The sequence below is a fragment of the Cupressus sempervirens genome, chromosome 5 (genome assembly GCF_028749045.1).
Source record: "Cupressus sempervirens isolate cs-2001-9-10 chromosome 5, ASM2874904v1, whole genome shotgun sequence".
In the NCBI taxonomy this organism is placed as follows: Eukaryota; Viridiplantae; Streptophyta; class Pinopsida; order Cupressales; family Cupressaceae; genus Cupressus; species Cupressus sempervirens.
The window spans coordinates 487,609,520-487,753,698 of NC_143122.1; positions in this window are offsets into that span (position 1 = coordinate 487,609,520).

Genomic DNA, 144,179 nt, shown 5'->3' on the forward strand with positions numbered 1-144,179 from the left:
AAATAGGAGGATAAGAACTGAAGGTGGGAAGAGAGAATAAATCCGCTCACCAAAGGATAAATGCAGAGAAGGTAATAAGTCTTCATAGCTCCTCCTTACTCCCTACCATGTCTTCTAGAACCATTGCAACTTTCATCTGTTGTGGCTTCTCCTTAGCGTTCTCTTCTCCTTGAATGTTGTTGGCACTTAACTTTTGAATTCCTCCAATAATCTTTCACTCTTCATTAATAGGTTGGTTTCAATACAAAGACACATTTGCAAATAAACATTTATCAAATTAAATTCAAACGTAAGAACCCACATTTTGATAACCATATGAAATACTGCATACTATATATAATATTAGCAAAAGATGGCATAGTTCCTACCCATAGGTTTATCATAGGCTCGGTAAACATAGGTCCACAAATGTTCTAACAAAGATAAAATTGAGTATCAACAAAGTATCTTAAAACTATAATAAAATAAAGGCAAATTTTGGTCTCATCATTTACACCTTGCTAAACTAATGCTTGTCCTCAAGCATTGCACTTCCTTGTCAATGACCTTAATTCTCCAATCTTTGTCCTTCCTTTTTTGTTGCTCTTGAAAGTTTAGTAAAATCCTCTAGTTCTCTCCCACACTTCCCTTCTGCGATCTTTCTAAAGCTTGTCGAGTTTGTCAGCATTAATGTCATACAAAGGCCATAGGAGCATAGGAGGCTGCATGGTTAGGGGACACCACAACTCTAGTCTGGCCTACTTCCCTAACTCTAAATATTTTGGGACCCTATTAAGTGCTGCTTACAAGTTAATGGGACTGTGTGGTTCTAAATTTTTAAGAGATTCAAGCAATTTGGCCCATCTACTCCTTGCATCAATCATAGCTCTTTGAAAAGAAAAGTAGGGAAGATTTTCATAATTAGCATAAACTTTAGCTCTAGCAGCAAAGATCCTATCCCTTACTTCTGGACTTTTCTTTCCATAGGTTAATGTGAACCAATCCCTAAGAACTTTGTCTAGTTTTCTATGCTCTGCTCTTAAAGGAAAAGGTTCTATCCTTTCATCATCCCTGTAATTATTTAGCTATCTGTCATAATTTGCTTCATTAGACATCCAAGACATGAGAGCTCTTAAGTGTATATCTCCTATGTAAAGTAAGGGATTCCATTTAGTCTCTAAAGGGATAACAAAATTATGAACATATAATTCACAAAGTAAATTCTGCTGCCAAGGTGGAAGAGTCTGATATAGTCCATAAAATTCTTGTGCTGATTTGAACTCTATTTTAACATTCTTAAGAGTTAACATTAATTGAAACAAAAGAAATTGCTCTTTCAAACAAAGAGCAAAAACTCTTGGTGGTGGTCTACAAGCAAGGGCTTGGTCAGCTAGCTTGAAGGCATGGTCCATTCATTGCTTCTGGCTTGCTAATTGTTCCTTTAAATCTACAATTTCTTGACCTTGAGATACTATAACCTTATTCATCTTTTTCTTCTCTTCTTTCCACAAGGATTCAACAAATAGATGTTGTCCATACAACTAAAAAAAGAGTTATTGTAGTGTAATAGAACCACTATCTTCTTCATGATCTCTTTTCCTTTTTCTCTATTCCCACCATAAATGTTCTACAACATCTGTAATCCATCTTGACTTATGGGGAACAAGAATAGTGTTTGGATCATCATATTCAAGAACTGGTTCATCCCTACAGTTGGAAGTAACTGGTAGGTCTACTTGGGTATCATCTAGATTGTCTTTGATTTTATCCCTACATTCTTCAGTAGGATTTTCTAGAATACTTGGAATATCAGGATGAGTAGGAGAGTGATAAAAAACAATTTGCATAAGGGATTCCCTAGTGGGTGTTTTAGACAATGTAGAATCTTTGGAAACTTTCCCTATCATCCTAGGGCTTCTCCTTATAGGGGTTTCCTCTTGTATCATGGCCTTTTTCCTACTTTTCCCTTTGGGTGTCTCTACTACAGGAGTAGTTGCTGCAAGACTTTTCTTTGTTCTCTTTTGTCTTACAATTGTAAGGTTCAACTCTTCCTTTTCTTGAATAGAGATTTCTTCTTGCAGTTTTCATTTCCTCTTAGCTCTGCTAGTAGTAGGTTTTAGAGTCTCTTGCATAGGCGAAGGCACATTTTCTTGAATAGGGATAGTTTCTTGCACATTTTCTTGGGTCTTTTTGACTTTAGCCACTTGGGTATTTTGTTTGGTAGGCTCACTAGTGGGAGCTACATTTTCCTCACTAGGTTGTTCGCTAGGGGAAGCTTGGGGTTGCAAAGTTTTGGCTTGAAAAAATTCATCCCATGTCATGGGAGACACATCCCTAAGTGACCTCTCTATCAATAATTTGATTAAAGCATGATGAGTAAAAAAATTATCTTTTCCTTTCTGCATCTCTTCCACACTAATACAAAGCATATTATACAAAAAATTTGGAATATTTACTACAAGATTATGCCTTACATAACTAAGTAATTTGAAATGGTGTGCATGTAAGTATGAGAATCTACCTTTGCATGTAAAATACCTAATTATGTGCATGGCTAATTCATTGTATGGTGACGATAGTGACATTCTCTTGTAGCCTTGCTTTGTAATGTCCATTTGAGGATCAGGTGGCCTAGTAAGTTGAGCTCTTACTGACCTCACATCATGTATGCTAGGGTAATGTTCTCAAACTATAGGTAACCTAGTCACTTCATCAATGCATTCCTTTGTTGCAATCACCCTTAAACCCCAAACAGAAGCTTCACCCTCGCCGAATGTCCTTGTAAATTTTGTGGTTGCCTCCTCATCAAATGTAGTTAAACTTAGAAAATACCCTAACCATCCACATGCATTAAACCTTCTCATGGCTTCTACGTTCAAGAGTACCACAATGTGTTCCACTAGTTCTCTCCTTTGCAACTATCCACCCATTCTGTTGACACTTCCTCTGTTTACTCTATTTTCCCTTTTTGAATTCAAGCTTCAAACTGCTTCCTTATTTTGTAGACTTAACTCACACTTCTTTGTTTAAACTAGGAAATTAATGACATAACACATTGTTATGCACAATAAAATGACTTTTAATTTAATGAAGGAAAATCATGAATATGTGTGAGAATCATCTAAAAACAGGGTTCAGATTCACATAAAATTTAAACATAAGTCACATAATAGCTTGACACATAAAATCATTCAAAAATAGAGAGTACAACACCTCACTTGTGTACTTATGGTAATTAATTTTCATTAATGATGGGAATGCAAAGATTTTGAAAAATCTTTACGGGTAAATAAAAATGCCATTGGATACTAGTGACCTTCCCTACCCCCTACTAAATTTAGACAAGTGTCCTCACTTGTCAGATCTAGTATGGGTAAGGGATTGGCATAGCTTCACCATCATATAAACTATGTAGTATTAAATATAATTAACAAAATCTGTGGACTATAAGTGAATGATAATTTGAAAATGTTATAACTATCATTTTGATTTTTGCATGTACCAAAAAGGTGGTGGAAATGATATGATCATCAGTAGCATCCATCAACATCTCGCAGTGTTTATTGAAAATGTGAAAAATTAATGACATGGGAAGTGGATGGATGGAAGATAAAGCAATGAGATGAGGTGGATGGGTGGAAGGTAGAGAGATGAGATGGAAAGAAAAAGTGAATAGAAAAGTGAACTTTATGTGAATATAAAGTCTTTATTATGAGCATGAACAAAGAAACTAATGTTGAAGGGTGGTAGTCAGAAGGTTGACACTTTTGATTGTAGGAAGAGTTACTTGATTTGGTTTTGAATTTGGTTGTTGAAACTACTGTAGGAACTTTGCTTTTGTTTGGGACTATTTGTATAATTTCAATATGTGACCATTGACTAATAGTTTGAAGGATACTAGATCAATGGTAGTTAGTTGAATAGTTCAATTATCAAAGACATGACTAATTTCATATGGTCCCAACCATCTTGTTTGTAACTTTCTTGGTATATCTTTGAATCTAGAATCATATAGGAGTGCCCAGTCACCAACTTGAAATTGTTTACTGATAATATGAGAATCATGCCATTGTTTTCTTTGTTTCTAAATTAGTTTAAAATGTTCCAAAGAAACTTTGCGCATTTCAAGCAAAGAGTTAAGATATAGAAGAAGTTCTCTTTGTGCTACAGGAAGTTCAATAACCAATGTCAATGCTATCCTTAGAGTTTTATGTTCAAATTCAATTGGAAGCATTGATACCTTACCATATAAGAGCTCAAATGGTGTGAATCCCATAGTAGTCTTCCAGGTTGTTTTGTAAGCCCAAAAGACTTCTTGTGATCTGCTAGTCCAATCCCAACAGTGCAAATGGACTATTTTTGTTAAGATGTTCTCTAGTTCATGATTTGTGACCTCTGCTTGTCCATTAGCTTGAGGGTGATAAGGACTGGATTTCTGGCGCCTAATATTATACTATTTCATCAACTCTGAGATCAGATTAGAGGTTAATTATGTACTTGGTCAGTGACTAGCTCATTAGGTATACCATAGCAAGTAAAGATCTTTTCATACAAAAATTCTGCAACTTTTTCATCACGAGCATGCTTCATAGCCTTAACTTCAACCCATTTTGCTAGGCAATCAATGCACACAAGAATATAGGTTTTTCCATTAGATGGAGGGTCAATTGGTCCAAAGAAGTCCATTCCTTATTTGTAAAATAGTGCTAATGCCATCTAAGGAATAAGAGGCATTTCATCTATTCTTGTTGGTTGGCCCATCCTTTGACACTTTTCACATTTCCTTGTATGGTTGACTGCATCCTTGTGAAGTGTAGGCCAATAATAACTTGTTGTCAAGATTTTGAAAGCTGTTCTTTTTGCTACAAAGTGTCCTCTACATGGTTCATTATGACATGCATGTAGAATGTCATATGTCTCATCTTCTCTCACACATCTTCTCATAGCTTGATTAGGTCTAGTGTAAAACATGAGATTATCTATCCAGGAGAAACATAATATTTCTCTAAATGTAGCTTCTTTTCATTGAAACAAAAATGTGCTGGTATTTTATTGGTTGGAATGTAGTTAGCAATGTCTACATTCCATGGAGTTTGAACAGCAATATGAAACAAATTCTCATCCTTTTATGAGGTGCATTTAATCTTGTCAACCCAGGGATGTATACTTGAAATGGTCAGCATAGTATGTGCACTAGGTTTCTTAATGAGTCACTAAGCTTATGCTATAAGAAAGTAAAATGAAAGGAAAAGAACTTACACTATTGCTGCAAGAAATTGACATATTTAACTCTATGAATACTAGAAATACAATGAAAGGATAACAAACATTCCAACTTGGTTCATCTACAATAACTGTTCTCACATATGCTACAGGAACATTCACAAAGTGCGATGCTACAGGAAGGAACTTACAACTTCTAATTATGAAACTAAGAATGCTTGGAAACAAATCTATTCTATCCTAATCTAATCCACCTTCCAAGTGGCCCCCCTTGGTCGGCTTCACTAAACTACTAACATAAGATAGAAGCCAAAAACTATTTCATTAGATTTCAAAAATTCATTACATAACACAGAACTGTAAAAACACAACTGTAAAAGTTAACAGTCTGTTCTCTTAAAATAATTTTCCTAACTTGTTCTGAAACTTAACACACTTGGGTCAATTCCTATATATATAGGAAATCAAAATTATACCATAACAGAAAAGTAAATGACCTAGCTTTGAATCTATAAGAGAGAAAATAGGAGTCTAACAACCGAAGGCGAGAAGAGATAATAATGACTAAAGGAAGGAAAAGTAAAGTCTGAACATCTGCTCACTAAAGAATAAATGTAGAGAAGGTAATAAGTCTTCATAGATCCTCTTTACTTTTTGTCATGTCTTCTAGAACCATTGCAACTTTCATCTGCCGTGGCTGCTCCTTAGCGTTCTCTTCTCCTTGAATGTTGTTGGCACTTAACTTTTGAATTCCTCCAATAATCTTCCAGTCTTCATTAATAGGTTGGTTTCAATACAAAGACACATTTGCAAATAAACATTTATCAAATTAAATTCAAATGTAAGAATGCATATTTTGATAACCATATGAAATACTGCATATTATATATAATATTAGCAAAAGATGGCATAGTTCCTACCCACAGGTTTATCATAGGCTCGGTAAATATGGGTCCACAAATGTTCCAACAAAGATAAAATTGAGTATCAACAAAGTATCTTAAAAATATCATAAAATAAAGGCAAATTTTGGTCTCATCAACATGCATGAAGATACATCAGGCTGATAAATGTTTGCTTGAAAAGAGACTACCTTTGTGCAAGAAAGGATAGTCTTGTGCAAAGACCAATTGCGACTTCCTAAAACATGCTAAAACATGCAATAAACGACCTCAAAATGCATGAAAATGAAAGTGCAAAGGATTGTTATTGATCACTCACCATAGGTCTTCCTCTCAAAGATCCTATTCACAAAAGACAAAAGGTTCAAATGAATTGAAAATGACCCCTTGGGGCCTTATATAGGGTTTGACCTATTTTTTTAAAGTGCTTTAATTTGTATGAAAATCACCCCTTGGCTAATTTGACCATTTTGAATCCATTTTCGAGAACGAATTCAAAATTTGACACACCTATGCAACTGAAAAACGTGTTTTAAAATTTTGGGACCGACGCAATCAAACACTTGTGCAGTCCGGATTTATTTGATACTTTATTATTCTTGGAATCCTTTTAAATAAAAATTCTTCATGTTTGCAAAATTTATTTTGAAAAAAGTCAACTATGACAAAATATGGTCAACTTTTGGTCAAACTTGGTCTTCTAGACCTTGAAATCATTGCAAATGAACTCTGAATTTTCTTCTAATCTTTTTGATCCCTTCTACATTCTGTTGGATTTTAGATTTCTTCTACATATCTTTATCTATTGCTTTATACCATATTTTTGGTGTGTAATCTTTCAATTTCACTCCCGAGGGGGCAGGGTGATTACATCATTGAACTTGAATTCCAAATCAATCTGAATCCTTATTGCTCGGGGCATCTAGTTCCCATCTTATGTCCTCACCATTCAGAGCATCTCATCACTAGGGGCATCTTGTTTCCCTCTATCTGACATCTTTGTCATCTATTTCATCTTGTCATCAGTATCGGTATTAGATAGGTATTGGTATAATCTGAACCTCAACTCTTGAGAGTCAAGCCTCATTCTGGGGATGATTCTATGACTCATAATTTTGATTTGGTTATCTTTTATCAATCTGAGATATCTAGGTGTTCTATCTAGATTCTTGAAGATTAAACTTCATTTTGAAGAAAACCTTTAAAATGCTTATCATTGCAGGTATCTAGGTGTTCTATTTGGATCCTTAAAGGTTAAACTTCATTTAGAAGAAAACCTTTAAAATGCTATCAATCTTAGGTATCTAGATGTTTTGTCTGGATCCTTAAAAGTTAAGCTCCGTTCTGGAGACAATCTTTTAAATGCTATCAATTTTAGGTATCTAGGTGTTCTATATAGATCCTTAAAGATTAAGCTCCATTCTAGAGATAGTCTTTTAAATGCTTATCAATTTTAGTTATCTAGGTGTTCTATTTGGATCCTTAAAGATTAAGCTCCATTTTGGAGATAGTCTTTTAAATACTTATCAACTCTTAGGTATCTAGGTGTTCTATCTAGATCCTTAAAGATTAAGCTCTGTTCTGGAGATAGTCTTTTAAATGCTTATCCATTCTCAGGTATCTAGATGTTCTGTTTGAATCCTTAAAGATTAAACTTCATTCTGATGGAAACCTTTAGAATGCTATCAATCTTAGGTATGTAGATATTTTATCTGGATCCTTAAAGATTAAGCTCTATTCTAGAGACAATCTTTTAAATGCTATCAATCTCAAGTATCTAGGTGTTCTATTTGGATCCTTAAATGGAAAACTTCACTTTGAAGAAAACATTTTAACTGCTTATCATTTCAGGTATCTAGGTGTTCTACTTGGATTTCTTGAGATTAAGCTCCATTCTAGAGATGGTCCATAAAAGCTTATCAATCGGTCTTCATATCATCGACTTCAGAACCAATCTTATTTATTGATCTACGCATCATGCTTTATGATTTTAGTTGAATTGAATGCGTTGCTAGCACATTCATTCAAAGAGGGGAAAAATGTAATGCCCAAAATTGGTTCATTGCCATGATCACCAATTTTGGTCTATTCCGATCAACTCTAAAGTCCTATCTCATTAGGTAATTCTTATTCTAATATTTGCTACTTGACTTAATTGTCAAATGTAGAAAACCCTAAATGTACATTCATTATACTCTTTATTTAATTCCTAAAGTATTGACTCATATTAGTCACATTAAACCTACTAATTAAGATTTAATTTAATTTAAAGTATTTATACTTTAATTCATTTAAATTATCACCTAAGACTAATGTACTAAGGGATTAAATTTACTTAATTTAATAACTATGCTTATTTTAGTTAAATGAATGTAATTATTCAATTAAATAAAAAGGGTATTTATGAGATCATGTCTCATTTTATTGAATTAAATATCTTTCCTAAATTCTATTTTCAGTTCAAAATGGAAGTTCTTAGTTAACTACTTCTCAAATTAGAAGTGACTCAAATCACTTACTCTTACGCTAATGTAAATTCGAGTTAATTGTTTCTAGCACTTATGATTTGAGATAGTTAACTACATCTGAATTGGGAACCTTCCATTTTGATTGAATCTTTGCTTCTATCTTGACTGTTAATCTAAGTTGATCTCAACTGTTGATGGATTCTAGGAATTCTATTTAAAAGACTCATAATTCCTCATCACAGATGTTGAATTTTCATGTTATTGAATTGTTTTCGGATTGAATACTCACTTTCATAGCTTTATATGTGCTTTTGCTTAAAATCTTATTATAATTTAGATTAAACAATGCATACATGTAGCTTAATTTCTTTTATTATTTCTTAGATTAATGCTTAGATAACATATAGATTAATTTTCATAATCATATAATTGCATTTTAAAACCTTCATTCTAGAATGGTCTGATTACCTATACCTCAAATCTGAGAGCATAAGCAAGAAAATTCCACCTATAGAGAAGGAAACATGTCATCTTGCAGGACTCCTCTTGGTTGAACAATTTCATGTTCATTCCAGGATGAATCCGCATACAAGGACCATGTTGAAGTGTGTGTGTTAAATAGAGGCCACATTTACACATATACAATAAGGAGATAAATCCCATCCAGATAATAAAGGCCAACCTAAAGGCCAGTACAAAAAACTAAAAAACCAACTAGATAAACAAACTACAGCAATCTTACAGTCCAAAAGATAGGAAGAGAAAAATCATTGTTATTATGCTACTTCATAGGCTTTGTTAATCTCCTTAGCCATCTATTCATGCTTCTTCTGACTTTATCACTCCATGCTACTGAAGGTAATGTCAGTGGTCACTTCCTCTTCCATCCTGGCTCTTTCTTTGTCCTTTTCTTCATTTTCATCTAGAAGATCCTTTGTTTTTAGCATTCTAGTAAGGGACAAGATATTATCATTGATAGAAGTTAGAATGGTAAGCATCTAATTTGATAGATTATGGTTGTAATTTTCCAAATTGTGGATTATATTCTCAGCCAAACTAAGTCGATCCCCTTGATAAGTGAAATTCCCACAATTTGGTGTTTCCTTTTGTGTTCTAGCTAGCCTATTTTTTCTTTGAACTCCTCCAACTCATGGTTAAGCCATTTTATTGACTTTAAATTATCAATCATGTTGTTCCTAGAATTATTAAGCAAATTCATGCCAATCTCACTTGCATTATCTATTATGGCCACCATTGCTGGATCAATGAGATCCTCTAACTAGAGCCGACCCTATTTTTCTTCTAAAATTTGTGGATTCATTGCCTCTTTTACTATACCAATTTTGGAAGTTCTAACATTAAAGTTTCTCTAGGACATGCACCTATCCTTAATAACCAACTCTCCTCCCTCAAAAATTTTCTTGTCCTTGTCTTGTTTCTAAGGATGAATAGGGGAAAGAGGAATGGTAGAAAGCTCCAACACAAAATCCACAATCCCCTCTACATCCTTCTCTTTTGACCTCCTCTATTTCTTAGCCACTAGCTCTGCTAACTTAGTTTTTGCCTCCTCTTCAACCTCTTCATTAGTTTTCATATCATCCCCTTCCTCATTATATTCCTCATCTACCTGGCTAGATGGTTTGCTCGGGGTTTTTATTAATGAAGGCAACTTCTTGTCTAAATCCTTGGCCTTTTTTGTAGGTGTAATGTTCTGTTCACCCTCTGAACTAATACTTTGGACATCCTTAGAATTAGATGAGAAAGTAGAGCTTCCCGTATCCACAGAAGCATCTGCACCTTGTAGGTTAGTTTTTCTTATGGTCTGAGCCTTGAAATGCTCATAAATTAGAAGCAATACCCCCTGGTGTAGGGTTGGATTTCCTAAGCATTTCTTCTTATGGCTAAAAATACTCTTACACATTGAAGTACATAAATAGAAAGGGAATTAAATCTTGAAACCATAGCAAAAGTGATTGAGTAAAACAAAGTGACGTGTTCTTACTCTATTGAATCTAGTGTCCAAAGAAATATACTCTATAATGGCCTATAAAACATACCTCCATAGCTTCTTGATAGAATTCATTTCGTAGTAAGTTTCACAGTTTACCAATTCATTTCTCTCCTTTGTATTCTTTGCAAATTCCTTCACATTGTTTGGTGACATCTTCTTTTCCCTATAAAACTTCATCCCATCTACCAAAATTTTAGTTACTAGAGAAATGATTTCCTCAATGAGTTTAAATGAAACCCCATCCACTTTCACCCTTCCATCCTTCCATGAATCCACCATACTGTTAGTGATCACAGGGTCAAAACCATGAAGTTTTGTAATGTAGTTGTCTATACCACCATTCTCTAGCTTTTCCCAGACTTTCATCCTTTGCTTCCATTTTTCTACTTCACTAACAGCTTCCTTCCTAATTCTTTCCCCCACCATTTCTAAGTTTTCAATGCTCACAATTCTCATAAACCACAGTTTCTGATAACCCTTCTCCAATCTCTAGAAACCCTAATGGCCACCTCTTTGATAATTGCTAATATGTCTTTCTTTACCCCCAAAATGGTAAAGAAAGAGAAATAAATTGACCCAGGAAACATGTCAATATAACATTGATAACCTCATCTAAATGCATTTTCTATAAATGTCATTATTATAATTACTTAAACCAAAACTCTCGTTAATTACCATTATAACAATTAGATATCCACCATACCTCCCTGGATTTTTTCCAACTCAATTAGGCTTTTCACCTCTTTTGGTATATTTTAGCCATAATTCCAAATCATCCCCTTTTCTTTCCTAACTGCTTTGTTGGCAAACCAGTCCACCATGAAATTTTCCTCCCTATATTCATGGGTGATGTGGACACTTTCAAAATTATCAAGAAAGGAGTGGGTGTTATCAAAAATATTAGCTATTGATCATGATGGTTGAGTGACCCCTTTAATATACCTTATGATGTTATATGAATCCCCCTCCAACCACAATTTTTTAACCCCCATTTCTAAAGCTAATTTCACCATGTGGCATGTAGCACTGGCTTCTGCATAATGGTTTTTCTAATATCCCAATGTATGGAAAAAAATCCACCTCCCTTCCACCATAGCTATTTCTAATGATACCTCCACAACCCAAAGGTCTAGGTTTCCTATGGTTGCACCATCAAAATTTTATTTATTCCATCCCTCCAGAGGAAGCAACCATTTCACCTCCTATTTTTTAGTCCTCCTATGCTTATCTTTCTCCTTCTTCTTACCACCACTTTCAAAATCTCCCCACTTTATTACTTGATAATTTTCCTTCATCCCTCTATATGTCTTGTCTGAAAGAATGAAAGTAGGTTCCTCTCTTTCTCTGAAGATTTGATTGTTTCTTTCCTTCCATACTCTCCAATAGAAATGAGGCAAAATCAAGGTACTTAAATCCTACAAATCTATTCCTTTAAACATATTGTTCCATTGGCAAAAGAAATCTATTATGTTGCCTGGCTTGAACCTACTTACCCCAAGATTCCTAATTAAGCTATCCCAAACCTCCCTAGAATAAGAACAATGGATAAAAAAGTGATTTGTTGTTTCTATTTGATTTTTGCACATAATACATATATTAGGAATATAATGTCCTCTTTTAATTAAATTATGCTGGGTAAGAATTTTTTCTTGTAAAGCCAAACTAGAAAAAAAATATTGATTTTTGGGGTAAGACTAGGTATCCATGCTTTAACCTAGGGGGGCTTCTCATTCAACTCCAAAGAGAGTTATATCCCGACGTAACTGAATAACAACCATTTGGGTTGTCTCCCCTAATAATCTCATCCCTCTTGTTATTAAGAATTAAAGAGTTTAGCATTATCATAGCTGGTTTAAGGTCATCTGAAATGAGAGATAGGTCTCTCCAACCTTGGTTAGTTCTATAATTAGAAAATTTCAAACCAAATTGCCTAATACAAACAATTGACCAGTTTTCAAAGATAGGATTATTTATAATGGGGCCTTGAATCAACCAATTATCATGCCAGAATAGAATGTCCTCACCATCACCCACTTTCCACTTAATCTTAGCTCTGGCCAAATCCCTTGCCTTAAGGATATCATTCGCAATGACAGATCCATTTGGGATGTCTTCATTACTGAGCAGGAACTAAATAGTAGGTCTTATGATATACTTATTAACAAAAATATCTCTCCATTCCTCTATGCTACTAAAAATGTGCCAAATCTGTTTAGCTAGAAGAGCCTTATTTAGATGCTTTAGTTTCCAAATTCCTAGGCCCCCGTAGCACTTTGGAAGATAGAAATTATCCCAAACCACAAGGGGATATCTATTCTAACACTCAAGGCTAGACCAAAGAAAATCTCTTTGGATCTTTTCCATTTTTTCAGAAAACTTTACCAGTATCCCAAAAGGACTCAAGGCATACATCGAGAGATTTTGAAGGGTGGATTTTACCATAAGACATTTTCCTACTTGAGTAAGAGAAGCCCCTTTCCACTCTACCAAATTCTTCCTATACCTATCAAGAATCCAATTCCAGAAAGAATTAGGAGGCTTTGAAGGCACAGGGAGACCAAGATAAGTAAAAGGGAACTTTCCCACTCCACACCTAAGAATCCTCACTAGTTTCCTTTGTCTATCCTCTAGATTATTAATGAGGAAGACAAAGCTTTTCTCCAAATTAATAAGCTATCCTAATCCTCTGATATACAAATCCAAAATATCCTTCATCACTTTAGCCTCCTTAATGGATGTCTCCCCTCCCATAATAGTATCATCCACAGACTTCTGATGGGAAAAAGGAGCACTCCTCAAAGATGGTTTGATCCCTTTAAGTCTCCCTTCTTTTTTTTCCCTCTCAATCAACCTTCCAATACATTCAACCATGATAATGAAAAAAATAGGAGAAATAGGATCCACCTGTCTTAACCCTCTGAAAGGTTTAAAAAAATTTGAGGGAGCCCCATTTACCAAGATTGCAAGGGAAGAAGTAGAAATAAGTTGAGATATAAGCTTACAAACTTTTCAATCAAATCCAAAAGCCTAAAGCACCAAACCAAGGAAAGTTCAGTCCACCTGATCATAGGCTTTCGAAAGATCCAGCTTAAGAAGCATGCCTTCTCTTTTTCCTACTTCAATGGAATGAATCACTTCATGAACCATCATGATAGAATCCAATATCTATCTTCCATGGACAAAGCTCATTTGCTGATGTGATATTATCAAAGGGAGAATTTTGAGGATTTTTGAGGTTAACAACTTTGAGATAATCTTGTAAAAATAGTTACAAAGACTAAGAGGTCTAAATTTATCCAAAGAATCTTCCCCAAGGACTTTAGGGATGAGGACCAACAAAGTAGAATTGATCTCCATACTTAGAATGCTTCTTGCTCCAAAAAATTCATGGAAATCCTTCAACACATCATCCATAACCACCTTCCAATAAGTTTGAAAAAAGAAAGTTGGAAAACCATTAGGTCCAGGGGATTTGTCAGCTGGCAAAGAGAAAAAAGCTTCTTTAGCTTCTTGGGCTTTTGGAATCACCCTCAACATCTTGTTATGATGGGTTTGAATAATTTGTGGGAGACAAGAGACTATTTCATTCTGATCCACCTTCGATAGCAAAGGATCCCAGGATAGAAGAGAGGAGAAACAAGAAATAGCCTTAGCTACAATATCATTTTCTCTTGTCAAAAGATCTTGCCCTTTTTTTAAACTTGATATTCTATTATTTTCTCTATGCTTAAGAGCAGAGATTTGAAGAAACTTGGTATTCTAATCACCCTCTTTAAGACAAATGATTGTAGATCTTTGCTTCCAGAACTTCTCCTCTTTGCTAATAATATTATGCAAGTTAGTCAAAATGGACATCTCAACATTCCTATTCAAATCATTATAGCTATCTTGTTGAATAGTGTCCTAGATAGAAGTGAGCTTGACAAAAAACTCCTCTTTGTCATGAAAGATATGGCCAAAGTCAGTCTTATTCCAAACTTTAACCATTTGCTTCACATTACTCAACTTCTTAGCAAATCTAAACATAGTTGTTCCTTCCACTTCCATTCCTCACCAATAGTATATCCTATTCAATAATTCTAGATGGGAGGTCCACATCTTTTCAAACTAAAAAGGGAAGCTCCTCCTAGGTTCAAGAGAGACAACCAGGAGGGATACAATGCAGTGATTCAAACCAACTCTTGGGAGTAGGGACAACCTACAAGAGAAAGGATTTAGCTAGTATGGAGAAATAAGAGCTCTATCCAACCAAACCTAGATACAATCACTTCTAATTCTTTTGTTGGACCAAGTGTAAGTTCCACCTGACAAATCCACATGCAACAAAGCCAAGCTAATAATAAAATTGGAGAGATCCATCATGCTTTCCCAATCCAGAGCCAAACCTCCCAATTTCTCCTCATTCATAAGAGGAGTATTGAAATCCCCCATAATAATGCCTTTATTCAAATTACTAGTCTAGAGCATATCACAAATCTTAGTCCAATAATTCTTCCTTTCCCTTTTAGAATTAGGAGCATAGACATTCAAAGGGAACCAATTGTCATTGGAGGGGAGATGAATCACTTTACAAAAGAGAATATTACCATCACTAAATAATGTAGTAAATTTGAACTATTTATTAGTACAAAGAGTAACCAAACCTCCTGATGCACCTTTAGAGTCTATTGCCTTGCCTCCCATATTACTACTAAAAGACATCTTACCCAGAATCTGCTTCTTCATTTTTCTCTCTTCAATCATGAAAATATTAGGTCTCTAATCTCTTATCATATTCCCAAGAATTTCCTACTTATGGATCCCATTGAGGCCCCTTATATTCCAAGAAATTATCTTCATTTCAAATTAGAAGTGCATTTCAAAATAGTTATTTGGCTCCCATCCACCAAACTCCTTCTGGCCTCATCTTGAATGACTTGACTAATAATCTCCTTCCTACTGACCTTGGCCTCCCTCCCACATTTGGTCTTCCATGACTCCTGGACTATGCTAGAGAAGTCAAGGAGGTCTCTCAACTATTTTTCTTTTTAGGTTTTCCTAACTTATCCTTCAAACAGTCATCAGCCCTTCTCATCTTAACTGGAGATAAGGAAGTGTCCTTCTCAAATCTCTCTTCTAGATTGCAAGAAACAAAGTTGTCCTTCCTAGAAGAAGGAGGACCTCCCTCTACTACCTCTTGGTTCCCCCTCTCTAATTCCCCTTCATTTCTTAGCACTTGCTCCCCCTTACTCTTCAATAGACTATCTTTCTTTGTCCTACTCTCTAATATAGCCACCTTAGCTAGAGAATCCACCTCATTGACTCTAGGAAAAATAGGGTTTTTTACTAGACCAACCATCTTGCTAGGTCCAAGAAAAAACTTATCCTCTACCTTGTCTTTTACCATGATGAGGTCTACCCCTATTTTGATTGAATCTTCCACCTCAATAATCTTTGGTCAATTGATGACCTTTTCCACTATCTTATCAACCTTTGGGTCATTATCGACTGATTGGTTTTCTCCTATGGTAGGAGCCATCGGGACCTCTTCTGGAATCTCCTCGGGCTTCTAGCCTTCCTTTATATCCTTTCTTTTCTAGATCTTTTTCTCCTTTGTAGTTTTAGAAAGAATTGGAATCCTTTTCTTTTCTGCTTTAGCCTTAGGGAATTGATTCACCTTATGCCCAGATTTCAAGTAGTGAAAACAGGCAAAAGGAACACTTTCATAATCCAATTTCTAAGTATGTGTCCCAAGTTTTTGGTGAAGGAACACAACTTACAAATATATCAACCCCTTCCCTCACTCCAATACAGATCCTTGCATATGTTATTCTTCTTCTAGAAGCTGTAATTGAGCTTATAGATAAAGGCTCTCCAAAGGAATTTGCCATCCCCACGAAGACATCCTGATTCTAGAACTCTAGAGGGAACTCTAGAAGTACAACCAAAATAGGTGCTTGCACAAAAAATGAGTCATTCAAATCTAGCTTTGAAAACCACTTCTGGAGCACTAAGGTCGAGTGACCTATGCTCCAAGGCCCTTCACATAGGATGTTTGACAAGTCCTCATTACAAGAGAAATCGAAAGATAGGAAGCCTTTCACCATTATTGTTACAATAACCTGTCCTTTAAGATTTCATTTCTTCTAAGTGAAGGATCTTACAATATCTATGTTCGGCCTTGGCCCAATAAACTTTCCCACCAAGGTTGAAGCCATCAAAGCAATGCTATGATCTATCAACTCATCTGGAATAGCAATCTCACAAGAACCCTTTTCCAAGCTAGATAGAATTTTAACTAGAGGAAAGGAAGACTTACTAGTAGGCTTAAATCCAAAAAGAGAAGACCATTTTGTGCAAAATACCCTAGACTAATCTACCTTGGGTGGCGAAAAAGGCTTCTCCAGATCTCTACTCTTGTCACATGGGTCCCCATCTTCATTCTTTGTTGCATATCCAATTTCTACTATCCCCTAACATTGCAAAAAGCCCTCCTACATTCCAAACTTTTGATTCCCTCCTCCCTAAGGAATCCCGCCCAAGACAAGATTCAAATTTGGAAAAGGCACACTTCCCCATCCTCTTCCCTATCCGCTCCCACTCACCATTTTTTAGTAGACTTTTCCCTTCTTTCTTGTTTTTCCACTACTATTATAATAGGGATGTTGTGAAGAAAATTTTGAACTTCTAGGAAATGCAATGAAATTTTAAGAAGAATCTTGCTAACAACTTTTTAAATTGAAGTAGCTCCTTCAATGGTGAACATACTTGAATCCTATGTGGTACTATTTTCCCCGCAGTTTTGGGGCTTGTCGAAAGAAAGGAATGATAGAATCTTCAAGGAAAGTAGCACCCCTCCTAGGTCATTGGTAAAGAAAATTATCAAAAACATAAAGGAGATGTTTTTATCACACTTTGGCCCCTCTGCTAATCTCAACTTAAGGGATCTTGGTCAAAATTGCATAGTTAAAAATGATTATTTGAGGGAGAATGACATTTGGTTATCTCCTCCCAATGTTTAGATTAAGTCTAATTTTGATGGGGCTTCCAAAAGGAACCATGGGAAGGTTGGTTGTGGGGGAGTCATAATGGATTGTAATTTCAATATCATTTGTGCTCAAGTTATTCCTCTTGGGATGACTTCTAGCCATAAAGCTGAGATGGTAGGGACTCATAACATGATCAAGCAGGCTAAGGATACTAGTTGCAGGAACCTTTGGGTAGAAGGGGATTCTAGAAATATTGTTAATATCCTTAATAATAAAAATGATCCTACCTAGAATATTTCTAACCTTCTTTGGGAAAGTAAACAAGACATAAAGGTTTTTCAAAAAGTGTTCATCTCTCATAATTACCATGAGGTGAACATGTTGGATGATTGGTTGACCAACTTGGCAGTCCAAACTAATGATATCATCATGTGGAATGACCACCTAAGCATGGATGACAATCTAATAGCTAAATGTAATTATGAAAGAAATATATCTCAAGAAGGGAAAATCAATATTTGATATGCATGCAGCCTCCACTTCGGCATTAGGTTGAGAAAGGAAAGGTTACCAGTTACATACAAAAAATTGATGGTTACAAACCTCACATGAAAATAAGTTTCCACAAAGCCTAGGATAGTGACAAGGTTACTCTCTATGATTGATAGTTCACCATTAATGCTAATTTCATTGTCGATGTTATAGGCTATTAAATGAAAGTGTTAGATTTTTCAAGGAAAAAAAAGCTTTGGAAGAGGAAGTCAAGCACTTTCCCAAAATTTAATAGGAAGAAGTGAGACTGGTGAAAGTTGGTAACTTTTATGATCTTTCTCAAATTAAGGATATCTAGCAAGATGTTCTCAGTTGTGTGCAGTTGTATTTCATTCTGGATGGTAGGGTTTCTAGGATTCATCAATACCACTTTGTTTTTTTGGATCATTTCCTTTATAAGAAAATAATCTCCTTCCTTACTACTTCAAAAATTCTCTCTTGTCTAGGCTTAAAACCCATAAATGGAGGCAACAACAACCAAGATGCACAAAGTAATATCCTACATACTCATCTCACTAACCTTAATCAAATTTTTAATGGAAGCTACATACTCTAAGAGTTTTATTGGGATGTTCCTAGAAAGAGAACCTTGATCCTGCTTTTTGTTACATTCCTCATCGAGATTCATCTATAAAAATGTCATGTCCCCTTTTCAAATAATTAAAAAATAATAATCTTTGCTAAGGCAGGCAGGCCCAAGAAAGTGAAGTTTCGGAAAAAGGGGGTTAATCTTTGGAAACCGTTGGACTAATAAATGAAAATTATTATTAAAATATGTTTCATTAACCTCTGTTGGATGTGAGTTACAGTTATGCCCTCTTTTAAGGGGTTTTGGAGGCATTTTGGGCTCATTCCAGAACTTGATTTTTGGCTCATTCTTTGTTATTCTTCAGAGGCTGCCAAACCTGTGGAGAAGGAGACCCAAGAACGGGAGTTTGCAGGTTTCCAGGGAGACCCAAGAATGGGAGTTTGCAAGTTTCTAGGAAGGCTAAGGACGGGAGTTTGAAGCCATTCCATGTGCATGCTCATACAGAGTTTTCCTTTGTGCTGAACAGTGCAGATTTGTGAGTTTCCGGGTGTATTTTTTGTGAGAGTTTGGTGTTTCCGGTTGAGTATTTCATATCAGTTTTGGTTGCTGCTGTATTTTATACTTTAAGCTGTTAAAATAGATCTGAATATATATATTGGGACGTGATTAAACTTCTGAGATAGATTATTAGTGTTCTTGTGGTGTTTCTGGGCATATTTTGTGCTATTTTGGGAGCCCGATGAGCATAGTTTTGGTCCTACATTTTTGAGCTGTTGTGTAAAGGCTATACAGATCTGGAAATGTCAATTTGTAGGCTGTTATGCTGCTGAAAGTTCTGTAAAAATTTCCATTTTCAGATTTATTAATAATTGGTGAAGCTGTGAAGCTTTTGGCACAATTTCTGGCATACCCGATTTGGGGTTTCTTGAGAAATTTGGAGGATCTTTGTGATATTAGTTGTTTGATCTTAAAGATCTGATTAAAGGTTGGAAATATCATGTAAAATCAGAAAAGGGACATTTCAGTGGTATCAGAGCCATGATCTTGCCAGCCTGAGGGTTTGTAGAAGTTGCAGCTGCATGTCAAAATTTATGGTTGCATGCAACTAAGTGAAAGAGAAAAAAGATATTTGCAGCGAGAAAAGAATAAAGAAATTTTGATCAAACCTCCAGTTGAAAGTAAAAGTACAAAATCCAATGAAGGGAAAAGTATGGCTGATCTAGATGAGATGGCAAAGAAATTCTTCCAAGACATCCAAAACACTCAGAAGCAAACAGTGGATAGTTTTGCAGAAACTAGAGAGGCTTTGCGAATATTGACAGAAAAACTACAAGGAGTTGCATCTATTAATGAGAAAGGGAGCACTTTAGAGGAGCCAAGAAATCTGAAATCCACACCATCTAAATCAACCAAAACTATTTTCTTGCCTGTAGATGAGCCACCAGTACCAAATCCAGCCATTAATCCTATGGAAGAGGTTACAGGTAACTTGATTACATTAAGAGCTACTTATAATGGCTTAGATGATGACTTTCGTAGTTCAGTTCCTTTTAGAGAATATGTGGATATGATGAACACTTTGATGCCCAAGAAAGAATACAGAAGGGAGCATGACATAAGTGGAAGAGAGCTCAAAAATAAAATAAGCAAGTTTATAGCACCTACTTTTGATGGAACAAATAAAATTTCAGCTAGAGCATGGCTACAAAAATTACAGACCTTCTTCACACTTAACCCCATGAAGGAGAGTGATTTTGTTCAAATTGCAAGTCTACACTTGGAAGATGCAGCCTATGATTGGTGGTATCATGGAATGAATACTCAAGGTCATGATCAGGTAACTACATTTGATGATTTTAGTCAAAGAGTGATAGATAGATTTGACCTCAAGGATGATGATTATGAGGGTGTTGTTGTGCATGATGGTGAGATACCTGGTGTAGATGAGCAGACATTGAGCATTCATGACTTTTCTGAGAGAGAGTACCAGGCACAGTTAGATGCTTCGTCACATGAGGTTGAGGCTAGTAGTACTTCACATGATTTATCCCGCCAGCTGAAGGTGTGTGAAGACAGTATTGTCACTACATTATCTCATCATGACAGGTATGTGGAGTTAGTTGGTATTGGTCATATTACTCAAGTCAGGATTTTGCTTGAGTTACCAGCTAATTCTAGTTTACAGATATGGACTCGAGATTCTTATATTGGCATTTGGGGTTCAGTTGACTATAAATCATTAACACTTTTTGGTAGCAGTGATTGTTTGGGTGCTACCATGGATTTGATTAGCAGATTGCACGGTGTTGTCTTTTCTTGTGCCAGGAGCTTATCCGATGTTTGTATTAGTTTTTATACACCGGTGTTGGGCTTTGTTCATATATCTAGTCGATCATACTTGCTGGAATGTGTTGATGATATTTCATATTTGGCAGTGTGTACAGATGAGTCCCAGGATCATATTGGCATTGATGACATCCAAGAGGATGTAGTGGGCAGTTTTGAAGACTTAGTTTCCTTGGGTACAGAGGAGTTGGACAGCAGTGCTAATGTTTTTGATACTTCGTATGTTGATATGAGCTTTAGATTTAATTCACAGGGTATGGATTGTAATACTCTAGAGACTAGTGACTTTGAGGATACTCCTTTAGACAGTGCATCAGAGGAGGATTGTAGGAGACAGTCAAGCCAGTGCCATCATGTGCCTAATCAGTTAAGAGTTAGTGACCGAGACATTGTTATCGCTTGCCAGCATTTTGATGCTGCTCGTCAGTTGTTAGCAGTTTATGGATGGGGTTCTCCTACTAGTGATGAGCAGGAAGGTAGTTATCTTTCCTTGATAGAGATCCACTCTTTATGGGAGGCTATCTAGATTCTGAGACAGGATTATATGCAGTTGGTAGCTGACAGAGATTATCTTATGAAGTGGGGCAGTACAACATATGATGCATTGTTGGCCAAGGAAGATGAGGTGAGTGAGCTTACTGAGCAGCTTGTGGTGACTTCTAAGATTCTTGAGAGTACTTAGTTGGCTTTCAAGGAGTCACAATTTCATTTGGCTAAGGTGACCATGGAGTTAGAGCGACTACAGTCTTCACCTGATTCTATACAGTCACAAGCAGTGGTGTTTGGTGATTCAAGGATGTCCATGGCCGAGATTGTCAAAGACAGTGGAGATGGGGATGCATCCATTCTTGATACTAACATTGGAATATCAGGTTCATTCCCACTGGAGTTAGGTTTAGTTGAGTTGGGTATTGTAGCAGATTGTTGTATGCCTGACATGGTGGTGGCATCTAGTACTGAAGGCACAGAGACTAGAGATGTATCAAAGATCATGTGTGATGTTGGTGAGTCGGCAGTTGGCATGGTTCCTGCTAGTAATACTACTCCCTTGGTGATATCTTTGGAGGTAGTAGTTAGTTCCAACATGGTTAAGGATCAATTGCAGTTAGTTTCATCTGGATTACAGTCTAAGCCACTGACTGAGATTGGCACATTCTATCGGCATTACACTATGAGGTATGCTCATCAATTTACCTTTGATGACCATGTTGATGAGATAATGATACAGAGATGTACTTTGGTTCCTAGCACTTATCATCAGTTATGGGACAATTTGATGCCTCAAGATGAGAGTTGTGATGGGCATGACATGGCAATAGGTTCTACAGTTGAAAGCTTGATAATACATGACTTAGAGCAGGAGTTTCAGAGTGATGCTTCAGCAGGTGTTGTTATTGATTCTACTCCTTTGGCTATGACATCTCCTGACTTAGCCGGTGATCAGTCACAGTGGGTTGTATCACTTGTTCATGGTGAGTTGTTGACTAAGGTTGGTTTTTTTTATCAACATTATATTGCAAGGTATGTACATCAGTTAGCATTTGATCCTTGTGTTGAGGAGTTGATGGCAGGAAGATTTGGTTTGGGTTCCAATTCTTGCTATTTATCTTGTGATGGCTTTTCACCATCAGGGGTGCATGGTAGTTATGGTTATGAGATAGTGGCCAGTGATTTGCAAAGTTGTGTTGACTATAGGAGTTGTACAGTGTGTGGATTCTCCATACTTGGTACAGTTTCATTCGAGAGCATTCACCATTGTTGCAGAGTTGGACTGTGCATTCCGTATAGGCCAGTGGGATGCGTTGATGGTATTTACTGTGTTGGTAGTTTGATTTGTCCACTTTGCTTGGGTTATGATGTTCTAAGAGTTTGTGCCTCATGGGTTTTTGACTGTGGTAGTGGTGATTTTGGATTTTGGTTGAGCTATAATTGTCAGTTTGATTATGGATTCATCTTGCTCATATTGCAGAGGATATTGCAGGAGCCTATGTTAATTGGTAGTAGTATAGTTCATGACTACATTTGGGATCCAGGTGGATTGATTGGTTTATTGTTTATCCATTGCTTGAGGACAAGCAATGTTTGGGAGGGGAGGACTTGTCATGTCCCCTTTTCAAATAATTAAAAAATAATAATCTTTGCTAAGGCAGGCAGGCCCAAGAAAAAGAAGTTTTGGAAAAAGGGGGTTAATCTTTGGAAACCGTTGGACTAATAAATGAAAATTATTATTAAAATATGTTTCATTAACCTCTCTTGGACGTGAGTTACAGTTATGCCCTCTTTTAAGGGGTTTTGGAGGCATTTTGGGCTCATTCCAGAACTTGATTTTTGGCTCATTCTTTGTTATTCTTCAGAGGCTGCCAAACCTGTGGAGAAGGAGACCCAAGAACGGGAGTTTGCAGGTTTCCAGGGAGACCCAAGAATGGGAGTTTGCAAGTTTCCAGGAAGGCTAAGGACAGGAGTTTGAAGCCATTCCATGTGCATGCTCATACAGAGTTTGCCTTTGTGCTGAACAGTGCAGATTTGTGAGTTTCCGGGTGTATTTTTTGTGAGAGTTTGGTGTTTCCGGTTGAGTATTTCATATCAGTTTTGGTTGCTGCTGTATTTTATACTTTAAGCTGTTAAAATAGATCTGAATATATATATTGGGACGTGATTAAACTTTTGAGATAGATTATTAGTGTTCTTGTGGTGTTTTCGGGCATATTTTGTGCTATTTCGGGAGCCCGATGAGCATAGTTTTGGTCCTACATTTTCGAGCTGTTGTGTAAAGGCTATACGGATCTGGAAATGTTAATTTGTAGGTTGTTATGCTGCTGAAAGTTTTGTAAAAATTTCCATTTTCAGATTTATTAATAATTGGTGAAGCTGTGAAGCTTTTGGCACAATTTCTGGCATACCCGATTTGGGGTTTCTTGAGAAATTTGGAGGATCTTTGTGATATTAGTTGTTTGATCTTAAAGATCTGATTAAAGGTTGGAAATATCATGTAAAATCAGAAAAGGGACATTTCAAAAAATAAGGGACTTTTTCTAAAAAGAGGAAACATATAAGTGTAGTTTTTTTATTTCATTATACATCTAGTTGTCCATCTCTAGCCCAATATTAGCTTTGTTTTTAGCTTTATTCAGATATTCCAAAAATTTATCATCACCCTTTAGATCCTAGGTATCCTCAGAATCCTATATTTGTTGAAGCTTTTCCTTATGATTCCATGTTTTGGTCTTTGGCTCATTATCTATACCAAGATCCATATCGCAATGACCACATTTTGCTAGAGAATCTGTAGCAGTCATAGGTTCATGGGAGAGGGTAGTGTTAATAGGAGATATCTCAGCATGCTCCAAGTCTAGTGATTGGCTATTCGGCTGATAATTCCATCTTTATGATTGTTACTAGTCTCCTTTACATGCAAGACCTTCTCATTCACCATATTTCCACTATCTTCTTTGATGATAACATCCTTCTCCTCACTACTAGAGTTTTTTCTTTTAATTCTTTTGCACTTAGAGGAAGGGACATTATCCATAACATTATTGTTAATGGAAAAATGCTTACCTCTCTTACTAATACTACTCGGGGAGGAAATTGAAGAGCCATGGGCTGAGATAGCATCTAGGTTAAGAGAAATATCCTTGTTCTCAAAAGAAAAATTGTCACTCATAGTCTAAGTAGTATCATCATACAAAGGAGCAAAAATAACCTCCAAATCATCAAATATCTAAACAGAGTTAGTCTTCATCACCAGGGCCTACTTATTACTACCTTTATTTTTCATTTAAGAGTCACCCACATTATCATTTTTTGTTGGGTGTGCAATCCCCAACCCTTTTCCATCTACACTTAGAAATAGATTGCTACCTTGACAAAACTTTGAGATACGTAGGATGAGACCCTCATGAATGATAGGTCTAGACCCCTTATGCTAGAAAAGATTCTCTAAATGAAGCCAATTCAATTGGTCAAGCTCTATTGCTAGTTGGTTTTCTGAGCAAAAGAACCAGACAAAGAACTAATAAAGTTGACCTCGAGATTCTTGTGAAGAATGTCCATGATTCTCTAAGTGAGGTTGTTGTCTTAGGGACTACCATTACCACTGCTACAAATGATCTTATCTAATGTCTTTTGAGGGGTTTTCTAAAATTTTGGTCACTACTATTTTGTTAACTTATGTTTGTTGCTAGTCCCTATAAAACTATCTTCACTTGGTTGTTGGTCCTTGTAAAACCAACCTTCAAATTCTTCTTTGACTTTATGGGTTATTGCCTATAAAACCAACTCCTTACTTCAGTTCCTTTTTGTTTGGGGTTCCAAGTCCCCTTCAAACCTTCTTTTACCTAATCAAAATATATTTCTATAATTAAAATAAATACATGTTTTGATAGTTGATAGTTGTAGATTTATTAATTATAGAAGTATGTTACAAAATTACAAAATTACCCATCCTTTTGTTTTTCTCAATCATTTCCATTTTGGGGTGAAGGTTTCCTTTCCTTTTTATTTGTATTCTTCCATGCACAAGAACATTTTAGGGTACAAGAAAAAACCTAGTGCTAACCTTTCCCTACATGAGGGTTGAGTTCTATTGATCTATGAATATTTTAATGCCCAAGCAAGGAGTAAATCCTTGTCAAATGTTGTGGTTGCATCTAAGGAGATAGGGAGCTCTAACTTCTCCTCAAATTTGGAAGATGTTTAGAGTATAATCTCAGAGGAGGAGGAAGATTATCTTTTGTCTGGATAGAATGCCAAGGGAAAAAAGATAAGGATACTCCTACTCAAAGAAAATTTTCATGCAGGAAAATCCTTAGGGGCCATGGACCTAGAGTTTCTAGATAGGGTGAAGACAAGTATAATGAGAAAGGAGAAGACATGGATACAGATGATGATAATAAGGGAGAGGTTGATGAGAATAGAGAGGAGCCAGTTGGAAACCCCAAAAAGAAGTAGTGGAGGATAAATGAGGAGGATTTTCCCTTAGAGGCGAAAACTAATTCTGGTCTTGAGATTTATGTGCTTCCTCCCTCTCCAATTCCCATATAGGAGCAAGAAAATGAGAAAATGGGTGAAGGAAGTGGAGAGGTGGTTATAAAAGATAGGCATATGGCTTGGAAAAAATTCAATGCCAAAACCTCAAAGATGGGGATTGTGAGAGTGGTCACGAATCCAAAAATCCTTGAAGAAAAGGAGGGAAAGATCTAGTTGTTGGAACTAATTGAACTCAACACTAGTGGCCATCACTGACAATGCAAAAAATAACATGATTGATAAATTCAGATCAATTAAATGGCTTTTTCATGAACTAGAGAAGGTAAAAGAAAGAATGGGATAGTTGGAAAGCCAGGGGGAGATGTTTGAGCAAGGGAATTCGATAGACCAATGGGATCATATCAAGTTGGCTGAGAAAAGGATACAAAATTTGGAGTCTTATAATCATAGCATGGCTAGCCAAATGATCTCTATTTTGAACTCTCTCAATAAAAATATTATTATCATCACTGGTAAGCTGAAAGCCAAGGGCTTTGTTGAGGAGAAGAAGGAAAAGGAAAAAGAAAAAGAAAGGATGGATGAGGACATCATAACTAACATAACATAGATCCACTTCGATCAGGCCTATGTGAAGAACCATGAGTGAATGGCAGAGGAGGTTCAGAAAGCCTATGAAGTGGCAGAAACCATTCAAGACCTTGATAGGAAGGCGTAGGAGTAAGTGAAGGTTTATCTAGTTATGTCTTTAGTTTTGCTGGTCTCTATTATTTTTTCTTTGGCTTTTTGCCTATTTTTTGTTCTAGCCTTTCTATTGGTTGTAGTTCTATTTATGGAATTATTTTGATTATTTTATAGCCCTTTGTTATGTAACAACTTTTGGGTTTTGAGATCCCTATAAAACCTATTTTTCTTATCAAAAACAATTTTTTTATAAAATTATACAAAAATCTAGCCCACTTTACATATATAAGGCTAAGCCAAGTCCAATGATTCATAATAGAGAAGGGTCCATGGGTCAAGTAGTTACTAGTAAACAACATAAAAAAAATTATAGAAATACAAGAGACCAAGAGCTAACTCTCCTTCTTCTGGTTGTTTGGATCCTCCAGTAACAATGATAGCCAATAATTCACCATAAATCCATACAATGAACATGTAGTCTCCATCTCCTTGGTATCCATGTTTTCCTCCTTTCAAACCTACAAAAAATTAAGGGTACTTGAGGTCAAATACATGACATAAGCATAAAAGTTTGCAAGCCTATCAAACTTGCCTTCAAGGTCTTCATTTTTCTTGATAAAACTAATGATGGAAGCCTTCAAGTTTATAAAATCTAGATTAATCAAAGGTTTTTTGTGACTAGTAGACCGAGACACATTCTTCCCCTCCTTTTGATTATCATCCTCCACCAATTTATCATTCTAGGTCTCTATTTTCTTCTTGACCCCCTAGTTATGACCTTACATGTTAAGGATCCTAACAAGAGAGGTAACCATCCCCTTCTCACCCATATCACCCCCTTTTCTCAAATTTTGAGTATTTGTCTCAGTTTTAAAGTAATTTGATACATTGGATGACATAGGATTGTCTTGACCCCCACCAATGTACTCTTCATTCTTTTCTTCAAGAATATATAAGTTATTCACTGTTTGCCATAAATTTTCCAAGGAAAGGATAGTGGTGATCGAAAATAGTTAATTTATAAAAAGTTGAACTTTGAATAGATATAATAGGCAAAATGTAAATCATAATCAAATCTTTCTTTTTCATAGTGCTAGTTATATATGTCATCTAAAGTATACTTTGAAAGTAGATTTAAGAAACATTTATTTTTATTCCTGGAACTATAATGCCTAATTTATAGTATTTTTGAGCAACTTAAAAAATGACATGGAAAATTAAAAAATAGTATATATATATATATATATATATATATATATATATATGTATGTATGTATGTATGTATGTATGCATGCATGCATGTATGTGTATGTGTGTATATATATATATATATACACATAAAGGGAAATCAATTCCTTATGTGATTTATAAATAAATAAATAAATTCAAAAAACTGTCACTTCTGGTGCAAATCCTCTGTTGTTTATCCACGGGCGAATAAAATTAGGGCTGGTTAGGTTAGGTTAGGTTGATTTAGGGTTGTGATGATTAGAGAAATGAGTGAGAGTGGTGAGAGAAAGAGGAGATGGAATCTGTAAAGAACTAGCTAGACAAATTTTGCCACATAAACTTCAACCGAAAAATGCGCAAGAAACTATTCACAAAAGTGGAAAAGACACACTATTCGTTACAAAAGATAAATAATGCATTATTAAAATTGATCATCATAAATACTTGTACATACATTCATGTCGTGACATACATCATTTCTGTTTAGATCTTTTAGCTTACACCTTCTCAATAGTTACATAAAAATTACAATTTGCTGATCGACATAACAGTTACAAGTTACCCTTTTTGAAAGAGCATCAAATTACAGCTGAATTTTAATGAGTTACAATGTTATAAATAAGTACATCTCAAATGATGAGTTAGGCAATCAAATTGAGATGACATTCCAAACAAATAAGTACATCTCAAATGAAAAATTGAGCAATCAAACTGAGCAATCAAACTGAGATAACTTTCCAAAAAAGATAAGAACATCTCAAATGACGAGCTGGGCAATCAAACTGAGATGACTTTTCAATGAGCTCTCCAGTGGTTCCAGTCTCCAAAATCTGTAGGATGTCTCCCACCTGCTTCCCGAGATAGAAGTGTGGCCCAGGCGCTTTAACCTTGCCAACCACGGAGTGAAGTACTCCCTCGGGATTCTTCCTGACACGAAGAGTTCCCTAACCCTGCCACGAGAAGCCTAGCTTCTCGAAACAAGATGGGTCGGATCTATCTAGTGCGACTGTGTAACATTTCTACATTGCAACCATGTGCCTAGTAGTCTAAACATGGAATGTAGCTGGGAAATAAATAATTAAATATGTACACATATGCAGTAAAAGAAAAAGAATTCCAAATAGGTATAACCATGTGTCACATATACAGTATTTGGAAAAATTAAAATGGCTTGGCCAAGCACTTTCAAAATCCAGAATTACCTGTAGAAGAAACAAGAACAGACATGTATCCATTCTACAGCACTGGCAGATAGGGAAACTAAACATGAAGATATCCACCTATCTGTCCCATAAATCACTACATTAAACCCGACACGAGGGGATATACTTATTAATGCTACCAACAAGTTTACATATAAATATCAAAGTTATCGCTCAATATTAGCCAATCATAATACTACTGAAAATGCTATGGTTACATGGTTTAGTGAAAAAGTGCTGAATCATCCAAAATACTGCGTTCATGTAAGATTTGGAACAACATTTCCAAGCGCATTGATTAAGGAAATAGAATTTAGTAGGCTCAGACTGATGTAAGTGGTTGATGGTTTACATAAAGTTCCAGTTGCTCATAGACCAAGGTTAGTCTAAACTGTAATGCGAAGAGTAAGGTTCAGAGGTTATAGAGATTTCAACTTATCACTTATCCTAAAAGTGGTAATAATATGAGAATAACAAACAGGCTACAAACACACATTCACTATTATAAGAATGATCCTCTAGCTTTCCAGTTGTGTTGAACCTCAGTAATGTAGCCAAATAAAGGAAGTTCAACATATTAAAATAAAACATAACCAGCTATGTAGATATAGAGGAGGCCCTACAGAGTTGTAGACAACATGACTTCTCGATTTAAAGATTAATTCCTCCAATCTATTAAGTAACAGCAGTAAGATTGTAACAACACAGTTACGTTTAGGAAATACTAACCTTTTCCAGTCAAAGAATAACATACTCATAGAAAATGTAAAGGGTGTCTACTCCTAATATTATAGTTCTAGTATAATGTTTTTGGAAAGTACAGCCAACATCAGAGATCAATCCATTTAACAAGGACTTCCATAATTAAGGAAAAGAACTGATCTAACTGTATCACAAAATGTAGTTGGTTATCACGTCAACCTAACATATTGAGAGTTCCAGTTCAGTCTGGGAGGCACCATCATACTATTGTGGTCTGATCGAATATATAAAAGAACACACACATGAAAGGAATAAGCAGCGAAAAAATTTCTTTAAGGTATTTCGGTTGTTTTTCTCAGTTTCGCTGCCATTGTCAAACCCCAATTTTAGTTCTCGTTTACTGGTACAATTTTAAGAAATGCTTGAAAACCCTCCTTTCTTTTAAATCAAAAAAACTATGACACTAAAGACTGCGTTTTAAAAAGATCATCAAGAAATGCGAAAAACAAAGTTTATGATTACACATTTTCATACATTAAGCAGTTCATTTCAAATGATACACCCGCAAATTGAAAGACGTGGGCAAGGAAGACATAAGGAAGAACCTAAATGGTTTATGCTGGTCTGAAATGCTACTGCTAGCATGATGCTCTTACAGTCTAGTTTTGGACTATTTCTTGACTCCGTGGCCTCCAATCTGCCACTCCCGACCTCCTTCTCCATCCCTTGTGTTTTGCTCTGTGCTGCCCCTGCTATTTTCCCCAAATGAAAACCTATATTTACACATTCATTTCCTCCATTCGATGGTAACTGACCTAACTATCCCTTGCGTGTTTGATTTATGGGATCGTCTCAACACATTGTTATTTTAAAAAATTGTTTTCACAAGGAAAAGCATATATATATAAAGTCACTTTGGTTATATATAAAAAAAAAGATAGTAAACAACGCTCCTAAAGAGTCTTAGTGTTTTCCACAATATATCCAATTAAGATTAGATCAAACTCTTCCATCATTAGATTTATATTCACCTAATTCAAAATCTCTTATTTAAATAAGATGTTATTTCCACATTCATTCTAATTTCTAGAAATTAACATAGTAATACACAATAACAGTATTCTAACATCATATAAATCCTAGATGAAGTGTGTGTGGTCGCATGGTCATCTGACACATCCCCTCCCAGGAGGCTAACCTTCTCTACCTCGACCACACTTCTATCGTAACAATCCCTGCATCCACTCAAACACTCATAACCATAACAAGAAGTCAGGATCGATCATTATTAACAACTTGTTTGCATCATCATTTAAGAATAACATTAACTAAATCAAAACTATAACCATCACATCATGATTACATCAAATAGCATCATCATTGAATGTAATATTTCATACGTATCCATCATCATAATTCATTTCAATTAGTAATTTTAAAACATTAACTTTCATTTAACTTTTAATTAAGTCTTAATTTTGACCAAGTTGACATAGCCACATAAGCAAGAAAGAAAAGGTTCTAGGGTGAGATGTGACATCCTTTCCCACTAGGAAAAGGCATCGTCCCGATGCCTTACACAATAAAATTTATTTACACATACCAAAACTGTTATGTTTTCTGAAATTAAATAGCTATGCAAAAAGATGGGGAAATGATTTTTGCAAATCATCAGCATCTTCCCAAGTAGCACTTTCTACCCCGAACTGGTCCCATTGGACCTTATACTGGAGTACATCCTTATCTCGTACCTTAAAGGTACATTGTTCAATGATTCGGGTGGGCTGAACTACCAACACCCCTAGATCCTATACCTGTAATGCACGCCAGTCAAGAATGTGAGATATAGCAGGATGATAGGATTTAAGCAAAGATACATGAAAGACATTATGAATGCGGGCTAAAGCAGGTGGTAGAGCAAGCTGATAAGCAACTGGGTTGATGACTTCTAGAACCTCGAACAGACCAACAAATCTTGGAGCAAGCTTTGAAATTTTTCCAAAAGAAATTGAACTCTTTTGTGGCCTAACCCTGAGAAACACCTTATCCCCGATTTGAAACTGGCAGAAAGAGCGTTTCTTGTCCGCATAACTCTTATGTCGATCTACTGCCTCCTTCAACCGATTGCGGATTAGAGACACCTGTTCTTCCATTTCTTTTAGCATCTCAGGACCTACAATAATCCTATCCTCAACCTTATCCCAACTGAGAGGAGTCTAACATTTCCGACCATAGAGAGCCTCAAATGGGGCCATACCCAAAGATGAATGATAGGATTTATTATAGGCAAACTCTACCAATGGAATATATTCCTCCCATTTGTACTGCTGATCCATACAGTACATGCGTAGCAGATCTTCCAATATCTGATTCACCCATTTTTTTTGACCATCAGTCTCAGGGTGGCATGTTGTACTAAAATTTAAATGTGTACCTAAATCAGCATTCAAGGTTGTCCAAAACCTTCAAGTCATCCAAGTGTCTCTATCAGAAATAATAGTCTCAGGAATACCATGCAGTCAAAAAATCTCTTGAACAAACTTCCTTGCTAGTATTGGAGATCTGTCCTTCAGGCTACCAGGAATAAAAAGAGCAACCTTTGTTAACTTATCAACTATGACTAAGATAACATCATGCCTCTGTCGAGTCATGGGTAAACACTGTACAAAATCCATGCTAATAACTTGCCATTTATACTATGGAATCTCGTGGGGGTATAAAAGACCTGCTGGATGAGCATGCTCAGCCTTGACACACTGGCATTCTAAACACTGGGCTACATATTCCGTCACATCCCGCTTGAGTTGTGGCCAATAATACAAGGGCCTTAAGTCAGCCATCATCTTATTTACCCTTGGATGCCCTGAAAATGGAGTGTTATGCATTTCCTCAAGTATAATTTTCCGCAATCCTTCATGACCAGGAACATAAATCCTGTTTTGTTATTTAAGTAGACCATCCTCATCCAAAGAATAGTTGTCAAATCGTGGATCAGTAGCATCCATATCCAAAACTGACTTTACCGATTTATAATGAGTATCCCCAGGAAGATATTGGAGGATATACTCCCTCATGCATGTTCGAGATATAGAGATAGCGACAATATGTCTTATGCGGCTAAGTGCATCTGCTACTCTATTTTCTTTACCCCTTATATACTCGATGCCGAAATCATATTCACTGAGGAATTCGAGCCATCGTCTTTGTCGAGCATTTAGATTGGGTTGAGTGAAAATGTACCTCAACTCCATATGATTAGTCTTTAGCTCAAATGGCCTTCCCAAAAGGTAGTGTCGCCACATCTGCAAAGCATGAACTATCACAGCCAACCCTAAATCATGAGGAGCATAGTTAACTTCATGAGATTTGAGTTTCCTAGATTTGTAAGCCACAACTTTACCATTTTGCATCAGAACACCCCCAAGTCCATCCCCTGAGGCATCGGTGGTGACAACAAAATGCCCATCTAGGTCTGGAATAATCAAAATAGGCGTTGTAGTAAGTTTTTCTTTGAGTAACTGAAAGGCTTTCTCACATGCTTTCGTCCACACAAACCTCTTCCCCTTATGCTGAAGAGTTGTAATTGGTGCTGCTATGCGTGAAAAACTTTCAACAAATTTCCTATAATATCCTGCAAGTCCCATAAAACTTCTAACTTCACTGACATTTTGTGGAGTTGGCCATTCAAGGATGGCTTTGATCTTTGCAGGATCCATGGCGATGCCCTTGGCTGACAAAATGTGTCCCAAATAATGGATCTCCTTTTGATAAAAGGAACACTTAGAGAGTTTCCCATAAAGTTTCTTGTCTCTTAATTGCTGCAACACTATCCGCAAGTGTTCTTCATGCTCTTCCAAATTCTTGGAGTATATTAATATGTCATCAATAAATATCTCTACGAATTTATCAAGACAATATCAAAAAATGCTATTCATCAGGTTCATAAAAGCAGCTTGTGCATTTGTTAGTCCAAAAGGTACGACTGTAAACTCATAATGGCCATATCTTGTTCTGAATGCAGTCTTAGGTATGTCTTCCTCACAAATTCTAAGTTGATGATACCTAGATCATAAATCAATCTTGGAGAATATGGTTGCCCCTTTCATTTGATCAAAGAGTTCATCAATCTTGGGTAGTGGGTACCAGATTTTAATGGTCACTTTGTTCAACATACGATAATCTATGCACAACCTTAAGGTACCATCCTTCTTGACAAAAATTACAAGAGCTCCCATGGTGATACACTAGGGCATATGAATCCTTTATCTAAAAGTTCTTGTAACTGCATATTCAATTCATACATTTCCGTAGAAGTCATACGGTAAGGAACCTTCGATTGAGGTTTTGCTCCTGGTATGAGATCGATAGAGAAATCAAACTCCCTTTTTGGGGGTAAATCAAGCAAATCATCTGGAAATACATCTCTAAACTCTTGTAAAATAGGGTGATCCTCTATTCGAGGTGGAGTCTCCTCTTGATTTTTAATATGGGCAATGTATAACTGACACCCCTTCCTTTTGGCCTTCTTCATCTGCATAACTAAAATTTGCCTCAATTCCAAAGGTCGTTTGACACCATTTAGTGTCAAGGAATGACCTGAGTCACCAAGACATCTAATTACCTTATCTCGACAGTCCACCAAGGCCTTATGCTCACTTAACCAATTAACTCCTAAGATGACATCATATGAGCCCAGAGGCACTACATACAAGTTGACCTCAGTTCAAAAACTAGAAAGTTCCAACTCGCTACAAGATAAGCATTGCTCTACCCTGCATTCAGCCTTGTTACCATATTCTACAATCCATGGTTCCGCCATAAAACCAGCCCTAACAGGTATCTTGGTTAATATTTTAGGATCTAAAAAACATTCAGTAGCACCAGTATCTATTAAGATAGAAATAGGGTAACCGAAAAGTGTACCAGTCATTTGAATGGGAGTGGCCTGATAATCTGCTTATCGATGATCCACTGCTGCATGGATGCGGTGTTATTGAGGAAAGTCTTTCTTATCAATTCGTTGTGAACACTTAGCATCATAATGGTTTCCTCCACATATGTAGCAGCCTCCCCTAGGCATTCTTCTATCTTGACCTCCTCGGTTGTTTCCATTCCTGCCACCACCATTTCTAAAATTTTGATTGTTGTTCCAATTTTCTTTATTCCTGTCAAAATTCTCGTGTCCTTTGTCTTTCATGTTCCTGATTTGCTGTTTCTTTTCTTTTCCTTTTATTCCTTCATCTTGATACCCTTTGTTATCCTGATATGTCTTGCTATCCTGAAACTTCCTCTTGTACTTCTGGTTGAAGGATTTGTAGGATGAAGCATCCTTCAACCTCTGCTCCTGCTTCAGGGTCTTACACAATGCAAAGTCCATGGTTTCAAGCTCCTGCATCTCAACCTCACTATAAATTTCAGGTCGCAAGCCCATTACAAACTTTTGTGTTCTAAAGAGTTCATCATGTTGATACTGTGGAACATATTTCACCAAATGGAAAAATTGCTCATGATATTGCGTAACATTCATGTTCCCTTGTACTAATTTATAGAAGTCTGTTGTTTTCCTGTCATAATAAACTGGGGTAACCATCGTTTGTGAAACAACTGCAAAAATTCTTCCCAAGTTACCTCTCCATGTTGGAGTTTCTTTTCAGCCATAACATTCTCCCACCAGTTGGCTGCTTCACCCATTAGCTAATAGGTGGCCCATACTGCTCTAGATTTCTCGATATAGTTTCGCACTAGGAAGTACTTCTCCATGCTAGTAATCCAAGCCTCTGCATCTTCCCCAAAAGCTCTTCCATGGAACGTGGGTGGAGTTACCTTCTTGAGATCTTTGCTCAAATTAGTAGCTATCTGAATCCTATCAAAATTAAGGAGAGCACTTCGATGGTCAGCTTCTACTTTCTGCTCTATTTTAGACCTCCTAAGAGCTTTAGCCATCTGCTCATCCTCACGTTTCTTCCTTAGCTCCTCTTCCTGCTTACTTAAGGCTTCAGAGCATTGATCCTCCTCACACTTCTTGGCTTCTTCTTCGGCTTGTCTACCTCGATCCCCTTGCTCTAGGTTGTCCATCCGCTGGCTTTGTTGTTGAAACAAAGCCCCCTATTGGGTTAATAGTGCCATAATCTAATCCAACCTCTCATTAGGTTCTTCAACCCGTGCACTATTGCTCGACCCAACTTTCCGTTTAGATCTTGTGGCCATGGTATTATTTCAAAACACCTATCAAACATAGGTGCAATTAGCATAGTTGCCCAAGGGCCTAGATTTAAACCATGCTCTGATACCATATGTAAAGAACCAGCTAGACTAATTTTGCCACATAAAATTCAACCGAAAAATGTGTAAGAAACTATTCACAAAAGTGGAAAAGACACACTATTCATTACAAAAGATAAATAATGCATTATTAAAATTGATCATCATAAATCCTTGTACATACATTCATGTCATGACATACATCATTTCTGTTTAGATCTTCTAGCTTATAGCTTCTCAATAGTTACACAAAAATTACAATTTGCTAATCGACATAACAGTTACAAGTTACCGTTTTTGAAAGAGCATCAAATTACAGCTAAATTTTAATGAGTTACAATGTTATAAATAAGTACATCTCAAATGACGAGTTGGGTAATCAAACTGAGATGATCCAAATAAATAAGTACATATCAAATGACAAACTGGGCAATCAAACTGAGATGAGTTTCCAAAAAAAATAAGAACATCTCAAATGACGAGCTGGGCAATCAAACTGAGATGACTTTTCAATGAGCTCTCTAGTGGTTCCAGTCTCCAAAAGCTATAGGACGTCTCCCACCTGCTTCCCGAGATGGAAGTGTGGCCCAGGTGCTTTAACCTTGCCAACCACGGAGTGAAGTACTCCCTCAGGACTCTTTCTGACACGAAGAGTTCCCCGACCCTAGCACGAGAAGCCTAGCTTCCTGGAACAAGATGGGTCGGATGTATCTGGTGCGACCATGTAACATTTCTACATTGCAACCATGTGCCTAGTAGTCTAAACACGAAATGTAGCTGGGAAATAAATAACTACATATCTACACATATGTAGTAAAAGAAAAAGAATTCCAAATAGGTATAACCATGTGTCACATATACAACATTTGGAAAAATTAAAATGGCTTGGCAAAGCACTTTCAAAATCCAGAATTACCTGTAGAAGAAACAAGAACAGACATGTATCCATTCTACAACACTGGCAGATAGGGAAACTAAACATGAAGATATCCACCTATCTATCCCATAAATCGCTACATTACACCCGACATGAGGGGATATACTTATTAATTCTACCAAAAAGTTTACATATAAATATCAAAGTTATTGCTCAATATTAGCCAATCATAATACTACTGAAAATGCTATGGTTACATGGTTTAGTCAAAAAGTGCTGAATCATCCAAAATACTGCATTCATGTAAGATTTGGAACAACATTTCCAAGTGCATTGATTAAGGAAATAGAATTTAGTAGGCTCAGACTGATGTAAGTGGTTGATGTTTTACATAAAGTTCCAGTTGCTCATAGACCAAGGTTAGTCTAAACTGTAATGCGGAGAGTAAGGTTCAGAGGTTATAGAGATTTCAACTTATCGCTTATCCTAAAAGCGGAAATAATCTGAGAATAACAACCAGGCTACAAACACGCATTCACTATTATAAGAATAATCCTCTAGCTTTCCAGTTGCGTTGAACCTCAGTAATGCAGCCAAATAAAGGAAGTTCGGCGTATTAAAATAAAACATAACCAGCTATGTGGATATAGAGGAGGCCCTACAGAGTTGCAGACAACATGACTTCTCGATTTAAAGATTAATTCCTCCAGTCTATTATGTAACAGCAGTAAGACTATAATAGCATAGTTACGTTTAGGAAGTACTAACCTTTTCCAGTCAAAGAATAACGTACTCACAGCAAATGTAAAGGGCGTCTACTCCTAATATTATAGTTCTAGTATAATGTTTTTGGAAAGTACAACCAACACAAGAGATCAATCCATTTAACAAGGACTCCCATAATTAAGGAAAAGAACTGATCTAACTGTATCACAAAATGTAGTTGGTTATCACATCAACCTAACATATTGAAATTTATGATTCAGTCTAGGAGGCACCATCATACTATTGTGGTCTGATCGAATATATAAAAGATTACACACATGAAAGGAATAAGCAGCGACAGAATTTCTTTAAGGTATTTTGGTTGTTTTTCTCAGTTTCGCTGCCATTGTCAAACCCCAATTTTAGTTCTCGTTTACTGGTCCAATTTTAAGATATGCTTAAAAACCCTCCTTTCTTTTAAATCAAAAAAACTATGACACTAAAGACTGCATTTTAAGAAGATCATCAAGAAATGTGAAAAACAAAGTTTATGATTACACATTTTCATACATTAAGCAGTTCATTTCAAATGATACACTTGCAAATTGAAAGATGTGGGCAAGGAAGACATAAGGAAGAACCTGAATGGTTTATGCTGGTCTGAAATGCTACTACCAGCTTGATGCTCTTATAGTCTAGTTCTGGACTGCTGCCTTGACTCCGTGGCCTAAAATCTGCCACTCCTGACCTCCTTCTCTGTCCCTTGCATTTTTCTCTGTGCTGCCCCTGTCGTTTTCCCCAAATGAAAACCTATATTTACACATTCATTTCCTCCATTCGATGGTAACTGACCTAACTGTCCCTTGCGTGTTTTTTTTATGGGATCATCTCAACACATTCTTATTTTAAAATTTGGTTTTCACAAGGAAAAACACACACACACACACACACACACACACACACACACATATAAAGTCACTTTGGTTATATATAAAAAAAAAGATAGTAAAGAACGCTCCTAAAGAGTCTTAGTGTTTTCCACAATATATCTAATTAACATTAGATCAAACTCTTCCATCATTAGATTAATATTCACCTAATTCAAAATCTCTTATTTAAATAAAATGTTATTTCCACATTCATTCTAATTTCTAGAAATTAACATAGCAATACACAGTAACAATATTCTAACATCATATAAATCCTAGGTGAAGTGTGTGTGGTCTCATGGTTATCCAACACATCCCCTCCTAGGAGGCTAGCCTTCTCTACCTCGACCACACTTCCGTCGTAACAATCCCTGCATCCACTCAAACACTCATAACCATAACAAGAAGTCAGTATCGATCATTATTAACAACTTGTTTGCGTCATCATTTAAGAATAATATTAACTGAATCAGAACTATAACCATCACATCATGATTACATCAAATAACATCATCATTGAATGTAATATTTCATACATATCTATCATCATAATTCATTTCAATTAGTAATTTTAAAACATTAACTTTCATTTAACTTTTAACTAAGTCTTAATTTTGACCAAGTCGACATAGCCACATAAGCAAGAAAGAAAAGGTTCTAGGGTGAGACATGACATCCTTTCCCACTAGGAAAAGGCATCGTCCCAATGTCTTACACAATAAAATTTATTTACACATACCAAAACTATTATGTTTTCTGAAATTAAACAGCTATGCAAAAAGATGGGGAAATGATTTTTGCAAATCATCAGCATCTTCCCATGTGGCACTTTCTACCCCGAACTGGTCCCATTGGACCTTATACTGGAGTACATCCTTATCTCGTACCTTTGAAAGTAGATGTAAGAAACATTTATTTTTATTCCTGGAACTATAATGCTTAATTTATAGTATTTTTGAGCAACTTAAAAAATGACATGGAAAATTAAAAAATAGTATATATATGTATGTATGTATGTATGTATGTATGCATGCACGCATGCATGTATGTGTATGTGTGTATATATATATTCACATAAAGGAAAATCAATTCCTTATGTGATTTATAAATTAATTAATTAATTCGAAAAACTGTCACTTTTGGTGCAAATCCTCTATTGTTTATCCACGGGCGAATAAAATTAAGACTGGTTAGGTTAGCTTAGGTTGCTTTAGGGTTGTGATGATTGGAGAAATGAGTGAGAGTGGTGAGAGAAAGAGGAGATGGAATCCCACGGTTGAGCAGGTGAGGATATTAGAGAGAATGTACAGAGAGGGAAACCACAGCCCCACCATAATGGAGGTACACAATATCACTGACATCCTCAGCTGCCATGGACATGTGCAAGGAGTCAATGTTTTCTACTGGTTTAAAAATCGCAAACAAACGTAACATGCATGCCTCTCACGGTATCTTATCTTTCTATTTTTTTTTTCCCTCATATAGCTTGGGTCAGGTATGAACATCACACTATGAATTTTGATTTGTTAAACCATGCTCTTATTTTTTTTTTATCTGTTTATGTTTTTTAAGCGCTAAATCGTAAGTTCTGAGTATTTTTAGGTCACCCATCTGAAATCATATTATACCCTTTCATTTGTATGAGTCATTTATTTGAAATTGCACTATTAAAAGTTTTCTCTTGTTTAGATTGCTTTTTTGAAAGTACGCTCTAGTTTTGAGTTGTTTAGATTGTTTATCTTATAAGATCACGATAAAGCTTTGAGGTGTTTCATCTTCCATCGATTCGTATGATTTCAAAAGAATCATCGTGACAACTGAAGTATTCTTCTAACAGAAACTAGAAATGAAGACTATTCGGGTCATATGTTTAAGCACCCCTTAGCTTTTAAAGCCACACTTATTTTTCTTATGACAGGAAAACGGGGAGGCTTGACATTGAATGGTGATAGTGATTGTGATGACAGGCGCTTTATCTCCATTAATCTGCAGGAGGTGAATGCCTTTGTCTTATCTTGTGTGTGGTCTGTTACAGATATCTAATGCTAATGATAGAGTACTTATTAAATGGTGGTCCTTATGTTAACAGGTAGCTGGCGCAGTGGATATGAAGATAGTGCGTGTTCAAGTGAATGGCAGGAGGGCAGAAGAGCCTTTGCAGACTCTACAGTTGTTTCCTCCCTGTGATAAATGAATCATCTAACGTAACATTATTTATTTAACCCATGTAACGAACTGTCAATAGGAAGCATTCGAGAAGTGGAAGGGAAATGCGATACTGAATCAAGCGGAAATGGCATGATATCTTTGACATACTAGAATCATTTAATTGTAATGTTTTTTTAATGTTATGAGTGCTATTTATCGATATGAATTTGATGTTTTGTTTATTTTAACGCCTTAGTCCCTTGCACGCGAGAGGACTTTATCTTATCAAAGGTATTTAGCAACGTGCGTGAGGTGGTATGTAATAAGAAGCACACAAGTATAGAAAGTTCTTATAATCTTTAATTGAAATTATTAAAATTTTATTTAGAGATATCAATTAGATGACATTTAATAGAAAATAAGAGCGTTATTTGAAAATTAATTTTTATGATATCTCATTTTTAATTTAGATAGCAGGGTGAGGGTTTTGAATCAAGATACAATAATCACATAGGAACATAAATTAGACCACATGTTATTAGGACTAAAAATAACATCCACCATCACGTGGCAAATTTTTTTAAAAATATATCTAAATAATCTCTTTATCACAAACTATTCCACCCATGCTACTATTATCACCCCAATCAACAAAAGGATACACTTTACTATCTAATAGTAGAGAGGGCAAGGTTCTAGTAGTTTATAGCATAACAATATAAGGTATTGCCAAAGAGTTTGCCTTGATAAAGGAAACAAAAAAAATGAAGACAATTATAAAGACCACAATTATCATTAGCAATTTCCTCCCAATTCATGGTAAGATTTTTAATTCCTTTCCCCCGGTCCTTAGACACATTATCCTCTTATCTTCCTTCTTGTGTCTTCTACCAATCATTCTTGTTAAATTTTATTTTCCCAATGACCACACCAAACAAAAATTTCATTATAAGAGTCTTCATAATTTTTCACAGGAGAGTAAAAGTTATATTTGAATCATCACTACAAACAATGTTAGGAGGAGCAATTTGTAGAGAAGATTTTCTATTTTGTAGGGCTCAAATATAGTTCATTAGGGATTTTGCATTGATATTATGCTTCTTTTGAAAAATAGAATTATTATTCTCTTAGTTCTTTTTCTCAAAAAAGGAAAGGTATAGAAAATGTACACCATTTCTTCCAATTCATCAAAATTAAGTGCGACTTAAATGGACTTTTCCTCCTTGAAATCCTCTTTTTATTCCACATAATTATCATAACCCTTGTCATCAAAATTATTACTCTCTTTACACTCCACAGACTGATATTTCTAGTCCATTTCCAATGCCATTTTATCTTCCACCTTCTTGTCCTTACTAAATTTGTTATTCCTTAGCCTAGTAGACCTACATTCCCTAGAACCCAATTCATTTTTCTTCTTGATCGATGTGTCACATTTTTTTCCCATCCTAAAAGTTGGTTTTCTCCTTAGCATACTCCTTATTCAGCTTAATGTAGGTGCTCTTCTCACCCTAGTTATAGTTATGTAGCTTAGTAGAGGCTGAATTAGTGGAAGTCTTTCTTAATTCGAGGCGTTATCTAAAAAAAAATTCATCCAAACACATGAAGGACAAGGGTTTTTTGTTATCCACTACAAGGAGAGTATTGCTTAGCTTTCTGGTTTTGGAATTCTACTTGGAGATTTATGGGAATAGTCTCCTACTAAGAAGCTTAATCTTTATTGACCTAACAGGGGTTTTAACAACTTAAGGGTAATTGATGCAGCTACCAATGGAAGGGGAAATTCTAAAAGTATGTTGGTACATAATATAAATTAACCAAAGCCATGACATGCAAACAATGTACACTCTAAAGAAACTTCTATGCATTGGTAAAAGTTTGTGTCACCTTTCAGAATGACCTATCATAATGACTAACATTGAGCATTTATAGCTAAAAATTAATTTTGGTCAAACATATGATCTAGTTAGATTTGTTTTAGATATTTTATATAGGTACTCCAATGTTTCCAATTGGGAATATTTATTAAATGCATGCATCCAATTACTAAACAAATACATTTCTTTCAAAATAGTAATGGTTCAATAACTCTTACTCATTTTAATGATACTATATAGAATTTATAATATTTTAAATAGACATAGTTTATTGCAATTAAAAAATACCACAAGAATATATTTTAAGAGATGAGAAGATGTTGATTCTAAGAATGAAAAAAATTGTAGATCACATTAAAAAAATGAAAGTATATGGTGTACTAGGGTAGGGAGTTATCTTCCTAAATGTATAATTTTTGTTTTGGTTGGAATATATTTTTTATGAGAAATATGGTGGGAGATGAAAACTATCATTTTTTAGGAGAGATGGAAACAACAGTCTTATAAAAGAGAAACTATAAGTACAAAAATAATTTTAAAATTTTATTTCAATAACTATATATGTTATCAATAAGACATTTTGAGATCAAAGGGAAATAGGTTTACTTAGATATAGTTTTTTGGTGGGAATGTAGCCCCTAATTTTTAGCATTTTTCATATAATTAAAAAAATATCTTTAAAAAAGGAATATACATAAATTATTATTTCAAAGATTATTAAAAATAATAATTCTAAGTTTACACATTTCATAAGTTTACTTCCTTTTTAAATTCTAAACAATAATGTCACTTTAACATCATCAAAGTTGAACAACTTGACTTTTGTTAACCTTTCCTTTATAAAAGGGTGACACAAGTTTGTGCTTTTACAACTTTATAACATATAAATAAACAAGAGAGTAGGTGGTAGGAGGAGAATACATGTGATACACTTCACCCAGCAAAATAACAAAATTATTCTCACCCTTTTAAAATAACTTCTAGAACTTATTGAATTCCCATTCACTATTCCTTTGAATTTTCTTTCCACTATACTCCAAACCAGTGGCTTTAACTATAAGATCCAACATCACTAGAAATCTCACACTCCCAATTGACACTTGCACCTTCTATCATGAATTGAAAAATTTCGTCAACATGATATTAAACTCTTTCATGACTTCAATATAATTTATCAAGTTAGGCCTCCTAAATTCTTCCCATAGTTTCCCATACAAGGTTGGATATTTGTAATCATGAGGACTATCATCTTTAATAAATCCCCATAACTCCAACTTCCTCAAAGCTATAGTGGGTATATATATATATATATATATATATATTTAATACTAATAGGCCCTGTCTCTATGTAAATAAAACATATTATAAAAGGAGGAAAACTTCTTTTACGATGACAAAAAAATAGTTTCTTGAGGAAAAATTTGAAATCCCTTTTAAAATTTATTTTTTTCAATGCCACAACTAATCGTAATGAGATATGCCAATAAGAGATCGTAATTAGATAGGACTCTTTTTTTTTTTTCATGATTTAGAATATGTAACTATTAGATATAAGTGATATACATTAAAAAAAAGGAGATTATATACATATTATGTTTAGCAAAGGTAATTTTTTATGAATGGTTACTACAGATAGTTATACAAAACAATGGAATAGAACACATTCTAACATTCCCTCTCTCATTATATTGTCATAAAAGGTCATCAAAGTTTCCTTGTCCCAAGGACCCCCTTTATGGATTACATAAATAAAATGCCAAAGATATGGCTTAAATTCATATTTTAAGAAAATGTTCTTCTAAAGTTATAAATCTTCAATGAAGGAAAATGCCATCAAGCTATCTTATGAACCTTTAAAATTTGTAGCTTTGAGTTGTGTTATTAAATTAAAAAGGCTTGAATTATTAAACAACGTTTCTTAAGAGATGTAATAGATCTTTATCATTGTCAAATGATTGTGAAAAATCTAATTCTAAAACAATCCTTATTGAGTGAAATATAATTTCCCAAACCTGTCTCCAAAGAGAGGCTTCACAAACAATACATTCTTCAATTTTATTACTATTACAAAGAAAAGGTAGAAGCTTAAAGCAAAAGAAAAGAAAATACTTCTCATATGATTTCCTCTATTTTTTGATGTGGCGTACCTCCAAAGTAACCCTTTTACTCTTTTTACCATATTAAAATTGTACCAAAGGATATAATTTACAACTTCTTGGAGCCCACTTGAAAAAACTCAGGGGATACTTTTAATAGGTTCACTTCCAAGATCATCCTAAATAATTTGAGTGGCATTGGAACGGATCCTTCTTACGAAGATTTTAAATTCAATATTTTCTATAAAAATTTAAAAACCTTCGAATCATATATTCATTTCTTGGAAAGGAATAATTATAAAATCCTTTAAAAATAAGAACATAAATTGTATTCCAATTATTTTACCTTTGTATCAAATCATCCTTGAATCATACATTGGTTAGATTCATAGACTACAAATTAAATTTTTCTAAAAGGAATTATTAAATGGTTAAAAAGTTGTAATAACTTCACTCACATTAATTAGAACGATCCCAAAGATATAAACAATCTTTATATCTGCAATTAATTTCTCAAAAGCATTTTGTCAAGATATTGATGTGTCATTTCAATAAAGGGGTGAAATTTTGACATAGTTATACTCCTAAATTATTTTCTTCTCTTCTCTTCCAGTCATACATTATAATCCATAAACAAATTTGGATGAAAAAATGCAATTACCTCACACAATATTTAATGTTCACACATCTTTCAACACAATATTTAATGTTCACACATCTTTCAAAAGCATTTAGGATACAAAGACCCATGGAATTTTTTTTTGTCAAATGTACATTAGAAATGTGGACATTGCAAAGGCACATCACATTTTTAATGCAACACTGCAAGAATTTTCACTCCAAAACAAAAAGTTGAATTTCATCATCAAAGTGACTTGTAGAAATTACACTATTTTTCATTGGACACTTCTATGATGTGTAACTATTTTCACTCTATGTACCATGATTGTATTCCACCTCAAACACCACATGTATGACATAAGTAAGAAATAATTGATAATTATTAACAAAAATAAGAGATTACATATATTATATTATATTACAAAATATTCTTTTAGATAGTTTTTGAAGTATTAGGTAGTAGCTAAAAAATACAAGAGGCTGACCCCAAGTAACAAATAGGTTCAACAATAAGTTGGAGGTAACCTCCTAGTTGTCTTTCCTAGGCCATCTCTATAATTCAAAAAACAAAATATTTCCATAGGTTGATTAATGATACTATCATACCTTAGTTTATTATCCATAATAGATTGTAAAATAGACCATCATCTCCTAAACAAAATGTTACTATTAATCAACATAATCATAAAAGCTAATACCCCAAGGGGTAACAAGTTCATATTACTAAGAATAAAAAATTTACAAAAAAAAAAACACTAGAACCAAGGCTAATTGCCCTTTTCTTGTCCTTATCTGACCTCCTTCTTTTCCTTGGAAGCATCCTTTACCATATCCTCCCCTTCCACCTTAACCAGTTTGTTTTGGATGGCCTTTAGCCAATCCTCTACTAGAAATCCATAGATGGAATGGGTGGTCTTAGTAGCTTTTTTCAGGTCCTTCTCCTCCTTCTTAAAATGAAAAATATATAATTTTGTGGCTACAAAGTCATGAACTTGGTGGAAAACCCCACAAAAGTTTTGAATTGCTAGCAGATAGCAGTTTGATTATCAGCCAGGTCCTTCATAGAATGTTCAAGCTTTTCCAATCTGGCTTAACTATGGTTGTGCTTCCCTTTCTTACTAGTGTCTTTATTGAATTCTTTCCTAAGGCAAGTGATGTTCTCCCTCCCACTTCTGGCTGGGGTAGCCTCCAAGGTGTCAGAGATGTGGGAAGGGCTAAGAGGGTTGGGGGAAGATTGAGGTAATCTCTTGCTTCTCATATGTTTGACATCACTATCAGAAGATTTAGAGGTGGAATCTTGCTCAGGGGGTAATTAAATTTATCTAATTGGAGGCACTTACTAGCTCTCCTAGTGCTCTATGTACCCTTCTTGGTATCCAAATCTTTCTTAGTATCTAAGTCCAACACCATGAGGCTGATTTTGATTTGAGCACCTATTTTGACTTTTGGGCCATGGGTTTTCTTAAAATTCTAATGGCTAGGGCTAGGTCCATGGTCCAAGGAGACTTGGGGGGTAATAGAGGCTAGAAGGTTAACAAAAAGAGGCTAGTTTTGGGCTAGGTGTTGGATATACAACTTGTTCATAAGCCCCTAATGGGTAAGGTAGACATTTTTACCCTCCTCATGTTTCCTCCTAGCCTTAAAAATATAATCTTCCAATGAATGCAATAAAAAAAATGGGAGGACAGGTTTTTCGGTTGGATCAATGTAATAGTGAGCATTGGAAAGGGAGGGAAGATAGGTTTTCAAAATTCAAATTTTGATCAGGGCAAGATTTCTTTGGAATGTTAGAATCAAGCCCCTAGCCTAGGGCAAAAGTCACAGAAGGAGGACAATCAAGGATCTTCGGGTACTGGGGACCAGGTGGATAAAGATGATGGGGACCCAAATGCTCCCCCCAAGGTATTAGACAAGATTTTTTTGTTCCCAAGGTAGGCCTCTCGAGATGTGTTAAATGGTCATCACTTTTTTTTGTCAAGCCTACGAGTAAGTCCTCATTCCCAGTTGTTAAGATTCTTCTCCCTGAGGCAGAGAAAGGATCTTGTGTTATTGCCATTTCGGATGAGCTAGTGGATCATAGCATAGCATTAATGGCTTCAACATTGGTGGGCAAGTTTATAGGGACAAGGCCTCATATAGATATTGTTAGATCTTTTATTAAGAAGAAATGGGCTCTCAAAGGACAAGTCTCTGTCATGGCTATGGCAAAGGGATTCCCGTCCTTTGACTTTTCTTGTCTAGAAGACCTCACTAACATATTGTGTGAGGGATCCTAGATTTTTTGTCATTCCACCCTGGTTCTCTAGAAGTGGACTTCAAATATGAATATAAATGATTCTTTCTTTAAGGAAGCACCTTTATGGGCAAGGCTTCTAGAGCTTCCTCTAGAATTCTAGAATGAGGATGTTTTTGTGGGGGTAGCCAGCTCCTTCAAGGAGATCCTATCAATTGACCTGATTATAGCCTCTAAAAGATGCCTCACCTATGCTCGTATTTGCATAAGGGTAATGGAATGAGTGGACATGCCAAAAGTTGTGACATTCCATTCAAAGCTGGGAGTGCATGTTCAAAAATTGATTTATGAGATGATGCCTTTTGTATGATTTCTCTATTATAAGTCAGGGCACACAACCAACCAATGTCCTAGAGCCAAAGTAGAGAGGCATAAGGGTAAGCCTAATGCTACCTCAGGGAATGATAAGAAAATTGTTTGGAAACAAAAGAAAACCAAAAACCCAGAGAACTAGGTAGAGGATGTAGGAAAGAAAAAGGCCCTCAAGAAGGAAGGAGATCTAAGCTATGTAGGTGGTAAAGAGGAAAAGGAGTTAGAAAATGGGGATCAAGAGAATGATTCCCAGGACAAAGAAGTGACAGATAAAGATTTAGTGTTTGTGTAAGAGTAGGGAGCCAACATGTTGGGGGATTCTCAGATGGTGAACAAGTCCAAACTAGAACCTATGGAACCAACCAATGGAACAGGAGGACAAGATAGTGCCCCCCCGCTCTTAGTGTAGGAAGTAAAGGAGAAGAGGTGAGCTAGTCAGGAGAGGGGTAGTAGATGGTGGATGAGGTGTAGGACCAAGGGTTCTCCTTGGATCTTCCTTTGGTTCCTCTAGTGAATCTACTAGTTTCCTTTAACCTACAGATGAAGTGCTTGGACTTGATCAATAAATCTTCTGTAGAAAAGATTTTAAAATGGGAAGAATGGATGGACAACTGTTCTCAAGAAAAAAAAGGATATTGGAGTATGGTTAAAAGGAAGAAAAATCAAGAGCATCCCCTAGTGTCACCAAAAATGACCAGAAGTAGGGTCAAAGCTGATGTTGGGGTAAAATCTAAGACAATGCGTAGAAAAAATTTGAGCTAGGCAATGCAAGAGGAGATCAGAAGGAACTTGGCAGATGGGAGCCAAAGAAATATTAAGGAATGCTCTGTTACAAATAAATGAAGTTCATATCTTGGAACATAAGGGGTCTAAATGGTGCCCATAAATAGGAGATACTTAGGAATATGATTAGAGACCAAAGACCTAATTTTCTATTGATCCAAGAAACAAAAATGAGAAAAGACATGGTAGGGAAGTTATCTTTTAGTAGTAATATGAGTAATGAGGCCACAAACTTAGAGGGAGCTACAGGGGGGGTGCTTACACTCTTCAACAAAAAGGCTTTCCATATCTCCACAATGCTCAATGAAGGTAATGATCTCCTTTGCAAAGTTTTTCATATCCATAGTAGTGACACTTGGTTTCTCTTAAATGTGTATGCTCCCAACTCCAAGAGGGAGAGAAAGGTTTTATAGACAAAGATTCTTGATTTAATTCAAAGTAGTAACATTATTTAAGGTATTATTATGGGGTATTTCAATACCCCTCTCTCATATGATGAAAAATCAAGGGAGCTAGCCTTGGATCAGGATAGTAAATTAGATCTTTCAAATTTTATTAATAGTCAAATAGGCAGATTGGATGAGATTGTATCTAGGTTCATCTTAATAAAGCCCTCATTTCTCCAGATTGGATGCAGACTTTCATGTGCAGACTCTCCCTTCTTCTTAGAGTTGGATTAGATCACTCACCCATCTCACTCTCATTTAGCTCTCTAATGGCCAAAAAAAAATTCCCCTTCCATTTTAAGAAGATTTGGACTTCCCACCTAGATTTGAATGCCAAGGTTTCCTCTTGGTGGAACATAGAAGTGGAAGGTACACCTATGTTCAAGGTTGCTCAAAAATTGAAAAATGTGAAAAGAAATATCAAAGCCTGGAATAAGATAGACTTCAGGCATATCTTCTAGGACAAGGAGGAGAAGACAGATCAACTTGAAAAATTCTAGGAGATGATATAGCAGGAAGAGTATAATGATCATAATAGGATTGAAGAAAGGTCAATCCTTACAAAACTCCACAATATCATAAGTAGGGAAGAGAACTTTTGGGAACAAACATCCAGAATCAATTGGCTTAAAGAGGGGGATTACAACAATAGGTTCTTCCATCTTTCTACCTTAAAGCACCAGGCAAATAAGAGGATTTTGGGCATAAAGAAGGGTTAGGTCATTTTGTCAAATGATAGTGAGATTGCAAAGGAGGTAGCACAATTCTTTTCATCAATTCTATCTAGGGACTCTTTGCTATCATTGAAAGACAAGGAGGAAATTTCGGCTTCAATCCAAAAATTCTTACAAGACCATCATAATTACATTCTAAAGGAAATTCCCACTATGCATGAAATTAATCAAGCCATGGATTCACTTCTAGCTAATAAAGCTTGAGGGCTGAATGGATTCTCGACCTTCTTTTTTCAGATATATTGGGAGGTGGTCAAAGGGGATGTGGTGAAGAAAATCCAAGAATTTTTTAGGGCCAAGAATCTATTGAAGGAACTCAATGCTAATTTCATGGTGCTTATTCTGAAAACACTAAAGCCTGATTCAATGGATAAGTTCAGACCCATTAGTCTATGCAATTATTTTTATTAAATAATTTTGAATGTGTTGACCATTAGGATTCTCAAGGTGCTCCATTTGATTATCTCTCTATAGCAAATGGGCTTTGTCCTAGGAAGACAGATCTTAGATTCAACAATGATCGTTCATGAGGTGATCCATTCCTTGGAAGCAGGGAAAAGGGAGGATTTCCTCCTCAATTTATACCTCTCCAAAGCCTATTATAGGGTGGACTAGGACTTCTTGAAGGCTTTTTTCCTAGCTTTTGGATTTGATGCCTAGGTATGCAAACTTATTCTACAACTTGTCTCCACCCCCTCTCTTGCTATTATAATCAATGGTGCTCCCTCAAATTTCTTTTTCCCCTCGAGAGGGCTTAGACAGGGTGATCCTCTATCCCTTGTTCTTTTCATTATTATGGTAGAGTGTATAGGGAGGTTAATTCAGAGGAAAAGATAGGAAAGGACCTTGCATGGTCTTAAGCCATCCTCTAGAAAGGTCTCTTTCACCCATTAGCAATTTGTGGATAACAAAATTCTGGGTGGGGAAGCTATGGTTTAGGAGGCTAAAATGTTTAAGAACTTGTTGGACACTTACACAAGGTGTACATGCCAATTTATCAACTAGGAGAAAAGTTTGGTGTTCTTTTTTAATACCCCAAATGATCGATAAAGAAAGATTGCTCAAATTCTTAGATGTGGAGTGGGATCTCTCCTAACTAGTTATCTTGGAATGCCCTTGGGGTCATAACCTTTGAAATCTTTCTAGAATGGAATTATTGATAGATTGAATAAGAAGTTGGTGGGTTGGAAAGGAACCACCCTTAGTTAGGCAGGATAATGTACCTTCGTGAAATCTACTCTCTAGAACCTCCCAACTTATCCTCTTAGGCTTTTTGGGATATCGGTTAAATTTTTAGATAGAATGGAGAAAATCCTGGGGGACTTTTTGTGGATAGGAATAGAAGAAAACAAAAGATATCATTTGGTGACCTAGGATAATGTCTGCCTTCCAAAATGCTATGGTGGTTTGGGTATAAGAAAAATCAAACACCTTAATAATGCTCTGTTAGCAAAGCAGATATGGCACTTATTTAGAGCACTAAAGAATGGAAAGATATTGTGATGGAGAAGTACTTGAGAAGGCAATCCCTTAGCTTTCTGCTCAATGAAGTTGATATTATGCATGGATCTTTTATCTGGAACAAGATTCTTAAGGTAAGATCTTTGGCTAAATCAAAGGCAAAATGGAAAGTGGGGAATGGTGAAAGCATTATGTTCTAGTAGGATAATTGGCTAAGTTAGGGGCCTCTGATAGACTATCCTAATTATGAGAGATGGGTTGACTCTTGTATAAGAAGATTTGGATTGAAAGTTAGAGAATACAAAATAGACTAGGGGTGCAAAGAATTGACTTTAGTATCTCAGGACCTCAAACCACTAATGATTTTACTGAATGCTATGATTTTAAACAACAAGAGGGATGAACTTATATGGGGGGACAATACCAGTGGGTTATACTCTATTACTTCTGGCTACTTCTTGCTTTGGAATAGGATGGAAAAATCCATTTGGGCTAAGGTTGGATGACTAGTCTTACCCCCAAAATCAACATTTTCTTTTGGATGGTGTTGCAAGACAAAATTCTCACCCTAGATAACCTTGCTAAGAGAGGTCAGTATATTCCAAATAGGTGTAGTCTTTGTAAGCATGATCTGGATATGGTTAACTACATGTTTATTCATTGTCCCTATTTCTTGAAGGATTGGGAACCAATGACCAAGAGCTATGGGGTCAGTTGGTGTAAATCGGACAACATCCAGGATTTCTTTGGCCAATGAAATTTTTTACACAAAGGCATGAAGTCATAGAGGATTTTCTGCTAGACTCTTCCACATTTCTATTAGGGAATATGAAAAGAGAGAAATAATCATATCTTTAGAGAAAGGGAAGTTGTAGAATTTGTTCTTGTAGATAAAATAGATAGCTCTATGAGAGAAAACTATGCTATTAGAAAGGGGGGAAATATTGAAGAAGGAGGAAATAGTGTGGAAAGGAAGAGGGATAGAGAGATGAAAAGATAGGAGGCCAAGTGGTTTTTTCCCCCAGAAGAATGGCATAAAGCCAACTTTGATGATGTAGCCAAAGGGAACCTTGGCCTAGTTGGCTGTGGGGGAATAATTAGAAATTGTCATGGGATTGGTGTAGTGGCCTTTTCCTATCCTTTATGGACTTAGATGAAACACTTCATGAAGGCCAGTGCAACTTTTCATGTTCTCGAGTTGGATCTTGCTATTGGGATTGAGAACCTTTGGTTGGAAGGAGATTCTTTAAATATAATAAAATGTTTAAAAGGATGCACCTATCCTTCCTAGACTATTGCTAATTTAGCGGAGGAGATTTGAGCTAATTTGAGAAAATTCAAAGGGGTCCATGTCAACCACATGTATAAAGAGGAAAATTATGTTCCAGACTAGTTTGTGAATGAGGCGGTGACTAAAAATACAGTGATGATGTGGCATAGTGGAGACAACTTTCTAGTGATCATGAAAGATATTTTAATTTAGGAATGAATCTAGGGAGTATGAAGGTAATCTTGAGTTAATTATGGAAAGATATGCAAGATAGTGTGAGAGATGAGGTTTTAATGAGAATCATGGGAAGGTGATGAGACACCATCATTTTGTGTATTTTCGACATGTCTTATGAGTCTCATCTTCATCTTCCAATAAAATTGCTAGAGGTGAAAAAGATTTTGTGAATCGAGAAATTCAGAAAGAAGAAGTTTGTGAAGGGTCATAGAACTAGTGTAGCATTTTTCATAGGAGATCAAGATTATTGGGGAGAGGAGTAGGAAGGAGCCAATTGGGGAGGTAAAAAAATGGAGAAAGAGAACAAAGGTCTAGAACAAACTGGAGAAGGGTAGAATAGCGAGGTACATTGAAAAACTCCATGGTTTTGACAAGGAGATTACTAAGCTCATGGTGAAAACCTAGAAGGATGGACGAGTCAAAATTAAAGGTGCCTCTCACCAAGTGAGCATGGAAAAAATTGCTCTTGTCACGAAGATTCCTTAGGAGGGGGTAAATTTTTATAGGGACAAGAAAATGTCAGCAAATGTAAAGAAAGATTTCACAAAGGATATAGAAGAGAGGAAGAAGTTAGTGAAGGTCAGGACTTATTACAAAATGGATTCAATTAATAAGTTATGGAGGTATGTATTAAGGGCTATCATTGAATTCATTACCCTGATACTAGACTGGACAAAGTCAGGAAACACCACTTGGTTTTGTTAAACCATTTTAGACATGAAATATAAATTTATTTTCCTTTCTATCTGTTTACTTTTATTAGCAAGAACATTGAGGGTTACAAGAAGAAACCCAATGCAAACCCAGCTCTTCATGAGGGTTTGCTTCTTCTGGTCTACGAATATCTAAAGACCCAGACTAGAGGCAAACCCTTAGGCCACTCTGGGGATGCTTCAGAGGATATCAAGAGTTTAAATTTTTTTGACTCTGAGGAAATCCAAAGTCTTAGCTCGAAGGAAGAGGATAGTACCCCCTCGATGGATAAGAAGTCTAAGAAGGGGGGAATTTTTTCTCCCTCCACTAGTAATCTTCCATGTAGGAGGAGCCTCAAAAGATTAACACCTAATCTTGTGGAATAGAGGGAGGATGAGTACAATGATGATGAGGAGGAAATGGAGTTGGAGAATAAGAAGAAGGGGGAGGACATCACTATTCTGCCTAGGAACCCCAAGAAGAGGAAGGTTGAGGAGGATACACCTATGGAAAGGAGAAGTGACAACACATTAGAGATTCCTAGCCCCTCCCCTTCTCTCTCTTCACCTCAGAAGAAGATAAAAGAGATCTTAGTGGAAGATAGTGGGGAGGAGGTAACGAAAGAAATGAGGAGGGTGTGGAGAAACTTTAATACCCAAACGATGAAGATGGGGACTATCAAGGAGACAATGAATTCTCAAGTTCTTGAAGATAAGGAGGGAAAACATCATTTTGAGGATCTCATAGACTTGGCTTTGCTAGCAATGTCAGACAATGCAAGGGAGATAGGGCTAAACCTACTCAATAGTGCCAAAAATAGTATGATAGACAATTTCCACTCAATTAAGTGGCTATTCATGAGATTGAAGAGCTTAATGAGAAAAATGCTAGGAGGAAGGTCAAAGGAAGAGAAATGATCAAGGTTTTCTAGCCAACTAGGAGGATCACCTTTCTAAGTACAAGAAAAGGGTGCAAAGGATGGAAATATCAAACAAAAATCTTGCTAATTAGGTAATCGCCACTCTGAACACTCTAAATGAGAACATCAATAGCCTAGGTGAATTTTTGAATAATGCTGGCATTGGTGGGGAAAAGGAAAAAAGGGTCAATGAGGAATCCAAATAGACTAAGGGGGAAATGAATGCAATCAAGGGCCCAACGGAACATTTTACTGATCTGCACTAGGAGTGCATAACTGTGGAGATCTAGAGTGCTAATAAAGCAGCTGAAACCATGTAGGAACTTGATAGGAAGATTGAATAGTAAGGGTTTTATTTCTTGTCCTGTCCTTTTCTCAGTTGGGTCTGTTAGCTTTTCCTTTTTGACCATTGGTGTGTCTTTTGTTTTGGCCTTATGAAGGTAGAAGTACTGGGTCTATAATTTATTTAATATTATGCTGCTTGTAAAACATGTTTTCCTAAATAAAAAATAGAAATGGGAAGAAAATGTGGTCAAGATTCTTGAAGTGATTCAAAATAGGGAAGTGGTAATAATAGATTACCTAAAAGTGGTCCTCTAGGGTGATATACAATATAATCACATAGGAGATGGTGTCCTAAGGCTTAGGGAGGGCTTCCCATAAAAATCCTGTGTGCATTCACTTCAATTCCTCCTTGAGTTTCAAAAATATCTACAAATTGGCCTCCTCATTAACCTTAGCCTACCTTCACCATTTCTTTCCTTCCATAGTAAAATATCCAACCCTTGCAATGGTTTCCTCAGAGATTTCAAATCCTATACCATTGACAGTTACCTTTCTTCCTTCCAAATCTGGAAGAATTGTATCGAGACAATCGTATCATGCATCCCCATACCCTCCGTATATGGTAAGAGGCCACTTTCCTACAAGTAGACCATTTTCACCTCATTACTATGGGTGCCTACCTCCACAACAACTAGTTCTATGTGATTAGTAACACCCTTGCTTTCACCCAGTTTGACAACCAATTGTTTAGATGACATAGCCTCTTTGCAGGTATGATAGTTACTGAATATAAAATGAGAAGCCTCGATGATAAAAATGAAAAGGCATTGTACAGTCATCATAACTCTATAAAATTTCTTCAAAGACAAAAATCCACCCTTTGCGACATGTGTGAGTGATCTCTTTCCATCCATAAATGGTTGATGCCAACTATAGTTTGTGAGGGAATATATTAAGTTGTCTTTATGATTATTGGTAGGTCATTTTTTGTATCTCCCTAAATCCCCCCTCTGTGTCCTTTTACGATAGTAATCAATGTTCATGAAAGTCAAAACATTAATGCATATCATAATACAATCTTTCCAAACAAGCCCTTTATGGATCATATTTTCCTTACAGCCACATGGAAAAAAAAATCTTGGCACCTAGTTTGATTCATTATATCGCAGTTTTGAAAGTACACCCTCTTTACATCACCACTTGCATTGATGATGGAAACATTCTTACATCCTCCAATTCCATTAATCTCCTAACACTATAAAAAAATTTGGCCAGCTCATCCACGATGCCATTCCCTTCTAGATATATGTGCACCACTTGGAGCTCATGGTAATCTTCCATCAACCTTTAGATTTCCTCGATTATGAATTTAATTGGCCAAATTCTCTATCTTTATTCCTTAGCGGCCTTAATGATAAGCATAAAATCCCACTCAATGGCTAGCTTATTGATTCCTCGAGCTCTGAAAATCCTTAGTCCCTATAGAATTGCCATAGCTTCAGCTTCATTGTTAGAGCCTCCTTTCCAATTACCAACATAGGTGACCTCCATATTTCTCGTACTATTATAGTGGATAACTATTGTTGTAGTGCTGCCCATCATGACCAAACCATCAAAATTTAGTTTAAACCAAGATAGAGGGGGTGGGAGCCACACTTTCTTCTTCCTAGCCAAGACTTTTGAATTATCAAATTATGTCTTGATTGATTCAACATTCCAAGTCAAAGTGCATTTCCTATCAAGACCACTCGAGGAATTCAGAAGGGGGGTGGTTTCTAATGCCAGATCCTGCTACATTATTTTATGAGCCTAATAACCTATTGGGTAACCCCCAAATTGGTATTGGCTTATTCCTTGAAGATCCTATTGTTCCTTTTAGATATGCTAAGTAAAATATGGGGAGATAATAAACCATATGTTTCTGAGATATGGATGCACCACTGGACCATTCTAATAAATAAATTGTTTCAATTCATTCTCCATACACCATTTTGGACCTCCCATAGGGCAAGAACTTCCCTCCACATAGATGTGGAAATGGGGCAATGGATAAGAAGGTGTGGAATAGATTCTGCATCTTGGAGACATAAAATACAATAGTTAGCGAGTTGACATCCTCTATGCTGGAGGTTATCAATAGTGAGGATTGATCCATGCAAAATTTCTTACTAAAAGAAGGTTATCTTTTGTAGGATCGAAGGGTGCCAGGCTTTTTGCCAATCTTCCTAGAAAACCAGCTCCTCCATGCAACATAGATAAGTAGACTTGATTGTAAACTCTCCCATAGGTGTGAGTTTCCACACCAATGGGTCCTCAACTAGATTGAGGAGGATCGTATAGGTATGAAGAAGGTCTTGTAGCTCCCAACCAATCCATAAATCCATAGGCTCAAGGTTCCATAAAGTAACCCATTGTATTTTAGGGATGATGAAGTTTCAAATCCGAGGGCCATACAATCTGGTGTACTTCTTTCGTAGAGGTAAGTTCACTTAGTGTGCATGAGAGGACTATCATGAATCCATTAATCCTTATGAAATTCAATAGAATTACAATTTCGCATAATCCAGTGACACCTATTTTTCAAGATCTTTCCAGTATTAATAATATTGTTCTAGATCTTGGAGCCTCTGGGGGATATCACATGCCCAAGGGAATTGGTAAGGAGATTATCCCTCAAGGTGTTTATTCTTGATAATGTTACACCAACTTCCTTGAGAGCTCACCAATTTCTAACCTATTTTGGTTAACAAGGCCTTGCTTAAGTGTCCTATTCCTCTTAAATTTAGACAACCAAGAGCTTTTGGTCAATAGACTTTCTCCTAGCTAACCAAATTCATTCTTGACTTCTCTTTAGTTCCAAACCATAAGAAGTTCTGCTAGATTTTATCAGTAATGTCTTTGAACCTACCTAGGAATTTGAAAATGGAGAGGAAATACACTGAGATGCTTTGCAGGTGTACACTCAAAAGTGTCCCACTCTAAACCCTTCTATCCAAATGATTCCATGAGTTTGGAACGCTTGGACGCTGGCTTAGAGCTCCCTATCCACGGAGTGCAAGAAGGTATTGTTTCAAGTTTGAAGGCTCTCAGCTGAGCCTTAGAGATAAGCTTCTTGCTTAGTAAACCATGCAATGGAAGGTTCTTTGAGATAAGAGCAAGAATGCAAGTGTCTACAATGAATCCCTCAAGGATTCAAATGCGAATATGAAGACTACACTAGAATGAATATGCAAAGTGCAACTATTCTATGCATGAATGAGAGTATTACAAAACCAAATATTAAGATATGCGAGATTATTGCAAGAACGAAAGCTAAAATAACATGTAACTATGATAAGAATGCCATATGATCCTATGCTAATATGATGGAATGAGAGAATGTAGACAAGGAGTGAGAAGTTCTCCACAAAGCTCCCAAGAAACTTGTTAGAAAACTTGCAGCATAACAATATTCAAAATGAGGATGATCCTTTGAGGGGGAAGGCTCTCTCCCTTTTAAATTTGTATGCATGGTAGAGATCAAGATGAAGATGGTGGATGATCAACGGTGGAATTCGAAAATAGGAGTGATCCATGTGCACACACAAGTCAACCAATAGAATATAAGTTGACTTGTCACATAAGACAAAAGTCTCACAAGCCTTTTCTTTTAATTGTAAAATAGAAAAAGGACTTTATGTGTGCACTTTAAGTGGGTTAGAAGAATGGGTTGTTTTATTTAATTAAAAGGGGACATGTTCTTTTAATCAAATAATGACCTTAGGATAGCATAGTCAAACTATAGGTTATAATCAAATAAATTGATTATTAGCAATTTGGTCTAGGTAAATGATTAAATTAATTTAGCCAAAATGTTGAAAAGGGGGCTAATAGTCTAGATGAACATTTTTAGGTGATTACCTTTGCCCCTCTTTGACTAATGCGTGGCCAATCTGGGAACACATTATGTCAAAGAAAATAGAAAGCCAAGTAGGCGGTGATAGATATAGATATCTGATTTTGAAGAATGAAATGTAGAAAAAGATAGCAAGTCCTAAATGTACAGCCTGATAGTGGTAGTATTGAACACTAGGAAAAGATGATGTTAGAATTCAAGAAGAATGCTAACACTTAGCAAAGTAGATGGATCGAGAACAAGTGAGAAGATCAAACAAATACTCCTAAGAAATAGATAGTTGTAGTAATTAGTGATAGAGTATTCCTAAACCCTCAGGATCAAAATTGAAATGAGGTAAGGGGATGCAAAAACTGGCTAGACATGAGAAAATTAGAATATAGCAATGTCCAAGATGATAGATAGATGATTAGAACCCAAGAATGACTATAAAAAAAATTGATAAAATGCCCCAGTTTGACTATAGTTGACCTTGAAGGATATAGCATAAAAATTAGATCGAAACGAGTAGAAAGGTGATTTTAGACATGAAACAGTGAATTGAAGTAGATATGAAGTATGGAAATGATGAAGACATGAAGAAATGAAGATGCCCCAGTGATGATTCAGAGATTAGAACTCAAAAGGTTAGCTAACTACTCAGAAGAAAGTATAATTTTAAAAGACAATTTTGACCATCAAGATGAACTCGAATTTGGATTTCGATCTCAAAAATGAATCTAGGATGTTGAAATTATTTAAGAGGTTAAAACTTTATATAATGTGATGATAAGATAGAAAAAAGATGAAGTGAAAGATTAAGAAGGTGAAAAGACATGAACAAGAAGAAAGTAAAGAAATATATGAAAGGAGTTAGCCGATATGTCTATGAAAAGATGAAGAGAGAGCTCTCCCCATATGCAAGAATGAAAAACTAAGTTAGAAAATGAACCTAAAATGCAAGCTAATATGCAAAGTGGTTTACCAGCAAGAAGCGCATAACATTTAGACACTTAATTTCATCATTGAGAATTTATTAGGGATATCATGAGATCATACAACCATCACTAGTATAACTATGAGGATATGAATATGATCGATATCAGATAATTATGTGGAAATCCAATCTAAGCATCAGAGACATGTAAGTTAAGATAACTATGTGATTAGATTCCCTAAGTTTAATTTAGCAAGATTACACCTGTATCAAGGCATAAGTGCTAGGATAAACCCCAAGTGCGGTCTTGCAAAATAGTCAAGGATGATACATTTATAAGTCAAAGTGTTGAATAGGACAAGCACAAATTCTTACAACACTATAGACAAACAAAGTATACCCACAAGCAAAAATCAAGAAAACATGCCCCATGCCCCCAGTTTTCTAGTCAATGACATCCTTGAAAGACTATTAGGGATGGAACATATAGTAAATAAATCATCATAGACAACACACAAAGTAGATAAAGATTAGCATAGCTTAGTTGTTTAAGTGTTTAAAGTGCGTGTGTGTAAGTCACTTGGCCATTTCTTCAAGACTTGATTCTAATAGTGAGAAATATTGCGACATTGGAGACCATAGGTAAACTATCTGAAAAGTGTTGAAAAACACTTGATGTCAAGGTGGGGGAAGTGTTGAGAAACACTATTTTGTGAGTTGTCAAAGAAACCCTAATGCACAAGAATACCTCAATAGGCTAAGTAACTATGCCCCCGAGAAAAAGACAAGAAACAATTCCAAGCCAGGAAATGTGTAGTGAAGTGGATGATTGAGATTGATAAACATAGGTGCAAGGGTTTCAAGTAGCGCCTGTTTCCAGGTTTTCACCACTTGACAGATTTTTTTCAGGACTTTTTTCAATTTTTTTGTATTTTTCAATTTTTGAATTTTTTTGGTGATACATCAAAGTGCCTATTGCTAGGTTTTCACTAAGATGATCATTTTCTCAGGACATTTTCTGATTTTTAGGATTTTTTTTAGGATCATATATGATTTTTTTTGAAATTTTTTAGAAGGTTTTAGATATCACTAGTTCTCAAGAAAGATCACATCATTTTCTCCCAATGTCTAGCAAGGTATAAGACACGATGGAGAAACAAGCCAATGGATAAGCAAATATGCATAAGAAAGGAATGTGAACCAAGTGAAAGTGATCCTCAAGAATTGACTCCTCAAGAGTACCCAAGTTAGGAAAAGAGGTGAAATAGTCATATGAAGCATTTTTTGGATAAGCAATGGAAGTAATGAGCAAGATAGCATGTAGGATAAGTAGTGAAGCCAACAAGTGAGATAGCATGAAGCATGTAGTCCAAAAGAGTAGCCATGTCACAAGACCTATGAGAACCATGATTTATTTTATTGTGATCAAGACCAAGGGGTCAACTAGATAGGATAGTGATGGGATAGAGAAATAAGAATAAAGATCAAGATAGAGGCTATGAATTAATGGGAGATCACAATAGAAAATCTTGTGGATAAGATAGCCAATATGCAAAGATAGCTCAAAATTGTCAAGATCAAAGAGAGAAGAGGGGATAGATTGATGATGGAAGAATTATGCATGACACCTATTTGCCAGGTTTTCATCATGGTACTTATCCAAGGTGCCACAAGAAGTAGTTTTCACTATAGGATAAATTTATTTCTCTTTACTTTTGCTACCAAGGTGCCACAAGAAGTGGTTTTCACCAAGGCACATTTTCATTTTTTTTTTTTTCATTTTTAGAAAGAGCTCAAGCTATTTGTAGATACTGCTCCTAGAGAAAAGATAAGTCATGATAAGCCAAGACCATAGAAAGGTATGCTCAAAGATGTTGATAGGGTGATGAAAGAGAAATGGTAGTAGGAAGAGTATATGGAGAATAAGAGTTCATGTATAGAAAGTAAGTGTAAGCTTTAGAGGATTTCATGAGGGTAGCTGAAATATTGGACAAGATCAACATTGACACACACCTCGAAGGGTATTGGAATAATGGAGGAGTCATGGATGAAATAGCTTGAGATTTAGATGTATGGGGTGGTAGAAGAGATTTGGAAAAAAGTGGAGTGAAAGGCTTTGGAATATTTTTAGGAAGATTTTTGGAAGAAGATGGAATGGAAGCCTTTGGAAGCTTGAATGTCAACTGTGAAGTATTTTCAATATTCAAGTCTTTTAAAAGAGACTTGGGAATCCATATAGCTTTAGATTTTCATTTGGATACTTCAAAACACATTTCTTCAATAATGAGTTTAGGAACCCATATTTTTTTTGATTTAGCTCTCTTAATAGTGGACCTTTGTGGTCTCTTTTGTGCATTTTCCTTCTTAGCATTCACATGTTGATTAGATGGGACATGGTGATCTTCATTTTTCAATGAATTCTTATGTTTATTCTCACTTACAAAGGACTTGGGATTTGTGGATGAATAAGGATGATATGACTGGTTTAGATGTATATATGGGTGAAAAGTCATCAAGGATGAGTGTCTTTGTTGATCTTGAGGTATGATGGGAGAGCTAGGGAATGAGCTAGGAGTGAATGTAGGAGATGGAGGAACATAAGACCCCAAAATAGATGGAAGGTTTGAATGCTTTAGCTTAGATGGATAAGGACCAAGGATAGATTTAGAAGATGCAAAGGGATAGTGGGAAGGGATATCAACATCTTTAGAATGAGCAACATGGTCAATGCCATCGATAGAATCATGAGTACCTTTGATAGGAACAAAATTTTTAATAGTAGCACTTGAAGCTTGAGAACAATTTTGAAGTGGATATGGAGAAGTAGAACATGAGGGGATGCTTTGATCTTGACAAGTAGCCTTGGATAGCACATGAAGAGAACTTTTCTCATAATTTTTAGTAAGCTAAAGGGAGATAATGGAAGTGGTATCTTCATCATACTTAGGAGGTGGACAAGTTATAGGATATGGAGTGGAAAAATCTTGAAAGAGATGAAAGGGTGCTTGATCTTGATCTTTCTTGACATTTATAGCTTTTTCTTTTTGAGAGTCCTCTTGACATGGAGCCACTTCTAAGGACAAGGGAAAATGAAGAGTGAATGGAGTAGTGCTTGGATTAGGTATAGTAGTGCATGAAGGTTGAGAATGTTTAGGATTAGTAGCCTGGAAAAGGTTTGCAGCCAAGTGAAGGTTAGCTTGAGTTTCTTTTAGAGGTACTTCTTGAGGATACACGTAGTCAATGTGGAAAGCATTAGGTTCTTTATTTGATGGAGGCATGCTGGAAAGCTTTGAAGTGTTGGGAGATGCATGAGTGTTGGAAGAAGTGGAAGATGTAATGGAGCCACTACTAGAAATAGGTTCATCAACGTAATCTTGCTCAAGAGATCTATCCTCAACACATGAGTCATTAGAGGTTCCAAGATCAACAATCTCATCATCAATGAGATCTTAGATTTTATGTTTAAGCTCTATACAATCAGAAGTAGCATGGTCATTAGATCGATGATAAGCACAATAAGCATCCAAGAAAGGATTTCCATAGGAGCTAGACTTAGGCAACATGATGAGCTTAGTTTCAAGAAGTGTTTGCAAAATGTCATCATAAGAATGTTCCAAGGGAGTAAAAGTCCTCTAAAAAATATGTCTAGGATTTTCTTTTTGTTTCTCAAGTGAATAGCATGCGTTCATGTATTCATCATTATCTTCATCAAAGATAGGTCCATCATGAAATTTTGGCATAGGCTCAAGTGCTTGTTCTCTACAAAGGTCTTTAGATCTGGAAGATGAAGACATTTAATGTCTTGAAGTAGAGCATGTAGACCTAGAAGAAGAGGGTGACCTCAAAGAAGGTGACTTACATGCATGTAAAGACCTTAAGGAAGATTCATGTAATGATGTAATCTTCTCCTCTAACCTTTTCTCAAGTTTAGACTTCATTTTTGTCATGCGCTTAGAGAGATGAAGGTAAGAAAGATCATTTGTCTCTTCTAGTTCTTTGTATTGTGCATATAGATCTTGAAACTCTTTAGTGACATGGAGGATATCATGATCATCTAGATTTAGTTGAAGTTTGGTAGCACAAGGTTTAGATCCCATAGTTTTAGATGCAAAGCCAAGCATAAAACAGTCTAGAAGATAACTTGATGTTGAAACTATAGGAGGTAGAGTGTTCACTTGCCAAGATAGTAGAGAGAGATTAAAGTGACTTGTCAAACAATATGTCCAAGAAACTTATGACATGAATAACTCAAGTCAATAGCTAGGAAAGATGCCCAAATAGCCAAATAGATAGAGCAAGTAGGGTGACAAGTGAACAACTCTCCAACCCAAGAGTGTAGTCAAGAAATCAAGGCAACCATTTCAGCAAAAAGATAACTAGCAAGTGGACATAGACCATGAAGACAAAAAGACCAAGAGCACTAAGACCAAAGAGCCACTTTAATCATGTTCAAGAACTAGAGCCATAGAAAATAAAAATCAAATGATGAGACTCCCCTTAGCAAGAAACATAAGAAAAATATTTTAACTTGATGTTTTGACTTGGTTGACAAATTTTGACAATAATTGATAGCATAGCAAATTTGATGTTCAAAAACAATTTCTTTCCAAGCAAGATAGTGACACATGGAGTAGTCTTCAAACAATCAAGTAAAGGACAAAGTAACGTTGCATGATACAAGCATATCTAAGGTCTCAAAAGAAATCCCTAGAATTATCATCATGTGTATGTTCAAAAGATTTTCCCAAGTATACCACATTTGAGAACACATCAAGCAATATCTACCTAAAAGACATGGTTCATTACTCAAAAACTTGGCCCATGCTTGATGCTCCTTTGCCTCACACCAAGTGGTTGCCCACAAGAGATATTGGCTTTGTCATAGAAGTGTCATAAGAACAACTAAGGAAACACATATGGTGAGTGTAAATCTTGGGGTGATCCAGGTAGTCCACTGGGATCGATCCTTGCACCAAGAAGTTGAGCGGCTAAAAAAGGTTGTTACTAACTTAGGGTGTTTAGATAGGGCTTCCGTTCATAGTGTTCCTCTTGTTCCCAATTGCGGGACACCTCACCTTGCGATGAGTAACTGATCTTGCGACCACAAGAGTACCTTAAGCATTCTTGCCTAGTGATCTCCCTATGGTCAAAATCCTATAAGTGATCACACTAGGCGAAGACAAACACTATGTCTACCGACATTTTGTGTCCTTGATAGCCTTGAGTTTATAGTGGGTTGGAAGAGCTGGGTAATTTGCTTGTCCCCACTTGGGTCGTTCCTCTCAGGTTGTCTGAGAGCAGGCCCTCTAAAAGATTCTAACTACACAAAGAGTGGATCAACTTTCAAAAGTTAAGATTTCTGATTCACCACAAGGGTGAAGAGCATACTTTCCTATTTCAATCATTTTCTCCCAAACACGCCAGGAAGATTTAGTTGCCTCTTACTCTTGAAACCAAATGGTAAGTCAAGATTTTTGATTCACCACAAGGGTGAAGAGCATACTCTCCTATCATCAAAAGATCCCAATTGTAAGCTTTAATGTGCCTAAAAATAAACAACTAGTATATGCCACACATGAAAAAGTAAAGAACAAGAAAAATTGAGTTTTTATGCATTGAGCAACCCTGCAAACAATCATTAGTAGCCCTTGTACATTTGAAGCTTTGACATGCGTTCTTTTTATGCAATGTTTTAATTTTTTTTCACAAGGATGGCAACCTGCAATCATAACTTGTTAGCACCATAAGTTAGTGTGAAATAACATAAAATACTTCAATAAAAATTGGTTAGTTGCCTCAAATATCCAAGTTATCTTCCAATCAAGTGTATGCAAAGAAAGTGCAAACTAATCACAAATGCTCTCATTTTTACTCTTTGCTTTTGACCTAGTCAACAAGATTAGACTTTTTTGCTATTATTTCGAATCCAAAAACATAAATTTAAAAAAGAGACCCCTAATCAAAATAGAGATCTTTTCAAAAATGCAAGAAATTCAAAAAAATCTCTTCATTTGTGCCTTAGAGACTGATTTTGTCAAAATAGGCTAGATTTATCAAATCGGGTTTTTGATCCCTAATATGACCTCAAAAGTCAAAACACAAAGATAATACCCATCTTATAATTCTAAAAAATTTCTAAAAATGTAACTTTTTCCAAAAAATGTGCTGATTTGTGATCAAAAATGGATTTTTATGAAAAACAAAGAAAAAATCATAACTCTTGCAAATCACATCAAAATTCTTTTAAAATCGGACTAAGACATTTTGAACACATATCAAACTTGCAAAAAAAATTTTGAAACCAAACTCTAAGAGGTTTAAAATATATGATCAAATCTTTAAACCAACTAGATTTTTGGCCTTCAAACCAATCTACTTATGAGTTTGCCTTAAAACCAAAGTGATAATTCTACAAAAGCACTTGACTAGATCCAATATACTACTGTAAAAAATCAAAGATGAAAAAAAAAAGAAAATGGAGCTAGAAACTTGATTCAAGCCCCACGGTGGACACCAAAAATGTACACTCAAAAGTGTCCCACTCTAAACCCTTCTATCCAAATGATTCCATGAGTTCAGAATGCTTGGATGCCTACTTAGAGCTCCCTATCCATGGAGTGCAAGAAGGTATTGTTTCAAGTTTGAAGGCTCTTAGCCGAGCCTTAGAGATAAGCTTCTTGCTTAGTAAACCATGCAACAGAAGGTTCTTTGCGACAAGAGCAAGAATGCAAGTGTCTACAATGAATCCCTCAAGGATACAAATGTGAATATGAAGACTACACTAGAATGAATATGCAAAGTGCAACTATTCTAAGCATGAATGAGAGTATTACAAAACCAAATATTAAGCTATGCGATATTATTGCAAGAATGAAATCTAAACTAACATGCAACTATGCTAAGAATGCCATATGATCCTATGCTAATATGATGGAATGAGAGAATGTAGACAAGGAGTGAGAAGTTCTCCACAAAGCTCCCAAGAAACCTGTTAGAAAACTTGTAGCATAACAATATTCAAAATGAGGATGATCCTTTGAGGGGGAAAGCTCTCTCCCTTTTAAAGTCGTACGGACAGTAGAGATCAAGATGAAGATGGTGGATGATCAACGGTGGAATTCGAAAATAGGAGTGATCCATGTGCACACACAAGTCAACCAATAGAATATAAGTTGACTTGTCACATAAGACAAAAGTCTCACAAGCCTTTTATTTTAATTGTAAAATAGAAAAAGGACTTTATGTGTGCACTTTAAGATGGTTAGAAGAATGGGCTGTTTTATTTAATTAAAAGGGGACATGTTCTTTTAATCAAATAATGACCTTAGGATAGCATAGTCAAACTATAGGTTATAATCAAATAAATTGATTATTAGCACTTTGGTCTAGGTAAATGATTAAATTAATTTAGCCAAAATTTTGAAAAGGGGGCTAATAGTCTAGATGACCATTTTTAGGTGATCACAGCAGGGAGGTAGAGAAAACCTAGATTTTCCCAACATTAATCAAGATTTCTCCTTTCCATCCCACCAAATTTTTTTGGAAGAGTTCAACCAGAGCATTCCAACAATGGTTGGCGACTTCCTTAATTGTGAGTGGTAGGCAAAGATAAGTATCTAGGAGGGATGCCTCCTGGCGGCCAAGGATACCTATCAACTTTTCTCTGAAACTACCAATGGTGTTGCTGATTTAGGGTGAGTTTCCATTCTCTAGCTTTATGGATGGAGGAGATGTTGAATAAGAAGGTGCCATCCAAATTTTTTTGTATAATTGTTGGGGGCACTGAGGGGTTGGTTTAAAACCCTTAATTTTTTTCACAGTTAGTCAAAGATACTAAATTTATTCTTAGCACTTCCACTATGATGATTAAAATGTAGGGAGATAGGGGGTCACCTTGGCAAATACCTTGGGAGGATGAGAAGAAATTTCCAGAAACTCCATTGGTGATCACCGAGAAAGTAACAATGGTAACAACATTTTCTATAATAGTATTAACCTTCTCATTAAAGCAAACTTAGCAAGAATAGAAAAGAGGAATTCATGTCTGACCTTATCATAAGCTTTCAAAATGTTTAGTTTAAGAACCATACCTGGGTTCTTATACCTTTTCATAGAGTGCATAACCTCATGGGTGGTTATTACCACATCAAGAATCTACCTCCCAAGCATGAAGCCATTCTAAAAGAAACCAAAGTGTTTCTACAGGAGAAGTTTGATGCAATTCACCATAACTTTAGTAAGAACCTTGTAAATTCTTTTGCAAAGGCTGGTAGGTCTAAAGTCTTCCAATCTTTGAGGCTCCTCTATCTTAGGAATGAGAACAATAAAAGTTTGGTTAAGTTCCTTTAGTAGCTTTCAATTCTTGACAAAGTCACTAGCAACATTGATAACGTCATAGTTGAGAATGTCACAGAACTCCTAGAAGAAAGTAGGACAAAACCCATATGGTCTAGGAGCTTTATATTGATCCATGCTAAAGATAACCTTTCTAAATTTCGCTTCTTCAACCTTGCACATCATCTTCTCATTCATTTGATTATCAATCACTAGTTGAAATGACCTCAAGCTATCATTTTGTATGTTGTTGTTAACCTGGGTTGTTAGAGAGTTACACATTTCCTTGTAATAGGAATTGACTCTATCCTTTATCTATTTCATTTTAATGACCTTGTGGCAATTATCATCCATGAAGCTATTGATAGTGTTTCAATTTATTCATCTTGAGGCCAATCTATGAAAAAATGTTGTGTTTTTGTCTTCCTCCTTCAACCATTGTATCCTAGATCTTTTTTTCGAGAAGACTTCCTCCTTATTAAGAAGGGTTTTCCATTAATCTATACACTTTCTCTCCTCCCACTAATGCTCAATCTACACTTTGTTTTGGACAAGTCACATTTGGAGGGATTTTTGCTTTTTCTTCAGGAAACTTCTTTTCCTTCAATAAAATCCCAAACAAGGATTTTCTCCAAACTCTCACCTCTTTTATGATTCTATCAAGATTTATAGCAATACAGAACATGGTCGTGCCCTCCAATGGATCCTTCCACCATCCTGAAATATAGTCTCTAAATTTATTGTGCTACTGCCACATGCTCTAATGCCTAAAAGGCCTTCACCTAGTGGCCTTTTGAGTCTAGAAGAGAAGTATCATTAAATGATTTGAAATGGTCATTGGAAAAACCTTTAGGGAGGTGTGCTAGAGAATGTCCCATACTAAAGAGATTAGAGCCCTATCAAGCCTAACTTGAATCAATTATTTTCCCATTCTATTATTAGACCAAGTAAAATCAGAGCCTTGTAGCTCAATATTGAATAGATCATTTCTTGTCAAAAAATCCTTCAATACCACCAATTTCTTTGAGGGGTACAAAAAGTTGTTAAAGTCTTTCATACACAAAAAATTTCCTTGACTCATGGAATCGACCACAATAGTAGCCTCTTTCCACATAACAATCCTACCATTGCGAGTATTAGGGGCATAGAAACTGAAAGTAGTCCAGTTGCCAGAATGGATGGTGAAGTTTGTGACAGTAAAATGGGTGCTGACAAAAATATCCATCCCCACAAATCTGTTGAGATTCCACATCATAGAAATGCCACCAAAATCTCTAGTAGCTTCACTATAGGCATATTTAGCACCTGGCCAAATATAATTAGCCACCTGCGAAAAAACATGTACATTCATTTTTACTTCCTACAGAAGAATCATATCAGTGTTAATGTCAATGATCTTTTGTTTGATTTCATATTGCTTCTTGGGGCTATTCATCCTTTTCAAATTTCAAGATATGATCTTCATTTTTATGGTTTTGGGCTTTCCTCAGGGTTTTTTGTTTCCTCTACATAATATCCTTTTCTATTTCTTTTTGATAGATATTCCTTGTCAGAGGTCTCCCTATCCTTGTACTCTATCCAACATCTATCCTATTACACCCTAATCTTCCTCTTTGGGACCATCCATTTAGCATCATTTCTTGGGAGATCAAGGCTTGTGCCCTCAGAAGTAGGGTAAAAGACTTTCACAATACAAGAAAGAGAGACCACAAGGGTTCCATTGTTGAGATGCGAGCCCATCCCTAAGTAAAGAGGTAGGTTGTAGTAGCTCCCAACCCCCTCAACAACTATTTCTTTATCTAAAAAACCATCACCTAGATGTGGTTCTAGGTTTGACATGTCGATAATCTCCTCCTCTTTCTAAACAACAACATTAAATAAATAAATCATCTCCTCACCTTGTGCACTAGCTCTTTCTTTCAATGGGGTTCATGTGTTCTATCCAAAGCAGGTGGTTCCATTTAGTTGAGGCTCCTCCACACAAGTTTTGATGGAACCACCTAGTTTCATGTTTTCCTAGGTTATTGGTACAATAAGGTTTTAAAATATTTTTGAGCTCTCAACCATCGCCACACTTGGGGATGAGAACTCTTTCTTGAGTTTCTCACTCTTTAGGAAATCAACAAAAAGATGACCAAAGTTCTTACATTTCTGGCACAAAGGAGCAACATTCTCATAGACTAAAGGTTGTGACCAGGTTCCCCATTTAGACTTTAGGTCCATTGTGGTTGGTAAGGGTTTTTTCATTCCCACATTCACTTTGATCCTAGCAAAGCCTAGTTTTATTTTGAACCAGTCATAAAATCTATCTTTATGAACTACCCAAAGGATCTACCAATCCATCTAGAAATACATTCATCCTAGAATTCCAAGAGAACCCAATGTAAGAAGATCTAGAGTAGGGAAGATGTGTAAAGGTCTCTCTTCGGTTTAAAACCTGACTTCCATTTTGACAGCATCAAGTGATATTTGCCAAAGTTCCATGATATAGCCATGATCACATCCATGCCTTTTTCAGCCATGAAACTAAACAAGAAGAGGGTCCCAATCATCACAGAGATGGAGATAGAGCCTATGAGTTTACGCTTTTGGGTAAGTGCAAGAAGTGGAAATGTTTTCCATACTTTTGAAATTTCTTGTCAATTGATGTCAAAATTTGATGCATTTAGAGATTGAATATAAAGAAACTTCATAAATAAAAATTGCAGTGTTCGGAATCTACTTTTTGAATATGTAATTTATTTGTATACCCCTATGATAGATATTTTAGGTATGGATATTTAAAAACCACATTTTCAAAATGTTTATTTCAGGACCATACCACACTCATGTACACACACCATAACTTGACACAGATAAATGAATTTTAATAAATCCTTTTAGAAAAGGTCACCTAACACACCAAAAGTTGATGATAATATATTTCCTTAATTTTTTATTAAATAATTTTTATCACTAATTTTAATTGGCTATAAAGGTAAATTTTAAAACTTCTCATGAATGGACACCATAATTTGATCAAAATTTCACTTTTATCATTTTTTTTTAACTTCAAAAGAATTGAAAGTAGATTGATGACATAAATTAATTTAAGAAAAATCATAAATAAAAAAGTTATTAAAGTTTTAGTGAATGTCACTATTTTATATTTAGGTATCACCTTTGATTAAAAAATAATACCAAAATAGTAAATAAAATCATAACACTATAAAATTTATATTTCTAAAATTAGAACAGTGAGAACTCTAATGGATATTTGTTTCATAAAAATATTTGATTGAGAAGACCCTCTAAAAATTATGGCAAGGCGTGAATTTGTCAGTTCAATGTCTTAGCTAAATCTTGAGAGTTCAAGGCATAGGGTTGGTCTCACCAAGCCTATCCTGATCAAAAATTTGAGGTAGGGAAAAAAATCCTAGCACATGTAAGAAATAGGCACTCATTATTTGAAATTCAAAAAATATGTACCCATTTTGAAAAACTAAAAGTGGCATTCAAAATCCCCTCAAAAATAAAATATTTTTTTAAGAAACGGGTACCCATTTCTAAAAAAACCATCTTTTTTCTCAAAAAAAAGTACACATTTTTTGAAAATAAAAAATGGCTACCCATTTTTAAAACTTAGTATCGAGTGCTTGAGCCGAAAATAGGTGCCTATTTTTAAAAATTTGGTACCTGTTTCATAAGAGGTCTCATTTTGTGGAATTGACTTCCACAGAATTGCTACCCAACTTTATGTATTCACGCTTTGTCCAGAACCATTTTCTGACTATATCCACTATAGCTTGGAAAGAAATAGAATTTCTTGCAAGGAATGGGGTAAACCCTAAGTAAATCAAGTCCACCATAGTTTTGGGTAGGGAAATCAAGGGTCCTGTGGGTCCTGAAGAGAACACGGGTTTAGCACCAAAGTCAACAAGAATCTTGGGTCCAGCAACAACCCCCAACCAGTTTGACTTTGGGGTCATAATTATCATAGGACCACCTAGGGGCTTGGGGCCCAAGCAAGTATAGTCATTAGGAATGGCCCTAGGTTCCATCAAAATAGAATCATCCTCATGAAGGAGGAGGCGACCATTCAAGGATTCCACAACCAATTCAAAATTTGGGAAGAGGGGGCTAGTTCTAGCGGGGGAGGGGAGGTGGGGGCTGAAGAGATGGAGGGGGCATCAATCCATCCAAAGATTGAGAGGTCTTGGAGGCGGGGAGGAGGACAAGGCCAACAAGGTTATAGAGGGCAGTTCCATGATGATGCATGGTTTTAGATAGTTAATGTAGAAGGTTATTACACATTAATGCATGGTAATTATAAGGATTTAAGGAGTTAAAAGATCTTTAAGGCCTCTACTAAGAATCTAAGGAACATAGTTGACAAGATGAATTCTAACACCAATGAGATCGAAATCATCTAGCTTATTTATTAGAGGGATTGCCTTGGGTATACTATGTCTATACCTATAAATAATTCTTAGGTAAAAACATGAAAGAAGGACTAGAGACAACAACTAAGAAATTGTACACTCTAAGAATGTTGTAGACAACATGGACCAACTTGAGTTCAAAGATGGTGAATTTCTCAAGAAGATTACTAAGTATGTATTAGGTGTTTGTGTACCTTAATTTTGTTGTTTATTTTTTGTGCTAGTTTAATTTTTGTGGCTCTCTCACTATTGTATTTTGTTCATCCTATTCCAACATTTCTCCTTTTGTTGCTTATTTATGGATGGGTTTCAATGACTTATCTTTTATAATATTTTTATGATGGGTTTTAAATATCCTTGAAAATATTATTCCACATAATTAAAAAATATAATGTGATAAGTGCCCTTACTTTAGTTAAAAAATATGACACTTTCATTGTTTTGATAAGAGTAATCATATTTAATAAAATTATTGTTTCATCATGTATGTAAAATGTGTCACTTGAAAAAAAATTAGTTCTCATAATAATAATTTTCATGATCAACCCAATGTTTGATTCAAAATTTTAAATCATTTTAAGAGTGAGAATAAGACTGCTCTCGTCCTCTCCTAAACTCTGAATTCACATAAAGAAGTGAACCAGGACAATAACTTGTCACTTGAAAATAATCATAATCATCCTAATAGTCTGCCAAAGTTGGACACCCATCCTAAAGATTTATTGTATCATTTTTTAGCATTTTATTTATACCTTTAGGGTTTGATCGAACCTCAAAATTTGAGTTCTCTTGCCAAGTTTTACAAGATCGAGATGTAGGTCTAAATAACACTTTGATTTTGCAATTCTAGAACTAAATAACTTGTGATTCACTAGTTTTGCAATTTTAGAACTAAATCCTTTGTGATTATTTTATTTTGTGATTTTAGAATAGAGTCTTTCAGGTGTGCTTTGATTTTTAAAATTTGACAAGGAAGATATCTTTGGTCTTTGATTTGTCGATTTTGATGCCCAAGGTTTTGTCACGTTCTGTAAGTCTAAGAATTATACTAGAGAATTTATTCTAATAATTAACTGGTAGATGAGGTTATATTAAGGATTCATTTTATTCATTTGATTTTCTCTCAAGTATGCCATTAATTGAAGATGGCTCATGCTATGGATCTGAAGAAAATATGGTCATTAAACGTATTTTTCCTTGATAATATATATAAGGGAATTTGGAAAATTTATTGTTTTATAGAAAAAATTCTTGTGCAATTTTTAGTGTTTGTTTTGTAAGGCATAAGAAGTGGGTTTATATGTACAATCACACAATAAGAATGCAGTACCTTGTCCAATCATGCAACCTGGCTTGGTACCAACTGAAGAAGTCAAATTTGATATCATCAACAATATACATGCAACTACATGAGATTTTTAGACAATATATACCTAGTATTAGAGTCACTTCCATGAGATCTTGATGAAAGAGGAAAAAGGGGAAGCTTGAATATGCTTGTTAGAGTGTTATATGAGGAAATGGCTGAGTGCTTGGAAGAAATTCTCGATATGATGAGAGAATTATAAATCTCATTTGAGATCTCTTTTTGTTTGTAATTAATCTATAACAAGTTGCAATTAGTTTTTAGTTAGTTAAGATGTACAGGCTTGAATATTTTTGCATGCTTTCATGTTCTATACGAAAGGATACTAGGGCCTTGTATAGATATAGAGATATAAATAGAAAAAAAAAATATAGACATTGTGAATATAGACATGGATAGTGGAAATTAGATACTACAACTTGCTAAAGCCTAGTTCTACCCCATTTTTTGAATCAATAAAATATACCATGTTCTATTTTGAAACATAGGGAATTGATGGTTGATTTTGCTGAATTTAAATTCCTCTTAGATTTATACTATCTACAGAACAAAATTGAAGCAAATTATTGGAAAGAAAAATCATATATGCTTATATGTGTTTTATGCAATTGCTCTTCATCCTGAAATTAAATTAAATTATTCAAGGTTTATTAAAATCTCTCAGTTTGGCTACTCATTATTTGATGGTGGTGCACCCATTTGTGTGACATAAGATTAATTCAATAATTGTAGAAGTTGACTCTCTTCTCCAATTTGGAAAGCACTAGCCATATCAAAATTTGGAACTTCAGGATGACTTTGTGGAAAGTAAACAACCAGTATTAGATCACTTTCATGTTATATTATATTTTTTTGAAATCCACCCCTTTTATTACAATCATTTATTATTTTAATAAATTTATCATTGAGAAATTTTGCCAACTCAATAGCATTGCTAAGTCTACAATCACAATCATTATTTCACCACATGCTAAACTACAACCACCTAGGTCTTGCAGATCCTAAAGTATGAGATTGAATAGAATCAAGATTCGATCTTCTTTGTTGGTTAAAATTGTGTTGTGTTTCCTAGCATTAAATAGGAAATCTTGTAGGAATTCAACTAACAATTTTGTGCACCAACAAATTGGTGACTCTTCTAGGGAGAGTTGCTCATAATTAAAATTGTGTAGTTATCCAAATATTTTCAATTTTATAGACCAATAAATTAAGAAATTAAAATTATGACTTTATTAGAGCAAGAAATTAAAAGACCTAAAATGCAATGTTTTCTAAAACTGAATCTTTTTGCACTGTATTGGAATATGAAATTTTAATTGAAGAAAAGTTGGTAACTGCACTATTTTGTGTATTCAATTGTTTATATTTGAGAATATAAGAAGTAAAAAAAATTCATTCTTAAATTTTATGTGGGGAAGAAGGTCTATGCATTCTCAAAAATATTTACAGTGTACTCTAGAAGAAAAAAAGAAACAAGCACTCAATGTATATGTCGTTAATTGGGTATAAGAATTTTCTAGATAGAGAATCATATTTATCTAATGGTGATCAAATGTGTTCTCAACATGTAGAAAATCCTTTTTTTGAATTGAACTCAAGGTGATTTGAAGCCCACCAAATTATAAATGAATCATGTGAAGAAGAAGATGATGAAGAAATTGATGAGTATTCTCAAAATACTACACATGCATAAGAAATTTACATAGTCTTCAATAAGAGCAACAAAGGCTCTAAGAGGAGTTCCGTAAGAATTACTGGAAAAATACAGCTTGAGTAGATATGCTATAACCACACTAAAGTGTACTAAAGAAAAAGTGAATAAAGACAAAGGTTAGTCATTCAAATACACACCTTCTCACAAAAATAAAAATCCTCTTTCAATACTATGCATAAGATTGAACCATTGAATAAAAATGAAGAAAATAATAATTTTGTTGGTCAAAATAAAAACTAGGTAGATAGAATCAAGAACAATTTGAGAGATTTAATACTATTAATAATAGACCCAATGAATAATCAAAATAATGTGAGGAGGATTAATAAATTTAATCAAAATAACAAATGGGCGATAGCCCCTATAAACAAAGAATATAAGAAACTAGATTTCTCAAGGAATAACATGCTATCCTAATCCTATATCCAATGATCTTAGAAGTGTTCTACCTAAATTCCCTGGTGAATGAGATCAATGTGCCGAATTGTAGGTCACTAATCGTAAAAGTACCATTGAAGAATTCAAAGAACATAAAAAAGATGTATTCATAATTTTTTTGGCCACTCTCAAACCAATGCCATTGCAATATGGTACAAAGGGTTGCCTAAAAACAATATAGCTAGTAGGTAGGATTTTGTTGACTTGTTTCTTTATCAATTTGGGAACCATACTAACACTTCTTTTGTGTCTCATAAATTAACCAGTATGCATATAATTATAATGAGACTATTTTGAGTTTAATAAAATATTCAATAAAGTCTTAAACAAAATACCTCAAGACATTATGCCTGTTGACTTCTTTCTCTTAAATGTTTATTAAGAACCTTTGAAAGAAAGGGACATTAGAAGATAAGGTCTCACATGCCTAATACATTGCAAGAAGTCTTTAAATTGGCTATAATGATTGAAAGTGATTAAAAGGTTGCACCTAAGAAAAATAAGGAAGAAGTTAAGATTGAAAAAATCCTTGAGATGAATACAGATTTGCATGTGAAAGGTAAGAATGAAGGGATAAGAAACAAAAAACCTTATAATAACGAAAGATATAGAATACAAACATGGAATATACTATGTCATGGAAAGATGGTAAACCTATCAAGCTTGCCAATACTCCAAATCCACTTCAGAGAAATAATCATTATGTTGATAATAATCCATGGTGTGAATTGTGTAGAATGCCACCATATCTAGAACAATGTTTAGGGACTAGGAGTATTTGTGATGATAACCTTCCTTCTGTGCATGAACCCAAAAAAAAATGGGTTTTCCTCAAAACCCTTTTGGGTGAAGATTCCTCAAAAGATGAATATGTGTTAGATGTTGATGCACAAAGGATGAGATACTTGGATCAAAAAGTTCTCTCAGATGAAGAATCATATAGAAGAGTCATGACAATCAAAGAAAGAAAAGCTCTCACAATTGTAGCAATTGAAAAGGCTAAGAGTAACTACAGATTGAGGAGTAGAATAATTAATCCAAACCTAAAAAGATATGATAAACCTACTCTAAGCAAAGGGATTACATCAGATAAGTCTTCTTAAAACACCTTACAATATATGCTAGAGATAAATTAGGAGGCACTAGGTTAGAAGTAGGTGAGTAACTCTTTTATTTATAATGCTTTTTCTCAATTAAATTTTTTGATCCCATTCTTAGAAAAAATGGAGATTCTTGAATATAAAAAGGAAGTTCTAAGTATTATATCAAAAACTAATAAAAGTCAGGGCAAGAATCATGTTAAATGGATTACACTAGTCAGTTATTTAGGGAAAAATTGTAATGAAACCATTCCTCAAGTTGATCCCATTTACTTGACTCTTAATATAAATAATAAGTTGGTTAGGAATTGCATGATAGATTCAGGAGCTACTATGAATATTATGCATGTTGAAGTTATGACCAAATTAGGATTAAAAGTAGACATACCTTGTGGAAAGTGTTATGCAATGGATAATAGGTTTGTCCCAGTAACTGTGGTTATATAGAATGTTAACTTTAGGCTTTCTTGTTGTCCTGATGTTTCATGTAAGACTGACATAATTATAGTTAATGTCCCTCTTCTTGCGTTATGCTACTCTCAAGACAATGGTCAAATCTAGTTGGAGCACATATGAAATTGGATTTATCTTGCACAAAAATTCCTATAAATGGTAAGAATATAAGAATTGATGAAGAATTTATGTGTGAATATATCATTGAACATTCTCACTCTGACATAAAAATTTATTTATTTCAAATGGATATAGACAATTTTGAAATAAATGTTAATAAACCTATCCAAAATACAAGGAATTCTAGAATTCTTATGTAGGAGGAAAATGACTTGGAATATGGCACCTTCATTTTGATGGAGCATATAGTAAGGAAGGAAATGGTGCTAGAATAATCTTGGCATCCCCTTTAGATAAAATCTTCAAGTACATGTTCTTTCTTAGCTTTGAATGTACCAATAATGTTTTTGAATATGAAGTATTAATTTTAGAAATTGACATTACAAAACATCATAAAATTAAATTGTTATTAGTATTTGGTGATTCTAAGGCAGTTGTATACCAAAAAGGTAACAAATTTGTAACCAAATGTTCTAGATTAAAAAAATACCTAAATTTTGTATGAGATTTAATTGACATTTTGACACCTTTTCAATCAATTGGATAGATAGGAGTGATAACTCCCTAACTAATTTAATGGTGAATATAGATAATAAATAAATTGATATATCACTACAAGATTTGATCCAAATGGAAATGAAAAATATGCCATCTATACCAAATAATATTCACTATTTGTAGGTTTTTGAAGATGACATGGATGTTCTAAAGTTTTTGACATATCATGAAAATAACTGAGATACTAAAATTGACTAGAATGGATTAGTGGAAAATCATGATGGAAGGATACTATTTAGGGAAATGAAATAGTTCATCTTAAATCTAACAAAATACCTAAAGGATTTCTCACATTATAAAGATTTTTCAATGAGAATGAAATGATCAAGACAAAAAGTCTATCATGAAAAAATATCAAGTTGAGAAGATTAATCTAGGGAATGAATATTTTCCAAGAGAGGTATTTATTGGTAAAAATTTATGAAAGAAAGTTAGAATGGATTTGATTTCTTTACTAAGAAAGTATGAACATATTTTTGCTTCCAAATATGGTGAACTTAAAGAATACATATAAGATCTCTTTCAGAATGAAATTCTTCTAAAACTAGATGCTAAGCCATTTAGACAAAATGAGCACCCCATAAACCCAATGTTAGAACCAAAAGTGAAAGAAGAATTGATTAAAATGAGAGATGCTACAATAATAAAACTATTAAGATATTTTGCATGGGTCTCCAACTTGGTACAAGTTTTAAAAAATTGGTGATATAAACTTATGTGTTGGTTTCAAAAATTTAAATATATCATCATTAAAGGATAATTGTATTCCTTCCTGAATATGGAGGCTCTATTACAAAAGGTTACTGAAAATGAATTTCTATCTAAGATGGATGGTTTATTTAGCTATAATTAGGTAAAAGTTAAAGAGGCTAAATAATATAAAATGACATTTACTACTCCATGGGGGACATTTGTATATACTAGAACACCTTTTGGCCTAACTAATGTAGGTAAAATATTTAAAAGGGACATGGATGTTGCATTTTATGGTTTGATTGATCACATTTTGGCTACTTATGAGGATGATTTGAAAGTTCAAGAGATCATTGTAATCATATAGAAAAAATCTTCAAGAGAGCTCTTGAATATGGAGCATCTCTCAATCCAATGAAGTGTCAATTTTGAGTACTAATAGTGGGAAAACTATTAATTAGGCAATGTAGTTTCCAAGGAATGTTTCTCAATAGACCCTAATAGAATAAAGGCCATTGATAATATAAAAATTCCAAAGATATTCAAAGCAATATAGTTGTTCTTTGGTAAGATCAACTTTGTCAAAATATTTGTATCTATTTTTTTTGAAATAATTAAGCCAATGTAAAAGATGTTAAAAGGGGGTTGACTTAGTTTGGGATGATGAGGCCTTATAAGTATTTGAAAATTCAAAAGAGCTATTAAAGAATGAAGAAGGGCATGAACAACCCATTGGCTTCTTTAGAAGGAGTCTACAAAATTCTGAGTTAAACAATGATATAAATAAGAAGAAAGATTATTCGTTGGTCAAAGTAGTCAAATATTTTCACCCATATTAGAGGCAGTAGAATTATTGGTTATGTTCCATAACATCAATTAAAGACATATTCAGACATATTGAAACTATTGGAATAAGATATAGATGAATTAATTAGATCCAAGAGTTTAACAATGATATTCAAATAAAAAAATTGGTCTAAGGTTAAGGATTGACAAAACTTTTGGGAGATGTTAACCTAGAAGTATAAAAAATAACTTAGCTGGAAAATGGAGATTGTCTATACTAGGAGTTGTCAAGGAGGCTCAAATAATGAAGCAGAAGCCTTGGTGCTTGTATGTGAAATGTAAATTGCTAGAACACAAGGAAGAAATAGGTTAGCTATTGAGGGGGATTCATTATTAATTATTAAAGTTGTTAAAGGTGAAGGCAAGTGTAGCTCACCTCAATCAAAGTGATTATTGATGAAATTCACAAGTTGATGAAGTGATACCTAGGGATCCACATTGACCACACACATCATTAAGGTAATGACATGGCATATGAGTTGGAAAAATTTTGCCATAATGTCATGCATCTAATTGAATGGGAGGACATTAGCCAAATTCCGTTATCAACTCAAGTATTGATGGAATGCGAGTGTACTTCTTAAAACACTATATGATGAATCATAATATGTGACACATCTTTAAGTTTCCTTAATGTGGGAAGGAAGGAAAGAGGTTTCCCCTTAATAAAAGAGATCATTTTGCAAGATTGCATGAGGATTCTCTTTTATGATCCTCTTTCCATGAGGTTTAATTATTTCCTTAAAAGGACGAATAGAGTGGATTTGTCTAGATATAGAAAATAGGCTAAAAATGACAATGAAGAAACCTTAGTCAAAGCCCACTCGAACTATTGCTAGTAGCAAGTGATTATGGAAGGAAAGGAAGTGGTTACAAATTTCATTGAATGAGGTTTTTTGGATTCTAAGAAACCTTGTAGTCTTATGATGGTTTCTTATTGCCTTTACATTTTCATCTTTGGTGCTTTTTATTTAACCTCTGGTGACTGCCAAAGCTACAATAAAGCAATGTCAAAGAATTATGAGGAGTTATTTGTTGATCTTGGTGGAGGTATTGGTACCAATGACCGCATTGAACCTATAGGAGTAGATGCTTTCATTTGTGAGAGTGAAGTTGCAATGGTTTATTTACGAGCGGGTGGCTTAACATCATTTATGGAAGGGTTGATAAAGCATGATGAGAATATCTCAATGCAATTCTTCAACTCATGCAATGATAGAAAAGTGAACATCAGTGGGGATGAGTTTTAGAATCATGAAAGATATTATTAATAAGATTGGAGGGTTTACCCTTGGAGGCAAGAACTAGCACAAGCAGGCCAGAGTTAATGGTGAAACTAGTCTACTAAAATTCTTTAGGTTTGATGAGGAACTAATTTGAATGTGTGGTGGGTTCTCCAAAGAACATCTTCCTAAGCTCTGGGATGTTATTTTATATGCCATCATGAGATATATTACCCTTGAGAACCATATTCAGGTACTTTATTACTACCATTTCTCCATTCTCAACCATTTCAAAAACTTAGATTAGATTTCCTTTCTCTTCCTCTTTCTGAATTCTATGGAAGATAATATCTATAAGGATAGGAAAAAGAAAGAAGAGGGTAAACCCTTTTATCTCATCAACCAAGGCTTCATGAATGAACTATATAACTACCACCTTTCCCTAAACTCATTGCTTCTAGTCAACTCGCTAGCTACTATCACTCCCCAAATTTTGTTGGACTCGGGCCTTATCTCTAGCCACAAAATAAAGTACAAAAAACCCTAGCCCTGAGGAAAATCTTAGCATCATTGATTCTCATAAGGATATGAGGAAAAGAAAGAAACATGCTCAAGGGACTAGCAAAAGAAAGAGCCCTCACTAGGACATTGGGAAGAAACCTATATCCATTCCTCCTAGTCCCTCTCACATTTTTGATACCCTTGATGCTACCTCTTCCCTGAATAGAAGTGAGAAGGAGGACACCACCTCCCCCATGAAAGGTACTCCCAAAGGTGGGAAAAAAAAAAAAGACAAGCATAGCCATGGCTAGAGTCAAAGCAAGGTTTGGTTGGATATGATGGAGCATTGGACAAAGGAGATGGCTCACAATAATAATGGCATTTGCCAAAACTTTGATAGTTTGGAAGAATTTTCCACTAAATTTATACATTCTACTATCACTACTCTTTATTTCTTGCAAGTGAATAAAGATGAGAAAGATTTGGGCAAGGAGAGAAAGATTACTCGCTCCATCTATAGCTTCTTCGGGGAGGACTGGCTTAAAATGCTTCTTGAAAAACCTATCAAAGAGGAGGGGTTGAAGTGAATAGGGATGAGCCTAAGGAGAAGAAGGGTGAGCTATCTAAGAAAAATGAGGGTAGCTAGCCCTGGTTATGGTTTTACTTTATCTGTGTGTGTGTGTGTGTGTGTGTGTGTTTAAGTGCTTGATTGATAGCATTTATTTTCTTTGTTGCTCAAATGTTTTTCTAGTTTATTTATTAGAAATAGAATTGAAGGTGGTGATAGTTCTGTTCTAGAATTTTTTTTGTTTTTTAAGTATAAATATGGTATCAATTAGTTTGATTAGGAGGTAACATCCAGCTGATCCTTCAGCCTTTTTGTACTCCAGGGTCAACCCCCCATTCTTTTGGCTACTATCTAATACTTAAAAAACATAATAAGTATAGAAAATTATCCCTAGTATACTTATGTTGTTTATTATTTGAGAAACATGAAAGTTTATGATAATTGGAGTGGAAATAAAAAGGACACTTAAATTACATGTAGCAAAATAATTTATTATTATGGAGATTTATATTGGAAAAATAGAGATGGCATATTACATTTCTACCTTGATACTTATCAGGCACCTATTATTCTAAAATAATTTCATGGAGGAGTTTGTGGAGAGAATTTTTTATCCCAGACTACTACAAACAAGATTTTGAGGGCTAGAAATTATTGGCCTCATCTCTTTAGAGGCTATCATAATTATGTGAGAAATTGTGAAGCATGTCAAACGTTTTCAAGTAAATTAAAATATAATGGAGCTTTTTCCCATAGGACATTACAAGAAAAAGAAACATTTTAGATGTGGGGAATAGAATTAATAAGTGAGATCAATAATAAGTCAAGCACTTAATTCATTTACATTATAGTTGCTACAAACTATTTCACCAAATCGGTAGAAGCTTTCCAATCCAGAAGACCCACTAGTACTATTTTTTATTAAGAAAAAAAGCAACTAGTGGGTATTGACCTAGAGTGCAAACAAACCTCTAGACACAAGTAACAAAACTTAGCAATGCCTAGCAATGAAAGATGTCATAAGATCAGTCATGCCTAACAATTGCTTTAGACTTAAACCAAAAACAACAATGAAGAACCAGAATGTACCCTTTAAAACTACTAGCAATCACTCGATCATAGGGAAAAGAAAAACTAAAGATCATCATACCAAAAAAGATATAAAATTAGGCCATTCATACCTATGAGAATCCCAAATAAAAATATTAGACCCAACAAGAGTATACCTCCAACTTTGGAAAGCACAGAACATATCTTCCAACTATAGGTCAGTCATTCATGTATTAGAGACAAAGGTCCATAAGTGACTGACCCACCAACAATGATCAGTGTTGTCAATGAAAATCTTGGGACATGCCCCCATAATTGCTTTAGACTTAAACCAAAAGCAACAATGAAGAACCAGAGTGTGCCCTTTAAAACTACCAGCAATCACTCGATCATAGGGAAAAGAAAAACCAAACATCATCATACCAACAAAGAGATAAAATCATGCCATTCACACCTGTGAGAATCCTAAACAAAAATATTAGACCCAACAAGACTATACCTCCAACTTTGGAAAGCACAGAACATATCTTCCAACTATGGGTCCAGGCAAAGCTCGACATCCATTTTTGGAAAATGTAGTCAAAATTCTTCCAGTCCCCCAAAAAATCCCACATGACCATAATAGAAATGAGAGGATCAAAGAGCAGGAAGACCAACCCCTAGACGTAATAGTTGCTCTCCCTTATTCTACTAACCAAGCTACTAAAAGTAGTGCAAGTACACAACATCTTGATGAGATTTTCATTTACTTCCCATTTCCAAAATATGATCTCAACCTCAATAGGAGGTTGCTCAACCTCCATAGGAATTGTGATTGTAGAAGAAATGAGGGTGACTCATGCCACCCTCAAAAGACATAACACCCATATTCATAACAAATAATTTATCTGAGGAGTCATACCTTCTTCACCATGTGAAGTATATTGTTCAAACATGCTATGACCATCCTGATATTTTGCAAAATGAGAGGGATACTTTCCAACAATAGAAGGAGAATAACTCCTAAATCCATTCACCACTAGTTTCCCCCATCAAAAAGCTACCTCCATGAGCTTTTCCCTCACCTCAATATGATGTAGGAAAGTGAAGGAGAAAACTAGAGGAAACATCCACAAATGACTAAAGGTTTTATAGGAGATGAGAGATTGAACCATCTATTGAAGGTGGATAACCCCTCCATCCTAAAATACACACAAAGTAGAGTTTTGGGTAGGGATAACCCCCACACAGAAATTTCTAGAGAAAGAAGAGACAAAAGGGCCAACATGCACAAATCTGTAGCACCAAAGACCACCAAGAGATCCTAGTAAAGGAAATATAGCAGGGCAAAAAAACTTCAATCTCGATACTAGAGATCATTAATGCATCTTAGAAAAGAAGAGGAACTTGAGAGAACAATCCCCAATATGTTGTAATCAAGATCACCAATGCATCTAGAGAAAGTAGAGACAACATGAAAAACAACCCCCAATTAGTTTCTCCATATACTACTCATCAAATGGTGAAGACACCGGTGCAAGATCCATCTAGGTCTTCATCTTCATTACAATCTACTTGTAAAAAACCACAACCATTCCAAATCCTATCATGACTCTTCCTAACACAACTCAACTCTTGAACTCCATCACAAATCTGCACAATCTAGATCTTCCTAGCCCAACCACAGTCCAAAATTCTAACACAAATGAACCCCAAACCAATATGATCAGAAAATTTGAAGGTCCCAAAAGGGAGATACAAGAATTCCCCATCATTATTGTCTTCACTATCCTCTATTTGGCTTCCATCACTTCCCATTGAAACACAAGCATCGCTCACTTCCATCTTCTTGCAATTATTAAGAAGTTTAGATCAAAAGGTGTTAAATGTTGAGTGATCAACTAATATTGTTGTTATAGATTTTCTAATGAATAATATATTAATGAGATTTGGTGTTCGAAGAAAAATAATTTTTGGTAATTGGATGTATTTATGATCAAAAGAATTTACTAACTTTTACAATAAATATGGGATAACAATGTCATATTTTTCCCCTTACCATCCACATAGAAATGGTTAGGAAAAATCAACTAATGAGAGTATCTTTAAAATTATAAAAAAAATGTTTGATAGCAATAAAAGAGTGTGGGACTCAAAGTTACATTTGGCTATCTAGGAAAGTAGAATAACAAGAAAGAAGTGAACTGGATTTTCACTTTTTGAACTTGTGTATGGTCAAGAAGTGAGAATTCCTAAAAACAACTTATTGCCAGTGCATGGGTTTATTAGATGAACAACTTGAGGACATTAATTTTATGTATGAAAGAATTATCGCCCTTGCAAAATTAGATTAAAAAAGAAGAGAAACAATACAACACAACCTTGAAAGACAAAAGGCTATGAAATAATTATATGATAAGAATGCTTCTAAAATAATCATTAATGTCAGAGATTGGATATTAAAATGGAATGTTAAAGACCAAGATAAGGGAAAGCATGGAAAATCTGATCCCTTATGATTAGGACCTTATATCATATCTAATAAAGTTGGAGAATATTCCTTTCTTCTTCAAGAAATAGATCGACATATTAGAGTTTCATGTTCATGGACAATATCTAAAACCTTTTTTTTCTCTTAGTTGATTATTCATTTATTATTCCTTATTAAGTATGGATAATGTTTTATGTTTTATGTTTTTTGTTTTTTGTTTGTGTCCAAGAGATAACTAGATTCATTTGATATCCTGAATAAGTAAGCATCCCCAAAAAGAGTGACTAATGTAACCTCAAAATTTGAGTGCTCTTGCCTAGTTTTACAAAATTGAGATCTAACCCTAAATAATGCTTTGATTTTATGATTTCAAAATCGAGTCTATTGTGATTCTTCAATTTTACAATTTTGGAGCTAACTCTTTTAGTTGTGCTCTATTTCTATGAATTTGACAAGGAAGATATCTCTAGTTTCCAAATTTGTAATTTTGATGCCAACGATTCTCTAAGATTCTATAATTCTGAGAATTCTAAAGGACATTTATTTCCATATTTAATTTGCAGATGATGTTATGTCAAAGATTTATTTTATTTTTCTAGTTTTCTCTCAAGTATGACATTAATCAAGGATGGATCATGATAAAGATTTGAAGGAAATATCATAATTAAATACATTCTTCCTTGATTAGAGATATAAGGATATTTGGTAAGTTTCATTTTTATAGAAAAATATTCTTATGTGAATTTCTACACATTTTTTTATGAGGCAAAAGATATGGGTTTACTAGTACAATCACATGATGAGAATGTATTATCTCATCCAATCATGCAACTTGGATCAGAACCAACTGAATAGGATCAATTTGATGTCATCAACATTATGTATGTAGCTGCAAGGGATTCACAGATAACATATTCTTGGTATCAAAGAGTCTACAATGAGATCATAATCGAAGAGGAAAAAGGGGAAGCTTTGAATATTCTTGTCAGAGTGCTAGATGAGGAAGTGGTCAAGTGTTTGGAAGAAATTCTTGATATGATGAGAAAATCATAAATATATTTTGAGATCTCTTATTTATTGTAATTAAGCCATAATAAGTTGGAGTTAGTTTTTAGTTAGTTAGGATGTATGAGGAAGTGGTCAAGTGTTTGGAAGAAATTCTTGATATGATGAGAAAATCATAAATATATTTTGAGATCTCTTATTTATTGTAATTAAGCCATAATAAGTTGGAGTTAGTTTTTAGTTAGTTAGGATGTAGAGGCCTGAAGCATTTTGAACCCTTTTGTACTCTATAGGAAAGGGTACTAGGGCCTTGTATAGATATAGAGAGATAGATATAGAAAAATAAATATAGACATTCTAAATATAGGCATGCATAGAGAAAATTAGATACTGCAACTTGTCTCCACCTAGTTGTACCTCATTTTTTGAATCAATAAAATATATTGTGTTCTTTTCTGAAAGATAGGGAATTGGTGGTTAATTTTTTTGAATTAAAAATTTTCTTGGAATTATACTATTGGTAGAAAAAAATTGAGGAAGATGATTGGAAATAAAGCTCATATGATTATGTATGTTTTGTTGAATTTGTCTCTAACTTGAAGTTAAATTTAGTTATTCAGGCTTTTTAAAAATCTCTTAGTTTGGCTGCTCATTAGTTGATGGTGGCACACTTGTCTCTAAGACATAAGATTTACTCAGTAATTGTTAAATTTGATTCTCTTCTCGAATTTATAAGGAATTGGTCACATCAAAATTTTGAACTTGAAATCTTCCATCAATCTACAACTATACCACCTACAAACTTCTCTATTTTTTAGTTTTATAATAACCATTTTGGACTCCCCTTCAATGATAACTTTATTAACCCTTAGGTTATTAAAGAATTTATTTCCATAGTACATTGCTAAAGGCTCAACATAATTATTACTATCTCTCCTTAGGTTTTAACTAAATTCATATATCAATGCACCTTTCTAATCTATGATGACTCCTTCTCTTGTAGAAATACCTAGACCCGCTTTACAAAAATCATCTGCATTATATTTTCTCTACTTCTTCTCCAGAGGCTTCCATCTAAAAGACTATTTTTTTCTCTTGCTCACCTCTAGAGGCTTCCATCTAGTAGACTATTTTTTACATTAATCAAATCAGTATGTGCAGGATCATGGTGTGCCAAAAAATGGCGGTCTAAAAAATCTATAGTTTTGAAATATCTCAAACCATTTCAAAATCTATTCCAAATTTTTTCCCACACACCCTGATAATAAATGAAAATAATTAATATCTTTATAATGTCTACTATATTTTTTTGATACCAAACCTATATGGTCAACTTTAAAAAATCCTAAAAATGTGCTTTTGGCCTAGTTTTATGTGATTTTTACTTCAAACATGTATGTCACAACTTTTTTTTCACAAAATTTGATGAAATGAATAGGGTTTCTTAAGAATGTCCTTATCTTTCCATAAATGTAAGGTTTGTCAAATTATGGGTTTAGTAAGTAATTATTACTTATTTTCTAATGGAGTCACATATAAAGTGCTAACTGGCATACTACTTGAAAAACAACTATATCTTTCAAATGGTACAACATTTTTTAAATCTAAAAGGTGCATCACATTCTATGTTTCTTCTACTATAAGGGAAAAAATGAAAAATTGAATTTTACAGAGTTTTGAATTAGTTAAGGTGGTCAGACACAAGAGTTTTCTTATTCCAAAAATACTAAAATAAAAAATCAATTATTAATTAATTATTTAGAATAATAATACCCAAAAATATGTGTCAGACCCAGACATGAGTCCACTACTTATATCTAGAATATTATTATAAAACATTATTATTTGATTTTGATTAAGGTGGTCAGACATACATCTACTTCTTATTTTTCTTCTAAAGTTTTTGTAATATTGCACTAAAATTCAAAATTTTGACCAATCAAATTTTATTTTTTAAAGATAAGTCCTAGTAGTTTAGAAACTAGATTTAATTTTCTAGATATTCTTTCCTCTCAAATTTTTGATATAAAGTTAATAGCAAGTACAAAATTGCACGTCAAGTTAACATAACCCTAATTTTTTGATTTTTTATTGCCATGTAAGGGCATAGTTTTGTTGACCATGATCCTGCACATACCCAATAATTAATAATCCATGTTAGCTTTATTATTTTATCATAACTATACTCTCTCTCTCTCTCTCTCTCTCTCTCTCTCTCTCTCTCTCTCTCTCTCTCTCTCTCTCTATATATATATATATATATATATATATATATATATATATATATATATATATATATATACATACATACATACATATGTCACCCTTTTACAAAGCAAGGTGCTAGTTTCAAAAAAAGTGTTAAAGTTTAGCAATGTAAAGGCTAGTTTTTTGTTTTGAATTTTAAGTTGGTGTAAACTGATGAAATGTGTATAAATAAATGACATTTTATCTTTTATTTTTAAAAAATATTATGTTTTTATCATTTTCAATGATCTTTTTTGGGATTGTAAAAAATTCATCAAAATCGGGGGTTATAGTTACTACTGCAAAGATAATTGCAAATAAATATTTTTCTAGCTAAAGTTGAAGTATGTTGTTGCTAGCATATGTACCTAGAATTATAAAAAAGAAAACTTCAAAATTATTGTATATTTTTCTTATTATAGTTATTCCAAGTTGAACTTCATAATTTAATGGTTTTTCTTTCCCACCATCTTTTCCCTAGTAAATTCATGTTAATTGTTAAAAATGTTAACTATTATCAAAGATGACTCTCTCCTCTAGAACAATTCATCAATTTTAAATTATTTCTATATCATTTACTAATTTTAATATTTTTTTGAATCCATCGAGTGATTTTTTTTTGAAACACTAATTTTGATGCTGAAATTGGCCTTTAAATTTTATTTTTTTTAAATTACAAAAAACATGACATAAACTGCCACATGCAATGACACATGAATAAATCTGGCTATATTTAATCCAGTCGAGTAAGATTCATCTAGATTGTACTTGACCGAACTGCCTGGCATTCAAAATAGCACACACACAATATCACAAGTGCCAACCTTAAGGTTTTCTTTGTTTCAAATAATAAATAAGCTTTCTTAATTCACATTTTTATTAAAATTTGCATTTGCACTATTCAATAAGTCAAGTTTTTTTTATGTTATTGAATATAAATCAATTATATTATAAAATATTTTAAAATTAGGTTTTCTAAATTATTTATGTATTGAAATTAATTAGTTAAATTTATTATTTATTCTAAATTTATTATTTGATTTGATTTGATTTAGATCAACTATTAGAATTAATTTTTTTAATTTAAAGAATTATGAAAACTATTAAAATTATTAAACAATTAAATTATTTATTATATTTAATAATTTCACTTAATCTAAATTTTAAAGCAATGTTTTAATGCAATTAGTTGTGTTAATATTTTCTAGTCTTAAAGATAGTGAAATATAATAGATTCTAAAATTGAAAGCTTTTTCTAAATATTCAATGATCTACTATTATTTATGTAGTTGAATTTGGAAGTATTTTGTATGCAGGTGATTCAAAGTTATCTATTCAATTTTTTATTGAATGGGGAATAAAGAGAAAAGAGAAACAAGATATGATCGAGTAAGAGATGACCAAGAGAAATGATGGACAAAACATAATATAGAGCCACCAATTGAAGATCCATTAATTGAAGTTGAAGAAGATTACGTTGAAGTTCTAGGAAGTAGTACAAAATTGGAAAGTGTACTTTAGGGTTGAATTTTTTTTGGAGATGAACGAACAATTTATTTTTAGAAAAATTGAATGATTTGAACAAATGATTTGTGGATGTAAAATTAAGCTACATGTGAAAAATGTGTGGGAGTAATTTTGTGAAAATAAATCTCTAATTGGTAAAGAATAATTATTTGCTAGATTATTTAGGAAAAGAGAAATGATTCATGTTCCTGGAGTTGGTAGGCATGAATAATAAGAATAGCTCCAGAGATAATGCTAAGGAAATAATAGTTTAGAATTTGAAAGATGCATTAAATGCTATTGATAATAGAATTTGAGTAGTTGATTTAAGTGTTACATGGAGAGCATTGGTTGCTATGATTACTAAAAAGGATTTTTCATAGAAAAAATAAGTATGGCAATCTATCTAGAAGAACTATTCAAAGCTATATAAAAAGGGGAAATTTTCTAGATGAGAACATTGAAAATAAATGGTTTAATTTTTGTCAACTTCCTCGAAAAGATTGAGTTTATGAAGATGTTAGAAGAGAGGTTGTTGAATATTGGATTGGCTTGTCATGTGTTACTTCCAATAGAAGAGACACTATACGGATCAAAGATAAAGAGACAACTATGAAAATTGAACATCCAAAACACTTTGTGGACACAACATGAAGTGAATTATTTGAAGCTTTCAAAAAAGAATTTTCAAATGAGAAAATTTTCCAAAGAGTGTTTGAGAGGTTGCACCCATGTTTTGTACAGTGCATAAATAAGTTATGTGAAACTTTTTATCAAAATCATGTTGAGTTTCATCTTTATTTATAATCTTTTAGAAAAGCTATGGCAACACTTAAGCCAAATGTCATAATTCCTAGAAGCACAACATAGTTTGTCAAGTCTATGTTTTGTGATAATTCTAAAGACTCAGATGAATTCAATGTGCATAAACCATGCATCTACAAATTATGGAGAGTTCTAAACATTTCTATCTGAAATGGATAATATTGATGTTTCAACAAAAATTGTGTGGAATAGATTTGAGTATGAGATATATCAAACAAACAATGGAGAAGAATTAAAAAATAGCATTAAAGGAGAAATATTTTGCATATGGTGAGTTTATGGATAAATTTAGGACTATGATTTATCCACACATCCAACATTGTCATGATGCAAGATGACAAGCGAAACGATTTTAAGATTTAAAAAATTATTTCTTTCCACGATATATATTTGTCAAATGTAGACTTGTCTAAAAACAAAACTTTTTTGCTTCAATATGAAATTCAAGATAAATATTGTCACTCAGATAAAGTTGTAATTTTTGTACAAGTCTCCTATAGACATGCACAATTTGAGGTGGATGAGGTGGAAAGTATTGGACTAGATGAATGCGTTATCATCAAGGAGGTCTATTTTTATCTCAGTGATGATAAGGATCACAATAGGAGCTATGTAGCTAATCATTTTGGAATGTTCTTTGATGATGTTATGTATCATGGGATAAATGCTTCAGAAAAATAGATTCAATATGATGGTTGTGCTAGTATGTGTATTTGAAAGTTAAATTATAAAATTTCATGCACACATTTAATTAACTAAATAATTATGTATATATAAATTTGATTAGCCATAAATTTATTTAAATTTATTTTTCCAGGCAATTTAAGTCTACAATATAATTGAATTGGCTTGCAACACAACATGTGAGATGAAATGTTAAGTTTCTTTGGAACTTCTTTGAAAGTGGTCATGAAAAATGAGAGCATGATGGAGCAAGAGCATGTTTAAAGTGTGGAAGGTATAGATTATTATTTACTTAGACGCACACAAGTGAAATTTAAGTTGACCAAACCAACTATAGATGATGATAACCAGTCATATCCAATGATTTTAGTTGTTATGGAAGGTATATATTATCCCATTATTAGATCTATACAAGTAATTAGAGAGTGGGAGATTAATTGTAAATAATTATTTATTTTTTATATTATTAAGAATACTCAATGAATTAAATATTATTTTGTACGCACATATTATTAGCAAACGAAAAATTGACCACAATGTACAATTTCCTGAATATATTGTTGGACACGTTGTTTTGTATTACAACCACTTGGTTTTATCCACAAACAATTAGTTTGACATTGTTCCATATATAAAGGATGTAGAAAACCAAAGTGAAGGTTACATATCAAGGAACATAAAGTTGCTGGAGATTATTAACGATAGAGGGGATCCCAACCATATGTATCAACAACTTTATGTTAAGGAAGAAGTAGTTATATTTCATTACTTTGATATTTTTTTGATATATCTATAGTTCTTTGACATACACATGTACAACTTATATATATATATATATATATATATATATATATATATATATATATATATAGAGAGAGAGAGAGAGAGAGAGAGAGAGAGAGAGAGAGAACACTTAAAGCAATGTAAAACATACATACATACATACATACATACATACATACATACATACATACATACATACATACATACATACATACATACATACATACATACATACATACATACATACATATATATATATATATATATATATATATATATATATATATATAGAATAAGTGTGTGTGTGTGTGTGTGTGTTTCTTTATTTTAATATTTCTTTAAGTTCATAAATCTAGATATAATATTTTAATTTCTTTAGATGAAATGATTATATTTAGGTGCATAACTCTTATGCGTCATGTATATGTATGTGTGCATTTTTAATGTATAAATTGATAGATAGGTTTATGATTTATAAAAATATTTAGCACTTCCAAATATATCTAAAACATTTCCTATACACATTTAGAACACACATCTATATTTATCTAAAATATATTTTCATAAATTTATAGAATATGTAAGTTTGCTACACATTAACAATTATCTAAATTATATTGTATAGAGATTTCAAAAACATGTGTCCACATTTAAGTAAAAGATATTTTATAAATTTCAAAAATATGTCAACTATAAATGTAAATATCATATATATCAAATATCTATAAACATGGTAACATAACTCATGCACATATTAAATATCTCAAGTATAAATGTAAATGGTTAGATAACTCATGGAGATATCAAATATGTCTACTATAAATGTAAATGGTCATATGACTCATGCAGATATGAACTATGTTAAATATGAACATGTTGGAAATGTAAAATGGCCCATATCTATAAGTCTAAACAATCTCATCATAAATGAATATCAAACATCTAAAACATATGAGCCAACCTTATGTGTATGAAATGTATAAATATCAAATATGATCTTGTCATGCTCCATGATGTGATCAACTGACACGACATCTCAAACCCTCTATACAATATAAGAACAAATGTATAATGGCCATGTGTATATATTCAATACATACTAACATACACACAATCCAATTTATTTGTGACTTGGGATAACTAGGTTCAATAGACATCTCTCCATCTCCACCCTCATGAGCTTCAGATGTAGCCTATATGCAATAGAAGGAAAAAATATGTCACAACTTATAATTTACTAAATTGAATAATATTATATTTAAAAACTAATTGAAGATCTGTAACCAATTAAATAGACATGTTTGTGAAATTTTACCTATGTCTTCTTTCTGTGAATAATGATTATCATGGTGGGTAAGAACTTGCCTTAGTAGGGGGAGCCACATCCTCCTCAACTATGGTTTTTGATGGAGTTAAATAGCTACAACACGCATGTCTCCCTACCCCTGATCACCTCATGTCTTCGATCTATGAGTGATGATATCAATCAAATATGATGGAACTACACTAAGAGGCTATTTGGTCAATGAATAAATATCTTGATAGGCTGAAAGAAGATCCGTAGACAAACATCTACTCATATCCCTCAAATGGTCTACTGAAGACTCCATGGAAGTGTCTACTAGAGATGGTGTGTCAACCTCATGGTACATATTATCAGCTAAAGATGATGCACCATGGTGACCACCTGTAGATGTAAATCATGAGTGTGTCATGTATCTATGCACTGAATTAGAAGAAATCTCATGCACCTAAGTGACAATAGTGATAATCCTCTCATACACATCTCTATGTGTACCATCTTCCACTCCATCTCTAGTTGTACAGTTAACTCCAAATGTTTTGGCATCACTAAAAGGTTTAGATAAATCAATGCATGTTTAATAATTAGCATAGGAGCATTAGGGTGTCTAAATTTATATAAGAATCTATGGTGACCTTGGCCACCATACCTAGCAATATTAGTTTAATCAACATCATGATGTAGATGAAATTTTGTAAATAATTAGTTGTAGAAATATAAGGGGAACTCATCCTTTTGGTGTCACATGTGATGTGCAACCAACCAATGAGGATATATCAAAGGAGCCACCAATAAATCACTACACCTCATAGCACGATACCCTCTAACTATTTTCAAAGCTCAATAATATGGGAATATGCTCTTCACACTCTCTACTGACACCATCTCATGTATTTCCTTCCACCCCAAAAAACCACTAACACTATGGGATTGAGCACTACAAAATGTGTCCAAAATAAGACTATTAAAAAGGTAAAAACCTTGGATAGTATGAATTGTACTGATAAAATCATCTCTAATTTTAGTAACCTTATTCCTATGTTATAAGATAGGTGAATCCTGTAAGCTCTTATTAATAGCATCAGGTGTGCTCTGTAAGCGTTGGATAGTTTCAATGAAAAGTGTCTACCTACCAGGCTACTATTAGTGGATCTACATGATGATCCATTATGGGGATGACCATGTACATAGGCCTCACAAAAATTACTACCACTAGATATCATATAAACTTAAAAAACAAGATAGCTGATAATATAGATATGCACATGTATGTATGTATGTATGTATGTATATATATAGACACACACACACACATACATACATATACACATATTATTTTAAAAATAATAATCAAAACACACTAATTAAATCTTGCCAAACATACCTAATGTACAACATATAAAAAAGCATTAACTACATTATGTTTTGAATTTAGTAATACCTGAACAAATCAAATTTACATATAAATAAATAAAAATCAACCTAGTCATACTTGAAAATCTAATCATGATTAGAGAAATGGGGTTAGGAGTTAAAGATAGGTCAAAGGATTAGAGAGAGATTTAGGGTTTAGAGAGATGAGGTTTAGGAGTTTGGGAGAGGAACTATAGGTTAGAGAGAGAGGAGGAGGTTGTATGTGTGTGTGTGTGTGTGTGTGTGTGTGTGTGAGAGAGAGAGAGAGAGAGAGAGAGAGAGCAAGTTTATAGATTCTAAGGTTAGAGATTGGTTTAGGGAGATGGGATTTAGGAGTTAGAGAAAGGAACTATATGTTAGAGAGAATTAGAGGAGGTTATGATTGGGAGAGATGAGGTTACATAAATTAGAGAGAGATAGAAGAACACATTCATGGATTATGGGGTTAGAGAGAGACCTTTAGGGTTCATAGAGAGAGAGAGAGAGAGAGAGAGAGAGAGAGAGAGAGAGAGAGAGAGAGAGGTTTAGGGATTAAGGTTCAATATAGGAGTTAGAGTCTAACTTGGTTCAATGTGAGAGTTTTAGTTAGAGTTTAATTAATTTTAATGTTGTGGGTTTTAGTTTTAGTTTGATTAGGCTTAATGTTATGGTTTAATTACATTCAATGTTAAGTTCCACTCCTGGCTATAATTTATTAGGTTCAATGTTAAGGTTTCAATTACAATTTAATTGTGTTTACTGTAAGAGGTACAGTATGATTTAATTCAATTTAAGGATTTCAATTAACAAATTTATTTGCTTCAATGATAGAGTTTTACTTATGTTGTACTATTTTCTAATTTTTATGGTATTTATCAAATATTTCAAATAATAGTTTCCAAACTTTACCTAACATTATCTAGTGTTTTGTAACAAAATAAAAGTGTAAATATCTAACATACAAGTGCACAATTATACTTTTGTTAGCATTTTCCTTTATAAAAGGGTGACACAAATTTGTTCTTTTACCCTAATATTTCCTATATTTTATAAATTTTCTCAATTTTCTATTATTTTTTGAATTATTCTATATTTTCTAAATTATTATTTATTTTGTAAATAATTTTGTACACTCTTTAAAAATTAATACACTATTTAAAAATATAGATGTATAATAATAAAAAATATTTTAATTGTTTAAAATCATAAAACATCAAAAATATATATCACAAACTAAATTTTTACCTAAGAAAACAAAAATGAAACTTAAAACATATTAAAAACTTTCGAGCAATTGCTGACATACCTAATTCGATCGAATTATTCCTATAGCCCCCTTGCACTCCACAATCCAAACAAATTTGTTTCATGGAAATGAGTTGCAAAATGCATTTTCCCCAAATTTTCTAATTTTTATGGTTCTGACAAAAATCGATGTGGTTAGACTAATTTTGGTCAGACCAATTTTAGCTAGAACCCCACAAACGTGTACATGCCATGTGGCATCTATCCAACACCATGTGGATTCAACCAGATGTATTAATTTTTGGACAATTATGCTAAAAAAAGTATAATTGTCATTGAAGGTGTACAATTATACTTTTGTTAGCATTTTCCTTTATAAAAGGGTGACACAAATTTGTTCTTTTACCCTAATATTTCCTATATTTTATAATTTTTCTCAATTTTCTTTTATTTTCTAAATTATTCTATATTGTCTAAATTATTATTTATTTTGTAAATAATTTTGTACACTATTTAAAAATTAATACACTAATTAAAAATTAATACACTATTTAAAAATATAGATGTATAATAATAAAAAATATTTTAATTGTTTAAATTCATAAAACATCAAAAAATACATCACAAACCAATTTTTTACCTAGGAAAACATAAAATAAAACTTAAAACATATTAAAAATTTGTGGGAAATTGCTAATGTACCTAATCTGACCAAATTATTCTTGTAGCCCCCCTTGCACTCTACAATCCAAACAAACTCGTTTCATGCAAATTGTTGGATAACCCTAGAAATGTAAATCCAGGATTCATAAACTCGTGAGAGATATAATGGTTGTTTGCACAAGGGGTGAACATAATAAATCAGGAGGTTTATGAATGCAATTACTTCTTACTAATAAATTGAACTATTCAAATTACCACACATCTAAGATTTCTTTTGCAAATGGACTCTAATCTAAATTTCACACTTTTAAAAAATAAAACACAATGTCTTTATAAATGCTATGAATGTTATTAACACACCTCTAAACAATTAATCACAAATACTATTAACACTCCTATAATTAATCAAAATGTCTTTATGAATTCTATTACAAAGTTTTGTCTGATTAAAAGTTGGTTTAATTAGAAGTTGAAATCTACTTGGATTGTGATAGGAGGTTTAGTGGTAACAGGAGGTTGTTTACAACAAACTAGCTCTTAATATAGAGTACGACAAGAAGATTGATAAATGGGGACAAAGAGTATTATTTTTGGTGTAAATACATACTTTACTATTTACACTTACTTAAGTTTACTTAGGTTAATGCATTATTTTATTATTTTTCATTATTTTATTATTTTTATTTGTGAGACACTTAGGAGTTTGTGCACCTTTATGAGTTGTCATGTAGACAACATAGGAGTACACAACTCTGTTTCAACACATGGTGCCTACAACACTGTTTTGCGTATCACACCCTTGTAGGCTTGTCCTCTCATCATCACACTTACTTTCGTGCTTAATGGAGGATAACCCATATCTGGTGGACATGTGCTTGGTTGTATGACATATCATGGTGCTGATTACGAGACATTCTAGATGTATCTCAGACGCCTTTATATTCAGGCACTCCTAGTGTACTCTTAACTAGTTATTGAATACATTGTTATTCTAATCATACTCTCTCTCTCTTTGGTATACTGTGTGCTTGTGTTTGAGTTCTTAGTTCCTAGGTGAATTTTTCCCTTAGGAAAATTCTTACATGGTATCAAAGCATAGAGAATTTCTCATCACATAGCCATTCAAGACCTCTTGCTTGCTTCATCACCTCAGCTCGAATTTGAAGTACTGCAAAAATTAGGAGTATCTAGAGCCAGATCTAACCTTGCCATTGTGTCCAAAACACTGAATCGATGAAAATCAACTATAAACTCGGCTACCTTGGCCCAAAGTTGACCATGAGGAAACTTTTTTTTACAAATCAGAACCTGGAGGCCCCGATTTGCAGTATGGGTATGATCATTTTTTGTAGATTCATTTGATTTAATTCAGGTCTGCACATTTTATTTTTCTCTGTTATTTAATTTTTTGTCATGAATATTAGCAAAAATTTAGAGAATATTTTTTTAACAGACCCTGGCAGTGACACCCTAGATTTTCCATTTTTGGTTGGTGGATATATTTAATATCGCAGGGCTTCTTTATTTATTTTTTGGCCTTTGAAATTCAATCGTACCTGTGAGTTCATTACAGCGAAGAATATAACAACCACCGGCTAAGAAATCCTCCCTCATCGGTGACATTCACACTCAGCGGCCGAGCATACCACCAACTTGGCCCGACACAATGACAGCTGAACAAACCGAAGGCTTTACTCATTGTATTAAGCCTGCATGAGTTTTATTTTATACAATGCAGGGCGCTTTCACATATTCAATGTGGGATATATAAATCTCACTTCACTACATCATCCTGCCTTTTTTGCATTTCTCGGTGCGATCTTCATTTTCCCATGCTTGCGATCAAAAAATCCAGTGTCAGCATTTTCAATTATTAGTTGTGTTCTCTAGTGTAGATGTAAAACTCTACACGTGATTTGCAATTTTTTGTAGCTTGTTTCCTGGTGACCTGCACAGTATTCTGGCAGTCGCAAAATTTTATCTGACTGCCTATTTTGCTTTTTGATAGCATCGTCTCATTTCCCACTTGGTAGCCTGTCCTTTCCCGCTAGTAGCCACATCACTACGTGAAGGGTTTCTGCCACCTGTCTGCTGTACTGTTAACCTGTAGTGGGGTTTCAATTTCTTAGCCTCAGTCTACACGGACAAAGATGTGGATTGTCCTCTATGCCATGACAGTCTACCTCAACCACCACATAGGCTCCTTGACACATCAACAGATCTGATCGGGACTGCCACATCACACATGGAACCTGGATCTTTTGCCACATCATCATAAAGAACTTGACACGTGTCACTTCCATAGAGTACGGATGATTGAGTTAGCTTGCCACGTCAGCTAGGGCATTCTTTTTTTTCTGACATCATCTTTTCTTGAGATTAAAATTGATGACCATTTGACCATCAAATTTAGCATAGCAGTGTTTCCTCCAGACCCCTCTCCAGATTGCATTTTAGTTTGGTAGCCTAACTTTGCGAGCTCATAACTTGGACATCCAAACTCTGATTCAGGTGCAATTTTTTTTGAAATCAGGTAAAATTTCTTGATTTTTCTAGTGGTGGTGTTGTTTTCTAGTTTTGATGCATAGAGTTTGCAGAATTTTCATTTTTTGGTGACTGTACCTACATAATCTTCCATTTTGCAACTTCAGAAGCTTCGTACAGGCACATCTGGTCACCTTTTTAGGTTTCATTTTTCTTTTAAGTGCATATTTTTTTGTCTACTTTCTAGATCTAAAATTAGATTCTAGGGTTGTGTGGACCAATTTCTCACTTTTAGAATTAGGCATTCTTTGGCATTATAAAGCTTGGATTCTTTTTTAGAATTGTTGTAAATTTAAGCTACAGTGCTTAAGTGATAGATTTCAGCCTTATAAGGTAGTTGTAAAAGCCAAATAAAAAAGTTCACTTTATTCATTTTGACAAGTGGCCCATTGTAAACGCACTACTTATAAAGTTCCAAAGCATCCTTTTTGGGGGGGTCTTTTGATTGGGTGAAAAGGGGGGGTGTGTACTGTGTTTTTTGTGTCTCTCTATAGTGCGCTTTTCATTTCTGCATCATGGGTTTTAAATGTCCTCCTCTAACTTCACACAACGATTCTACATGGAAAGATATTGCATGGAGTAGATTAATGGAAGAACGATATAGTCTTTATGTTGATGGTAAAATTACCAAACCTACTGATGCTAAAGAACTCATTGATTGGAAAAATCAAGATCGATAGGCTTTAGGTGTTATTAGGAGTTGTGTACATGGGGATCTTCTCTTTCACATTAAAAAATGTTCAAAATCTAAGGAAGCTTGGGATAAACTTGAAAAATTGTATGGTAAAGTGGATGAAGAAAAGGGATTTCAGATTGAGGATGATCTACTTCTCTTGGATCCTAAGAATTGTGACACAATTCATGATTATATCATCAAAGTCAATGAGTATAGGGCACTTCTAAAAGATTGTGGAAATCCCATGAAGGATGACAAGTTGATTGATCACATCCTTAAGAGGCTACCTTCTGAGTATGCCAACTTTGTTTCAAGTTTTAATACTCATAGGTTGACCATGGGATCTGCTTACCAGAAGCCTTCCTTTGATGGATTTGCAGACATGTTGATTGTTGAAAAATCTCACTTGGTGGATTTTGGACTTCTCAAGTCATCTAAGACAAAAGCCTCGGTGGCTAGTGATGATCAAAAATCAAGTCAAAGGGGAAAAAGAAACAACAAGAAGAAGCAGTGGAAGTAGAAATCACAATCTCAGACACAACAATCCTCCTCTCAACAAGGCGGTTCTTCTTCAAACAAGAAGGGAAGTAATGAAAAGGACAAACTCTTTTGTGTATACTGTAAAAAGCCAAATCATGACGAGCATCATTGCAAAACAAAAAGAATCAATGAGTTAGAAAATCTACTCAAGAAGAACAAGATTCAAGTGCCAAGTACTTCCATGGATTCTACTCCTACCTCTTCAAAAGGTAAAGGTCAAGCACTTATGACAAACACAAGTTCTTCTTCGGAATGGATACTTGACTTAGGTGATTCTTACCATATGGGTTCTTCAAAGAAAGACTTTTCTTCATAGTCAAAGGTACCACACATCTTCATGGGAGATGATACTAAAATGGAAGTTGAAGGGAAAGGACATGTTGAAATGGAAGATGGAAAATTCAAAGATGTTCTCTATGTTCCAAATCTAAGCTCCAATCTCCTATCAGTTTACCAAATCACTCACCTTGGAGATGGTCATAAGGTTGAGTTCCTTACTGATTTAGTGATGGTGGGAAGCCTCAAAGATGATTCATTGGTAGAAGTGGGGAAAGTCAATGATGACAAGAGATTATACTCCTTCACCCACTTTGTGCCTAAGATTTCTTCTCAAGCCTTGTTAACTCACTCTACTTCAAACATCAACTTATGGCATGAGCAGTTTGGTCACCTTGACTTTCACTCTCTTCAGCAACTTTTCTCAAAACACATGGTCAAAGGTCTACCTACTATCAAATTTTCTAAGGGAGAATGTTCATCTTGTTTAGTGGATATGAATCTCATGGAGAAGTATGATAAAGGGAAGTCTTCTCAAGCTCTAGTTGTTCTTTAGCTAGTTCACATGATATTAGTAGGACCCTTTGCAGTGACTTCAGTCAGCCAAGGTTGCTACATACTCACATTTGTTGATGACTTTTCAAGATTCACTTGGGTCTTCTTCCTTCATCATAAGAATGAAGTAGTTCATAAGCTTCAAGAATTCAAGAATCATGTTGAACACAAGTCAAGGAAAGCCATCAAAGTACTAAGGGTGGACAATGAGAATAGATGTGTTGATAGAAGACTTAAGAACTTTTGTAGAATTGAGGGGATTGATCTTTAGAACTCACCATCATTCAGTCTGCACAAGGCAAATGTTACAACTATGAGGATTAGGACTCTCAAGACCATGGAAAGTTGCATGATTAAGGCCAAGTCTCTTGATCCTACACTTGAAGTTGAAGCCATTAGCAATGCTACTCATAGACTTAATAGGTCTCCTCATCCATCATTAGATGGCAAGACTCCTTTTGAGGCATGGTGTAGCAGAAAACTAGTTGTGAGTCACCTTTGAGTCTTTGGTTGTCCAGCTTGGGCAAACCTTTCTTCTAGGTGTTGCAAGGCACTGACACCTAGGCCTTGTACCTTTATTGGTTATGAAGACAATGTGAAAGCTTACAGAATTATGGATCTAGAGACACATGAGATTTTTGTAGAGAAGTTTGTTCACTTTGAGGAAAGTTCTCCCAACTTTTCCTCTAGTCCTCTCCGCACATCATATATAGTGGAAATTGATAGTGATACCAGCGATAGTGCTTCAACAGGTTCAGACACGTGGGGTTCTATAGACAGTTGTAGTGAGAGGTCACATCAATCTAGTCCACATGCTTATATTGCCACAGTGAAAGGTCCATTACATCATGGTATATCTCGTCTTCTAACTCCAACTTCAGTTGACTTGGGAGACAGACTTAAGGACTTACATCTTCTCATTGATGATTATTCTTCTATAGTTGTTGCAAGGGCTCACTCTGACCCTCATGTCCATTATCTACATGATCAATATTTTGAGGTTGGCATGATTGTGGATCCTTATGAATAGCAATTAGTGGAGGTCTCTTTGTCAGTTGAGGAGATAGATGGTTCAGTGGAACAGGTTTAACAGACATCCTTGCCAGATTTGCATTCATTCTTTTCAGCACAATTGGAAGGGGTGAACTTCAACATCAGTACAAGGATACTTGAGTAGGTTTTAGGGCCAACATACATCTTCAAGACTGTACCTTTGGCATTGTTTCTTCCTAAGGGGAGGAACACCATTCTACATTCTTGGACTAGCTTCTTCATCAGGGTGGTTTTCACTTGTTGGCATTCTTCTTTTGGGGGGGGAGCCTATTCTATCTCTCTTCCTTCTTTCATTCTCTTATGTATATATTGGATGTCTGTCTTAATGGGGGGGTCTTGATTACTTCATCCATTGATGCATCCTTACTTATCTCTCTTTTTGGAGGAGGGTTTTTCCCATGAGGTTTTCCCTCTTTCCCTGCTTTATGAGAGATTTGCATTTTCATTATGTACATGGGTACCTAACATGGCCTAGTAGCTAGGACCCATTATGCATCTTCATCCTAGTTCGTAAGCCTAAGGGCATTTCCCTAAGTTGCACTTAAGGGGGGGTGTTGGTGTAAATATGTACTTTACTATTTACACTTACTTAAGTTTACTTAGGTTAATGCATTATTTTATTATTTTTATTTGTGAGACACTTAGGAGTTTGTGCACCTTTATGAGTTTTCATGTAGACAACACAGGAGTATGCAACTCTATTTTAGCACATGGTCTCTACAACACTATTTTGTGTGTCACACCCTTGTAGGCTTATCCTCTCATCATCGCACTTACTTCCGTGCTTAATGGAGGATAACCCATATTTGGTGGACATGTGCTTGGTTTTATGACACATCATGGTGCTGATTATGAGACATTCTAGATTTATCTTAGAGGCCTTTATATTCAGGCACTCCTAGTGTGCTCTTAACTAGTTATTGAATACATTGTTATTCTGATCATACTCTCTCTCTCTCTTTGGTCTACTATGTGCTTGTGTTTGAGTTCTTAGTTCCTGGGTGAATTTCTCCCTTAGAAAAATTCTTGCAATTGTGAATAGCGATAGGGAGTGGTTCAATAGATGGATGAATGTGGTAGGAAGAATGCATCAGATAGTATTCTATGATAGACTTATGCAGGCAACAAAATCATGATATATATCGAACAACTACTTCATAAGAATGTCACAACCATTTACTTTATCAAACAATTGAATTCTCAACAAGCACTATACAGATTTGATTAACAAACATATATATATGATAAACTCTTTATAAATGCACACAGTTGATTAAAGCTATAAAGAACACACACAATCAATTGAAATACTTACAAAACAAACCAGGATAATCTCACCAAGTTTCCCAAGAGGGGGCCCTCCTTTGGTTCGCAAGGTGAGAGATGTTTTTAAAGCCGACTGCTATATAAACTCCACACTTTTAATACCACAAATTTTAGAGATAATATAAATAGGTTGTTTCATATATCATATCATATTATATCTTTCGTTTAACATTTGCTTATATAGACTAAAAATGTTTAACTAGATTAATAACTAGGCTAGAATGGCTGATGGCCTATTCCCTAAATATAGCTAGTAATTTTTTCTGGCCACTAGCCACACATAAAAATTTACAAAACAACTTGGCTAGACTAACATATAGCCAAAACCTAATTTGTTTAGCCATTAAGAACTATTTTCCTGAAATAATATAGCAAAACTACGGCTTCAAAACTACTCCTTCAACAAGATAACTGGCTCCATATCATGCATCCTTACTCCCTGTAGTAGCACCAGTCAAAATATATCATTTTCTTGTAATTAATAGCTTTTTAGGAACTATTCTTCCCTTTTTTCAGAAGTACTAAATATTCTACTTTCCCATCAATAATTTAGCAAAAAGATAATTTCGTGCCAAAGAAGTGGTAAATGTAGGAGGTAAAAGGTTAATAAAAACATATCATTATCAGGACTCATCACAAATGAGTTGTGAAATGCATTTTCTCAAAATTTTCTAATTTTTATAGTTCTGATAGAAATCAATCTGGTCAGATAGATTTCGGTTCGATTAATTTTAGCTAGAACCCCACAGACATGTACATGCCATGTGGCATCTATCGAATGCCATGTGGATTCCATTGGATGTATTATTATTTTTCTCTCCTTACCAAAAAATTTATATTTCTTTCATTCCAAAAAATATTAATATATAAATATTAAATGTGAGAAATTGAAATCATGACTATATATATATATATATATATTGTCATAGCCAATCATCATACAGGATAAAAAATACTTTATTATATTTAATATAATATGTTTCATTGATGTGAATGTCTATTTAAAAACATAAAAAACTAAATATTACTATGAAGATTCAAACCATTATACAAGATAACTCATAGAAAATTAGAAAACCTTAAAAGTGAATACCCAAAAATGGGCTAGTAACCCACACCACACCAATGTAGGAGACAATAATTGGACCAGAGTACTACCTTCTAATTGTATATATACTTTTGTTTTTGAAGTATTATATAGCAACCAAAAGAAAGGGGGGTTGTCTCCAAAGTACAAAATGGCCAAGGAATAGCCAGAAGTCACCTCCTACTTATCTAACTGATATAGTTTTATACTCCAAACACCAAATAAAGACTATCTCTAAAAAACAGTAACCCTTATCAATAATCCTACCCCTAATAAGCATATAATACGAAAAATTATACTAGCAACTTAAAATATTATTGCTGCTACTAGTCTAGCTCATGATCATAAACATAATAAAAGCCCCATAGGGCACCAAGTTTAGAGGGATCCAAAACATAATGGGAAAAAAATAAAATAAAGGAATAGTGGCTAATTACTCAATTTTTCTCTGCATTCCTCCTTTTTCTCAAGCTCCTCCCTATTCAAGTCCACCACCTCCTCTTTGATGGGTTTATCAAGCATCATCTTTAGCTAATCCTCCACTAGGAAACCATAGATGGAATTGGTAGTTTCAATCTCTTTTCCAATATCTTTCTCATCCTAGTTCACCTATAGATAATAGAGAGTGGTGGTAGCAGAGTGCATGAACTTTGTGGTAAATTTCACCAAGGTGTTAAAGTTTTGGCAAATGCCAACATGGTTATTCGCCAGCTCCTTCATTGAACTCTCAAAATTCTCTAGCCAAGACTTGTTTTGGCTTTGTCCATAGCTATGTCTCCCTTTCTTCTAACTGCCTTTGAGAGAATCTTTCATGGGGGAGGTGATATCCTCCCCCCCCCCCCCCCCCCCCCCTTCTATTTAGCGACAAGATGACTTCCAAGGTGCCTAAGATGTGTGAAGGGCTATGCACTACCTTCTTCCTTGTATCTGGGTGTTTTCTCTTCCTTTTGTTGGGATTTTTCTCCCTCATAGTGGACTCAAAACTAAAATCTTCTTTAGAGGGGTTTTGAATTTTTTCGTTTGAAGCCTTTTACTAGATCTCCTAGAAGTTCTCTTGCTCCTCCTCATGTCTATGTTAGACATAATGGTACTTATGTTTATCTCAAAAGTGGGGGCTTTTTTGGCTTTTTTATAGCCCGAGCTAGGGCTAGGATCCATGGAGACTAGGGAAGTAATTGTAGCTAGCGGGTTAATAAAAAAAGGTCAGTTTATGGTGAGGTGATAGTTGTAAAGTTTTTTCATGAAGCCTTGGTGGATGATATAAAAGGGTTTGCCTTCCTCTCTCTTTTTCCTATCCTAAAAATACACTCTTCCATGGAACCTAGAATAAGGTGTGGAAAGGAAATTAAATCATGGTTCCTGAAGTTATGGAGAATGAGGAAGTAGTAGCCTAGTACAGTACCTTGAACTAGTCTTTAAGATTAATATACCATATAATGGTTTAATAAACCACATCCAAGGGCTTTGGTAGATCCTCTGTGGAGAACCCACGTCTCATGTGAATTGACTCCTCTTTAAGTTGAAAGAACTTCCTTAGGCTCATTTTTTTAGACATCCTAGCCTCCTTGTGCATGTTCTTGTCCTCCATGGATAACTCTCCAACCCTAGCAATGAGCTACTCCATTATTTCCAAAATCATTTGATTAATGTTTACCTTCCTCTCAGTCCAAGAATTAATGAGTTGCATGGACACATGATCATTATGTTTTTCCATGCATTCCATGAATGTTAGTAATTCTTCTTCCTATAGGTAATCCCATGTAGCCTCACTCAATCTGATGTAATCCTTAATTTTCATGAGTTGAATTTGGTCACTAGCACCTATTTCTTCACCAAGCTCAACCACCAACTTCTTAGAGTCTTTTGGCATCCCCTTTTTCTAGACTAAATTGCTATGATAGATTAAGGATTTCAAATTTAAGATGAAATTGTGAAGGAAACCAAAACTCATTATAAGATCACAAGGTATCACAGTTTCCAAAATCAATCTTCCAATGGCACATGTGATTGGTACTTTTCCTTCTAAAATTAACTATCCTTAGCTGTAGTTGGAGTGAGGTTTGGGAAAATTGTCCTTGCAATCATTCCCAATTAGTTTATTAATTCTAATCAAATCCAAACTCCTCATCCTTTTTTGGAGATAATCAATGCTCCCAATGAGGGAATTCTAAAAGTAAATCTTTACAAAATCATACCAAAGATCAACTTTATGATAATAAATTTGATGATATTCTTTCCCATGCAAATTTACATTAATATGACAACTTTGGTAATAATTCATAAAGAATTGTTATAAGTACACTCTCTTTCCAACATCACTTGAGTTAATGATGGGGTTTGGTTGATATCCTTCCATTCTATAATTTTTGTGACATTGTGGCCAAATTTTGCCAGATCATCCATGACTCCATTTCCTTCATGATAGATGTGGTCCACATGGACCTCTTGACACCCCTCCATCAAAGTGAAAATTTATTCAATTATCATTATGATCTTCCAGCAAAACTGGTCCTCTCCTTTCATCACTTTGATAATCAACATTGAATCCCCCTTGATTATCAATATATTAATTCCTATAGCTCTTGTAATTCTAATTCCCCATAGCAAGGTCAGAGCTTTATCTTCATTGTTCAAACCCCCTCCATAGTTCCCACTATAGGAAACCATGACCTTTCCTATACTATTTTGGAATATATCCCTAACTATTGCTCTTCCAGCCAAGGCCAACCCATCAAAGTTAAGTTTTATTGAAGCTTTAGAGTTATCAAACTTTTCCACCATTGGGCTTAAGTTCTAAGTGGACACCCACTTCATGTCTTCTCTTCACAATCAAGCATTCCATTAGTAAACCCCACTATATTCCTTTAAGAGCACTGTTAACTAGTGAACCACTACCAAACTAGAGTGGCTTTGTCCCTACAGATTTTATTTTTATTTTTCATTCAAAATTCTCCATGAAACATATGTGGGAATTAATCTCCATTAGTATTTAAGATATGGGTGATTAGAGGACCCATCCTAGTTAACAAATTGATATAAGTTCTCATTGATATACCACTATTCCTCCCATAACACAAGGATCCCCCTCTATACTTTTGACACAAAATGGAAGTGAATTAGGAGGTGTGAGATAGATTCCTCTTTTGTGTAGTATAACACACAATAGTTGGCTAACTAACACTCTCTCCTTTGAAGATTATCAATAGTGAGAATTGTCCCATGGAGGTCCATTCACTAGAAGAAATTTATCTCTGGCAGGACCCATGGGTGCAAGACCTTCCTCCAATGTCTTGGGGCCACATCCTACCCAAGACAATAAAGATTAGCAAATTTCATTATGAAGTCTCCTAAGGGGGTAACTCTTTAGACCAAAGAATCATCAAGAGAAGTTTGTGGGGCTCCAGCGTTAGCCTCATCCCAGCATTCACCTAATTATGAATTCATTACCATTTCCAATCATGGATGATACAGCTTCAAATCAAAGTACCATTATGTCTAGTACAAGCATCTCTCTAGAGTTGAGACACCTAAAGTTTCGCTAAGTTTGCCAAACATTTTTTTTGAAAGCAATTAAACAACAACATATACTATAGAGTGGAAGAAATAACATACACATATACATAAGCAACACATAAACATATGACATCTCTTAAGGGTCCAATAATGTTGAATCACATTTAAGTTTAATTAATACTAAATCCAAGAACTCAATTGAAGAGAAAGAACATAAACAAACTCTAGGGTCAAAATTATGAATTCACATCACTTGACAAATTCAATTGGGTAAAAAACCTAGATACTTGTCCTACTTTTTAGGACATTTAGCTTAGGTTAGGGTTTGGAATCAAGAATTGTCTCCCCTCTTTTACCATTTAGATATTGTAATAGGGTACACTCATCCTGGAAATTTAGTGAAGTTGATACTCGGTACCTACAATCTACATAAAATCCAGACATGTACATGCACATATAATCTAAGATAAAAAGGAAATGTTAGGTAATGGTGAATTGTGTAGAACCTAACTATTAGGTTACTATGATTACCTCCATCAACTAGATCAGAAACATCAAACATAAAGTAAAATAGACAAGTACTCTATACACACGCAAGTATGGGGTAAGTAACCATATAACTACATATAAATAATCCATTTATCTATCATCATGAGATAACTAAAATCATCATATGAACATAAATGTATCATCATCAAAATAATCCTAAATAGATGAAATAACTAAGTAACTCATCACAGAAATCAATTGAGCATGAAATAACATTTAACCAAATCCGGTAACCAAGTACCGATAATCATAAAACATAACCATGAAAGTATCCTAAAAGAATTTGAGAATCTACCATGAAAAGTCAACTAGGGGTAGGCATTATAGTACTCCCATTAGGCTTATGCTTACTCATGGAAGCATACAAGAAAGATAAAACTAAAGAACTCATTGTGCAGGTCCCATTGGATCTTTTCCCCCTATAGGAGGATAAGAGTCAACTGTGAACACTGTCTATGATCTACCCATATCTCCAATCTTGGGTTCTAAAGTTGTAGGTCTTTGATCCAAGAACTATGATTTCCATTGAAGAGAATGAGATAACTTATGTCTGCATTTTCCACATGAAAAATATTTGCCAACAAAACTCCTCTACACTCTAGGTATGTCAGACTATTGAAAACTACCTCCACTAGCAAAATAATGAGTACTTTGTGATGGATGGTAATACTAGTTGTGCTTATTGGGCTAAGAGTACTAAGAATTACTAGAGTGTAAACCATTGCCACCACTCCATTATAAAGGATAGGATCCTCCCTAATGCTGCTATTGATTGCCACCTAAAGAAGTAGGCTTCTACTACTACCCACTCCATGATTACGTTTGGACCCTAATTTTTTAGGTGCTCCCACAAATCCAACATGTCCCAAGCTGGCACTCTACTCAACAAGTATAGCTTTATTTACTACATCCTTGAGGGTTTTAGATTTGAAAAATTTTACACCCCCAGTAAGACAATTGTTCAAACCTATAATGAAATGTTGAACCATCAATGGTGAACTGTCACTGGTTCTACCATAAGGCATGAGCTCATAGAATTTTTCATTCATACTCTACCATAGAATATTATACTACCTTAGATCATGAAACTCATCATCCCTTTGTTGGTGCCATTCCTTTGGTAGGAAACATTAATAGAAGTTCTTAAGGAATAACTCCCATGTAATGGTGTTTATGTTCACACCGAGTATCTTCTATTTAATATTTCACTATGTAGCCCCAAAATGTTCCAGCTGGGTGATGGAAAACCTCACTTTGACATTAGAGTCCAAGTCCTGTATAGAAAAAAATCCATCTAAGGCAATAAGCCACTACTTGGCCACATAACTTTATCCCAACCCATTGAAGGGTTTGATCTTGGACCTCTGAAGGTCCTTCATCTAAGCAGCCTAAACTAACCTTTGTCTATTATTGTGATGGTCTTTCTAAGGTCTCCTAGACCTATGCCTCTCCTTATTCCTTTCATGGTGTGACCCCCCATGATCTACATCCTAAGGAGGAGGTAGGCACTCTGAAATGGCCTTCATCATCTTCCTTATGCAAACCTCCACTGAATCGACCTGATGCTGACTATGGTGCTCTTCCCTATTCTCTTCTTGAATAAGACCTTCATGGGAAGACTTATGCAAACTAAAGTCCCTGCCTTTCCCATAGCCTCTACGATGGCCTAAGATACAACCTCTCACTAAAGATCTCATCCTAGATACCATCCTCCAATAATATTCAAGAACAACAAGATGTTATAATAACCATAAGAACATACTACTGTATAGCATACATATAAGAAACATGTTTTGAATATAGTAAAATATTCCAATTTAGTTTTACCTACTTCTAGGGTTAAGTACATTTAAATTTGAAGTTCATGTTGAAGTTTTGCAATAGATATGTATAACAGTTTAAGTTTTGTTTCAACTAACTAGTTTTCAACTAGTGGCATTCCAATATACCCAGAGCTCCCAATATTGAAACTTGGGCTTTGATACTAGATGTAATGCTTTGTGAAGGAACCAAAAAGAAATTAACTTAAAGTTTCACAAAGTTTGTTAATTTTTGTTTTGTGAAAGATAACAAGCAATAGCATATATTATATAGTAGAAGAAATAAAATACACATATACATAAGTAAAACATAAACTAATTACATCTCTTAAAGGTCCCATGACATTGAATCACATTTAAGATTAACTAATACTAAATCCAAGAACTTAACTAAAGACAAAGCACATAAACACAAAATCATGAATTCACATCACTTTACAAAGTAAGATAGGTAAACAACTTAGATACTTGTCCTACTTTCTAGGATAATTGGCTTAGGTTAGGGTTTGGACTCAAGAACTATCTTCTCTCTTTTACCATTGAGATACTATGATAGGGTATGCTCATGCTGGCAATTTAGGGAAGTTGATACCTGGTACTTACAACCTACATAAAATCTATGCATGTGCATACATACATAATATAAGCTAAACATGGAATGGTGGGGAGTGGTGCATTGTGTAGATCCTAACTAGTGGGTGACTACTACTCCCTCCCTCAACACATCATAAATGTAAAACATAAAGTAAAATAGACAAGTACACAATACACATGCTAGTATGGGGTAAGTAGCCATAGAACTGCATATAAATAATCCATCTACCTATCATCATGAGATAACTAAAATTAGCATATGTACATAGATTGATCATCATCAAAATAATCTTGAACACATGAAATAAAATTTAATCAAATCTAGTAACCAAGTATCAATAATCATAAAACATAACCATCAAACTAGCTTACAAAATTTGGCAATCTAATATGAAAAGTCAACTAGGGGTAGGAATTATAGAAGGTCATCAAAAAAATGTTGGATAACTTGTGGGGAGCACAAGGATGTTAGTTTAAGGCCTTTTATTCTGCTAGAATTTTCCAAGTTCACTAAATTTCTACTTAGGATCTCATCCACAATGATGAAAGGTAAGGGGATAAGGGGGTCACCTTGCCATAAACCTTTAGAGGAAGTAAAGAATTTGTTTGGGGCCCTATTGTCTAGAACTGAAAACTTGATAATATTAATAACAACATTGATAATCATAGTAAAATTCTCATTGAAACCTAACTTGGTCATAATATCAAAAATAAACTCCCTCCTGATCTTATCATAAGCCTCAAATATATCAAGTTTTAAGACCATACCTAGATTCCTATTCAAGTTTTATGATATAGCAGGAATCTATCACCCTAGGACAAAAATGTTATGGTGTGGACCTATAAAATTATCACGTAGGGGGCTTGATGTGGTTAATGATAACCTTGGGGAAGAATTTATAAATCATTTTGTAGAGACTTATGGGCCTTAATTCTTCTTAAAATCTTGTGTCATCCATCTTAGGTATTAAGACTATAAATGTGTGGTTAAGTTCCTTTAAGAACTTTCTTGTTCTCACAAAGTCATTTGTAACATGAATATTGTCATACTTAATGATCTCCCAGAATTCCTAAAAAAAGGTTGGTGAAAACCATTAGGTCTTGGGGCTTTTTACTAGTTCATACCAAACACTGCCTTACTCACCTCCTCCTCCTTGACCGTACCAATCATGGCCTCATTCATTTAGTCACTTATGACTAGGTTCATTGACCTTAAAATACTTCTTGCATGTTGCTACTAATCTAATTATATAGGGAGTTGTAGATCCCCTAGAAATAGTTATTGACCCAATCCTCAATACCCTCCACCTCTATTACTTCTTGACCATCAGTATCCACTAGAAGGTTTATGGTGTTTGTATTTTTTCTTCTTAATGTTGATCTATGGAATACACTTGTATTCCTAATATATCGCCCTCCACTAACCACTAAATCCCAAATCTTTTCTTCCAAAAAATTTTGTCCCATTTTAGGAGAATCTTCCACCTATCCTGATAATCCCTCTCTTCTAACTGATGTTTAGGGAATGAATTATCTTATACTAGATATATTTGAAGAGATTCCAACTTCTTCTCAGTAGTCTTCTTTTCCTTTGAAATGTTTCCAAATGAATATTTGCTCCATCCTCTAACCTCTTTGTGAATTCTTTCAAGTTTCCTAGCAATATAAAACATAGATGCTCCTTCAACCAGATCATTCCACCACCATGCAATGTAGTCCCTAAATTTTGAGTTTGAGTGCCACATGATTTCATACCCAAAGGGCCTACATCTATTAGTTTGCTTCTACTTCCATGAGAAAAGAAGAAGAGAGTGGTCTAAGATGGTCTTATATCTACCTTTAAGGAGGTATGCGGGGGAATGTCCTAGCCAACTGATATGAGGACCCAGTCAAGCCTAATTTGGGTTAGATTTTTCCCCATTTTTTTGTTTTACCATGTGAAAGAGGATCCTCAAAGGTTGATATCTATCAAATAATTCCTCCAAAGAAAGTTTTCCAAGTCATGCATACTCTCATAGAAGTCCTCTAGGCCACCCAATTTCTCTAAGAGGTATAATAGAGTGGTAAAGTCTCCCATACACAAAATAATATCCTACCTCAATGAATCCACCACTTTTTTTTCCACATCCCAGATCGCCATCATACCATTGCGAGTATTAGGGGCATAAAATTTAAAGAAATTCTAGTTACCAGGTTGGGAGGTAAATCCCATTACCCCAAAATGGATATTGAGGAGAAAAACCATGCCCACAACCTTGTCTAAATTCCAAAGCATTACTATGCTAGCTAAAGCACCATTTGCACCACTATAAGAAAATTTAACTCTTTGCCAAATTTAGTCATCCACTCTAGAGAACACCTACTCTGTATTTTCACTTCCTACAAAATTATCATGTCAATATTAAGTTCAATGATCTTTTTTTTTAATTTCATACCATTTCTTGAAACTATTAAGCCCTCTGACATTGTAGGATATTATCTTCATCTTTTGTGTGGTTTGATTTTCTCAAGGATTTTCCCTTGTGCTATTTCTTTTTATTTCTCCTTCTTGTAGATGTTCTTAATCAGAGGTCTCTCCACCCTTCTTATTGACCCAAAATCAACCTTATATCCACCTAAAGGCTTTGTCCTAATGAAAATCCATTGTGCTACATTACTCAGATAGTGAAGATTTGCATTCATGTGGTTAGGGGAATGTATTTCAACAATACTTGGGAGTGAGACCACCAAGGTTTCATTTGTGAATGGTGAGTCATTCCACTTTCATAGGGATATGTTGTAGGGATCCATCTTCTAAAATTTATCATCCCCCTTCAATAGTTTTAGCCTTCTCAATGCTAGGCCATTTGCATGGAATAGACTTCAATAATATTTCCTTACTCATGCTCCATCATTATCTTTTCCTTAGGTAGACAAACAATGATCTCCTTTTCTTTCTCATCAGTACCCTTCCCCATACCACTCCTCACTATCTCCTTCTCCTTACTAGCTTTGAGCTTCCTTCATCTCCTAGAGTTCCTCAAACTCGCTTGATTGCTTCATTCTTATCAGTTCTATGTTCCCTTGGGGTATGGTCTAGTTTGTCATTTCTATAGTTTTGAGCTTTCTACCACCACCACTCTAGGTGAGGATAATTTATCCTTGTGTTTATCACTCCTTTTAAATTCAAAAATTAGGTGACCAAAAATATTAAAACTTTTCAAAAGGGTGCAACATTATCATATATAATTGGTTTGGATCAAGTGCCCCATTTTGATTTCAAATCCATTCTGGTTACATATGGTCTATTAATTCCCACATTCACTAAAAACCTAGAAAAGCCCAACTTAGTCTTGGAGTTGGTAATTACATCCACTTTGATGAAATGTCCAAAAGAGTTTCAAATCCATCTAAAGACTTTCTCATCTTAAAACTCCAAGGGTAGTCCATGTAATCTTATTGAAACTGACATAGATCTGCACAAGTCAAGCTCAGGGCTAAAATCCATTTTCCATTTCATGATCATCAATAGATGTTTACCAAAGTACCAAGAAACCTCCATGATCAACTCTCAGTCTATTTCAGTAGTGAAACTAAACAAAAAAGGGGAGACTTCCATGGCCAAAATAGTCACCGATCTAGAGAGTTTCCACCTAGTGAAACACCATTTTATGACCATGTCTAAAGTAGGTGGGAACAATACAAACTTTCCAACAAGACACAAGGATAGACTCAAGGAAATCAAATCAACCATAGGATCCAAGAGTGAGATCTCTAGTCTTGTGACCCCTAAGGAAAATGCCAGTTCTTCTATAAAGTCCATAGGAATCTTGGATCCAACTATAGCCTTTAGCTAGTTTGAATTTGGGTTATTAGTCCTATTTAGGCCCCAACCATTGTGGGAACCTATAAAGAAGGGGGGACCAAATAGGTGCAATCGTCTACCACATCACATGGCTATGTTAGGCTAGGAATCATCATGGAATGGAACTCCTAGACATTCTAGGATTTAGTGAAAAGGACTAGTTTGAGATCTAGGTACACATGTATCAAGTCTAACGAAGAGGAAAATGGTGAGGGGGATCCATCCCCTTGATGATTTTGAAGGCATGAACCCGAGTTGTAAGCATAATCGTTTGGGATAGTTGTGTATATACTTTTGTTTAAAACATGTAGCCATGTTTTAGATTTGTATTTTGTTGTTATATAAAATTAAAAATAGTGTGCAAATGGAAGCCAAGATAAGGATAAATTATATTAAAAACATATAACTAGAATTAGAATGATTTAAGAATCATTATCATCTTCTAGGAAATCAGTTTGTGATTGTAAACTAAGGTATTAGTATATATTTCTTGTTCTTATATCACATTATTTGTACAATAGTACAAGTAGGATCCCAAAGAAAATTAATCATTAATTATATTTTTATCATTTAAATCCACATTGAAATGATGAATTAAAAAAAAATTAAAAATGGTGTATATTAATAAGAATAGATAAATAGTAGAGTAAAATACATCTATTTAAATGTAATATTGTTACCTTTGAAAGAATTTACAAAGAATAATAGAGGTTTATTAATTGGTTAACATTGAGTTATGTTGCACGAAGGAATATTGCATCAATAGTTGTGTCTATTATTTCAAATTACCTCTAAAATTAATATTTTCAACCAACACATTTTAAAAAAATATATATCGTCTTCTTTTGAAATGATTGGAAAAAAATTATAGTATGCACCTAGGAAGGATTTATGGATCTTGAAGACCCTTTTGAAGTGCTATTTTATTTCATTAAATTTTAAATTTTTGTAATGTCTTACGTGAATCTCTTCCATAAAGGAAGGAGAGTAAAAATTTTAATCTCTTGCAATGCATTAGATACTTGTGTTGGTTCTCAAAATTGTTGGTTGAATTCCTATGAGCCTTTCCTTCTTGATGCTACAAATCTCAACAAAATCTCAACAAACTTTGAAGACTACAACTTAATAATTAAATCCCCAAAATTTATGATTTGTGGACCTAGGTAGGTGTAATTTTATCTCAACCCTTGTAGTGGGGAGAAAATTATTATTTCAAAGATTTTATGAAAGATACTCTTGAGTGGGCAAATGCATTCTCAAGGAGAAATATGATACTATAAGGTTGAATGTCTTTAGAGTGTTTTTGTAATTCTATTAAATGATGATTGATAATACATGTGAGAATGGATGAATGATATGAAAATGATTAAGGTAAAGAACCACACTACCATGCACCTATAATTTTAAATGAATCAATAAAGACCAGTCCCTAGGTCCAATTGAGAAAATAGAGTCAACACTATAAGAACTTATTATAGAACACTTATGGAGATGGCTGACCACACCATCAACTACTAGAAATAGAACTTAGTACATTAAACCCTAGTCTAAATGAATTTAACATGAACTAAAGGAGACCAATTAGATATATACCATAGTGTAGTATGAAAATGTCCAAGCCAATCCAATCTTTAACCAAGATTTCATTTCCCTTGAGCCTTACAATAACCCAAATTTCCACAATGATCAATTTCCCCATGAACTTTTACTTCCTAAGAAAGTTGCAAAGTAGCCTTCCATATTTCCTAATGATCCAATTCTAATTCAAGATCAAAGTATCCTTCTACCCACATATCCTCCATAAGATCTCATTATTCCTTCATGCCCACTACAAGATCCCATTATCTAAATGGATCCACCACAAGATACCACTATCCCTCTAGATCCTACCATTACTCATATCCCACTAAATGATCTTTTTATCCCTCGTGATCCCCCTCATTATTTAAATATAGTTATGCAAGATGTTCATGATACCCTTCCACTTCTAATGGGTTACCTTAGTTCTATTGAGTCTAGTCCAATTCATTGTCCTATCAATTCTTCCATGTCATATACACCTAAAAATGAACTTAAATTTAGTACAAAGTATCACCCTGGTAAAAATAATTTTTAAGTCAAAGGGTCCAATTATTGAATAACAAAGTACGAAAAACTCCTTTCATATCAAAAGAGAATTCTAAGGGTCATAACCTTGGTTGTAAAGCTCACTTTTCATGCATTGGTTGTTGGATACAATTGTTAATTGAATGTTGTCTTTGATCTTACACAAATGTCATATCAGTTATCAGTTAGCTTCTACCAAGCTTACAAGGCTAGCAAAGGAAAGTCAGCTTCTACCGAGCTCACTTGGTCAGCAAAGGAAAGTTAGCTTCTACCGAGTTCACTCAGTTAGCAAAGGAAAGCCAGTGTCTACCGAGCTCACTCGGTCATCGAAGGAAATATGGCAGGAAGTTAACTTCCACTGAGTTCACTAGGACAACAAAGGAAAGTCAGTTCTCACTGAGTTCACTCGGTCTCCAAAGGACTTTTGCAAGATTTTGCAGTGTTTACCAAGCTTCACTTGGTTAACACTAGAAAACATTCTAAAGCAGTGTTTACCATGCTTCACTTGGTTAACACTAGATTACCGAGCTAAGTTAGCCAGCAAAGGATTTTATTATTTTGATTGTTTCATGGAATCAACATAGCAGACTGATGTTTTTAGTTATTGTAACTTATATTTGAGCCGACTTGATAAATCTGAAAGGTATATATATAGATATTCAAGTTGTGGAATAGTGTTTGTAAGTGTGAAAAAGTGAATGGAAGAGCAAATTTTGATGAAGGATTAGATATCCTGGAGGTGCTGCAAAGTCGTATTTGATTAGTAAGGATTCAGAAAAGCAAAACATGGATCTGTAATTAGCAAAAGATAAGTTGCATATCATTCAGGTCATTTCATTGTTTCTTTCTTATCATTGTAATAGTGAATTCAAAATCTCTTTACAGAGTTGGTTTAATAGCCATTTTGTAAATCCTCTAACAAGGTGACAGTTTAGTTGAATTATTCTAAAGACCTCTGACCAAGCCACTCCTAACAGGGTGATTAAATCCTCTAACAAGGTCACACCTAACAGTGTGTATTGTAACCTTTAATAGGGTTGGCTCCTAACAGGGCTCACTTCAGAAGAGTGAAAACTGGTGACCAGTTACTTGGTGGTTTTTCCCATATTGGGTTTCCACATTAAATTTGGTGTCTCTTGTGTTCATTTAGTTAATCTTTGCATGCATATTAATAAATTTGAATGCTAGATGAACAGGAACTAGTTAACTTACTAAGTTAAAGGATTTCTGCACTATTTATCGAGTATCAGTAGTAAATAAGCATTTTAGACATCTAAGGGATTTTTGGACTTGTTTTTGTAGTAACTGATTCACCCCTCCCCTCTCAGTTACTTCATCTATATTTCCAAAAATTGGTATTAGAGCTTTTGGTGCTTTCAGGAAAAGATTTCAAGGATCTAAGCTAAAGATTAGGATGTCTTACAAAAAGGAAATTCTTAGAATCAACAAGAACAACTTCTCTGCATGGCAAGGACTGATGAGACTTCACCTAGCATCCATTGGCGATACAGGACTGAAGTACCTTGATAAAAAAATATGAAGAACCTGCTAGTACATTGTCTGTCAATGATATTGCTGAAAAGAAGACTCACAACATTATGATGATAGATATAGCATCTGCTCTGAATTATGAAGAATTTGATGACATCAAGGATTGCAAAACTACCTTTGAAATGTGGGACAAGCTGAAAGAAATCTATGGGGGAGATGATAATGTGAGAAGAGCCAAAGCAGAAAGTCAGAGAGGACAATTTGACCAAATGAAAATGAGAGAGGATGAAAACATTGCCAAATATGTTGAAAGAGTGAAAGCATGTGTCAGGGCAATCAAAGCTTCTAGAGGAGATATCAGTGAAGAGATAGTTATAAGTAAAGTTCTTCGAACATTACTACCACTCTATGCAATTAGAGTCTTTGCAATTCAAGAAAGAAGATGTGAAGCAAATCATAAAATAAATCTAGATGCCATAATTGGAAGATTAACTGCATTTGAACTAGATAACTTTGACAACTATGTTCTAGCTTCCAAAAACATTGAATCTGCATTTTAAGCCAAGCTTTCACTCAAGGAGAAAAGAAAAAAGGAAAAAGAATCCCAGTCAAAAAGTGAAGATGAATCAGACCAAAGTTCAGACAGTGATCTTGAAGTAATTGAAGCTCTACTAGCAAGGAAATATTCTAGAGGCAGAGGAAAATATAGAGGTAAAGTTCCTCTAATTTGTTTTTCATGTGAAGAAATTGGTCATATTGCTGCCAGGTGCCCAAATAAACAAAACAAAGATGAGAAGAAAAATTACAAGTATAATGGCAAGAGAGACTTCAAATTCTTCAGAGACAAAGGTAAGAAAACATGTTTTATGGCTAAAGATTTTAATGATTCTAATGATGAAGAAAAAGATGAAATTTTCTACATTGTTGTTAAAGATGAATCTGATAATGATGAGGAAATGGTACTCATTTCTCATATGAGAAAAAATGATACATGGATCATAGATAGTGGTTGTTCTCATCACATGATTGGTGACAAAACTAAGTTTGAAAACTTTGAAAACTATGATGGTGGCAGTGTAAGATTTGGTGACAATGAACCTTTTTGTATAAAAGGAAGAGGAAGAATCTCTCTAACCAAAGAACTTATATGTGATAATGCATATTGGGTAGAAGGACTAAAGCATAACTTGTTGAGTGTGGCACATCTACTCAATAATGGATTCAAAGTAGAATTCATACATGGAAAAGCAAGACTGGTGGATGGCAAAGGAAAACTGATTGGATTAGGCACTCAAACAAAAGGTAACTTATTTTATCTTGAACTTGGTGAATGCCCAGGTTTTATTGCTCAATTTGAAGAAAGTTGGTTATGGCATAAAAGGTTGTGTCATGTCAATTTTGATAACTTGGTAAAGATAAGAAAATTCAAGAAAGTAAGAGGCATTCCTAATATAAAGAAACCTGAGGTTGTTCTATGCAAGAATTGTCAGATTGGTAAAATGGGAAAGATTAGTTTTAAAAGTAAAAACTATCAGTTTGAAGATATATTAGAAATTGTGCATACTGATTTATGTGGACCCTTTGGAATTGAAAGCTATACTAGAGAAAATTTCTTTATTCTTTTTTTTTATGATTACTCAAGAATGATGATTGTCATGTATCTAAGGAACAAATCAAAAGCGTTTGAGAAATTCAAATGGTACTTGGCCAGAGTAGAAAAGGAAACAGGGAAAAGATTGAAATGCTTGAGGTCATACAAAGGTGGAGAATTCATTTCACATGAGTTCAATAACTTTTGGATTGAAAGAGGAATTAAAAGACATGTGTCAGCTCCTGGAACTCCTGAGAAAAATGGAATAGCTGAAAGAAGGAATAGATCTATCATGGATTGTGCAAGAACCTTAATGATTGAAAAAGGAATTGCTATCAAATACTAGAAGGAAGCTATCAACACTACAGTTCATACCCTGAACTGAGTAGAGCTAAGAAGGGACTCATTCAAAGCTCCCTATGAGTTATGGTATGGCTATAAACCTAATGTAAGTTATCTAAAAGTGTTTGGAAGTAAATGCTACATTTTGAAAGAATCTAGAAAAGCCAAATTTGATGTGAAAAGTGATGAAGGAATATTTTTGGGATATTCTTGAAAAAGTAAAGCATATAGATGTTTGAACTTTTCTACTAACAAAGTCATAGAAAGTGCACATGTGAAAGTTGATGAGTTTGCAAAAAGGACTGAAGAAGAAAGCAAAAGGGAACCAGACGATTATAGAAGGTTTTTTTTCATTGAACCTTGTACAGTACCAATCAATCAGGAATCTTCTACTCCCGAGTCATTTGTAACTAAGTTATAGGAAGTTCAAACCGAGCTACAACAACATGAGTTACACTTAGATGCTAGCAAGCAAGTGTCTACCGAGTCTGAAGGACCCGAGCCAATATCTACTAAGCCAAAACACCCAGAACCTGAAGTTGAAATGCAAAAGGATAACAATGAAATTCATTCAAAAGGAAAAGAACATGTTTTAGCAAAATATGTCAAGAGACATCATTCAGCAGATCAGATCATTGGAGACAAATCTGAAGGAACCATGACAAGAAATAAGTTGAAAGGTACTTGTTTACTTGCTGATTTTGAACCTAAAAATATCAGAGATGCTTTAGAAAATGATAGTTGGATTGAGGCTATGAATGAAGAAATAGAGAAAATAGAGAAAAACAAGACATGGACTCTTGTACCCAGGCCTAAAGATAAAAATGTGATTGGAACTAAATGGGTATTCAGAAACAAGTTGACTAAAGATGGTAAGGTATCAAGAAACAAAGCTAGATTAGTATGCAAAGGATATGCTCAAGAAGAAACTTTTGCTCCTATTGCAAGACTAGAAGGAGTCAGAACCTTACTTGCATATGCTGCTCACAAAGGATTCAAAGTTTATCAGATGGATGTCAAGTCAGCATTCCTCAATAGTATACTAGATGAAGAGGTTTACATTAAAAAACCTGAAGGTTTTGTTGATCTAGATAAAAGAAACATGGTACGCAAATTACACAAGCCACTATATGGTCTAAAACAAGCCCCTAGAGCATGGTATGAAAGATTACATTACTATCTTATTCAAATTGATTTTCAAAGAACTAATGATAATAGTAGCTTGTATATAAAGGATGGACCAGATGATAGAATTTTCTTGGCAGAAATATTTGTAGATGATACTATTTTCACAGGAAATGATGATCTTTGCAAAGAATTTTTAGAACAAATGAACAAGGAATTTGAAATGTCTATGTTTGGTGAGATAAAATTCTTTGTTGATCTTCAAATTCAATAGAATAAAAATGGTATCTATATCACTCAATCAAAATACATCAAGGAGATATTGAAAAAGTTTGGTATGGAAGATTGTAAACCAGTTGGAACTCCTATGTGTACTGGATTAAAACTTAGCAAGGAAGATGAATCAAAAGAAGTAGATCAAACCTTGTATAGATCTATGATTGGAAAGTTGCAATATGTAGCTCATACTAGGCCAGATATTGCCCTTGCAGTTGGGATTGTAGCGAGATTCTCAGGAAAACCAAGAGAAAATCACATGATGGCAATCAAAAAAATAATGACATATTTGAAAGGAACTGAAGATTATGGTTTATGGTACAAATTTGGAGGTAATCTAGATTTAAAAGTGTTTACTGATGCTGATTGGGTAGGAAACCTTGATGATAGAAAAAGTATAATTGGAGGAGCATTCTTTCTAGGAAAGAGGTTGGTTTCGTGGACAAGCAAAAAGCAGAATTGTACATCCCAATCTACAGTAGAGGCAGAGTATGTTGCTGCAGCAGTAAACTGTTCTAATATTGTTTGGTTTAAACAATTGTTGGAAGGCATGAAGGTGGAAAGCAAAGAACCAGTTGTTATGTTTTGTGATAACACAAGTGCAATCAACATATCTAAGAATCTAGTAATGCATTCCAAAACCAAGCACATTGCAATAAAATATCATTTTGTTAGAGAATTGGTGCAAGAGAAGGAGATTAGATTGGAATATGTCCATACAAAGGACCAAATTTCTAACATATTCACAAAGCCATTACCTAAAGATGCATTCTTGTATCTAAGAGGTAAGTTAGGGATCACTCCCCTATCCGAAGTTCACTAAAATGAAGTTTTAGTGATGCATCAACGCATACCAAGTTGAAGATCTATCCGTTGATGCAACATTGATAGAAAACATTGCATATGAATAAGTACTAAAGGTACATTAGAATTCATTTGAGTTATGTTGTCTTTGGCATGTGTTGTCAAAGAGGGAGAGTTTTACCGTCATATCTTTCTAAAATTTGTTTGAAAGAAGGGTTTGCTAAGTAATTCCTTCGCAGAGGGAGATTACTCAAAGAGGGAGTTTGCTAAAGAAAAGACTTGCTAGACTTGTTTTCAAATTTCATTCTGCTATGACATGTTGTGTTGCCATCAATGCCAAAGAGGGAGATTGTTGGATACAATTGTTAATTGAATTTTGTCTTTGAAGTTACACAAATTTCATATCAGTCATCAGTTAGCTTCTACCGAGCTCACAAGGCTAGCAAAGGAAAGTTAGCTTCTACCGAGCTCACTCGATCAGCAAAGGAAAGTTAGCTTCTACCGAGTTCACTTGGTTAGCAAAGGAAAGCTAGTGTCTACCAAGCTCACTCGGTCATCGAAGGAAATATGGTGGGAAGCGAGTTCACTGCGATAGCAAAGGAAAGTCAGTGCTCACCGAGTTCACTCAATCTCCAAAGGACTTTTGCAAGATTTTGCAGTGTTTACCGAGCTTCACTTGGTTAACACTAGAAAACATTCTGAAGTAGTGTTTATCGAGCTTCACTTGGTTAACACTAGATTATCGAGCTAAGTCGGCTAGTGAAGGATTTTATTATTTTGATTATTTCATGGAATTAATGTAGCTGACTGATGTTTTTAGTTATTGTAACTTATATTTGAGCCGACTTGATAAATCTGAAAGGTATATATATAGATATTCAAGTTGTGGAATAGTGTGTGTGAGTGTGAAAAAGTGAATGGAAGAGCGAATTCTGATGAAGGATTAGATATCCTAGAGGTGCTACAAAGTCATATTTGATCAATAAGGATTCAAAAAAGCAGAACATGGATTTGTAATCAGCAAAAGATAAGTTGCATATCATTCAAGTCATTTCATTATTGCTTTCTTATCATTGTAATAGTGAATTCAAAATCTCTTTACAGAGTTGGTTTAACAGCCATTTTGTAAATCCTCTAACAAGGTGACAATTTAGTTGAGTTGTTCTAAAGACCTCTGACTAGGCCACTCCTAACAAGGTGATTAAATCTTCTAACAAGGTCACACCTAACACTGTGTATTGTAACCTTTAATAGGGTTGGCTCCTAACAGGGCTCACTTCAGAAGAGTGAAAATTGGTGACTAGTTACATGGTGGTTTTTCCCATATTGGGTTTCCACATTAAATCTGGTGTCTCTTGTGTTCATTTAGTTAATCTTTGCATGCATATTAATAACTTTGAATGCTAGATGAACAGTAACTAGTTAACTTACCGAGTTAAAGTATTTTTGCACTATTTACCGAGTATCAGCAGTAAATAAGCATTTTAGACATCTAAGGGATTTTTGGACATGTTTTTGTAGTAACTAATTCACCCCTCCCCTCTGAGTTACTTCATCTATATTTCCAACATTGGTATCCCATTAAAACCTAGATCCAACCATATACCTTCTCATTCACCCCTTCTATTCATTTTAGGTCCATATGTTCCTCCATCAACTAGTCCACAATCCACTTACCCTTTTCTATATGAAAGTCATCAAAGGAACACTTTTTGGAAAACCTTTTAGCCATCCAAAAATCCTTTACATAATTCTTATCCATCCCTTAATTACATTCTATCTCCAAGTAGTTTGGATGCCAACCATAAGATCTTCAAGTAAAGAAATCTAAATGTCTTCAAGGATCAACATGTCCAGTCTAATTGACATGTGCATATTAAGAGAAAACATGATTTGAAAGGAAAAATAAATATAAAAAAGCCTGAAAATCCTATCAATAAAAAAGAAAATTAAAAAAAAATATGGGTTCCCAAATCTCTTTTATAAAAAATGAAATTTAAGGATCCACAAAAAAGAAAAGTCAAATTACATGTGGATTCCCAATAAACTTCTTGAAGCACAAAGTTCTGAAGAAATATCAAAGTTGGAATCCAAAATTGCTATTCCTTTTTTGAAAAGCCTCCCATCTTCCAAACTAATTTTGGGCCTTGTGTCCCAAACTCCATACCTTTCCTCTACCAAATCCAAAATCCCCTTTTCCTCCATCATTCCATCAGCCTTCAAGGTAAGTGCCAATGTTTTTCTTGTATCCATTTGCATCTAGAAAATATTTAGCCTTCTTCCACTCCCTCTATTCCCCTACATACTTTTCCTTCTTTTCATCAAGCCTATCCAATCCCTTGCCTAAGTCTATTTCATCCCCATTTTTCATTACCCTACTAATATCTTTGAGCATTCTATCATAGTCATGGTACATTGTTACATAACTTTCAAGAGAACTCTTCAAATAATAAAATATTCAACTCCTTCATCCATGTCATGTCACACATCCATTACCTTCCAAAAAGTGTCAAAAAGTCAAAAAAGAAGAAGAATTTATTTTAAAAATAAAAATAAAGATAAATTGTTTTGTCCATTAGTGAAAACTTGGCAAACAACACTTTAGGAAAATACCATGATGAAAATGTCAAAAAAAAGCATCATGTGTAGTCTAAGAACATCTTGCATTCCACAGTTAGGGGTAGGTTTCACCCATGTTATCCACTATCATTCCTTCATTTTATCTCATGTACTTTATACCCTTATCCTATCAGCTTGCACAATTCCTTTTTCCACTTTGATCTTGACAAGGATACAAATCTCCTAGAAGCACCTCATGTCCTATTCACCTTTTGTTATCTTGGTCCCTTTAGTTCATATTTTATAATTCTACCCAACCTATAGTTCATAGTCCTTTTTCCATTTTTGATCTTGTTTTTCTTATTCACATCCTATTATTTTCCTATCACAATCCCTATCTTGGTCTTGATGAATATAAGAAAATAAAAATACACAATATATTTTCAAACAAACCTCTTGAAATGTCCATCCCATTACATTAGATGTCATCTATTTCAAAAATTCTCAAATGCATATTATTGTTGTTTCCATTCCTTGATCTTTCATAAAACATGTCCTCCCATTTGTATGGATAGTCCTTTCACCCCCTAAAGAAAACCTCAAAGACATTTTGGGAAACCTTTTTCCTGTGTCTATCTACCTTTTTTCCTCTTCCATCCACAATAGCCTTTCCTTGTTGGGCATTGGGGGAAATTCATTCTTTGTACAAACATTAAAGACATAATTTTTTTTTAAAACCATATATCATCCCAAAAAAATTCTTAAAAAATAAATATCATCTTGAAAAAACCCACAAAAATCAAATGCAAACCTGAAATAATTTCTAATAATCATAATATATCCTAGTAAAAATACTAAAAGTCAAATATGAACCCAAAAAAAAAACCTAAAAATTACAAAAAGTCTTGAAAATCCTACACCATAAAAAATAAAATATCTTTAAAAATCAACAAAAAAATTGAGGAAATCCACTCTAAACTTGAAACAAACCTTGTAAATAATTACTCCTTTTTGTAAAGAGTTGCACATGTAGACTTAGACTTAAACATTTGCAGTTCAATGAGCTCATGCTTTCTATGACATTTTAACCAACAACCAATTTGATTTGACTCTCAAATTACAACACCTTCAATAATCACCCTATCAAAACATAAATCAAACACAACTATGAATACCAATACCACTCAATAAAGCAAGTAATAGCATATCAGAATGGTGGTTGGCTCATGTTTTTTAGTGAGTGTTTTATACTTTTCTTTTCTTTTCTTTTGACCGTGTTCCTATGGTGCTTGATTATACAATCTGATTTAAGAGAGTGGTCGGAATGGTTCATGATTATTGTTTGTTTATTTTTTGAATGTCCTTTGATAGTTAGGATCACGACATTATGCCTCAAGGTGGATAAAGTCATTCTTTGTTTTAATCATGTTTGTTTTACACAAAAGACTTTCATTTTTGCTCTATCTTTCTATGCCACAATGTGTTGAATTCCATTTTCCATATCAAATTAAAGTTCTTACAACATAAAGTATACTTATGAAAGAAATTTTCATCATTTACGAACTCTTCTTATGTTTCATTTCCTCTTCTACTGATATTTTCTTCCATCAATATTTCTCAGCATGTTTTCTTTTTAAGAAATTATCCTCGAGTCAATTTCTTGCCCATTTATTTGAGGGGGCACCCCACCTCATTCTTTTAGTTTCATAGGGAATTTTTATTATTATTCTTTGACACAACATTTCTTAACATATTTTATGAAAAAGGGGCAAAATTTAGATGCTATAAAATAGTTTGTGCCTACTCTGTCATCATGTTTACATCCTAACTTGTCCCATTTTCTCATATCACTAATTGATCTTTTTCCCAACTTGATCATTTTCTATGTTATTTCTCAACATTCTATTAGCATCTTTCAATGTATTTTTCATCATTTCTAACCCTTTTTCAATGAAAATGGAGATCATCTCAATATGAATTCAAAATCATTTCAATGTAATCATCAACTCATCATCGGTCTTTTATGTATTGTTGCATGCTTCAATGCCTTATCAACATTGATTAATACATATCACGTTTCCTTTACATATCATCATTTAATCTTTGGTATTGTTACGTCCTTCAATTCCTTATCAATATTCATTAATACATGTCACATGTCCTTGACATATCATCCTTTGACATCAATTTGATCCTTGCCATTATTGAGTCCTTCTTTGTCTAGTAGTGTCCTTTAATCAATTTAATAGCATTGACTATGTCTATTGATGTTATTATGATCAGTCCTTTCAATCTATCTTGTAGCATTTACAATGTTCATTAAATGTCATATGTCATCAATCCTTGTCACATTTCCTTGCCAAGTCATCATTTTATGTCCTTTCTCTAGCATCATTTATTTCATTTAATCATTTCTTTCATCCAATTAGGTATCATCACATTTGATTTGCATTTTCATCACGATCCTTCAATAGGGTTATCTCACATTTACTTCATCATTTTACCCCATTGGTTTGTTGATTTCTCCTATAGGGATAAATAACCCATAGCCTATTCCTATGTATTGATCATTTAAATACGACTTTTTTAAAATTTAGACTTTCGCACTCTTACACATTCCTAATTTTTAGTTTACACCTCTTACATCTTTCTATGCATTTTTCTTACACTTTTTGCTTCCATTTTTCTTAGACATTGTGATATTGTCATATTTTGTCATAATTTCCCATTTATTGGCATGATTTTTTATTTGTAGCACAATTTTCAAAGTTTCACACATTATAATGACATCTTTCTCTTTTGAATTTTTTCTTTCCATTTCTTTTTTTTGGATTCAAAATCCTATAAATTGAGTCATTATGCACTTATTTTTGCTAACCACATTCTCCTAGTATTTATTATCCTCTTGCTATCATTTTATAGGTTCAACTTGTCAAGATCAAGAGCTACATAAACTTCAACATTATAGATAAGAAAGGAGAGCATAGGAGCTACATTTAAAAGGTGGCTTTCTTGTTTTAATCTCTTTTATTTTCAAATGAGTTTTACGTTTAGACTAGGATAGTTTGCATAGTTTTTCAGAGTTTTTGCTTCCTCTATTATGCAAATTTACTCTTTTTCTAGTCTTATGGTAATGACTCTTGACTGATTTACAACCTTCATTTCATTTTGTTATGGGTCAATCCCCATTGAGGCTTCTTTTTAATATAAAAAATCAAATTGGTTATATCACATTTATAAGAGATCATGTATGTTGAAGTTGTCATTCATGACATACTTTAACTTGGTAGAAAAAGAGAATCTTGAAAGATATATACTTTAAGATTATTTGTTTTTTAGATTTGTATGTGAAAGAAATGTTGTCATTTATGATACAATAAATTTGAAAAAGAGAGGACTTGGCATAACTATATATATAGAGGCGTTGATTGTGAAAAGCCTCAAAATAAGGCCACAATTTTTTTTATTAAAATTATAAGAATGGATCTCCATTGCATAAGAAATTTGATCTAAGTCATTGGTAAATAGTGCCTAAGGTTTAAGGCTTTTGTAGATTGGAAACATTGTTGGTACTAGATATAGTGTTTGTCTCGTCTATGCATATGTGAATATAATATGCATCTCTAATGTTGAAGTTTCAATAAAAGGTGAAATGGTATTGTAAAGTTAGTTCAAAAAAGGCTTACTTAATTGTGAAGGCTATGTTGGTATCAAAAGTAGTCATGTAATAGAAGTTTATTTGATTGATATCTCTGAAAAAAAATGATGAAGATTAATTTGGAACATATTGTATATAATCTATTGTAAGGGGTGCATTATCAGTAGTACTTGACACTCAAAAATATTCTAGCTTTCTTTACTAATGAACCATGTATCTAAAAAAACATTCCTAGAGCATTGGCAAGCATAGTTGCTGGTTAACCATGTGTCTCGATAGATGGATTATTTTTCATATGGAGTCAATAATTATTGTGCATGAGAAAATATCAGAGAATATTTTCACATTATTAAAATGATATTTTCTACTAAGCGTTTGAAGGGTTTGTGGTGAACCAAAACCACTTGTTTGGGTAAAACAACTAAAAGTCTATTCAAGAGTTTGTGGTAAGCCAAAACCACTTGTTTGGGTGAAAACCCTAAAGCAAAAGAAATTATATTAGTTGGGAAAAATCCCAAATGGTTATGATTGAACTAGTTAAAAGTCTAAAGCATATTGACAAGAGAAAAATATTTTTTGAAGTTATAGTGCTAATGGGAGCCAAACATTTATATTGTAAGTGGGTACCTAAGAAGGCTAAAAGTCTAGAGTCATCCAATTTGATTAAACATAGAATATTTTTAGGTTTTGTAATAATTTCTCCCACATAAAGAGTTACTAGTTGTATAAATTTAAGGATGGTGTTGGAAATCAATACCACTTCCTATCTCCACATCACTAATCAGTTATAACCAAACCTTAAAAATTGCCAGCATGTCAAGATTTGAGCCAGCCTATCTATGTTGTAAAAATTGAAATGGTGGGCTCCTTCCACCCATACCTTGCATTTTCCACATATAAAGTATTTGAGTCAACATTTTGAAACTTTTGCCAGCATAGAGATACTAAAAGCACTCTATATAGAGAGGTTATGTAATGCATTTTTTGTTAGCATGAATGTTGATGATACTACATTGTGGGAGTATCTTGAGCATTGGAGAGTATTGATATGTTGCATTCATGATTATGTTTATCATTGATGTCAACATAGCATGGTTTCTCAAAAGATTGGCAAAATAGCTTAACAAATATCTTGATGGTACAGACAATGGTTTGATTGTTTGGTCATGTGTAGTTATGAACCTACACAATAGAATGTCCTGATGATGTGGTTAAGTGCATAGAGCTTGATTTGAAAACACACAGAAGTTGTACCTAATTTATAGAGAGCATTTTAGAGAAAATGTATTGGGAAAGCAATTCCTAGTATTTGTTGGCTATATTTCATCTAAGATGTAATAAAGTGATGCATAGTTAGGAAGTGATAGAGGACAATTAGGTCATGACATCAGTGAGCACATAAGCATTAGTATTGCACGTGTGAAGTTTTGTATAGACTATGAGTAGACAGTGCTATTGTAATTGTAATTAATTAATTATCTTACTTTAAATAATTGGGAAAGCCTCAAGGCTGACTCAAGGAATTATTATGAAGATGTGGTATAAAGGAAAGATGTTATCCTTCCAACTATAAGAAGTATTCATGTATCTAGTCATATAAGAAGTGCAAAGTACAAAAAGGAGTAGAGAACTTATTGAATGCATGTAAGTGATCCAAGAGATTATTGGATGCACAGTTTGTGATCTAGTTACAAGATCTAAAGGAGAAGAAGTCTGGTTGATAGGACATAGATAGAGGAAGAAAGTGTAATTCAGTTCTATTATTCTATAGGGAATAATACGAAGATCATTTGGATAGTGGGTTCATTGATCTTCCCTTGAAGTTGTTTAGGTAGTGGGTCCAACTATCTTCCACAACTCCTAACAGTGTTGGCACAACTCCTAATAGGGTTGGAATCTTCTAACAAGGCTTCAAAATCTCCTAACAAGGACTCATATGTATTGAATGTTGTAACAAAATCCTAACAAGTTCTATCCTCTAACAAGAAATATTTATATTAATACATCATCATGTTGGTACCATCCCCACCAGGGTTTTCCCTCTGATCAAGGGTTTCCCTAGTTAACATATCTGATGTTATTATGTATGAGTATCTTGTTATGGTTTCAATTTAACTTACTCACATGGTTAATATTATTTAAAGTTGTTATTTGTGATATTAGTTGGATAATTGATTCTCCCCCCCCCCCCCCCCCCCCCCCCCGATCCCCCACTCTCAAGTATATCAGTGGACTATATATTCTAAAAAATGTTGTAATAGTCAGACAAAAGAAAAAATTCTTCTTAAATCTAGTGCAGTAAGAGATCCCAATTTATGTTGCTGCCATTTATTCTTGTTTTTTTTTTTTTTGGCAACTTTTTAACTTAAAATGAGCTGAATAGGGAGGCATGAAATTGAAAACTGATGGTAGTTGTACTGATCATAAACACTTTATCTCTACTAATTTGGAGGAGTTGAATTTGGTATAATTCTTCTTCTACTTGATATGATGAACTTATCTAAATGATTGTCATAGTTGTATGAAAGAAGTGGTCTTGAAGTGAATGACACGATTTAAAAATTGATAAGTAGGAGATAATTTCCACATCAAGTGAACTTGTGATATTGCTACGAAGATTTAACTATGTAGTTTTTTAGTCAAGCTCATTGACCCATGCTTCATAAGTAGTAATTCAACACAAATCCATCTCCCATGAGAATAAATAGAACTCTTAGCACTCATTGGATCTAGGTAATGCTCACAGAGGTGAAACACCAAGACTTCTTGGGAGGTCACCCATCATAGTACTACTCCACTTGCAACCCCATTTGCAAAGCCTTCACCAAGTGTTGTGCCTTGTGAACACAACACTTGGTGAAGGTTTTGCAAATAGTGGAGTAGGTTTAACCATGGAGGAAACTTCGTAGTTAAGCGTGCTCAAGATGGAGTAGTACTGGGATGGGTGACCTCCTAGGAAGTCTCAATGCCTCATCTCTGTGAGCATCACCTAGATCCAATGAGTACTAAGTGTTCCATTTATTCTTATGAGAGATGGATTCATGTTGAATCACTATTCATGAAACATGGACCAAAGAGCTTGACTCAAAAACTACACACTTAAATCTTAATAACAATATCACAATAATTAAAGAAGAAAAACTATACAAATATTTCCACCCTTCCAAAAAAATTATGTATGACCGTTTCATCATTGAATCCTCCACTGTAGAAAATGCACGCTCCTGCATATATTGATCATCTGATTGGAAATTACGGTTTTGTTTTTTTCCCAAGGTGTGTAAAGGAAGTTTGTCACTCTGAATGCAATCCAAGAAAAGACAACTCTTAGAAGATTGCAAGACCATTGGATATTAAAATGCTTGTTTGTATTTCAGCGCACTCCATATGACGATAGCTGCAACTCTGACAGTCCAGTGGTCCAACACTGCATATTCAGTCACGTACGAATTTTAAATAAGCAAAGAAGAAGGTTGATGAGATACTAGATGCTCCTCATTACCAACATTGATCTTGGCTTTTCCGGATATTGAAGAGAAGACATCTCAATTCTGGACTCTGCAGTCTCCAGCCTCAAACTTTGACAAGACGTGTTCTGAATTGGCGTCTCCTTATTTTCATGTACCTCAAAAACTTTGACAACTCCCGCTTATTTCTCCCATGTTGACAGGACCAAATGAAGCCTTGAATGTGTCAGCTTTCTCGTTTATTCCCCATCACCCGTGATATCTCAAGGGCAGCTTTCTACTTTGAAAAGCTGCAGTCTAAAGTCGAGGTACACTTGCATTTGCATTTCTTCCATATCTGTGAAAAAACCTAGCGCGCTCTCCATTCTATTCCGTTCCCAATTTAATGATATCATTGAGCAGTCTATTTTTTCTTTAGAGCTCCCAAGAAGTTTCATCCGGACGTCCAATAGAGTTATATCCGCTGGCAGAGTTTCTATAAGTGGCGAGGCGTTGGAGCAACAAATTTAGGTTTGGTTAGGTCGCTTTAGGGTTGTGATGATTGGAGAAATGAGTGAGGGTGGAGAGAAAAAGAGGAGATGGAATCCCACGGTTGAGCAGGTGAAGATATTAGAGAGAATGTACAAAGAGGGGAACCACAGCCCCACCATAATGGAGATACACAATATCACTGACCTCCTCAGCCGCCATGGATCTGTCCAAGGAATCAACGTCTTCTACTGGTTTAAAAATCGCAAGGCAAAGGACAAACGTATCATGCATGCCTCTCATGGTATCTCTTTATTTTCTTTTTCTCACATTGATTGATTGGGTCAGGTATAAACATTACTCTTTGAGTTTTGATTCGTTAAGTTCACTTGTTTGAAACCACACTCTTATTTTTTTTATCTATTTAGGTTTTTCAAGCTATATGTTTTAAGTTTTGAGTTCTTTAGGTCACCCATCTGAAATCCCATTCTACCCTTCGATTTGTTTAAGTCACTCTCTCCAGTTTTTCACTTGTTTAGGTTGCATTTTTGAAACTATACTCTAGCTTTGAGTTGTTTATCTAAAATCACTCTGTAGATTTGAGGTATTTCATCTGAAGTGGCAATCATTTTTCTAATAAGCTCAATCAAATTTGTATGGCTTGAAATGAATTATTTAAATGAGTGAAAACTTAAGTATTACTCTTAAGAGAAAGTTGAGATGAAGACTTTTAAGGTCATATGTGTAAGCAACCCCTAGCTTTAAAATCCAGTTTGTTTTGATGACAGGAAAATGGAGGGGCTTGAAATTGAACAGTGGTGGCAATGGTTGTGAGCACAGAGGGTTCATCTCCATTGGTCTTAAGGAGGTGAAATATGCCTTTCTCTCATCTTGTGCGTGCTCTGTTACAGCTATCTAATGCTAAAGTTGATCTGTTGGCACTGATAATGGCAGGTGGCAGCGTCAATTGATATGAAAGTAGTGCGTGTTGAAGTGAATGGTAGGACGGAAGAAGAGCCTTTGCGGACTCTACAGTTGTTTCCTGCTTGTGAAAAATGAATTACCTTGGCAGTATGGAAACAAGGAAACTCATGCGTCAGTGAATGATTTTGTTCATGTAGATCTTAGAGGATGTCGAGACCAGTCATTCTGATAATGTTTCCTTTTATTTCAGTGCTCTCCATATCTTCTTAAATTGCGCCTCTGACAGTCCATTTGTTTAACAGTGCATATTCAATATTCATGTACCTATTTAGAAGGTATCAATCATTTTTATTTTCATTGTTTGCAATGTAGCGATTTATTGCAATTCATATTCATCACTTGTCATAACCCAAGAAATGATATTGATGGAACCGCTTTGCGTGGGCAACAATAAGTATTTTTAGTTTCGAAGGTAAATAAGTAGTTGGCCTGAACTCACTTGAGAGGAAATGGGTACAAATGGGTAGAGAAACCTGTAGTGTAATTGTTAGGCTTCATCTTGAAAATCACGAGAAACTAAGGGGAGGAATTAGGAGGCTTGAAAGGCAATGGGAAGTGCTGGTAATTCTTAGCTTATGGTCTTGAAGTATTCTTTCAAAACAAGACTAATTTCTTTTACTCGTTTTAACAAAGGCTAGACTAGCATGAAGGTAAAGTAAAATGAAATTGACAATAACAACACCATAACACCATAAATAATAGAAAGATCTGCTACAGCATAAGTTAATATAAAACAATCTGCTACAATAAAGATGGGAGAGAATAAGAATTCTTCATTTTCCAATAATCATTTGGGTACAATGTCTATGCTTTTATAGAATTTGAGCTAATTGTGAATTAAATGAATGTTAAGAGAATTTCTCCAAGTGTACGGTAGTGGACAGAGTCTTCATTATTATTTGTGATAGCACTCAACTTATACTTAACCACTGGCTGGAGAATAGGAAATGTTCATTATTGCAATCTGGCCATGTGTTTAACCATTGGAGATATTTTAGGAAATGCGTTAAGGACTCTTAACAAATCTGTACTTCAGTTTGAAGCAGTCTAGTGATCTGGCAAAGGTGGTATTGATTATTCCAACACCCTCTCTTAACTTCTAACAAAATCCAAATAACAACTTTCTAAAATAAATGCTAAGTCTGATCAAGTAGGATGGGTCCCAACATTATGTCTTTTTAGGTACCCATTTACAATATTACTATCACTATGGAAAATCCATTCCTCTTGTTATTATACTTTTGGGTTTTTAATCAGTTCACCCTTAACCTTTTGGGATTTCCCCCAACTAGGATTTCCCCAACTAGTGCAATGGCTCTGCTTTAGGGTTTTTCACCCAAACAAGTGGTTTTGGCTTACCACAAACCCTTCAAAGAACTTTTAGGTTTTTCACCTAAACAAATGATTTTGTATTACCACAAACCCTTCAAGGACTTAGCAAAAAATATCATTTCAATGATGACAAAAATACTATTTTAAGCTTTTCTCTTTTATGAAGTCTCACTTTTCATGGATGTCTTGGTAGATGATGATTCTGATTTGCACGAACCATTTGCAATCCTTCTTCAGAGTTCATACTCACACTCGAACATTTGTATCTAAACAAACCTATAATCATACCTGTGATATTTTTCCAACTTGATCCATAACTCCATCCAACGTCCATTTTGAAGCATTTCTCCATAGAATTCTTTTTACACTCTTTGTTCCAACATGTCTTTTCACAATGATTCTTTAATCCACAAAGACTACATGGATGTAGATCCCAACACTTGTCTTTCATGTGTCCTTTCCTATTACAATTTGAACATTGCATATATTGTTTACATTGAACAAATTTGATTGAATCCATATAATCATTTCTTTCATCTATCATATATCCTAGTCCTTCATACTTTGGTCTCATTATTGGCTCAATAGGCTCTATGATTCCTTGTTGATGTTTTCCCAATCCTTTACCTTTGTAACCCATTTTCTTCATTATATTCCATCCAATATTCTTATTATCACAACTGATAGTATTTGATACCACATTTTCATATTCTTTATCACAAACAACCTCAATAAAGTCACACTTTTCTAGTGGTGAATTCAAATCATCTGTACTGCATGAAACATTGCATACTAATTTTTCTTTCACACATGCATTTCTTTCAATGATAGATTGATTTAGTTCATCCTTTAACAAGTCATTCTCTTCTTGTACTTTCTTAATTTTCTCCTCTAATTCATCCTTCAACAAGTAATTGTCTTCTTTTACTTTCTTCATTTCCTCCTCTAATTCATCATTTCTTTTCTTAACATTGTCCAAGATTTTTTTTAAAATTTTTTTTCTAGCTCTCCATTTGCTTCTATATAGTCATTAATTTGATTTTAAAAATTGCATCTTTCTATATTCATTTCATTTCTTAACTGTGTCAGTTCTTGTGAAAAATGCTTCTCACAAATTAAGTCTCCATTTTCTTTCTTTGCATTGACTAATTCTTTTTCTAAAATGTTTATCTCATAAATTAAATTTGTATTTTCCTTTAACACTCTTTTACCTTGCTTTACCATTGTGATTAATCCACAAATAACACTTTCTTTGAATTAACCTAGCACTTTTACCACATTTCACAATCACAGTGACAATTCTAGATTTCCTCATCTATTCCTTAAAATTCAAATGTAAGATTATTGGATATGAGAACCATCTTTGATGAAATATATAATTTTACCTTCAACAATCTCATTTTTCTCTTAATGGTTCAACGAAAAAAATACCAATAGCCCTTCTCTTGAGTAATCTTTTACCAAACATTTTTTGTTCTCCTTTAGACAACAACTTCAAAAGACAAAACAATCTATTCCATTCTCCATCTTTTCTTTCCAAACACCCAAAGATTTCTTTGATGCTCCTCAATCACATTATAACCTACAATAGAAAAAAATCACACAAAGAAATCTACCATAGCCCAAGTATCAGTAACGTTGGGCTAGCATGAAGGGAAAATGAAATTGACAATAACAATGCCATAAATAATAGAAAGATTTGCTACAACATAAGTTAATATAAAACAATCTGCTACAACAGAGAAGATGGGAGAGAATAAGAATTCTTCATTTTCCAATAATCATTTGGGTACAATGTCTATGCTTATATAGAATTTGAGCTAATTGTGAAATAAATGAATGTTAAGAGAATTCCTCCAAGTGTACGATAGTGGACAAAGTCTTCATTATTATTTATGACGACACTCAACTTATACTCAACTACTAGCTAGAGAATAGGAAATGTTCATTAGTGCAATATAGCCATGTGTTTAACCATTGGAGATATTTTAGGAAATGTTTTAAGGACTCTTAACAAATCTATAGTTTAGTTTGAAGCATTCTAGTGATTTGGCGATAGTGGTATTGATTATTCCAACATAGCGGCTAGGTATGACCTATTTTTGCTTCCCTAAAGTTAAGGTTTGATAGGATGGTTTGGTAAATGCTTTAGTTTCAATTATTGTCAGTCTAGTAGAGAACTAATATTTTTAGATGTTTTATTTTTTATTTTTTCATTTTTTTAATAAAAAAGTTCGGTGAATTTTATTTTATCTATTAATTTCTAATTTTTGATTGGTTGCTGGTAATTTTCGTGTGAGTATGATTATTTTTTATCTAATAATAATAAAAATAAAACTTACCAATAGTTAATCATTCTGATGTATTTATGTATTTTATGAGGTACCAAAGGTTTAGGCCACTTATCTATAAAGAAATTAAAAATAAAAATAAAAAGTACATCATGAATTAATTAACCCTAAAAGATTCAATCTAGTAAGACACTTGTCAATCAAATTTCAAAGTTTTTAATCCTATGAGTAGATTGTTGAAGAGTTTGCAAAAGAGTTTTTCTCTTATTCATTATTGTCATTGACATACACCTTTAATAGTGGTAGGAGAATAAAGATAGGTCTACATGAATATTTTCTTTTAAAAGGAATAGAATGTTCATAATCAAATTAGTATGTAATCCATCTTTACTCAAGTCAAAAACTTCAGTCTCCTTCCTCATTCAAGATTATTTGAGATTTTTATTTTAGGGTGAAAGAGACACCATGTAGAATGTGTTAATAGGTCTTATTTTTGTGTAACATTCGTAAAAAAATAAAATCTATTTTTGATTCAAATTATACAATTTCTCAAAGGTGTTTAAAGATAAGTCAATGGAAATGGTGAATGAGGAAAAAACTTTATTTTCAATGTATTCAGAATGTGGTAATACAAGCAAGGTCAATGTCATTGTCAACTACCAATAGCTAATCACAATATATATGCATAGACTCAGTGATAATGAATAAGAGAACATATTTAATGTTATAACTAATAGATAGTTATGCATATATCAATGATGCTATGCTAACATTTCTCCCATTAATACATTGATCCTAATGGCATTAAAACATATTATCTTAGGGAACCCCTCTTAAAGTTTACACAACCATAGGTACTTAATGCATAATATGAATACATGGTTTTAGATAATAATTTTCTGAAGTAGTAGACCCGAAACTAGGAAAAGCTCCATCAAGTTTTCTTGTGACTCTTTGAAAGGTGCAAATTTTAAATGTTTTCTTAAACCACAAAGTCTTTAACTATTTGATAATGATCCCTAAGAGATGTGTCAGATTACTACCATTTTCTAGTGATGAAAAATGGGTATAATTCTTGATCATGTACTTTCAAGCTTTCTAAAAAACAACTTATATTGAGTGCAATATCAAATGTTAAACCTATCATTAAAATTAAGCCATACCAAACATGTATTCTTGTATAAAGAAATATTTCAAACTGAGAAGTTGTCTTGAGATGATAGAAATTTTTCCATCATTTAATGTTGCAAACCTCCAAATATGATAATTGAAGGAATTTTTTTTGGGTTGATAGGAAAGTTATGATAAATTTTCCATTGTCCAATGTATCAGCATCTTCAATTTGAGAAATATTTCCCTTGCCATCAGATTGTTCTTATAGTTTTCCTTTAAGAACATCACTAGCCCTAGTTCTACAAATCCATATCCAAACCAATACAAAAGAAAAAGACCAATGACCAAAAATACACATAAAAAACAAAAAAACATAAAGAAAAAATAGAGACACTAAAACTAGACCATCTCCTTAAGAGCCTTATAAAATTGAATCTTCGCTACCTCAAGATCCTCTTTAGTGTTCTTTAATGCAAAAGTCACCTTCTTCCTGTTCTCTCTTCTCTTCATCATTTTTTAGGAACCTTCAACATCCTGCTCTAGTTTCTTTTTAAAAAATCTATTGAAGTCCAATTCAAGCTCAATTCCATTGATGTCCATCTTTCTCTGGCTAGTCGCAAGCTTTTAGACGGTAGTGTAAATTCTATAATCACCATATTGGACAATTTTCTTGATTCTACTCTCAACCTCCTTTGGGTGGCTTTATATAAGCTTATCCATTCTTTTCATCAACTCCCCTTCTCTCTAGAAGCTTTTATCAAACACTTATGCCATATTTTTTTTATAGAAATGATTTAATATAGACCTAGTTATCATTGAAAACAATAACCTTATTTTTCTCCTTGACTTTGGTGATAGTATTCCTAGCATCCATGTCTCAAACAGAATCAAAGTCCCCAAAATCCTTAGTGTACTTAACTAGAGGCACATCCTTAGATTCAAATGTAGAGTGCCTAACAATATTCACAACAAGAGTTTCCTTCCTATTATTATTTTTGTTTTTCTTGTTGTCATGAACTAGATTTACCTTTTAAAGCCCTAAGCACCTTTTTCTTTTGTAGCAGAGAGAGAATTTTTTTTTTGATAGGAGGACTCTTCTCAATCTCATCCTCTATTTTCATCCCATACCCATCTTCTCCCTACAAATCTACCAATACCCTCTCATTCTAGTAATCCAATATGGTGGCATCTTCCTTGTCCTTGATCTCCATCCTAATTTCTTCGCTCTTCGCATGATTTTCCCCTTTACCAGAATTAGAGTTTCTTCCTCTACTCCTAGCATCACTTTTTGATTTTTAGACTTACATTAGGGGTTATAGCTTTAAAATACTCAACAAAGAGGAGGATAAGGCCTTCATGGAAGATGGGAGGAGAATCTCTATTCTTGTGGTTTATCAAACTCCAATTGAGAGATTTCATGAAAGAATAGGAATTTTTTTGTCTCATATAAAAATTATTAAGAAAAAAAACATTAAATTAGTGAACTAGCTTCTACCTACCATCTAGGGTAAAGTAGGCCCTAACACAACTTTGGCAATATCTCCATATAGACTTAATTTTCTTATTGGAAAATATATTAGCCAACTTGACCATTGCTTTGGTTTCATCATAATGATGGGGAAATTTTGGTAAGGCATCTTCTATCCTCTTTCTTGCTTTAAAGAACTTCAACCCATCATTTGAAAACCAAGATACATTAGAAATTAACTAAATATTAAGAGTGAAGGAAACTCCATACATGGTCACAATATAGTCCATCCAACCCCTAAATAAATCCATCATGTTGAATCTAATATTGGTTTTGACTATTTCGTGTCAACACACTTAACATGTTTACTAAGTTCATGCCGAACTAGTAACACATGTTGAGTAAAATATGTATAGATGCCAAGTAAATAGTTGATGCTCAGTAAGTTCAAGTGCTAAGCCAAAAAAAACTACAATAAGTGTCGAGTAATAGAATGATCAAGTGCCAAGCATCAGAGGTAACAAGGTCCGAGTAACACAGATTGAACATAGTTGTTTGTAATCACACAAACACCAATGTAAACCATTTTGAGCTGACATAAAAGAATCATGAAGGATATTAAAGATAAGAATGAATCTTTTGCATTACCTATGAAATCAACATGCATCCAATAGGAAAAAGGAGAAGGCATGCAACCAATAAGAAAAGTGCATGAATTGAGCAAGAAATGAAGAATGAATATGGATTGTAGATTCAGACCTAACCCTAAGTCTTCAAAATCTTTAAAGGAGGATGAAACCCCATTTTATGCATGGATGAATGAAGTGTATGGGTGAACTAGAGTGAAATTCAAAGGGAAGTGTAAAAAGATGTAGAAGAACAGAGCAACATTGCAGCATTTAGTTGATCAAGAACAGAGTATCAGAACTTCGAAGAGTGACATATCAGATCAAGCAAGGATCAGGTCAATCAGAGTAGACCAAGGATCTAGAATAAGCAATTGGAGATTGCAAAGCTATTAAGTCAAAGACTTTATAATACTCTCTAGCAATTGTATTAGATAATGGAAATCCTGTGGACATAGGTTGGCCTAGAAAGAATTTGTAAATCCTTTAATAGGATGCTATTCCAAGTGAATGTACAAAAGTCATTTAACTAGGCCTACTTTTAGCAAGGTAGTGAAATCCTTTAACTAGGTCACTTTTGATAGAGTGTATTTTCTTTAATAGGACAAGCCTTTCATAGGGCAGACCATTGGAAGTAATCAAACATTGTAACCTTAAATAGTTACACATTGTTGTAGTGATATTTTATGGGTGACATCCCCACCATAGTTTTACCTTCTCATTTTTGGAGGGTTTCTGGGTTACCAAATTTGTGTGTTGTCTACTTTCATGCATGTCTTTACTTTAAATTTCATTAGATAGATTGGATGTATGTGAATGGTTTTTAGTTAAAATAATTTAAAAGGGTTAAAGTTAGTTACTTCTGATTCATGCCCCCTCTCAAAAGTAAATCTTCCCACTTGTTAATTCCAACAATTGGTATCAGAGCCAAGTTCTCACAAGAAGGAGCCTTATAGCTTTGAGAAAAGATATATAAATGGAAGTCCACAAACTTGGGAAGATCATAGAAAATTAGGCAATTGACATACAACTTGCTTTACATGCTTTGGAAGAAGCTAGAGGAGAACTGAGAAAATCCTTAAAGAGAAGAAAAGAGATTGTCATAGCTGAGAACGACACAAAGTATAAGGAGATTGACACCTCAAATTTGTTTTCAAATGAAGATTCTAAAGAGTTTTATGCAGCAATAGTAGACTTGATGGAGAAGAATAGAACTCAAGCAGAAGAAATCAGAATACTCAAGCTTGAACAAGAACCACAAGCCATGATGCTTTGTGAGGTGAATGAACAAAAGAAAAGAGCCATTGAAGAAAAAAACATGATAGAAGATGACAAGAGAAATCTTACCAATAGACTAGAGGAAAAGAAAATTGAGTTTGAAAGAATCTCAAACATGTAGTTGGACACCTTAAGCTAGATGATGAATGCACATCATGAACTAAATGTCAAGATTTTGAGATCTCTACAAGTAAGATGCAAAATGACCTGAAAAGAGAAAGGGAGATTATAGAGAGCTTCAACAAAACTATTTAGGCCATCAAGTACTTTTAGTAGCTACTAAAATCACCAAGGGCTAGCAATGATACTTCAAGACTAGGTTACATCAACACTGAACAAGGAGAGTCCTCCAAGACTGCAAAAGAAATGAGTAACAAAGGTATGAACACTAAACCTACTTGTCATTTTTGTGGTATAAAAGGAAATTTTTCTAATGTATGTAGGAGCAAAAATTCTCATCAACATGATAAGCCTAAGAATGCAAGCTATTGTCACAAGTGAAAAAAGAAAGGACATCAAGCACATGAATGTAGGACTAGGACTATCAGAACACCAAAATTTGACGGTCACTACTACAATTGCAAGAAGTATGGACATAGAGAATTTGAGTGTAGATCAAAGCCTATTTGGACATCAAATCAAGAAACAAGAGAAGGTAACCATGGTCATCACTACAATTGGGACTATAACACCGGGTATAGCTATCATTACTATTAGGAATATGGACACATTCTTGAAAATTGCATAAGGATACATTTCAGAGGGAACTACAACAGATGGTTAAGTCAAACCACATGTTTCAATTGCTTGAAGACTGGTCATATTAGTAGGAATTGCTCAACAAAGTCAAAGGCATCCAAGTTAGAAGTCAACAAAGGAAAAGAGAAGGTAGATGTTGAACACATCAGAGGAGAAATGAAAAAAACATGGAAGAAGAAAGATAAGTATACCTCACCAAATTAAGGGATCGCTTCACGTAATAGGTCAACTGGTTACACTTCATCAAACTAAGCAGATAGAAGGCATGAGGGACTAATTTACAAAGTTTCATCATGCATCAATCCTAGAAAAGCTAGCATTGAAAAGAAGAGATCAACATGATTAGATATGCAAAGTTGAAATTCAAAGTTTTCACCAGTATTGTTGAGTCATTCTTAGATTTTGAGTGAATGTTAGCATATGCCGAGTTGCTAGTAGGAGTTGAGTGATTGAAATGGAAGCCGAGTAAAGAGGAAATCTAGTTGGAGCTAAGTGATGGAAAGTCAATGGAAGCTGAGTGTACAATTGTATATGTACTAAGAATTTAATGCTATCTTTTTAAGAGTATAAGGTTAATTTCTTGATAATTTCTTGTCATTTGAACACATAGCAAGAATTAGAAGAGCACAACAGTGATTGATGAATAGTAATTAAAGATTTTGCATAGATTTCAACAAAGACCAAGCACTATTTCCATCGATCTTAGGTATTCCTCAAGTGTCGAGTTGCATAGTTATAAAGTTTGATATCTTTTGAAACCCTAGATTTGCAATATGGCTTCCAGTTCTAAAAACCTTAAGGAAAAGGAAGGTTTCAAGGTTCACTTAGTTAGTAATGAGGTTAAAAAACTAGATTTTAGGCTGATTCTAGAAGTTGCATATAAGAATGACCCTGCTGGCACATTATCCATGATTTCACCCAAAGTCGTGATGGTGCAAGATGTTAGGAAATGTTAAATTGTAAGGTAGGAGCAATAGGAGACATGGAGATTCATCAAGCATATGATAAAATGTGTA